The sequence below is a fragment of the Cottoperca gobio genome, chromosome 5, assembly GCF_900634415.1.
Source record: "Cottoperca gobio chromosome 5, fCotGob3.1, whole genome shotgun sequence".
NCBI lineage: Eukaryota > Metazoa > Chordata > Actinopteri > Perciformes > Bovichtidae > Cottoperca > Cottoperca gobio.
This window is the reverse complement of record NC_041359.1, coordinates 16072613-16177694: the sequence shown is the minus strand read 5'-3', so window position 1 is coordinate 16177694 and position 105082 is coordinate 16072613. Positions and strand designations below refer to the sequence as shown.

At 38.8% G+C, this 105082-nt stretch overlaps 5 protein-coding genes and 1 non-coding gene across 7 annotated transcripts in view; 2 read left to right on the top strand and 4 right to left on the bottom strand.

Annotated features, from left to right (window-relative positions):
• The first annotated feature begins 563 nt into the window (after positions 1 to 563).
• Positions 564 to 40468, top strand: LOC115008089 (voltage-dependent calcium channel subunit alpha-2/delta-2-like). The gene is made up of 38 exons (XM_029431376.1): positions 564 to 953; positions 10874 to 10955; positions 15500 to 15616; positions 15760 to 15819; positions 18657 to 18701; positions 18829 to 18964; positions 19442 to 19573; positions 19694 to 19751; positions 19840 to 19890; positions 23800 to 23899; positions 24004 to 24165; positions 24270 to 24380; positions 24504 to 24582; positions 26482 to 26531; positions 26689 to 26778; positions 26909 to 26974; positions 27393 to 27467; positions 27580 to 27654; positions 27820 to 27891; positions 28105 to 28176; positions 29483 to 29544; positions 29691 to 29767; positions 29925 to 29985; positions 30081 to 30178; positions 30271 to 30361; positions 30522 to 30584; positions 30708 to 30811; positions 31975 to 32073; positions 32260 to 32351; positions 32448 to 32495; positions 32863 to 32934; positions 33352 to 33504; positions 33601 to 33653; positions 33834 to 33889; positions 34293 to 34416; positions 34518 to 34627; positions 34746 to 34828; positions 35150 to 40468. The coding sequence occupies exons 1-38, from the start codon at positions 838 to 840 to the stop codon at positions 35243 to 35245; spliced, it is 3291 nt and encodes a 1096-aa protein (XP_029287236.1). The 5' UTR covers positions 564 to 837; the 3' UTR covers positions 35246 to 40468.
• A 6512-nt stretch (positions 40469 to 46980) lies between these two features.
• Positions 46981 to 57535, bottom strand: LOC115007825 (myosin heavy chain, fast skeletal muscle-like). Of its 2 annotated transcripts, XM_029430825.1 has the most exons (39): positions 57335 to 57535; positions 56551 to 56694; positions 56306 to 56462; positions 56176 to 56203; positions 55975 to 56086; positions 55783 to 55875; positions 55639 to 55702; positions 55463 to 55561; positions 55275 to 55378; positions 55040 to 55178; positions 54837 to 54955; positions 54573 to 54722; positions 54312 to 54482; positions 53918 to 54224; positions 53662 to 53732; positions 53491 to 53578; positions 53233 to 53350; positions 53021 to 53144; positions 52793 to 52929; positions 52433 to 52688; positions 52097 to 52339; positions 51837 to 52013; positions 51542 to 51687; positions 51366 to 51456; positions 50894 to 51283; positions 50686 to 50812; positions 50273 to 50391; positions 49982 to 50178; positions 49711 to 49894; positions 49457 to 49622; positions 49191 to 49315; positions 48740 to 49048; positions 48442 to 48645; positions 48235 to 48360; positions 47976 to 48146; positions 47788 to 47892; positions 47603 to 47698; positions 47327 to 47458; positions 46981 to 47107 (listed from the first exon to the last, which is right to left on the bottom strand). In XM_029430825.1, exons 1-39 carry the CDS (start codon positions 57533 to 57535, stop codon positions 47087 to 47089), a joined length of 5811 nt encoding a protein of 1936 aa, XP_029286685.1. In that variant the 3' UTR covers positions 46981 to 47086. The 2 variants fall into 2 exon arrangements, with proteins under 2 accessions (XP_029286685.1, XP_029286684.1); XM_029430824.1 differs by lacking the exon at positions 46981 to 47107 and having other exon boundaries at positions 47312 to 47458; positions 53879 to 54224.
• Positions 57536 to 65959: 8424 nt separating this feature from the next.
• LOC115007827 (myosin heavy chain, fast skeletal muscle-like) lies at positions 65960 to 79768 on the bottom strand. Its single transcript, XM_029430827.1, has 41 exons — positions 79634 to 79768; positions 79458 to 79493; positions 79106 to 79316; positions 78848 to 78991; positions 78603 to 78759; positions 78473 to 78500; positions 78272 to 78383; positions 78080 to 78172; positions 77936 to 77999; positions 77760 to 77858; positions 77572 to 77675; positions 77324 to 77462; positions 76844 to 76962; positions 76580 to 76729; positions 76322 to 76492; positions 75928 to 76234; positions 75607 to 75680; positions 75054 to 75141; positions 74744 to 74861; positions 74537 to 74660; positions 74310 to 74446; positions 73208 to 73463; positions 72868 to 73110; positions 72599 to 72775; positions 72361 to 72506; positions 72179 to 72269; positions 71278 to 71667; positions 70954 to 71080; positions 70752 to 70870; positions 70450 to 70646; positions 70179 to 70362; positions 69925 to 70090; positions 69647 to 69771; positions 69233 to 69541; positions 68936 to 69139; positions 68717 to 68842; positions 67929 to 68099; positions 67602 to 67706; positions 66490 to 66585; positions 66189 to 66320; positions 65960 to 66059 (listed from the first exon to the last, which is right to left on the bottom strand). The coding sequence occupies exons 3-41, from the start codon at positions 79307 to 79309 to the stop codon at positions 66039 to 66041; spliced, it is 5817 nt and encodes a 1938-aa protein (XP_029286687.1). The 5' UTR covers positions 79310 to 79316; positions 79458 to 79493; positions 79634 to 79768; the 3' UTR covers positions 65960 to 66038.
• Positions 79769 to 89740: 9972 nt separating this feature from the next.
• Positions 89741 to 100472, top strand: LOC115007804 (myosin heavy chain, fast skeletal muscle-like). Its single transcript, XM_029430778.1, has 39 exons — positions 89741 to 89941; positions 90216 to 90359; positions 90448 to 90604; positions 90707 to 90734; positions 90824 to 90935; positions 91035 to 91127; positions 91235 to 91298; positions 91414 to 91512; positions 91597 to 91700; positions 91810 to 91948; positions 92312 to 92430; positions 92545 to 92694; positions 92785 to 92955; positions 93043 to 93349; positions 93522 to 93586; positions 93722 to 93809; positions 93894 to 94011; positions 94089 to 94212; positions 94313 to 94449; positions 94616 to 94871; positions 94964 to 95206; positions 95299 to 95475; positions 95561 to 95706; positions 96033 to 96123; positions 96264 to 96653; positions 96777 to 96903; positions 97007 to 97125; positions 97222 to 97418; positions 97506 to 97689; positions 97780 to 97945; positions 98318 to 98442; positions 98530 to 98838; positions 98933 to 99136; positions 99226 to 99351; positions 99476 to 99646; positions 99739 to 99843; positions 99960 to 100055; positions 100143 to 100274; positions 100361 to 100472. The coding sequence occupies exons 1-39, from the start codon at positions 89741 to 89743 to the stop codon at positions 100376 to 100378; spliced, it is 5802 nt and encodes a 1933-aa protein (XP_029286638.1). The 3' UTR covers positions 100379 to 100472.
• Positions 100473 to 102839: 2367 nt separating this feature from the next.
• LOC115007684 (general transcription factor II-I repeat domain-containing protein 2-like) overlaps positions 102840 to 105082 on the bottom strand; it is a gene marked incomplete at its 5' end in the record, with an annotated part of 13416 nt that continues 11173 nt past the window's right edge. Inside the window, one exon of the mRNA XM_029430622.1 lies at positions 102840 to 103087. Coding sequence (XP_029286482.1) covers positions 102840 to 103087 — 248 coding nt within the window. The remainder of the gene's footprint in view (positions 103088 to 105082) is intronic.
• Positions 103746 to 103830, bottom strand: trnap-ugg (transfer RNA proline (anticodon UGG)). The gene has a single exon. It is a non-coding gene; the product is annotated as a tRNA-Pro (tRNA).

Sequence of the window (105082 nt, the reverse complement as noted above, 5' to 3'; positions counted from 1 at the left end):
GGTAAGCTTTTACTACATTTTGTCAGTTTTGGGGCTCCATAGTGGCTTTTGGGGCCTCAGGTCAACTGCTCTCTTTGTATGTTTGTTAATCCAGCCTCATGAGTATTTAACAGTTTTCTCATTTTGTTGCAATCAATAACACACTTCAGTTACATCCAAGGACGTCCGTCATTCTGCAGGACTTTAAAGTGCTGCTGTTGGTTCAATTTAACCTGTACGTATTTCTAGCCTACTTTTTTACTATTATTATCAAGTGCGTATTTTTTTTTCTTACACGCCGCTGTCTTATTTCAAATTAATTTGGCATTCTAACCCTGTTTCTGTGTCAATTCAAACAGAAGAACAGCGGCCAGAATTGTATAAAAACTAAATGTATGCCGATGACAAATCCCACGTGGCCCTGCAGAGATAAATAAAGCCAACTAGATTCATCTTCTGCTCCACTGTTGCCTGGTGAGCGTGAACGCGCCTGGCTCCATGCGCTGCTGATGAGAGAGAGAGAGAGAGAGAGAGAGAGAGAGAGAGAGCGCTGTCGTGCACGCGCCGGCCTGTGTGTTGCTGTTGGTGGTGTTGATGGTGGTGGTGTATATGTGGGAGCAGGAGGAGAGACTCTGCAGTGTCTTGGCAGCTGCATTATTGCATCTCCCACCGTCCGCGATGCTTCCACGGCCAATGCCTGCCTCCTCCTCCGCGTCCACTTGACAACAGACACCGATATGAACTCGTCGGGAAACTGAGCCGGACGTTCACACTAGCCAGCTATCTATATGCCCCGGAGACGGTCCGGAGCGCTTCATTCACGCACAGAAACCCCGTGACGAGAATTGTTAATGGAAAATGGCGATAGGCAAAAGGTCTTGCAGCATCGTCTGCTTGGTATCTATCCAGATTATCTTGATTTTCAGCGCATCGTGGCCTGGAGCAGCGGGTCTCACATTCCCCCAGCAGTACACGTAAGTGACGGGTTTACCCTGATTGAGAACATACTGGGGCTTCTTGATGATGGAAGACAACTTTGGGCTTGTCCACTCAGCTCTGGTGTCAAGAGATACTTCAGTCATCCGGTTATATTTTCTGCTGTTATATAATTTGACAGGGTTGGCGATCACATCAATGTAAACGCTGGGGGTACAGGCTCAGTGCTGTGGAAGGTGTAGTCCACAGAATGACATGGGCATAGGAAAGCCATCCAGCTCATTTACGTGGATATATTTATATACAACACTCACATTTCAGTGTCTCAGTTAAACCACATTAATGTTTTTTTTCTTTTCTTATCAAGTTGGCCTTTATATCAGATACAATGTGTAGTATTTGAACTATAATTTAGCCTCTCTCTCTATGATATGTTATAGCCTTTATTTTTTTATGATCTGAACTCTGAAAGCTATAGATCTCCTGGCGTATTGCCTCCAAACAGATGTCTATGTTTATTTAATGCAACATTACTCCTGTACTCTCTTGTTGTTTTCTTTTTTAGCTGTTTTAAAAAAGAATGGCAAGGATGGAGAGATGTTTCCATTGTGACACTTTTACTTTAGAGTAATGCCAGTGAAGTTATAGGTGAGGCTGGTCATGCATGGGTGTTATTAATTAAAACAGTCAGGCTCATCGTATTTGACAGGCAGCATTAAGTCTGTGCAGTTGTTGGGAAACTAAAAAGGGTATCAGCGTCCCCCCTGCTGTTCTTGTGCGCCAGTACTAGATTTTTCCATGCAGGCTTTCAAGTTTCTTTATTTTGTGAAACACACTCTTCTCTAGCAAGCTCCTGAGAAAATGTGTAACTGTGCAGTAATATCTTACTGCATTTTCAGTAGTACTAGTAGTAGGCCTACCATGTTATAAAGAAGAAGAAAGGTGTGGTTTGAATGGGAATTCCTGCTGAAGGCGACTCAACAGTGAACATTTTCTCTCTTTTTTAATCAAGGCCGTGCTTAGTTCTTAATTATTAACCTTTAACCCGTTGGTGGTAAGTACAGCTGGCACTTAACTTGAGACTACAGTTATCTGGGCCCACCTCCAGGCTCTGCAATCAGGCTGCTCTGGAGGGAGGAACATGCCAGATGGTCCACTCATCTTCGGGGCACAGTGAGGGATTTCTGGCCAATCACAACTGGAGATTCGAGGAGTATTTACCAATAAGAAAAGGTGGTCTATCAATCTGGGAGGAGTGTGTGTGTTTATGCAAGTGTTTTATGATGAATTGGGTTATTTCAAGTAGGGTATAGTCGTTGCTTTCTCCACCTCCTCCTCCTTCTCCGTTCTGCTGATATTTTCTGCTGAGTGCTATGAAACAGCTACATAACCCTCTGCCCTGGGTCTCTTCATGTAAGCTAAATGAAGCAGAATCGCTACGCTGAAGAACAGCATCTCTTTCCAATTAAGAATTAATACTGCAGCAGTGAGGATTTATTCCCCTTCGCCCTCTCTTACTTCGCCCTTTTCCCTCCCGCCCCTTCTGTCTTGCTCTCTGTCTCTGCAGACACATAGATAGATAGATAGATAGATAGATAGATAGATAGATAGATAGATAGATAGATAGATAGATAGATAGATAGATAGATAGATAGATAGATAGATAGATAGATAGACAGACAGACAGACAGACAGACAGACAGACAGCAATCCTGTCTCCTTCAAAATAAATCCAAGTACGTTGTGGAGGGAATGTAATTGCTGCCTGATTTATATTCACTGGCAATGTTTTTCAATCCAGGAAGTTTGACATTCCTATACTTCAGAGAGCAGGACTTTGACACTGGGGATTGGTGTTCGCATCCTGCTTTTCGTATGTTTTTAGGTTTAGGATACAAAAAACACTTGGTTAAAGGGATCATTCGGATAGTTTGAAGTGGGCTTGTATGAGGTACTTATCCATCCTCAATGCATTGCCAGCAGTAGATGGTAGTCGGGATGCTCCCAATTTGGAAACTCAGACAGGTGTTACAGAAAGAAACCAAAGCAATGTACTGCTGAGGACGAGGACAGCTGCGAAACATATTTTAGCCACCTAAAAGAAAGGAATCATATAGAAATATCAATATCTGTTTAAGTGTATGCTAAATTTAGATATTTCCCTGCTTTACCTTGCCGTCAGACAGTCCTTCATGACCAGGAACTGAACCGTTATCAATGCTCTCTTCTAAGCCACAGGACTCCATTGACAAAAACATTCATTTAACCTCGCAGAACATGGGAGTTGCTGGTCTACCGCTTCCTCAACTCTTTCGTTTGTTTGTGTTATTCTGTGACTTTGGTGAATCCTAACTAACCAAAGTCACGCAATATCACAAACAAAGCAACTTCCTTGTTGCCCAAACTGGGATAAGTACCTCATACAACCAGGGCCCATATCCATAAGGGGAAAAATGTTGCAAGATTAATGTAAAGGGCACAGTGTGTAGACTTTTAACAGGGAAGGAAATAAAAAATGGCGGTGCTCATGCAGTATAATCGAGTCAAATGTGACAAAGCCTGTCACTGTCGGTGTGTCGGAGAGCCTTCTGTCTTTTTGTGTACTTGTGTTGTGTAAATATGAACTATTCTACATTTAAACTACAGTAACTTGTGAGAAACACACATGAAAAGAAACACTCTGGCCATGTTCTAGATAATATTATATCAAGATAATGTTAATTTAAATTAAATCTTGCTTGCTTCCAAATGGAGACGTGAAACCACTGGATTAATATTTATTTCTAATCACAAAGTACAGCTGAGGCTAATGGGAATGTCATTATACTTGCCTGTATTTGGTCATAAACCAAAGTATTGGTTTACAGTAGTGATCACAATTCGAGGGACACAAATGTCTGAATAAAATTCATTACGATTCATTCAACAGTTGTTGAGAACTTTACATTTGAATCCACGAATGTGAAGCTCATGGCAGCGCTAGAAGAAAAGTCAGAGGACCATTAAAGTCATTAGGATTCATCCTCAGAGGGACATGAGTGTCTGTGCAACATTAAATGAGAATCCAGCCAGCAGTTGTTGAGATATTTTAGCCTTGAACAAAGTGATGGACAGACAGACTTTGCTAGAACCAGGTCACTTGCATGGCTATAAATGAAATATGGACTGCATTATGTGTCCCACAAAATAAACGAGCAAATTAGTTGGTTATGTACGTAATTTATAAGAGACAATGTTTCTAGATGAATGAATGGGTATATACTTTACTAGGTAGGTCGAGCACATGTACAAAAAGATGTAAATGTCTCCCCTCTCTGCTTCTTATACTCCACCTCTTCGCTCTCTCTTCTGTAAGTGAATATGGGTCACATCACATAGTGCTCCTCTCTGCCTCATCCCAGGGGTGTGTGAGTATAGCAGGTAACAGAGTAGAGTCGAGGCACAAGTGCACCGCGCTGTTCAGCCGCTTCATCGCAGCACTGTGAATGCGATACAGAGTTTTCTGATGTCCCACAGGGCTCAAGAGGAGAGGAAATGGAGCACACAGTAAAAAAAAAAAACTTAGGAATGTGCTTCAGCTGTGCTGACTCACACGGTTAAAGCTGCTCTGCAGTTCTGTGGGCTACAGTCATGTAACAAACCTGATTTATTCACACAGTAGGATCTTTTACAACTCTTTGCAAGTGCATTTTAAATCATTTGTGATGCAACAAGCTTGTTGAATCTGGTCTTTTATATGTGTTTGATGCAAATGATAACAAAATGTTGATAATGTCATAACATTTAGGACCAAAATCTCACGATGTGACTGCTGCTATAGACCTCATTTACAAACCAACAAATCAAAATATGCCATAAAATGATGAAGAGTAGGCAGGCCTGTACAGTAACCACTATTTATAAGTAAAAGAACAGTCTGGTAAGTTCAGGAAATGACATCATTTTTATGTAATGTATCGTTTAAAACCAAGAAAGGACGCTTATGCGATATTAGGTTATCCAAAATCTACGATATCTAGTCTCATTTCACGATATTGATAATATTATCAATATATATATATATATATATATATATATATAATACCCAGCACTACCTGAGCAGTGCAGAATGCAGATGGATGACGTTAGTTGATTATGCGTCTTTGCTTGCATATGCTTTTAAACATTTTAAATCAGCGCTATGAGTCACCAGGCCTTCATTTGACATGTTTGGTGTCATACAGTCTGATACAGATTGTGATGCATTTTTTATGAGAACCATATCATACAGTGTGACATGCATTGAACCTGCAAAACTGCTGTTATTCTACAGTGTATAGGGACTTTAAGGAAGCAAGAGCCGCATGCATCCGTAAAGAATCACAAACGTTTGACTTACATTTTGGGTTTTTTGGGCCATTCAGTGAGCCTGCTTGTTGTTGCTCCTTTGTGAGAAGCACTAGTGGTCTCCCCAAAACAAAGTCTTAAGAATAATCTTAAAAGGGCATATGCATTTTTATCAGGGATGTTTTTATGTTAGATATTTTACAAGAATTGTGTGAGAATCAAAAGGTGCTGACCATCATTGTTCTGGGTAATGTTTTATATTTGGAAAATGTCTTTGTAGCAAGATTGAACTACTCAGTTTTCATTTTCATAAACTTTTTTCTTTGATCAACAGAAGTGGTCTTGGTGTAATAATCCCATTAACACATTAGTCTATGACATATTGGTAGAAAATGAAGCTTAATGACAACCACAATGCGTTTTTAAAAGGGTTTTATGAAAAAAATAAACCTTTGCAGTTGTCAATAGGGAGAGAGATTTTTTTTTTTAAAGTCCTGTCTGGCGCTGCAACTCTTTTTTTCAGACCACTCCTCACTTTTTTCTGTCGCTGCTTCAAGATGAAAATAATTTCACTTTTAAATAGTGCTGTGCTTTTCCAAGACACTTTGTCAGACATTCAATCATATCTTCAATGGGACTTTAAAGAGACAGTCTTGATGTTATTGGAGTAAAAAACTTACACCTAACTTTTCCACACCACTCCTTTGAACTTTTCTATCAGAAAGTCAAGCATGCGTTCTCAGGTCTGTCTATTCATCATCAGGTCTAAAAGTCTTTCACTCATGTTCAGCTCGTAATAAAATCAAAGAGCGGGGAAACTAATAATATTCAAATATAGGGTTCTCATTGTGTGTGAGTGTCTTTCTGTGGATCTGGACAGTTCCGTCGATATTTGTGTCTCGTCCAACACTAGAAACAAGCCCATTGACTTTAATCTGCAATGTTGTCTCGTAGCTCTGTCCCCTAGTTTATGTCCCCTGTGGCTGATAGCATACACATCAACATAGCATTGATGCACTGACTGAAAGACACTTGTTCTTCTAAAACTGAATGCTGCTTTTGTTCTTATAGGTAGTGTAGGATTGTGTGCATGCTGCTTTGAACTTGCAGTTTGGGATGAGATTATGCAGTTTGAGAGCACATTTAGGAAGAACACATACAAGACTGTAGGTGTTCAAAAGTGAATAGTCTTTTGTGTAAGATTTATACAGATTTGCAACAACTTATTTTCTAATTGGGTCGATGTCCTTTTTGGGCTTCCACATTCAACATCCACAAAAATTAAAACTAAATATTTGTTAGGACAATGAATGTAGCTGCTAGGAAAGCAATTACAAAGAAATGGCTTAAGCCAGACACCCCATCTATGAATCACTGGTATGATATTATTTATGAAATCTTTTTTTAATGGAAAGAATTAGCTTCTCCAAATGAATCGACACAATTTGATAGAACACCATTATTTTGTTCACATTTTATGTTTTTGTTACTTTTATTTTATTTATTTATTGATCTCAAATGGAAAACTCCCCATGTTCTATTTTTGTGTTTCATAATTACATTGTAGAAATCTTACATTGTACTGTTTAGCTAAAGATGACCGTGTGAGCTGCTGCCATAATGTGATCCCAGTAAATATGTTTACAAAGAATAATGACAAAAGGCAAATATTGAAACATGTCCGGCTTGATGTTGCTCCGGTCAGTCCCAGCTGAAGCCTCACTTTTTGTGATCGGTTGGCTATGTGGTAAACATTATACGGTCTCTAAAAGATTGATTGCCTCTTGCATTAGAGAGCGCTGCACTTTGCCTAAAGATGGCAGAAAACAGCTGCTATACTTCCACCTCACAGCCAAACCATTAATTTAAAATTGGCACAATTCATAAGCGGTACTACTAAGCCTGTGAAAACAGTTGTATAATGTCTTCTATGACTCTCGAGGGAGCTTTCTGAAGTCTGAGAAAATAACCCTGAAAAGGGTTGACGGGAAACATGAAACGACATTGAGATGTTCACTTTACTAGCCTATTTATATATATTTTTTTATCTGTAAATAATTCAGTGAAGAGAAACATTCAAAAAACACATTCATTTTAAACATATTTGTGTTGGACCATATTCTATGAGCCTCGATACAGGCGTCCGTTGTTTGTTTTGTCTCATTGCCATCCGACCTCAGTGTGCAGAAAGCACCCTCACCTCAGGCACTGGTCACTGGCAGAGTCCAGTAAATCCTGAAAGCTTGTTAATCAGTAGCAGCATAGCTCTCAACACTTTTCCAGAGATTAGACTTTTTCTTAGTAGAATCATATTTGCAGTCTCATCAAACCAAGAGAACAACTTCCTCTGCAAATGTGTGATTTCCTGACATTGCAAGGATGCATTCAGACCAAAGATGCTCCATAACAGGAGATGACGCATTACATATTTTATTTGACTAACATTAGATATTTACACATCTAACAGATATATTTAGTGTTACGAAAATTAGTAAGTTTGGACGTTCGCGCTTGTGACATTAGCTTAAAATGTTTATAGATTAGAATCAAAACAACTTTTAATCGTTACACATGTACAGAGCAGCGCACATGCAGTGAAATTTAGATTCTGCATTTAACCCATCCTAATATTAGCAGCAGTGGGCAGCTATGATATATACAGTGCCCAGGGAGCAGTGTGGGGGTCTGCTGATTTGCTCAAAGGCTCCGCTGCATTGCCAAAGTGGACTGGCAGCTCTAAAGGTACCAGTCCACACTCTGTACTTGGTCCGTTCGGGGACTTGAACCGGCAACCCTCTGGTTCCCAAGCCACGGATTGAAGACTGAAGACTCCTCTGGAGTTGGTTTTTCAGCACTTTTCCGCATGAAGTTTCTCTCTGTTACTTCATGCTCTAAAAATTATGAAATTGGTCATGGTGGAATAAGATTGTGTTTCTGAAGGAAATACTAAGTCCATACACTTTAAACAAGGCCAGTTTAGTTTTCTGGACATGTAAAAGCAAAGCACACATTTCATTCAAATGCTCAGTAAGCTTCTTCTTCCTCTTTTTATGTAATAGAAGTCCTGCAATGGTTTGTGTGGGCTGGGAGGAAATTAGCTGAGGGATCGACATGTGCTTACAGTGCTGGTTGTTCTGGTATTCCTGGTGTGCAGCGGATGGTGGGTGTGATTTCTGTGTTGGATTTGACATTTAATAGAGGTATTGGTAGGAGTGCTGAAACTACTGACAGATAAACAGGTTTCTTAACCTTTACAGCCAGGACAACTTTCTCTTTCTAACAGTAGTTTACTAAAAAATACTCTGTGTGTTGTTGCTGGCTTGTCGATATGTTTCTGTTTCTGCTGCTGACTTTGATGTATTTGCAACTCAGCTGCACAGCCCAGTGTGGAGACTTTCTCTAACAAATAAAGCTCATGTTCAGATTCATATGTGCTTTTTCTTTTTTTTTCTTTTTTTTAAAGCTGTTGCATAATATTGTTGAGACATTAACAAAATCAATAGGATGAAATGTGCGGACGGATGGGTAAAACGCACAGACGTCCATTAGTATAGGATCAGTCCACAGCTGGGGGAAGAATACTTTTGCTTTTTATTTTTTGTTCAAAAGAAAACTACAGAATATTACTCAAATATTTCAAACTAAATTTAGCACAACATCCATGCACACACCTTTTGTGTGATGTGTGTAGTTCTGGGTACTAAAAAGTAAAATGATATGTTCATTATATTTTTATGATAACAATGTATTAAATGAAAATGTAAAAGGGGTCGCTGGTAGTGATGAACCTACAGAGGATTATCTGAACCTCCAGAGCTTTATAGTGATTTGATTTGATTTTTACTATCTATTTAATAGCACAACAACTCAAAAGAGTGTCACGACACAAAAGTCCCAGAGGATAGAACTTAAAAGCATGACTGAAAACCCTTATTTCTGATGGGGGGAGGGGGGGAAACGGACACAATACATGGAAACAAATCAATGGAAACAAAAGAAATACAACATAGAGCCTCTAGTCCCCCTCGGAACTTCACACTTCTGGTTCAAACTCCCTCCCTTAAAAGTGAACCATCAACACACCACACAAAACCGTCTTACCTTTTGTTTTAAAAACGGCTTTTGTGTGACTTTGTTTAAGTAGATCCTAGAATAGAAAAATTAGCTTCTTGCTATTTTGCTTTTAACACACAGCACTGCATGACATAAAGCTTGCTGTTGGCTTCCACCCATGTCAGTTTGATACTACATATATTCCTGGGCCCTTTTGTGAATTATATCAAACATATAATTAAGTTTGAGTTGTTTGAATTAATCTTCAAGTGGTAATAATCCAATTTCCATTTCTACTTGTCCAACGTGTGTCCTGGGAGGATCATTGAGCATGTATCTGATAACATTATTCTGAGATTTTTGCTCATTGTATTCTTGCTCATGCTCAGCAGCAAACAGACACAGTCAGAGACTAACTGGTGAACATAGTGGAGCATTTAGCAGCTAAAGAATGTCCCTCAGGAGTTGGTGGAGAACAGAGCTGAAACAGAGTGACAGAAATTCACCATGTGGACAGAAGCAAGACTCTTATGTTGCTCTGCGTCTGCTGGATGTGTAAATACGCAACTGTTCGCTAACAAACCTGCCATAGCAACTTTTAAAATATATATTTATAGACAATATAGATTGTAAATACACTTTTGGAGTCCACTAATGTAACTAACCACAAGGCAGAATTGCTACAGATACGTCACTGCAAATATGCAGAGTGTTGGATAAGATGGACTCGAACACTCGCACAACTTACATTTGACTGCAGTTCATTGTCTAAAAGAGAAGCTTTACAACACAAGATCATCACAGCTCCAAGACATACAGTATTCCTCAGGTTTCTGACAATGAGCTGCTCTTCACGAATATCAATGTAACTGTCTTGATATTAAACATTTTCAACTGTCATCTGTCCTGGCTGTTAAATTACTCCGCTCTAGAGCCACACACAAACCTCTCCTTCAGTGAAGAGCCTGTTATTGTTACGCTCAACACTCACAACACAGTGGAGGTTTAGTTTATCCTGCCTCATTAGTTGCTCTATCTTTGAAGCTTTGCAAGAAATTCCAGTTGCATCAAGTGATCTTAGCTGTCACAGCAGGTTTTAAAAGCTGTTTACGTACTTATACAGTAACGATGTAGCAAATGGTATTTTTCTTTGCTGCGGAAATATCCTTTCAAAGAATTATGATGATGAGTCAACAAAGCTGATTTAGGTAGCGATATTAACATTTCAAGGCCTACTCTCAACCACAGCCGGTTGTCTAAGCTTTTTTTTACGATTCCTGTTGTTGTTCAATGAATTGGTGTCGTCAGTGTTTTTTTTCTTGAACAGATATTGTTGATAGTTTATCTGAGAGGTGCACAAATCTGAGCTGTCTCCTAAAGGTGTGACATTCTGACATTTCTCTTTTAAATGAAGCACATTTTCATAATTTGTGTTTTAATCCATGCACAGGTAACACCTATTTTTGTTGCAACACCACTGCTTACTTCTTTGATAGACACACACACTCGTGCACACACACACATATCTTTTCCATTTGTTGGTGTTGTGTGACAGTCAGCCTGTGATGTTTATCCGCAGGATAATGCACTGGGCCCGGCGTATCGAGCAGGAGATTGACAGAGTCTTTCAGCACATCACTGGAGCTCAGCAGTTGAAAGGGGTAAGTGTGTATCTCGCTTTTTATAGTACTCGGGTCTTACACTTCATAGTGCTGCATTAACTCAAAATGAAATGCTCCAAGCAGAGAGGTCAGTGTGCAAAAATACTGTAAATCCATTAAGTTTAAGAGCTATTGCTAAAAAGGTGCATAAAACAAGAAAACAATTAAAGCCTGCCTTTCAGAAATCCTTTTGTTTCTTTTATTCCATGATTTGCAGATATGAGCAGCCAACAACACAATGTTTTTGTTCAGAACAACAACTCTCTCTAATAGCTTTTATATTCATCAGTTTCCTGAATGTATGCTCTGTTTTTTTTAGATGTCGTAGCCAAATCTTGCTGGCACGCTGTGTATTGTTTGCAATAATTATCAATCTTGCACACATTGTACGATTCCTACCAAGCGAAAGAGAGGCCTGAACACACGCCTACAGTGTTGGATGTAGAATATCTAGTATTGAGTTTCATGAAGTCATGAGTTTAATGACACCTACATTCATGAATACTAATTCAAGTCTTTCATAAGCTGTTCATGTAATGTTATTTGCTTCTAGTGGAACAATTCACCCCTATGAACTGTTTCATTACTTTGTATTCATGTATCTTTCATGTTTTCATCAGGTAATCTGATTCATGACTTTCTGCAGTGATATGATTTCTAAACAGGCATACCGTGTAAATGAGAAACATGTTTTCCTTATAAAGGATAAATGGTTGAACAGTTTTCAAAGAGACATTTTTTTCTGTAAAATGTAGTGAAAGAAAAAATCTTTGCCAATGAGGTCTGCGGATTATCCAAAGTAACGAGGACTTTGTTATATAAATGATAAGGTTTGGGATGTTCTATATTCTTTTATTGTCAACAAACCTCAATACTTCCTGAGCTACACAGACAAAACTTGTTTCAAAAATCTATTCATTGTTTGTTTAGATCTTTTTAGGAGATTTATTGACAGTATGAAAAATGCAGAATATCACCAGACTTATCTTTTTAAATTAAATCTTTAAATGCTGTGAGCACTACAAGAAGTTCCATTCACCTCCATTGTACACATAGGCACATAAAAGGGATTTAAATTATTTGACATATCAAAAAATATATATAATACATCATGCAATGCAACAAATAGACATGGACAACATACACATATACAACATACATAGGATAACACAATACAATTAAAGTATAACTCATTTCCATTGAGGTCTTGCATATTAATTGATAATGAAACTAATCGTTAGTTGCAGCCCGAACATAATTTAATCCTCAATCTGAAACAGAACTAAACTGTATTTATCTTTGTGGAAGATTGTAGTACATGCATTGTAAACTGGGGTTAGCGATCTAATGCACTAACTATTGTAAATGATCAATACACAATTTCCACTTGATTTCTCAAAGTGATCTGGTTTCTTGTGTGCATGTAAACGTACTTATGTTGGGAATACATTGCATACTCAAATTCAATAAAAGACCACCATTTACCAGGATTACCCGTCCAATAAATTATTACCTTAATTTCACATCCTTGCTGTAACAGGTGGCTGGGAATAAGGGCTTTTCTTATGGCAAATGCAAAAAACGGGACCAAAGATCATCTGTAGAGGGCAAGAGAGCCCCGCTCTGTGAAGTTGTGTGGGGGCGTTCCCTCAGCAGAGAGCAGCGTCACGTGTCCTCTGTTTGTGTCACAGCAGAGCAGATGGTCAGCCTACAGTAATGCCTCGATTTGAGACTCACTTGTTCAGTCAGTCCTCATTAATCCCTCCATCTCCTGAAACACTCTGGATCTGTTAAAGAAATTGTTCCTCTCTGCCCGGAAAGCTCAGAGCAATCTTCTCTTGTCGAGGAATTTAAATGATCTGTCATTTTCAATCCTGCAACCAATACAAAGCCACAAATGTACATTCCATTTGAATGGCATCTGTCACACAGCCCTGCTCTACATCGGTTTTGTTTTGTTGCCACTTAAACTGTTTTTCGATGAAATAGCAAAGATCTCCAATTTTATATATAAAGATCTCCAATATTTATATAATACTAAAGAAAGCTAACATCTGTAAGTCTAGGGCTATAAAAAAAAAACTTCACGACACCCAACAACAAAGTCTTAAGGGTCTACAGCCATCGTAGTGGCTCTGTGAGGCTGCTCTTAGGCACAGCTTGAAGCTCAATGCTATCGACAGCTTGCAAACATGCTCACAATGACCAGCTTCATCAGTACTTCTTGATTCTTAATATATTCTACACAGGACCTAGTTATTCTGAGGAAGCACCCAGTTCATCGAAACACGTCGTTCATTATTGCATGTTTCCATCCGTGCGGCTCGGGCCAATAAAGCATCTGGTCCGTACACTACTAAGTTTATTTGGTGAAGTCTATTTATAGGGAGAGGTGGTTTGCCAAATATATTCCAGGTCACTCTCTGTCTTCATCTTCTCTCAGACATATTTCCTTGTGAGGTAGAGAGTCTGATGGCCTAAAACACACCAGACAGCAAGCTTACAGCAAAATACTGTAGTGTCTTCTTGTCCCTGCATATGTGATGATCATGAGCCTCTTTGATTCATGTTTAGTAATATACAGCTGAAGAACATGTTTGTGTGCAGCACCATAGAAAAGGGAAAGCCTCTGGGCTTATTTTAGATACGCTCACACGAGCCAAGGATGTAGTTATATAGTTTAGGGGGTATCAAAGTGAAAAGATATAAAAGGAGAACACCGACCGGTCTTCGACAGGGTCTATATAATTCCTTATATAGAGCTAAAGGAGGCTATATTACACCAGCGTATCACACAATAAATATACAGTTAGGTTGTGTGGAAAAGACGTCACAGCAATAATTAAAACCATAACAATAGAATAACGTCAACAATAGAGGGACTAATCCTGTTTACAAAAAAAAGTCTGAAATCAATTTCCTCAATCAATCAATTAAGACCTGGATACAATAAAGCATCACATTTAAATGTATTAAGGCAATCACCACCTCTGATAGACTGCTCCACAAACTCAATACCCTCCACTTTCTTCTTTCTTCTTTTCTGTGAGCGGTGTTTTGGTTACTTAGATATATCCGGGTAAACCAAGCATATAATTAAATGTGTTGTTCGTTTTTGGAGAGGTGCGAACTAAAGCTATGAAAGTCCCTCTTTGTGCTCCTGTTAGCTCCTGAACAGACTTGTTCTGCATGTGCAAACAGGAAGTATTTCATGCCAAGAGGTACCAAACTTTCTCTAAAAAGTCGAGTTTGAAACTAAATAGTTTCTCGAATATTTGCTCATGCATTTCATGCAGCTCAGTACTATTCCCAGTCGTCTCCTGATGACCCATAAAGTTCTCTGGTGGAAAAAATCATTAGGAATACGCGATGATGTTGAAAGGCCACATTTCAGAAGATAACTGTGATCCATGTGGTCTAATTTAACTTCAGGTCCCCTGGAGAAGAGCATTAAGAGTGAGTGAATCAGTAAACTCTAGACCCAAGTCAGAATGTCATGAAAAGGGCAAACAGTTATTTTACATTACATATATTAAAATAGATTTCTGTAGTCTTGCAGTTTAAATGGACTACAAGAATAAGCTTCCCAGGAAATATTTGTCATATTTGAGGTGACATAAGAACATAGGATAAAGCTCAATCTTTAACTTCACTGGAAAACATTATTGGCAGAGGTATAAAGCTGTATGTTTTTCCATAAACTGGCCGGCTCAGCAGGATTGTTCATATGTTTTAAACCTCATAACGTTTTCTGTAAATCTCCCGCAAACTGTATCGGACAAAGTCACAATTGGTCTTTGTGTTGTTATTTTGTTGTTATTTTGTTGTTACAAGCCACAATTTCACAGCTTTAAGTGAGCGTATGGTGTTCACGCAGGATGATATGTTGTTTTCAGGTTGATGTGTTATCTTTGATTTTACAAAATGCAATATACAAATATACAGAATACAAAATGTCATTAATTGTTCTTTGAAAAACCACCCTGTTCTTGCATGTACAAGATTATTATCAGATTATTTCCTGACTAAGAGAATGAATGCCATGGTGTTTGTGTCATTTTGGTATGAAATTCCAATAATGTGATTTTTCAGTGAAAACTTTGTTCAAAGACAACAAACCTTGTGTGCGACTATATTACATGAAAGGATCCATATTTAGATTTGGATTGAACAGACAAACACAACATGTGACTGTTCCCCTGCGTCCTCAGTGTTGGAATATAAAAAGGAGTTGCTTTTACAAATTCATGAGCTGTGAATTATTATTATTATTATTATTATTATTATTATTATTATTATTATTATTATTATTATTATTATTATTATTATCAGGATTGTTCTGAGAAGCTGAGCTTTAAACTTCTCATCCGTTTCCTTAATTGTTCAATTCTTTAGTTTCCTTTCAGAATCAACTGCACTAATGTTAACGCACGTGTGTTAAGTCAGACAATATGTCAAAGGTAATACATTGTCGATAGAAATGGACTTATTGTTCAGCTGTCATTGCTCTTAAGTTTTTAACTTTGTCCATAAACAATGTACAGATATACAATGAAGAAAGACGACGGTTTAGTCTGGTGAAGAATCAGCCTCGGAAGATTGTGGAGAAGGTGGCTTCAGATATCGAGAAACTCCTGGCTAAGAAGCGCAAAGCACTCGTTGTAAGTAAATGTTTTCTTCTCTGCAAGTGAAGTGATCTCCTTCAGAACGTCATTGTCGCTCTCTCCCTCTTTGATTGGAGGAATCAGTTATGTCGTCGTACTTGCTCCTCTAATGTGAGTTTTTCTCTGTTTTCAACATGTAGAGGTTAGCCAGTGAAGCAGAGCGGCTGCAGCGAGAGCATCTATGGCAGGATGGGATCAAGGTAACATCTTAAATAACATAATACTTGTGATAAAAATAATATGTTTGTAAATTTGGATCACATATTATATTAGATCTACTAATGTCAGCATTATTGAGAGCCTTCGATATTGCTTTTTCTCATGAATGCAAATCAAAAACTTTCATAAGTCTGTTATGTTTTGGGGATTTTTTTTACCCTCATTTCCTCAAATAGTGGCAACATTATGCAGTCAAATTTGACCACTGATGTAAATTCAAACCAGATGGGTCTTATGTCTTTGAGCGTTGTGACTCTAAATGGGATGACCTGAGAAAGGCTGAACATTTACACCAGTCAGCTGAGCAGATCCCTCGGCGCTCAGCTGGCTGAAACAGATGACCGAGTGCACTCAGCCGTGCCTTTCCGTTGAGTCCTACACACATTGGCATCCACTTTTCCGCTCGGTCTACTTCATTTGCTCAACAAAATGGGATGGGGTTAGCCTCATCCTCTCACATGGACCCTCACGTCCTTCTCTGAGGAGCTGAATCCTTCTGTCGTTTTAAAACACACTGGTGGTTTTGCAAGTTTTAGCCCATTCATTGAAAATGGTGAAAACCTTTCAACACTGTCAACCATTTTCCAAAGCATGTCATCAGCTTTTAGATTGATGTCCTACCTTCCAGTACCAGTACTTACTGGACATGATAAGTATCCAGTAGATACTTTACGATATTAAAATCAATTGTAAATGTGTTTCTGGCTGAACAAGAAGAAGAAGATCAATACTACTCTTATGCCTTACCGCAAAATATGAAGCTACCGCAGCCCATTAGCTTAGCTTAGCATAAAGCCAGGAAATAGGGTGAAACAGCTAGCCTGTATTTGTCCAAAGCTTACAAAATCTGCTACCCGCACCTCTGTTATGTCCTCAGAAAGTCACTGCAACCGGCCAATAAATAGTCCCGCACGTAACCCACCATACAACTATTGAGGTTTGTTACCTTTGTACAGACCTAGCTGTCTCCAGTCCTTATGCAGAGCTAAACTAAACATTTCATGGCTGTAGCTGTATAGATCTTATCAACTAGCTTTTAGCAAGAAAGTGAAAAAATGCATTCTTTCCAAAATATCAAACTATATCTTTAAAGTTTAATCATGAGTCGCTATACTGTTACATTTAACCAGAGATATTTTTCCAGAGAGGATCTGATACAAAATATTATGAAGTCAAAATTAAACATTTATTTGCAATTTCTTATCTCAGAACATAATAACGATTAGTTATTTTACAAAAAACATTTAACCAGTGATGTTAGTCACTAAATTACACTTTCATTCTGTTATTTTCGTACAGGAAGAATACTGTAAGATGTTTCCAAGTCAATGCAGATAAATTGAATAAATAACTTAAATTAGAAAAGATGCATACTCTCACACACCTTGTTACCTGTTACAATGAATTATGTCACTTCTCTTAATAAAGAACCCTGGCTGATTTGGTATTTAGAACAAGCCAAAAGTAAGAGCATATCAGCCTCTCGGTAGATGTCACGCTTGTTGTGAAGTATGTTAGGTCTCTTCAGAAACTAAGACTAACAGATGGCGATGCTCTATCCAAGCCTTCCACCCTGTCTGCTGATTCATAATGTGACAGCAGTGAGCAGAAAACAATAGCAAACATTTGGTGGTTACAGCTTCACAAATGCAAGGATTTGAGGCTTTTCTCCATTTTATATCATTGTAAGCTAAGCATTTTTAAATAAGCAACTTTGAGTTATAACTTTAGGGTATGGGCGTTTGTCGTTACTGTTGCCATTTTATTTTGTGACACTGTTGTAAGCCCATCCTCTCTGTCAGTCAAACTTACTGTTACTGATAAGTTCTGTAACTATTTTGTAATGTACAGAAGACTATTAGGGCCAGGCATAAGGGGGGGAAATCAGAGGAGGAGGTTTTCTTATTTATTTAGCATTTAGAGAATACAGTTGAGTTGAGAATGAAGTCAGTATATGCATTTATGCTAGTAGTGTCAATTCTTTCTCAAAAGTCCGACTTTATTATCAACATTTCGACTTTATTCTCGAAATGCAGCATAAATAGCAAATCTTCCTCATAACTTTTTCATCTTATGCCCTAATACTCTTCTCTCTATAGTAATGAGCTATCATGTTTGACAGCTTTTAGAACTATAATAAAATGCGTTTTGTAACTCAAGGCAAACCCTCAAAAAGTAATTCCTGTTGTGGAAGTTTTCCTGCTTTACTCTGGAGAGATGTATATAAAATCAAATACATGGTGATAGAGACAGAGTTGTCTTTGTGCATTTATTTGTGGCCACAAATGGCACCAGTTTCACAGAATACAGCGTAGTCTATGGAAGGGCACAGGTTGGAAGAAGACACATAGGCATTTTATACAATTTGGTTTGGAGACGAGGTGATGAAAAAACACAGGGGGGCCGAACCAAACTGCCCTTTGATGCTTGTAAGGTAATAGTTATGTAAACAGAATATTGGGTGATACACTCAATATTCTGTCTCAGTATGTTAAACAGTTTGATCAGGATTTGGGTGTGTCCTGTCTTTTGTTAGTTTAGTATCAGTCTAATCAGGATGCGTCTGTCTTGTATTAACATGACCGGCACTCCTATGTTAGCATCAAATGGCAGTTGGCTTGTTTAACATAGGAAACTTATATAATTAAAACAGTAGACATTTAAATTGCTATTACATTCCTTTAGTCAATCATAGATTTTGACTACAACTATGCACTGTTTGTACCTGTACTTACATACTGTATGACTGCTAGTCCTCATGTTGTTTCATGGTTGCCAACATTGCAGCCTCCTCATATCTGCATCTGTTTTCTCCTAGGAGCTGGACATGGCTTATTATGACTCCAAAGCAGAGGTGGATTATGTGAGTAAGAGACAAATGAACAGATTTGTCTGCTTTGTTTATACTTACTGAGGATTCAACAGATGGAAAATGATTTGATGTGTTGTAAAGGTAAAGGTGACATGTGTGCTCTCTCATGTTCTTATAGTTCTCCATGGATGGAGAAGGAGAGGTGGAAAATCCTTCGCACATCAAGCTGGAGTTTGTGTACGATCCAAACTTCAAAAACATTGTCAACTACTCCTACACAGCTGTTCAGATTCCCACTGATATTTATAAAGGAGGCAAGTGAAGTTGTGATTATATTACGTATTTCTCAGCTGCATGGAAAGATGCCAGATGCTTGTGTTTTGAGTTGTTTTATTTTACATATTTTAAGGAGCATATCTAAGAAGTTTAAGGCGAGACCCTATGAGCAAAAACATAATTCTTTCATGCACTGGTCGATTTTTTGATTTTGGGCTATTTTGCTTCCATATTTCCGATTTTCCTTCTTCTTTCAGACTAGTGAAAAGAAAACATCCAAAATACAAATTTAAGTGTATATTTGACTGATTTTGTCTGTTTGTGTTCATGGATTTCTTCCAAATTCACCAAAAGTTTGCATATTTAAACATAACATTTTTATAACACTTGTAATACAACAAATAATTGTCTTAGTGTAAGCAACCAACTGGGGAAGCTTCATGGTGGTAACTATTAGTTACCCTATTCACCTGTAGTGTCGTGTAACTCTAGTGTAACCTTTCTTTCCCCATCAGCTCCAGTCATCCTGAATGAGTTGAACTGGACGCAGGCGCTGGAGAAAGTGTTCATGGAGAACAGTCAGGAGGATCCCTCTCTGCTGTGGCAAGCGTTCGGGAGTGCGACCGGCGTCACTCGCTACTACCCAGGTAGCTTCTAACACCATTCTTATTTTTTAATTGATGTTGCATTTGTGAAGGGATGTTTTAAAAGGATTGAACTCAAATTTACATAAACAGTTTGAGGGAAACATCTTTTAATTTTTTCAGCCACACCTTGGAAAGCCCCCGTTAAAATCGACTTGTATGACGTCAGGAGGAGGCCCTGGTACAGTATGCTTAAAGCATATTATCATGTCGGCACACGCAGGTGCAATAGATTTACATTCTGCACCCTCTCTTTTCCTTTGTCACAGGTACATCCAGGGAGCCTCGTCCCCCAAAGATATGGTCATTCTTGTTGATGTGTAAGTAATTAATAATGTTTAAAAGCATGCATGTGTGTTGCTTCTGCTACTGCTTATCCTGTGAATTTAAAAAAACAAACATACAACACTGTCCCATTCTTTGGAGTTTTAAATAATAAATTGGTGTTGAAATCAATTTGTGAAGTTTTCCTCAGCCTTCCTTGCACTTTCTTTTGTCACTCACAAGTGAAGTGAAGAGACCATGTGTGGTGTTATTTCACATAAGTGAGCAGCTTCTTTGTGCTTCTGGTCCTAGAAAAACTAGAGAAAGTCATGTTGTAGTGTAAAAACAGTGCACCTGGCTCTGACCCTGCGCCAAAAACCAGCTGAGAGTGCAGCTCATATTGCTTATCATGTGTAACAAAGGAAAGGTCAAGTAAGAGATGATCCAGACACAAGAACAACATCTAAATTGTTTGTACATGATGTAGTTTTGTGGTTTATAACTGGAGAAACGGCAGAATTGTTTTTGATGAGACATGGACTTTACCATTTAAAGGAATAGTTCAACATTTTGGAAACACGCTCGGACAGGCAGATGAGGAGGTCGATACCACTCTTATGTGTCTCCAATAAATATGATGCTACAGCTAGCAGCCGGTAAGCTTAGCTTAGCACAAAGTCTAGGAACAGGGGGCAACCGCTAACCTGCTGAGTCTCTATGAAGTCTCTGCTTCCAGTACGGCTGCACAATATAAGGAAAATATGCGTTATTATTGTTGAATATCGCGATAACGATATTGCTTGCTATAAACAGATATTAAAGTGTACTCAGTTCTGCATTTCTCTGCTTTCCCCATACTGCTAAAGAGTGCTTGTTGAATGAAAAAATGTACTACAACTTTTTATTGATTTATTGAACTGACGTCAAGGGAACGGAAAATAAAGTTACATTTTGAAGTGCAGTTTTTACTGATGATACTCAAACTCAAAAGTTCCCTGGGTGCAATATAGCAGTGTTGTGATGTGTTGACATTGTGATGACAAATACCAATATATAAAAACAATAAATAGCTCCTCGGCTAAGAAATAGTCTGGTACACAACCCCCCGTAAAACAGCAAGTTGTCATTTACAGTTTAATTAACATTTTAATTAGTGAGCCTCAGAGGAGATGGTAGGTGGATTTTGTTACTGTTTGACAGAGCTAGGATAGCTGTTTCCAGTCTTTATGCTAAGCTAAGCTAACCAGCGGCTGGCTGTAGCTTCATAGTTAAGGTATGTAGGTGATATACAGGACTGTCTCAGAAAATTAGAATATTGTGATAAAGTTCTTTATTTTCTGTAATGCAATTAAAAAAACAAAAATGTCATACATTCTGGATTCATTACAAATCAACTGAAATATTGCAAGCCTTTTATTATTTTAATATTGCTGATTATGGCATACAGCTTAAGAAAACTCAAATATCCTATCTCTAAATATTAGAATATCATGAAAAAGTATACTAGTAGGGTGTTCAACGAATCACTTGAATCGTCTAATTAACTCGAAACACCTGCAAGGGTTTCCTGAGCCTTGAAAAACACTCAGCTTGGTTCAGTAAACTAAATCACAAGTATGGGGAAGACTGCTGATCTGACTGCTGTCCAGAGGACCATCATTGACACCCTCCATCAGGAGGGTAAGACACAAAAAGAAATGTCTCAAAGAGCAAGCTGTTCACAGAGTGCAGTTTCAAAGCACCTCCACAAAAAGTCTGTTGGAAGGGGGAAATGTGGCAGGAAACGCTGCACAACCAAGAGAGATGACCGCAGCCTTAACAGCATTGTGAAGAAGAGTCGCTTCCAGAATTTGGGGGAGCTTCAAAGACAGTGGACTGAAGCTGGAGTCCAGGTATCAAAAGCCACTGTTCACAGACGTGTCCGGGAAATGGGCTACAATAGCCGTATCCCATGGTCAAGCCACTTCTGAACTCAAGACAACGGAAGAAGCGTCTGACTTGGGCTATGGAAAAGAAGCACTGGACAGTTGCAGAGTGGTCCAAAGTCCTCTTTTCAGACGAAAGCAAGTTTTGTATTTCATTTGGAAGTCAAGGCGCCAGAGTCTGGAGAAAGGCTGGAGAGGAGCAAAATCCAAGTTGCTTGAAATCCAGTGTGAAGTTCCCACAGTCAGCGATGGTTTGGGGAGCCATGTCAGCTGCTGGTGTTGGTCCACTGTGTTTCATCAAGCCCAGAGTAAATGCAGCTGTGTACCAAGAGATTTTAGAGCACTACATGCTTTCGTCTGCTGAAAAGCTCTATGGAGATGAGGAATTCATTTTCCAGCATGATCTGGCACCTGCCCACAGTGCCAAAACCACCAGTAACTGGTGTACTGACCATGGCATTACTGTCCTCGATTGGCCTGCCAATTCCCCTGACCTGAACCCCATAGAGAATATGTGGGGTATTGTGAAGAAGAAGCTGAAAGACACCAGACCCAACAATGCTAATGAGCTAAAGGCCGCTATTGAAGCATCCTGGGCATCCATAACACCTCAGCAATGCCACAGGCTGATTGCCTCCATGCCACGCCGCATTGATGCAGTAATCCGTGCAAAAGGATTCCCAACCAAGTACTGAGTGCATTAATGGACATTTTCAAATGTTTGATTTTGTTTTGCTGTTATAAATCTTTTTTTTTTACTTGGTCTGAGGAACTATTCTAATTTTTTGAGATAGGATTTTTGAGTTTTCTTAAGCTGTAAGCCATAATCAGCAATATTAAAATAATAAAAGGCTTGCAATATTTCAGTTGATTTGTAATGAATCCAGAATGCATGACATTTTTGTTTTTTTAATTGCATTACAGAAAATAAAGAACTTTATCACAATATTCTAATTTTCTGAGACAGAAACATGACATATAATATCATATATAATAATAATATAATAAAATGAGACATGTGATGATCTTCTCATTTAACTCTGAATGTGTGTATTTACTGAAATGCCTATTTTAAACTATTGCTTAAAGCTTAAACACGATCAGACCAAGTTATTCTTCCTGTTTCTGTGCTAGATCATGTTTCTGAGTGTAGGCAAACGCAGGGTCGAGTACAGCAGCCTGTTGTCGCTGTCCCCGTGGTTGCTATTCATTGTGGTGGTAATGGCTCGTTCATCGAGTTTTGTGCAAGGTTAATCCTATTATTGAGTTGAATGACGGAAATAGGAGCGCAGCCCTCATGGATGACATAGTCACTCAGGCAGCCATGTATTCAGGTACAAATAATAAACAATGAGTAATGAACTGTGGACTGTGTTTTTTATTGTTATTTTATTGTATTATTTCTTCACCCATAGTGAAGAAATACTGCTGAATTAACTGTAGGCCAAAAACCTGAAAATCATATTCTCTATATGTAGTCATTCAGACAGTATTTAGGGACATCAGGGTATAGTTACTAAATATTGTTTGTCCATATGTTCACTAGGGTTGCATTAAGGTGTTTCGTGCTTGCAATTTTAGCAGCCCAGCTAAAGATAATGTCTGGGAAAAACAAACACTTCATTAGCAAACTGTACATTAGTGCGTTCCTCTGTGGACTGTAAAGCACGGGAGAAGCAAATACAAACAAATAGCCGCTGAAAGGAATTATCAATGCTGATTAATCACTGCGGCAGGGGAAATCATGTCTGTGATTGAACATCTGGAGGAATTATGTGTAAAGTTTTCAGCACAGCTTATTGTCCTCACACATCCTCCATTTTCGTGGGGCACGAATGCAGCTCCACAACTCATTTGCATAAAATGTGTCTTAGACGGCACAAGATTACGCAATAATTCTCTACACACTAAACTGAAACACGTGCTGCTGCATTATTTTTGCAGACCTTTATGTAAAATGATCTTGTTGCTAGTGTTTGCCTGCATCCCCATGTATGTAATCAAGCATTTGATTGGGATGATACTTATGTGTTTCCTCAGGAGCGGCAGTGTCAGTGGACTCACACTGAAACTCATCAAAGCGTCAGTGACGGAAATGCTGGACACTTTGTCTGATGATGACTATGTCAACGTGGCCAGGGTTAGACTCCATCATTTAATGTCTCTCTTTCTTGGCTTTGTTTTACTTGTTTCCCTAACATCAGCCGTCAGCATATTTAAGCCCAAACTCCTGCTGTGTTTCAGTTTAACGAGAAGGCCGAGGCTGTGGTTCCCTGCTTCAAACATCTCGTCCAGGCTAATGTGCGCAACAAAAAGATCTTCAAGGATGCAGTGAATCAGATGCAGGCTAAAGGCACCACTGACTACAAGTCTGGATTTCATTTTGCTTTCAACCAGCTGTTAAATGTAAGTCACATATGGATTGACATGGACTGGGGATTATGTCAATACCAACGTCTCTTACTGTATTGACCAACCGTACTCTATCCCTTTTTAAATGTATTTTTCAGAAGACAAATGTTCCTCGGGCCAACTGCAATAAAATCATCATGTTGTTTACTGATGGAGGAGAGGACAGAGCTCAGGATGTCTTCATGCAATACAACTGGCCCAACAAAACGGTTGGTTTGTTCTGACCATAACGGACACCTTTATGTTACATTCAGCATTGTTGCATTGCGGTGTCTTAATCTTAAACCCTCCAAAAACATATTTTTTAATTTTCTTCATTTGTTCCTCTGAAGGTTCGAGTTTTTACCTTTTCTGTGGGTCAACACAACTATGATGTCACACCTTTACAGTGGATCGCATGCACCAACAAAGGTGAGCTTTTGTGTGATTTATTATGAAATGTGTGGATATATTTTTTTGGTTATTAGTTGAGTTTTCCACATACCCCCTGGGGTACAAGGTTGGGACTTACTGCAGTAGAGTCATACAATTACACAATACAAATTGAATTTCCCCATGTTATAAAAAGTATATACAGTCGTATAGAAGGTTTTCAGAAGTTCAGACTACAGTCTGTCGCTCACTCTGTCCTTACTTTTCAAACAGAATCATTGTTATAAATTTAAATTTCAAACATTTGTTCATAATGGCTGTGCCGTCCCGCCATGTGCAAAGCATCAACAGTAAATTGAGCACAAGTATTTTTAGCTGAGCAGATAACCTTTTAAACTCATTGCCCCACTCAGTCCATACTTTATGAAGAGTCGTCTGCTGTATATTTATTAATCAATGCTGAGAGCACATAAATAAATCACTGAGCTTAATGTACAGTACAATGCGCTGACCTTACTACTAATGAGGCTGCCTCTCAGATCTGTGAGCAGACCAGCGTTGTTTCTCACAGGGCTCTGTTTGCTCATGCAGAGGTCACTTTTGCTCGTGTAGGTCAGATTTGCTCTCGGCTGAGAGCTGACACGGGATCTTCCCAGAAGAACTCAAGTTCCTGAGGATGCTTTTTGATCGTGCAGGGACCGTGACTTAATGACAGAATACTTGTGCACAAGAGTTTCCTTTTGTTCTCACAGAGCAGTTTTCTTTTAGTGCAGGTTTTGTTATTATTCTGATACGATAGATATTCAAACTGAAGGAGAACAAGTTGTATATGAGAGGGGAATTATGGGAATTATGAGTTGAAATAAAACTAAATGGTCATATTATATTGTTAAATATGTCAGATATTTTTACCTAAAGCAATATCAGGTTGTCTACCTCCAGTAGTGATGAACTTCATACCCGAAGATGACACATGCAATAAATGGATTATGAATCATTTGACTTTATAAAATGAATAAATTAAACATTCTGTTTTATTGAACCTTTAAAAAAATAAAAAGGTTATTTGAGCACTTTATAAGATCATTTCTGTAACATTCTGGTACACATAACAGTAGTCATTGGATTTCATTGTCGAGCTAAACATTTTAGTGAATAAGATAAGATTAGATAAAATAAGATAAGATGAGATAAACATTTATTGATCCACAGTGGGGCAATCCGGTTGTTGCAGCAGTAGAAAAGACAGAAATAAATAAATACAGTATAGAAAGATGTGTATAGAAGTATAGAAAGTAACAGAAATAAATGATAAAAAGGTACATGAACTGAAATAATAGAATAAGAATAGAAACTACTGTATATGTATATGATTAGTCAATCGACATAGAGTCTTCAACTATTTTGATAATTAAGAAATTGTTCAATTTCCATCTTATTAATTGTCGAGCAGCTTTTCTTTGTCTTATATGTTTATAAACTGAATATATTTGGGTTTTGCGCTGATGATTGGACTAAACCAGCCATTTAAAGACACTATTTTCTGACATTTCAAAGCACAATTTATATGAAAAGAATTAATAGACTAATTGAGAAAGAATTTGGCAGATAAATTGATAATGTGTATAGTCATTAGTTGCAGACTGCCTGCATTGAAACATGATGGGATACCAGATCTTATATTTTTTTTAAACTCTCATTCTGATCTGAGCTTTTAATTTGTCTTGATTTAACTGTACAGGTACAGATACATCAGTTTTAAAGCTCAGTAATATTCCTTTTCAAGCTTCCTATCTTTGGGAGTCAAGTGGCTGAGTCACTGGTCTAGTAACATCGAGTAAAATCTGGAATATTTATGAGCACCACTCTTTTTATTCTGATAGCATCGCTCACACATGCTCTCCTCTCTCTGTTTCTTTTTTCTCTGTCGCTTGCCAGGTTACTATTTTGAGATCCGTTCCATCTGTGCTATAAGGATTAACACCCAGGTGGGTTTGTCGAGTGCCTCTGATACAGCTGATCCCTGTTCACTGTCTCTATAGAAACATCCACTTCCAATTGTTTTGAGCACCAATTCTCCCTGTGGCCTGATGTTGTTGGTTGTTTTGAAGCTGCAGCCGTATTCGTATCTCTATGTTTTGTCAGGAGTACCTCGATGTGCTGGGGCGCCCCATGGTTCTGGCAGGCAGCTATGCCAAGCAGGTTCAGTGGACCAATGTGTATCAGGATACTTTGGTGAGCCTGCATGACCTTGTTGGCTGAGTGTGATCAAATATAATAAATGCACCAAACACATATTTTAGACATACTAAATAATTAAACTCATAAATTATGTAATTTGAGAATTTGTCTTTGGACTCTGTAGGGTCTTGGCATGGTAGTCACTGGGACTTTGCCTGTATTTAATCTCACCATGGATGGAAACTCACAGGTAGGAACAACTGATTATTATATATGTTGTATGTTGTATGTTGTATGTGTATTATGTTGCAGGTTATGGTCACCTATTTAAATTTTTTCAAAGGCAGAATTTAGCTCTGTTGTATAATATCCTAGAATACTAAATGAGCATCTTTCAAGGAGCAGTGTGTAGGATCTAGAGGGATTTATTGGCAGAAATGGAATATATGCTGCCTTGAAATGGCTTCATGTTTACTGTGTTCTCTAGAAGAGTACATATAAACGCCTCCCTAATTTGGTATTCACAACACTACTTGTGAAGGCTAACACTCTTAAGTGGAAATTTTCCATCTTTATACAGTCTATGCATCTAACTTTAAAGAGAATAAGCATATTTCCCGTAATGTCAAACTATTTCTTAATCAGTTGAATGTCTTTTGTCTGTACAGAATCAGCTGATATTAGGTGTCATGGGAGTCGACGTGCATCTTGACGAGATAAAGCGGCTAACGCCACGGTACAATGTATGTACATCACATTAGCACCTTATTTGTCACATTTTTCTTCATTTGTATTTGTGATGGAGAGAACAGACTTACACATCACTGCTATTCCTTTATTTTATTTTTTCAACAGCTTGGAGCCAATGGATACATATTTGCCATTGATCCGAATGGATATCTTCTCCTTCACCCTAATCTTCAGCCAAAGGTGGTGTATATGAAACGTTTCCAAAAAATAACTATTTAACTCCGGGTCGCAGGCATATGGAGAATACAGGTCGTGTTGGGTTTATTTAGTTTATTATTATGCTGGTGTACCTGTTCTACATTTGATGTTAATGTAAATAGATTTTTCTCACTCCACTACTCTCAGCTGGTAAACCTCCCTGAGCCTGTGACGCTGGACTTCCTGGATGCAGAGGTGGAGGACGGCAATAAAGAGGAGGTGAGCACTTAGTGGCAAGTCAAACTGAAACGTTTCTGGTTTCAGGCTTTTTCTGTTCCTTGTTGTTGTTGTTCAAAGTTCTTACCGGGCCAGTGAACAACTTATCTGCCTCAGGACAATCTGCCTACCAGGTAACTGAAGGCCCCACATAACATGTTTTAATTACACGTTTGTGACTGGAAAAAAACCGCTTTGTATTTTTTATTGTTTTAGATCCGCCGACAAATGATTGATGGAAGACCAGGTGAAATGCAGGTCAAAACTCTTGTCAAGTCGGTCGATGAGGCAAGTAAATGATCTTTTAAAAACAAATATATTTTGCCTCTTTAGTCCGACTGCAGCCGTCATGTACAGTGACCAAACACATTTTCTATGATAAGATCTAATCCAGCGTATGAGGAATATGATGATATGTTTAAAGAACATTATTTACTTACTTCTATTTTGTTGTTTCAATTAGTTACCTAAAATTTGACTCATCAGCTTCTTTGCACAGATTGAAGACAGACATACTCTTGACAACGTTGACTAGTAGGTCCATGAAACATGCTGCTCAGACAGTTAAAACAATCCTATTGAACTTTGTTATCTAAACTACATATTTGGAAGTTAGAAATAAACGTCATAGAAAAGTGGTACATTTTCTTTACTCACTGTAAACAACTTTCTAGGTCAACTTTGTTCTACTCTACTTACCACCGCACACAACTCTATGTTGAAAATCCAAATCCTAGTAAACTGTTTTGGCTTATTTATCAGACTGAAAGTAATGTACAGCTTACTGTATGTAAAGATGAGACACATAATCAGTATGATTATTCAGGCTTAAAGGTGGAGTCAGATATTTGAATTCAACACCCAAACAAATACTCATAACAGATTTACCGACCCTCTCGCTCCGTCTGCCTTTCTCTTTATACATCCATGACCTTTCCCCGGCCCTGCCTGGAATAGTGTTGTGTGGCTCAGTCCGATCCACTTTGTTTGTTTCCCACTTACGGAACAACAGGTTTTTTTCAGCACGCACACAGAACATATAGCTAGATGACTGCAAGGAGATATTTGCTGAATTTGACAAAACAATGGTATTTGATTAGAATCACAGACTCCACCAAGTACATCTGCAATGCTATGAATATTAAAGACATTTAAAGCAAGAATTATCAACTTTTATTATGTCTTCACTTTAAATAACTATGTTAAAGGCCCAATTCATATTTTGTCCCGTATAATTATTTTGACCATACATTAAATTTGGTTTAATGTGATATACTATTTGTAAAGTTAATCTGAAAACTCATCGGGCCTGTTTTCTTTCATGTTTACAAATAATACAACGTCAGAAAAAAGTTTATTAAATGAAGATGTTGATGTTAGCACCTGTTATAACAGAGTGATAACATGTTCCAATCCTGGGTTACATTTTATTTGTGATTATGGCCATAACATTTAACTCTTTGAGGAATGTGTTCTGTGAGCAAAGTTGTGCTGTTGCATCCTCATTTCTAACATACATAAAGTAAAAGCGGGTAGACTGCAGCCTGGTTACTTTGGCTGACTGAAGTGTCCTTAAATGTCTCCTCTACTGCAGCAATACATTGATGACGTGTACAGGAGTTACACCTGGACTCCTATCAACGGCACAGATTACAGGTGAGCAGTTACAATGTTATGAATTACAAATGATAACCAACCAGCTGCGGCCTGATGAGGATTGCACCCACAGATGGATTCACTCTCCCTTCCTTTCTCCGTCTCCTCATTCTCATGTCTCTCTGTTGGGATGCCACCACCTGCAGTCTTGGTCTGGTATTACCCCCCTACAATGAGTACTTCATCCAGGCAGACCTGAGTGATGTGATGCTGCAGCTCCAGTGTGAGTACAGGGAGGCACAGCTTTCAAGATATTGATCATGATTTATTGTTTGTGACGTCAATGTCATGTCATTGCTGTCATTATTTGTTGTTGTCTTCTTTTCTTTTCCAAAAAACAATAAACACATTTTTAAAAAGTAATACTGTCTCTCTTACAGATATGCAGTCACTGCTGCCCAGCTCCTTTGAATCTTCAGGACACGTGTTTCTGGCTCCAAGGTGATTACCGTCTCTCTTTCCTTTCTTGATTTCACTCTTTCTCAATGTGTTAGTGAAAGTAAAGTTCTTAGTAATTCTGTCCTCTCTTTCTCCAGGGAATACTGCAAACGTCTGCATCTTTCTGACAACAACACCCAGTTTTTGCAGAACTTCCTCTCGCTCATGCTGGACATTTCCCCTGAATCTGATGAGTGTGAGTGTGTTAACAGCATTCAGTACTTTACAATATCTTCCACTGCTGCATATCCACAGATGAGATAATGTACTTGTTGTTTTTTGTTTCAGGTGACCAAGGCCTCATCCACAACCTGATTTTGGATTCCAGGATTATCGGGCAGCTGGCCTCTCGGGTTTGGAAGAACAAGGACCTGAATTCGTGAGTCAACTTGTTGCTTTACACAAAATTCTCACACACCATCCACCATGATAAAAATAATAATGAATAAATAAACTTTGTGCAAATTATCAGCAATCTGCTTGGATGGTATCACAGTTCAAACAGACAGAGCTGACTAAGTAAACTGTAACTGTTACAGGTACGGCTTCTTGGCTGTATTTGCGTCCACTGATGGAGGAATAACGCGTGTTTTTCCCAACATGTGAGTAAGATTAATGCACTTACTAAAGCTGAGAAATACATATATAGTGATCTCACAGTTATTCTTTCTATAAATGTTATTGTTTTCAGAAAGCATTTAATGATCTGGGTTGTGTTTGTACAGAGCTGCTGAGTTATGGGACGAGGATCCTGAACCCTTCAATTCAAATTACTACAGACGTAGCCTCGACAACAAAGGCTACATGTTCAGAGCTCCATCGAGATCCTGTGAGTAACTGTGCAAATACATCTTTTAAAGTTGTCACTATATCCTGACAGTAGTGCATGAGACGTGTCCCTCTGCCTCCCCCAGTGCTCCTTATGGCATTAGCAAATATTTCAGCATGCCCAAAAGAAAACACCAATTTAGAGCCAAGGAGTTTGCTTGGTTTTGGCTAGACAGTTTTCAACATTTTACAGCTAAACAGTGCACTAAAATATGTTTTCAAAAACATTTTGGCAAGAAAAAGGCAATGCGGTAACAGAATCTTGATTCATATTTGATCAGCGCTGCCCAGTTTGACAGTTTGATCGGAGTTCACGAGCTGTGATTGCACGGTGGAGTCTTGCAAAAGTCATTAGGAGCACTGGGGGAAGAGAGAGGAACCTGATTTATTTAACTGATTATCTGTCTCATGCACTATTGTCACTATAGTGACGGTATAGAGAAAATATGATTAAAAAAAGTTATCAATTGCGTCTTTAAAGTGGCAACAATCAAGATGTTTATAAAAAACTATTGATCAAATGACCTTGTGTATGTGAAAGGGGTCACTCGTAATGATGAACCCACAGAGAATTAACACCCATCTCTGCAGTTTCCTTAAGCACTGCAAAGCTCTATATGATCTTTCAGTTCATTGTTTTGGTTTTACAGCCTGCAACTTTATTGTTTTGGTTCACTCTCACAGCATTGTTTTCTGCCACAGCATCTCTAACTGACAATGAACAAAGTCAGGGCCTACCTGGTGAACGTAGTGGAGCAATTAGTGGCTAAAGAGCCAGATATGTCTCTCTGGAGTTAGTGGAGACTAAAACAGACTCCAATGGACTCCAAATGAATGATAATGTTGCTCCATAACTGCTGAATGTGTAAATAAGCACCTGTTTGCTAACAAGTTCACTATATCAAGTGTAATGATAGATCAATGTTGTGTTCACAGCTTGTTTCTGTTGCCCCAAAGTGGCCAAAAAAACTAACAAAATCTCGAATGTAAGAGACTTCAGTTCATTTAATGAGACTTAACTGTAAATGTTTAGTGACATTTTAAACAAGCTTGACTCGGGTTGAGCAAACTAACTCGGGTCTCATCACAAGTGTGGGACTTCTTTGAACTGAGACAAGTTCACGGTTGTGAAATGACTACTAATCACATGTTGTTTGTGAACAGCGCTGGACGACCCTATAGGTGCAGAAAACGGCACTGTTGGAATTCTGGTTAGTTCTGCTGTGGAGGTTAATTTAGGAGGCAAACTACTCAAACCTTCAGGTAAGAAAAAATAACTTTTATTATGCAAACTTAATGTGGTATCCTGCATCATCTGGGATTCCCAGGAATGTTCTTTATCTAAAATATTTTTTCTGCTACCTCTGTTTTGTCGTCTTCCCACCAAAACACTGTTTCTTACCCTCTTCTTCCTCTCTTTGCTCTGATCCTGTGGATGTTTTCACTCAGTGGTCGGAGTGAAGCTGGACTTGGAGGCGTGGGTGGACAAGTTTAAGATCCTGGCCAGCAATGTGTCAGACAGTCGACAGGGCTCACACAAGGTACAGCACGGGGCCACTAATTACCAATACTATTCACTCAATCAGACGGTATTTACTGTAACAAAAGTGACATTAATGTAACGTTTGTTCAAACAGTGTGGACCATCCAGAAGCTGTGAGATGGATTGTGAAGTGAACACTGACGTAAGAATATTTTGTGTTGACATTAACACAACCGCTAGACTGTGGCAGAGCATCTACTACAGACGGATACTGTCTTCAGTTTGCATTATTTAGAGCAGGGCCAACTTATTGTTCAGGGGGCCACACATTTCAGAAAGCTTAAAGGGCCGGTGACGGGACATTTCCCCTCGACCTCTCTTTAGCTGTATGAACCAATTACTTTTTTCTTTTTGCTAATTTGTGTTTATGGTGTAACATTTTTTTAAATACACACATATTATCTTCAAAACATTGGATAAAAAAGATCTTTTAATTGAGCAGCATGCATGGGAATAAATGACAATATAATAGATTTCTGTAAATGTGTAAACTGCCGTGTTGTCTGTAGGACCTGCTCTGCTATCTCATCGATGATGGTGGATTCCTGGTTATGTCCAATCAGAGAGATCACTGGAAAAAGGTTGGTCTTTGTGTGGCAATATGCTTACTCTTATATAGTATATCATGTACTATCTACTTTTAGAAGAAAGTACGCAGTGTGTATTATTCACTGTATTTTAAACGGGATGCAAAACTAAAGGTAAAAGATAAAAAATGTAATCATGTTTTGTGAGCAGATGGGAATTTCTGAAGTTTTGATCAACCTATCTGTAGTTAATAGTGTTATTGTTATTGCATATTTTAGATCATATTCTGTATGTTTGCAGGTTTCAAATATATGTTTTTTGTTACAGGATAATTATTATTAAGTATTTAAATGAATTTAAAATAGTAAATGAGAAATAAGTTTATGTTTGGCCACTGCATGTCACTGTTTTTTTTAATGCATTTATATTTCCTCTCTGTAACAGTCTTTCTTTTCTTTCATCCCTCACAGATCGGTCTTTTCTTTGGTGATGTAGACCCTTACCTGATGCACGCACTCTACAACAACTCAATCTTCAATCGCCGTCAGTCTTTTCACTTCCAGTCTGCATGTGAAACAATCAGCAGCAGCCACACTGGTGCAGCAACAAGGAGCATCTTTGTGGTAAGAGACCACCTGCAGATTTGAGATTCTGGGACATTTCATAACATTTTGATATAGTGGAAAGCTTTCATGTGTAACTGCTCTGTGTTTCTGCAGCCGTCCATTGCTGACATCCTCAGCTTGGCCTGGTGGACATCCACAGTGGCATGGTGAAACTTTGTTTACTATTAAAAGATATGAGAGCATGCGAGGTGCCCTTTAAAACAATCTTAAATGTGTACAGACTTCTGCACATGAACCCGGGGCGGGGGTTATTATGACATATATTTATTTATGTTTACAGATTGTATTTCATTCTTTAATAAAGTGCAATGTGAACACTCTTTCAGGTCTGTGACTCAGCAGCTCCTGTATGGACTGGTCTACAACAGCTGGCTCTACCAAGGTGGATTTGTGCATCTTAACTCACTTTCTTGTTATATCTGCGTGTATTAATGGATTCCGGCATTTTTAAGGCTCCTTGCTTTCTGTTTTTATGTTAAAAATGATAAAAGTAGATGAAAAAAGTCACTTCTACAAACATCTAACAAGCAGCTCATTTGCATTTAGTCTCAAGCGTCTATTATCGTAAACATGATCTGAGCTGAACCCATTTAAAGGGTTTTGTTAACAATACAGTGCGCTCTTGCACCAGGGCACCCAGAAACAACTACATTTAGATGAATGTGTACATAAAGGTGAACATCTTATAATTGTTTTTAGAACATCAGTTAAAAAAAATAAAAAAAGCTTTAAGAATGTTATAAACATTATACAACCTTTTTATTTTGGGTGTGTTTGTTTTCTAGATGATCTCCTGGTTGAAGGTTTTGAGACAAGGGAAAGCAGCTGTGTGACCATCCAAAGCCAGTTCTACTTTACAAACACCACCAACTCCTACAACGTGCTGCAGGACTGTGGAAACTGCTCACGGTGTGTTTGTCTGGAGCGTCAGCAGAATGTGTTTGTGCTCTCATACCTGTACTGTACATACTGGGTGAAATTGGATAAAGATCCATCATTGTGTCCCACAGGCTGTTCCACGCCAAGCGGATAGAAAACACCAACCTCCTCTTTGTGGTCGCGGAGACGCTGCCCTGCAGCTCATGTGAGATAGAGAGATTGACACAGATCAGGACAGAGTGTATCCTTTTCATGCTCATACACTCTGCGCTGCTTTCATTTGTGCTGAAGGTGGAAATCTCATCAATCTTGTGCGGCAGGTAAGTTCAATGTTACCACCCTTAACAAAAAACAAACAGTTCAGGAGGAGAATCCATGCGAAGTACTGAGCAACGCGAGATATCGGAAAGGCCCAACATCCTGCTTTGACTACAGTGCCTTAGTAAGTAGATACACAATAAATATGGTATTATATTTGTGCCTCAACCCTGAACGTGCAATAGGACATTTTGAGACAATCATTAACGACATACTACAATTTTTATTTTAGCTGAAATGATGGCAAATTGCATTTTAATAATTTCTTTACCATCTATACTTTATATGCTTCCAAAATAAATCTCTATTCAAAATGTCCCATTGCACATTTGAGGCACAAATTCCATATATGAAGTGTAAAAACAACCACACAAATGTTCTTAATGTACAAGTGATGCATCATTTGCTTTGGAAAAAGAGGATTTATTGTTGACTCTCTTTGCAGGAGAACACGTCAGAGTGTGGACGGGGTCATGCACTGCAGTCCTCAATAGGAGTCCTTCTCTTTATCCAGCTTATTCTGCCTCTTTTTCATCTCTGACACAAGCAAACACTCTAACTGACATCTTTCATCTCTTTGGGTTTAGGCTCGGATCTACTGAAGGTCAGATCAAACGGCAACTGCAAAATTATTATTTTTTGATCTACAAACGGCACATAGTGCATTTCAGAAATAGGTGGGCCAGCTTTTAGTGTTTTTTGCCTTATTGCTTATGCGTTTGTTGGTGTTTCAGGGCTTGAGTGCAAATTATAGTAAGATAATGTCTTGAGTGCATGCTACTAAAACTAGGACAAGCATGTTTAACATTTTTGCACACGGTCTCAGCCATGTAAGCAACCACCAAAAGGTCAGGGCGGCAGCTTAAATGCACTTTTAACGGGCCAATAAATTATCACCCAACAGGAACAGATGTCAATCACAATTTTAGGTTGGATGTGGTGGTTAGATTATAAAAGATCTCAAAACTCAGTTGGATTTGTTTGCTTTGTGGTGAACACACAGCGGTGGAAAGAAGAATTCAGATATTTTACTTTAGTAAAGTTGCGCTAGAGAAAGTCATGCCATCAAGATTTCACTTAAGTAAAAGTATAGAAGTATTAGCAACAAACTTAACTTTTATTATAGAGTCAAAAATACTTTATAACTTGAGAGTAGAACGGGTATCATGCATTATATTATCAGATAATTATTACTGATATATTAAGCATGCATTTTAACGCTGTAGCCAAAATGGAGCTAATTTTCACTACTTTCTATACTGTTGGGAAAAAGGTTAACTACACTCATCAGATAAACATGGTGGAGTAACGGTATAGTGGAGTCGAAGCATTAAAGGTGCTCTGTGTTCTTGCAAACAAGGTTTCTGTTTACAAAGTGTGTATTCTTGACCAACAAAACACGTTGAATGCACTTCCTGCCTCCAAAACATTTTTGACTGACTTTTAGAACATTTTGAAACCACTTTGTTTACGTCCATGTTTACTTGCTGCAGCTTTCTTCTTCCCTGCATTTTCTGGCATATTGCAGCATTTCTGGCGCGTTACTGCCATCTGTAGATCAGTGGTGAAAAAGTGTGAAACCATTGGCAGGACTATGTATAACATTACTCCAAAACTGATCAAAAACTCCACAGGGTACCTTTTAGCAAAGTACAAGCAACACCAATACTGTACCGAAGTATAGTACTTGAGTACGTGCATTTAATTACTACTCCAAATACAGCGCTGCACACGCCACCACATGCCCTGGGTTTTATCCAGAGGAGCTTTGCGATTGGCCGAACACAGCTGTTGACGCAACAACTTTGTGGAGAGAGTAAATCTTTCATTGTCACAATCTGACGCTGTGTTGAACAGCTCTCAATATATTTATGACTTTTCAGCTATAGGTTTAACAGCATTTGTGTGTTTGGGATGGTTCATTAGACGAGGCCCACCTCAATAGTTTACTGTTTATATGGATTCATAATGTCCATACAACTGCTGGGTAAAGCCATCCAAGGCATTTACACAACTTTACATTGTGCACACCACACATAAAGCTAACTGCTACAGCATAAATGTAAATAGATAGACAGAATCTGCTGAGCACAGCTGCTGCTGCTGCTTCTAGCAACTTTTGCTTTTGTTGGCTTTGTGAAATTCAAAATGAATTATCTGCGGCAATTTTCATTTGCATGTCCGGTCCTAGTAAATGTCTTTATACATAAAGGAGCTCCCTGCACCTACAGCAGTTTTTTACATGATAGTAGATCCGGGCCTTAACCTCACATTCACTTCAGTGTCTTTCAATCCACCTCTGACCTTTGCCTAGACAGTTTCAGTATTATAAATTGTATCATACATGACATGACCCAGAATGATTTTCCTCTGCCGTCTCTTAAATTTTTAAATACAACCTACAATACTACAAAGTATTTTTTCCCCCCTAAAATATTTTCTCAGAGCACTTTGACAAATGAGAAAAGCCATTAGGATGACAAATATCAGTGTTAGACTCCCAGCAAGATTTTGTGGCTTTTCATAACACATATCAGTGATGGAACATCAAAGTAGTTAAATCGATACAAGGATTGTTAAAGGTTGTTCTGCTGAAATGCTTCCACCGATACTTTGTTTGATCTTGAAGTGCTTCCAGTTGATAAGAATAATTGAAGGATGTAAAATCGGACAAAAACAGAACAAAATTATGTTAACAGTGATTTTGTCACAAATATATAGTAGTGAACCACTGCATGGTTTAGTGCAATAATGCTGTGATAATCTGATACTTTATTTTAGCAGTAATTATCATGACCATCATTTTTCATCAAATTTAGATTTTAAGAATTTTACATGCAGTGTTATCTCTGTAGTCTTAGAGCACAAAACATGCGCAGACGTCAGTGTGTGGCCAACATGTTTTTAAACAGCAGTTGTTAGATTGAAGGGAAGCTCTCCGTCCCGTTTTTGTATCTTGTATCGCCACTATTTGTCAAACCTGAATTTATGCACTTATGTATGCTTCTGTATGGGGAATGTAGCTTCTGAACAGCTTTCAATGTTATCGATATGTTATCTGTATGTGATGCTTTCTGACCGTCTGTTGAGTTTTCCCTGATGTCTCGTTGAAAGTGATGGTTCGCTGTGGCAGAATATTTTAACTTTGTCATGCATACCTAGTCATGACGGTGATATGTGATTCAACTATAAAGCTGTAAGACTCAGTAATTTAGTCACTATGAAATGTCTGCCCAGTATTACTACTTGAGTTCTAAAAAAATGTTTCAGGTAGTACAATTTATTTTATTTATGTCAGGGTTAAAACTCTTTTTGTTCAGGTTTAATATTGAGCCTATGAAAGAAAAATAATACACACAAAATATATTAGGGCTGCATGTAACGATTCTTTTTATTAACTATTATTCTGCCCATTATTTTTTCAATTAATGTCAAAACAGCTCAATTTGACAAACAAGGCTACAACATATAATAAGTTAAAACACATTAAAAGTGTAAAGTATTATGTTATATTTAAAATCATGTTTTGAGACAAAAATATGATTTTTCGACAAAGAAATATAAATTGCCTTGTTAAAAAAATCTTAAAATTACTTCCCATAAAGGTTTCACTGCTGGACACAAGATATCTGCACATTGGAGCGCAATTAAGTCTATTTGTGAATTCTGAAATCCTTCTGGTACGTCCACGTGTAAACACTGAGATTTAAGGTTAGCACAGAGAAACTTTCCCCCTTTCAGCAGATGCATGTGAAAACTCAGCACATGCATCCCTCAGCAAAGTGTAGCTCAAACATCCAAGTGAAGCTACAATAAGCAAAACACATTTTCAAGGTCGAGGGGGACTTTAAATTATTGAAATGAATTCTAGTGAAGAAGACTGAACAGTGATGAGTCTTTTGTAACAGTGCATCACTGTCTTTTTCGTGAGTTCTGCATGATAAAATCCTGAAAACATTTTCCCACAGTGATCCATCGGCCCCTGATGTCTCTATGTGTTTTTGATCATTTGATCTGGTTAACGAGTTAATGGGGGATATTTTTAAAAAGCTTTTTTGACAAAATATTTGTAAAATGCTGTTTCTCTCCGTCTGCCTGGTGTTCCACCCTGCAGTGCCTTGTTGCACTCATTTTGGATGGCAGGAACATTTGGCTTTTAGATGTGTGGACGTTCATCCTGCAGGGCCATGCGTAAGACACACTTGAATTTCAAGGGTTGCTAATGGTTCAGCTCTAAATGGACTTCTCGGTCAGGGAACAAAAAGAGATGTTCTTCATGAACTTATGAAGCATTTTTAAGGAGCACAGTTGTGAGAGAGCACAACAGAAGTGTGTTGAGCAGCTGGCCTCCCCTCCTGCCTTCTCATGGACAGATGTTTGTCAAAGCGATGAGAACGAACTCTGCTGCCCTTCTGCTACGTGTTGTTTATCTCTACACTGTGGTTCAGCCTCGAATCAAAGCACATACACTGTCCATTTTCATAGATTTACTTCGTCCCATCTGCACACTGTATATTCTATATTTGAAGCCTGTCGGAAACATGTACTTTTCCATTAGGACTGACTGAAACGAGTGAATGTTTATGTACAGTAATACCTACTGTTGTGCATCTCTGCTGTACCCGAGCATGGTGGGACCCCGGAGAAGCAGATTAAAGCTCAACACTGTCTGGAGACCGCAGCAAAAACACTGCTTAAAAAAAAAAAACGAACAAAAAAAAAAGCTTTTCTCTGAAACCTGCAGTATTAACTTTAGGTCGTATTGCATTATTCAAACAACACTGTTGTACATTGAAGGAAAGACATTTTGTGGAACTCTTTATAGCCTACAATATAATACTACTGTTGAGGTCAGTGTTGTAGTTTCGTTTTGAATTACCAGTATTTATTTGCATGATATTTTGAACAATTTTCAGATTTGTGTGCATAGTCTGATGGATATTTTACATTCCTGTCCACATCTGGATCTCCAATACTGTGGGGAGAAGTGAGGACGCCCTCTGGATATTTGGGTTGCTGTGGAGGCCTCAGAGCTCTATGCTGTGTGTAACCGAATGAAGCTGAAAGTTTGACTTCAGTGAAGCCTACAATAACTGTCAGTGTTGAAATTTAGGTCATTCCCATAAAGTAAAAGCACAGAGAAGTTAAGAGTTATGAGTAACATACTGCCTGATTAAACTTTTGTCATTTATTTAGGAACAAAGTGACATAAAACCGCTGGAGATGATTTATGCATTTAAAGGCTGTATAACAAACAAATAAGGAAGTGGCATGTGTGGGGACACCCCTTTATTAATTAACTTTGTTTATGAAAAAGATTTAAGTGTTGCTTATTTCATTTCTATTTTTTTTGGGTATTGTGAATAATATTTGTATTGAACAGGAAGGAATTGAATGTGTTTAAAGCTTGCGTGGGCACACTAAGCAGTTTACAAGAAGATTGCAAACAGGACAAAAAAGAAAATATATATATATATATATACTGTATGTCCATGTCTTTTATTTACTGAGTGTCAAACCATAAGAATGTTAATGTTTTTTGCTGTAACTTTGCTTTCATTTTGCTGACGTTGTCGTTTACTTGGGACAGTTTCCTCTCTTTGTGCCAGTCTCAAATGCCACCTCATTTTTGTACAGACGATGTGAAGCAGTCAGCAGAAGATAAAGGCTAACTTTGTAAAGATTTTGTCAGTCACATTACAAAAATGGATATTTAAATGTTTATATCTTTGGTGATTAAATGCTGTTGATATTTTTCACTTCAGCTCTGATTCCTTCTTCACTGATCTATTATTTTCTAGACCATAGTTTCTCAAAGTGACCCCTGAATGTGACATGAAAAAAAAAGGTTGTGAATTAATTATTTAAAACAAAAAAACTCGGGTCAATAAAGAATATTTTGTTTACCTTAGCGAAGGATATCTGACGTGTGGTTGCCAAAGTTGCTAACAAGGCTTTTGAGCCAATAATATAACAATGTTGGTATCACGTGGTATCTCTGCGTCGTCAACGATCAAGAGTCTTGTCAGTTAGAGGCAAACAACAGAAATAGTTCACGTCCCAAATTCACTTCGGTACACAAAAGGAGGAGCAAGACCAGGGTGAACATTGGTTCTTCTTTTGCTCTTTGGAGTCAGCTGAAGGAGTTTAAAGGGCTAAAAAGCCACGCCGATGCGGCCACTTTTCTTTTTCACCGATAAATTAAAGCTAAGATTTGCTTGTTAGCTAACTGGGAACGTACACCGACATTGTCCACGAAATATGCAGGTTGTGATTCGGACTGGAAGGGGAGGGCGCCATCTAGTGACTGAATATAACTTATCAATTGCACCTTTTAATACATTACTTGCTACTGCGCAAAACTGCGCTGCCGCACTATCAAGTGTATTTCAACTTATAGAAAGCTACTGGTTGCATGGCAACTTGTGGCACCTGGCGAATTTCGCGAGAATCAATGTCATCGATGCTAGTGCTGCTAGCTTAAGTGCTGTTAGCTTAAGTTGGCGATTTCGGTTGATAACTGCAGTTTAATATGGAAAATATATTTTTTACGTGTGCACTTTTTCTGTACGGCCCTCAATCATTACATTACATGTAATTTAGCAGACGCTCTTATGCACTTACATTGAACTAAGTACAGGGACAGTGTCCCTGGAGCAACTCAGGGTTAAGTACCTTGCTCAGGGGTACAATGGTGACAGCCTGGTATTGAACTCCCGACCTTCTAGAGTTTTGTTTAGAAGGCGTACCACTAGACCACTAGGCATCAACCAATCATAACTAAACCTAACTAAATTGGCCAGTCATCACAACTTTGAGAAACCCGTGTTATAAAATGTCATGAAAAATATCATAATATAGTAGGCTATGTCGTAAAAATGAAATTAAAAGTTAGAGTTTATTAGTATTCATGTTCACAGATAAAAAACTGGATTGAAGCAGAATTTACATTAATAATAATAAAAATATACATGATTGTAAATCAGTAAAAATATAAAAACTATACTTTGATCTATACACACATGCACTCATACATATACATATACATTTACAAATACAACCATACACTTGCATACATTAATGCAAGATATGCCATAAAACAACACAATATAAAACAAACACTAAAAATAGAAGAAGAAAAAACAAACACTGCAGCATATATATATATATATATATATATATATATATTTATTTATATATATTTATATATATATTTATTTATATATATATTTATATATATATATTTATATATATATATATATATATATATATATATATAAATAAATATATATATATATATATATATATTTATTTATATTTAATTTATATTTATATATTTATATATTTATATATATATATATTTATATATATTTATATATATATATATATATATATATTTATATATATTTATATATATATATATATATATATATATATTTGAGGTGCTGATCCTCATCCCAACCGCTGCACACTCGGCTGCGAACCGATCCAGTGACTGTTGAAGGTCACAGACCGATGATGCCATAAGGACCACATAATCTGCAAAGAGCAGCGATGAGATCCTCAGGTCACCGAACTGCAACCCCTCTCCTCCACGACTACGCCTCGATATCCTATCCATGAAAATCATGAACAGGATTGGTGATAAAGTGCAGCCCTGGCGGAGGCCAACATTCACTGGAAACGAGTCCGACTTATTGCCGAGTATCCGGACACAACGCTCGCTTTGGGCGTACAGGGATTGGATGGCCCTCAAAAGTGACCCCCTCACCCCATACTCCCGCAGCACCTCCCACAGTATCACCCGGGGGACCCGGTCATACGCCTTCTCCAGATCCACAAAACACATGTAGACCGGATGGGCGTACTCCCAGGCTCCCTCCAGGATCCTTGCAAGAGTAAAGAGTTGGTCTGTTGTTCCACGACCAGGACGGAATCCGCATTGTTCCTCTTCAATCAGAGGTTCGACTACCGGCCGAACCCTCCTTTCCAGTACCTTGGAGTAGACTTTACCAGGGAGGCTGAGAAGTGTGATACCCCTGTAGTTGGCACACACTCTCTGGTCCCCCTTTTTAAATAGGGGAACCACCACCCCGGTCTGCCAACCCCTAGGCACTGTCCCAGACTTCCACGCAATGTTGACGAGGCGTGTCAACCAAGACAGCCCCTCAACACCCAAAGCCTTCAGCATTTCTGGACGGATCTCATCAATCCCCTGCGGCTTTGCCACTGTGGAGTTGTTTGACTACCTCAGTGACTTCCATCAGGGAAATTGACGATGATCCCCCATCAGCTTCCAGCTCTGCCTCTACCATAGAGGGCGTGTTAGTCGGATCAGGAGTTCCTCAAAGTGCTCCTTCCACCGGCCGATAACCTTCTCAGTTGAAGTCAGCAGGGTCTCACCCTTGCTGTACACAGCTTGGATGGTTCCTCGCTTCCCCCTCCTGAGGTGCCGGATGGTTTTCCAGAACCACCTTGGTGCCGACCGAAAGTCCTTCTCCATAGCTTCTCCGAACTTCTCCCACACCCGCTGCTTTGCCTCTGACACGGCAGAAGCTGCCACCCTTCTAGTCCTTCGATACCTTGCAACTGTTTCCGGAGTCCTCCCGGATAACATAACCCGGAAGGACTCCTTCTTCAGTCGGACGGCTTCCCTGACCACCGGGGTCCACCACGGTGGTCGAGGGTTACCGCCCCTTGAGGCACCTAAGACCTTGAGACCACAGCTCATCACCGCAGCTTCAGCAATAGAGGTTTTGAACATCTCCCACTCAGGTTCAATGCCCCCAACCTCCACAAGGATGGCTGAAAAGCTCCGCCGGAGGTGTGAGTTAAAGATCCCCAGGACAGGGGCTTCCTCCAGTCGTTCCCAGTTCACCCGCACTACCCGTTTGGGTTTACCAGGTCTGTCCAGAGTCTTCCCCCACCCCTTGATCCAACTCACCACCAGATGTGAGGCCAGATGATATATATATATATATATATTTATATATATATATATATATATATTTATATATATATATTTTTTTATATATATATATTTATTTATATATATATATATATATATATATATATATATATATATATATATTTATATTTATATATATATATATATATATATTTATATTATATTTATATTTATATTATATATGTTATATATATATATATTTAATTTATATATATATATATATATATATATATTTATATATATATATATATATATTTATATTTATATTTATATTTATATTTAATATATATTTATATATATATATATATATATATATATATATTTATATTTATATTTGTATATATATATATATATATTTATATTTATATATATATATATATTTATATATAAATATCCTGTCCTGACAGTCACTCCAGGATCTCCAGTGAGCTGCCTTTCCATTATCTAATGCAGAGAGACTGTGTTTTCAGCTGTCAGGGATTAAAACATTAGTTTTGGGTGGCTTGGAGAGGACCAGAAAAGAAATCCAAGAGTCAAGCAGCTTTTGTGCATTTGCTCATATTGTCTGTCAGTAAAGATATCAAACACTAAGCGGAGGTCTTTAGGGTGAAAGAAGATAGGTCGCTGAATACTTCCACAGACACAAACAGCTCTGGATGAGAGTTGAGGTATTTTTTGGCTCATCTGATTCAAAAAAGCAACATGCTAGCACGCCAGCTGCTGTCAATGTCCATGTTAGGAATAGTGGTACCTTCTATCCAGCAGGCATTGTGCCTCGATATGTGGCTTAAAGAGCAATACACTGATTTAGCTATGATATCAGACCATCAGTGTTTGGCAAAGCAGTAAGAATTCTATTGTCATTTTGATGCATCATATAACAAGCAGACCTCATAGGCTCCTCTCTTATAAACTGAACATCTGACACTGAAGAGATGAGGCTTTCAGGAGAGACGAGGTCTGCTGCAGAACATAACTTCTATTCGGGTAAAACTGTTTTTATTTGCAATTTATCAAATAGGATATTGTTTTAATTTGTCTTTTTCTACATTTTTGTGTATAGTCAAGCAGTTGAGCTTATAAATATGATAAAGTGTTTCTGCACTATGCTTGACAAAGCATATTTATTTTTAAAATTGTAAAACCATATTCAGAAGGTAATGAGTTTCAAAGTTATTAATAGTTCTTCACTTGTAATAACTGCTAAAATGCCTTTTTTTGGGTGAATTAATTCTGATAGAATACTTGAGATACAGTGCTGAAAAATGGGATAACAAGTTTAGCAGAAATAAAAGCAGGTTTCTTTTTTGTGAATTCGATACTTGTCAAACATGGATACAGTTATTTTGGCGGGGCTTTAAGCGGAATGTAACCGTTTTTCAAATAACGCTACTGTAATATACCATACTTAGCTGTGTGTGTATATTTATGCAAAGGAACAAAAAATACAGACATGTATCTATACAAATGTGTGTCCCCTGTGTGTGCAGTGAAGAAAGACCTCTGACAATAATATAAAGTTGTGTCTGGTGTCATAGGAGCCAACAGGTGCAGTAAGATTAGGAGAAAAGCAGCTGTCATTTCTCACAATGTTAATGAAATGGCTTTACTCCGAAATACTATGTGGAACTTATTTTCTTTTCTGCTGTCAGGATGAGCAGTGCAATGAGTAAAATAAACTAAATTTGTCTTGCACTTAATTCGGATATATGTTTGTCTTTTAAAAGTTGCATCTAATGACTCCTGTTGTTACAGTTGAGATATTCGTGCCATAATAATTCTAACTGTGTTGTTAAACTGTGTTTTCACTGCTTCACAGGTAGACCTGCCCAGTGGTCAAGGTGAGAGGCACCACGTACTCTACAGGAGCAGATACTGATAAAGATGTTCATTCATTACCATAAAAAAGCATTGTAATAAATATGAAAGCATGAATATTTGTCCTAACTTTAAGCGGTAGTTATCAAACAGTTTCAGTTGTGTAAGAGTACACTTTAAATGTATGCTCTTACAAAATGCCATTTTGGGAATGTTGGGAGTTATTTGCATTCTTGTTTAGAGTTTGTTTGCCTGGCAACTACATGACAATGATATAACTCCATGAAGTTATTGCGCCCAGCCAAGAAACACTGAGGCAGCCGCATGCATTTAACCCTGTGAAACCACAATGTGTTGTTTCTACACTTCAGTTTTTAAACCAGTTAAAACTAATGAGATATAACATGTTAATTAAAGTTAAAGCTTAAGAGGTGGTGGTTGGTGGATTTAGTTACCGTTTGGACAGAGCTGAGCAGGAGTGTATCTTTGTTCCCAGCTTAATATCCTCTTGATATGACTCATAAACGAGACGTGTGTGTTTTATGTTTTTAGCAACGTGTGTTACTCCAGGTCAAATGTTGAAGTCACCCACCTAAAGCTTATAGCCTACTGATGTTATAACCTTGAAAACTATGGCCTCATATTTGCGGGCAAGACATTTTAATTTTTATTCAGACATTTATATCTCCACGGTGGCTGAATTGATGTTTACCATTCAAACTGCATTTGAAACGTCCATCTCCCTTCATTTGTTTTCATTTTGAACTGCAAAGATAACCTTTACCAAATATCTAACAATGTTAATTTATATCAAGAACATAGAACCCAATGTAGCTGACTCCAGCTAGGCTAGCTGTGTCCTCCTGCCTCCAGTCTTTGTGCTAACTGGCTGCTGGCTTCGTGATCAATCTTCTCATCTAGCGCTAACTCTCAGCATGAGAGTTAATATACCTATTTTCATAAATGCAAAACTATTCCCTTAAGGTATCATTCACTGCAGATAAGATGAAATGTGGGTACAATCCATAATTAAGTGATATTACTTCTGTTTCTGCATTTTTGCTACACAGCAGGTTGGTAACTCGGATGCTTACCGAGGGCAACAGTGAAGTTAGCATCTCCCTGGTTCCCAAAAGGCCAGAGACAAAAAGCCAATGGGATTTTATCATTGGATTTTGGATAATTGCAGAAAATAAGCTCTAACAAATGAAAGTTTGTGTTCTTAGACATTTTGTTCAGCAAGATAATCTTCACAAATGAACGTTAGGCTATAAATGAACTACACCAGGGTCACATGACTTCACGTCACTACCACTAACTGTGTTTAAGTGAGCGAGTTTGATTTGTAGATTTAGATCCCAGGCTGAGCAACAAGACACCCAAGCTCAACACCATAATGACACAATATGCATATCTGATGTTTGTTTTTGTAGCTCTTCTACTACTAGTACTTATGTTTGTGTTTTGCAAAGAAAAGTGTAAAAACAGGAGACTGGCAACAACATTTATTTAATGTAGATCTACAATATTTGGTGAGAGCAATTCAATGAAAAAACATATTATATGATTCTCATTTGTGTCTCTCAAAGTTGCAGATTATTCTTCAGCCTCCTTTCCCTAGAATGGATAGAAAGAAGAAATAATGAATGACATTGGGCCTATGAGAGGAAGCATGTAGCTTAAACTTCCTCCATTTAAAATCCAAAGTCACAGGAGCATACTGATGCATGTGAAATGTCAAACAACATTAGCTCATGAAACAAATTATGTTGTTTTCCTGTAAGATTATCAATAACCAATTCAACTTTTTACCACAGCTTTTTATGTATCACTTACTTTTCCAATTTCCCGACTTTTTGCCCTCAGCTTGTTGACCTGAGACTCGGCGATGTCGGCGCGCTCCTGAGCTTCCTCCATCTCATGCTGCACCTTTCTATACCTGGACAGGTGAGTGTTGGCCTGCTCCTCCTGTGAGGAAATATAACATGAGTCAACATCCGTCATCATTACAGACATAAAAGAAGCGTGTGATGGTATCTTTTTGTTTCCAAGTCTGACTGTACTGCATTTAGCTTTATTTGAGACGATGCAGTGAAAATGTTTCTGACTCACAGCCTCCTCTGACTGCCTCTTGTAGGCCTTCACTTTCAGCTGCAGCTTGTCCACCAGGTCCTGAAGTCGGGAGACATTCTTCCTGTCCTCATCTGTCTGCAACATGAATTCACGATGGAAATTGATTAATTTGCACCTTTGACAGACGACTGTACCGATCAATAGGAAGAAAAAAACCTGCGTACCTGATAGGTGAGCTCCTTTACTCTTCTCTCATATTTACGAACACCTTTGATAGCCTCTGCTCCTCGTCTCTGCTCGCCTTCAACCTCAGACTCAAGCTCACGCACCTGAAATATGAACGATGTATGCTCTTATTTTGAAGTGCAAGATTAAAAACATGCAGTAGAAATCAGATCAAATTCATTTTTACCCGAGCCTCCAGTTTCTGGAGCTGCTTCTTGCCGCCCTTCATGGCCAGATTCTCAGCTTCATCAAGGCGGACCTGCAGGTCCTTCACTGTCACCTCCAGGTTCTTTTTCATCCTCTCCAAATGAGAGCTGGTGTCCTGCTCCTTCTTCAGCTCTTCTGCCATCATGGCGGCCTGAAATGTTGTTGAATTTGATATTATTTTAAATAAGCATATTGCAGTCTAATGTTTCAATTACTAAACATGTGTAAAGATGACTCACATCAGTGATGGCCTTCTTGGCCTTCTCTTCAGCATTTCTTGCTTCCTGGACAGAATCTTCCACTTCCCCTTGGATCTGGACAAGGTCAGACTCCAACTTCTTCTTGGTGTTGATGAGGCTGGTATTCTATTATTAAAAAAACGTTAAGTTAATTTTCATGTTTTGAACTATAGGAGACTAGTCTTGTTTGTCAACCTTTGGGCATACCTGAGAGTGCAGCAGTCCCACACGCTCGCTAGCATCAACCAGCTCCTGTTCAGCCACTTTGCGGCATCTCTCCGTCTGCTCCAGTGCAGCTCTCAGCTCCTCGATCTCAGCCAGCATCAGGTTGTTCCTGCGCTCCACCATGGCTACCTGCTCCTTCATGTCTTCCTGGCCTCTTATGGCTTCATCAAGATGAAGTTGGGCATCCTAAATTGTAAAACATTGATAGATATACATCATCAAACCCTTCAGCTTGTTTTTGAAGCAAGATGATATGCCGAAAATCCTTCAGTGAAAGTACCTTAAACTGTCCCTGCACGTTTCTCAGCTGTTTCTGGGCTTCAGCGGCCTGGCGGTTGGCGTGGCTCAACTGAATCTCCATCTCATTGAGGTCTCCCTCCATCTTCTTCTTGATTCTCAGGGCATCATTCCTGCTCCTGACCTCGGCATCCAAAGTGCTCTGCATGGTCTCAATCACTCTCTGGCTGTTCCTCTTGATCTGCTCAATCTCCTCGTCCTTCTCTGCAAGTTTTCTGTCAATTTCACCTTTGACTTGGGTGAGCTCGAGCTGAACACGCATAATCTTGGATTCCTCGTGCTCCAGGGTAGCCTGTTAAACAAGTTTGACCTTTATCAACTAGAGCACAGAACAGTTCCAGAAACCGAGGCTGAGTCACAGTGAAGAAGAATGGCACTGACACTTTTACAAGGTGAGTCTCACAGGTTTGCTCTAAAGCTCTGCATATATTTACCTCTGCTTCCTCCAGAGCAGTCTGGATCTCGGTCTTCTCAATTTCCACTGTCTTCTTTCCCTTCTCGAGCTCATGGATGGTCTTACCGGTGTCACCAAGTTGTTCACTCAAATCTGAGATCTCGTCTGTTAGAGCAGATTTATAAAGTATACATTTTAGAATATAAAGCAATATTTGCAAAAATAAAGTAATGGAGACACTTCAGATACATTGACTTGGGGTTTAGAGTGTATATCTGTTGGGGAAAACAGAATGAATTGTCTTACGTTGCAGGTTCTTGTTCTCTCTCTTCAGGGTCTCCAGGTGGTCCAGACATTCTTCATATGAATTTTTCAATTTGAACATCTCTGTGCTTAATGAGCGAGACTCCTTCTGAGCTCCCTCCAGCTCTGCCTGGCTCTCCTCATATTTCTGCTTCCACTCTGCAAGAACCTGAAAGTACGACAAACAATTGAATGTTTCTTTCTGTCACCTCACATTAACCAGTCAATAATCATATGTTTGTACAAAAATATCTAACCTTGTCAAAGTTCCTTTGCTTCTTGTCGAGGTTAGCAGCCAGAGCATTAGCTCTCTCCACATCAATCATCAGGTCCTCCACTTCACCCTGCAGTCTCTGCTTTGTCTTTTCCAGAGATGCACATTTTGCATTCACAGCCTCGATGGATTCCTCTGCATCCTGAAGACGCTGGGCAAGCTTTTTTCTGAAAAACCATACAGTAAACAGGTGTTATGCTGATTTACAGAATCAATGCATGTGGAAAAAGAGTGATTTCAGGACTGTTCATTACTTAGACTCCTCCAGCTCCTCAGTGCGCTGAATGGCATCCGTCTCATATTTGGATCTCCACTGAGCCACTTCGCTGTTGGCCTTGGACATTGCACGCTGCAGCTCAGATTTGGCCTCCTGCTCCTCCTCGTACTGCTCTCTGAGCAGGTCGCAGTCATGACGAGCCGACTGAACAGCATGAGCCAGAGCGTTCTTGGCCTGTGAAACAATTGAGCACCTGATTAATATTTGATACCAATCGTCTGTTGCACTTTTCTTCCGTAATTATTCTGCTAATTTCAGAGAATGTTACCTTAACTTCCTCCTCTATGTGCCTCTTCAGCTCCTCAATCTGCTGAGTGTAAGCCTGTTTGGCTCTTGTCAGCTGAGAAACAAGAGCTTCTTTCTCCTCCAGCTGACGCGTACATTCACCTAAAGAAAAATATTAGTTGATTTATTGCAGCAGCACCTAACATACTGATATATACACAGTTTTCACATTATTCTGCAAGAAAGGTTTTCTTCTTGGGTCATCATGTTGAATTGAGACACATTTTGTAAGTTTGCAGCTAGTGACATACAGTATGCTGATATGTGCATCAAAATCTTGTAGAATAAGGTTGTTGAAAATAGGAGAGAAACATTGGAAAGTAAAGTTTGATTTAGGGATCTTCGTGACAATGATTTAATATACAGAATGTATACAACAGGAGGCGATATTCATACCATTTTCAGTTTGAAGTCTTGCTTTCTGTGTACTCATGTCATTTAACTGCCGCACATTTTCATCATTCTTGGTTTTGAGCTCACTCAGTTGATCTTCTAATGTTCTGCACAACTTTTCAAGGTTTGTCTGGTAAAAGAAAACATGTATTAGTATAAAATTATTACCATTATGTTTTGCTCCCTGTAAGAAAATGTAGCTCTCTCTCACCTTCGATTTGGCGACAGACTCCATGTTGCTGCTGAGGTCATCGATCTCCATCTTGAATTCACTTTTCTCTTTCTCCAGCTTCTGTTTGACTCTCTGGAGGTTGTCAATCTGTTCTCCCAGCTCTGCCACACTGTCGGCCTGCTTCTTGCGGAGAGCTGCAGCTGTGGCCTCGTGCTGCAGGGTGGACTCTTCGAGGTCACGACGCAGCTTCTGAAACTCGGCCTCACGCTTCTTGTTCATCTCGATCTGAGTAGACGTTGCTCCGCCAGCTTCTTCCAGCCTCTCGCTGATCTCCTCAAGTTCCCTGGAGAGATCAGACCTCTGCTTCTCCACCTTGGCTCGAGCGGCCCGCTCAGCCTCGATCTCCTCCTCCAGCTCCTCAATACGAGCCTGAAACACACAAGGTTGAACTGAAAATCCTTCAAGATATTTGAATGTTCCTATTACGTTTGACAAATACTTCAAATTTTACCTGGAGTTCCTTTATCTTTTTCTGTAGCTGGATTCCAAGAGACTGCTCGTCCTCAATCTTACTCAGGAGCTGGCTTACCTCAAAGTCCTTCCTGCAGGGGACAGAATAAGATGCTGTGATTCTCAAAAAATAATTTATTGCAAGTCGGTAGACGGATGGCATTTGTTTATTCTTACTTCTTTATTTTCTCATCCGACTGCTGCTTGTCATTCTCCAGATCCATTAAGGATTCTTGGGTCAGTTTCAAATCTCCCTCAAGCTTTCTTTTTGCTCGCTCGAGATCCATACGGAGCTTTTTCTCTTGCTCCAGGGAACCTTCAAGCTGTCAACAAAATAGATGTTTTTTAAAATTAAAGTTTTATTCCATAATATCTTAAGTAAATCTAACTCCATTTTTGATGATAATTATGGTTGGGTTTTTTGTTCTGTTTAATAAACAAGTAAAACTTTTTAAATGTAGATGTTACTGACGTCGTCCACTTGTTGCTCCAGCTTGACTTTGGCCTTCGTCAGAGTGTTGACTTTGTCTTCCTCTGCCTGCAGATCATCAAGGGTCTGCTGATGGGCCTCTTGGAGGGCTTTCTTCTCTTTCGTCAACTTGGCAATGGTCTCATCTTGAGATGTCATTTCCTCTGTAAGGTTTTTGACCTATAAATGTGGACATGAAACTTTAATTAACAAAAAGTTTTGAATCTCCATGAAAATGTATGATAGAAAAGCCTTCTCGTAACCTTGTTCTCAGTGGCGTGTTTCTCCTTTTCCACTTTGGCCAGGGTCAGCTCCAAGTCATCAATGTCTTTCTTCAACTCAGAGCACTCGTCCTCCAGCTTCCTCTTCTTTGCAGTCAGCTCAGCATTCATTTCCTCCTCATCCTCCAGTCTTTCAGATGTCTCTTTAAGTTTGGCTTCAAACTGGATTTTTGATTTAATGAGCCCTTCGCACCTTTCCTCTGCATCACTGAGGCTTTCACCTTCCTAGATTTGCAATGATATCCAAATAAAATGATTAATTATTTGTAAAAACCGGGATCATTGAAGTAGCAAATGATCTTGTTATATTTAACGTACAGATTGAATTTGCAACTGCAAGTCATTCTTCTCCTGCAGCAGAGAAACCATCTTCTCCTCCAGTTCCTTCTTCTTAGACAGAGCCTTTGCTAGATCCTCTTTCATCTTTGCAAAGTCCTCTTTCATTTGCACCATCTCTTTTTCACTCTCTGCACTCTTCAGCAGAGGTTTGATCTTGAAGTACAGCTTCATCCATGGCCAGGTTTTGACATTCATGAATGAGCGGATGTTGTACTGGATGGAGTAAATGGCCTCCCTGACAACAAAGAAAACATTTAGTTAGAAAATGTTGAAAAGTGGCAAACTTGAAAAGACATGCTTTTAAATGTAGACAACATCAACAACAGACAGACACATTACCTTCGCTCCATCATCTTGACAAACTCTCTCCTCATGAGGTAACCTCTGCTGAGAGCCTGGGTCATTGTGACCAGCTCCGCCAGTTTCTCATCCCTCATCTCCTCCAGAGTTCCCAGCAGACCGGCTTTGAAAAACACCTGAGAATCAATAATTATAATTATTTTCAAATAATTCCTTATTTAAATCTTTTGTAAACAGGCTTGTCCAGGGAAGCATTTCTTACTCTACCTTGGTGTGACCAAACTTGTACTGAGTGTTGTCCACATCGATGGATCCCAGCAGTTTCTCTGAGGCCTTCTTGTTGTCAATGAATTGGCCCTCTGGGATGACACTAGCATTCAATACTTTGTATCTGAAAGTAAAGATGTCATTCAGTTAGACACTCTAGGTTGAAGATAATAAACACTTTTCATTCACTGTCACAGTGATATTTCTGCTACCTCTGCTTGAAGTCACTGTAGTTGATTCTGCTGGGGAAGCCCTTTCTGCAGATCCTGATACCTTCCAGCACACCGTTACACCTCAGCTGGTGGATGACCAGGAAGTTCTCCATGAGACCTATGATATATCATTAGGAATTTGTAATTAATTAGTAACTGTACAAGAAATGATCACATAATATTATACATCTTCTTTAACCTTCTTTATGTCTTTATAACTTTATTAAATGAACCAACATTGACACAAAGAGCACATACCTGGTGTTTTTGATTCATTGGGAATCAGGCAGCGCACAAAATGAGGATGTGTGCTCCTCAAATTTGTCATCAGCTTGCCCAAATTTTCCTGAAGAATTAGAAGGACATTATATTGGCAAAAGGCACTAAATTAGTGTAATGAAGAACATAAGTCCTTCTTTCATATCTTACCCTGAACATTGCAGATACAGTCTGGAAAGAACCACCCTTCTTCTTGGCACCTTTCTTTGCACCACCCTCAGCTGTCAGTGGCACAACAATTACATTAAGATGATTAAATTCAACACAAGTAATAAATGTGCAATTTCTGATATTTAATGAGAGACACGTAATAATAATAATTATTAGTAATAATAGTAATAATTCAGAACAATTCCTAACATCTTACATGTTGTGTAGAACCTTAAATATAAAATAAGATCCTTACCTTCTGCTGCGTTATGTGATGCATAGAGGAGAGCCAACAGTTTGACTGAAGACTTCTGGTAGAGCTGAACCACTGAGTCGTTCAGGGGGTCTTTGTTCTTATCCAGCCATCCAGTGACACTGTATTCAACAGTGCCGGCATAGTGCAACAGAGCAAAGTGAGCCTCAGCTTTGCCTTTGGCAGGTTTGGGCTTCTCGAAAGCCTTGGTTTTTCCAATATGCTGGTCATACAGCTTGTTCTTGAAGGTGACGTCTGATGCCTTGGGGAACATGCACTCCTCTTCAAGGATGGAGAAGATGCCCATTGGCTGTCAAGATGAAATGATTGTTTAAAACGGAAGCTTCAAGTCATAAGATAGTTTCCTGCGTTTGTGAATATACAGCATGTCACTCACCTTCTCAATCAGCTCAATGCAGGCAGCCAAGTCCATACCAAAATCAATGAACTCCCATTCAATTCCCTCTTTCTTGTACTCTTCTTGCTCCAGGACAAACATGTGGTGGTTGAAAAACTGTTGCAGCTTTTCATTGGTGAAGTTGATGCACAGCTGCTCCAAGCTGTTATACTTGAGATGGGAAAGAAGATAAAGTGTCAGACTCTCATTGTGCTGGTTCACTCTGTGAAACTTAACAAGTACAATGTGTTGTTTACTTACATCAAAGATTTCAAACCCGGCAATATCCAGCACACCAATGAAGTACTGTCTGGGCTGCTTTGTATCCAGCATCTCATTAATTCTGACGACCATCCACAAGAACATTTTCTCATAGACAGACTTGCAGAGAGCACTGACCGAATTGTTGACCTGATTTTACAGATACAACAGAAATAAAACATTAATATCATTAATCATTATCCTTTTCAGGGGTTAAACAGGTGATAGTGTTAAGATTCACAGGACTGTAGGTGAACATTTTACCTGAGGCACAGTCTGGCCTTTAGTCACATATTCATTTCCGACTTTCACCCTGGGGTAACACAGAGCCTTCAGGACGTCAGCTGAGTTCAGGCCCATGAGGTAGGAGATTTTGTCGGCGACTGAAAAGAAAAGAAAATTGAGAGTGAGATTTAATTTTATAGAGAAAACAAAAGATTCCAATTAACATCCAACAACCAACATACCCTCGGTGCCATCGGGCTCAGCCTGCTCTTCACGCTGCTTCTGCTTGAACTTCAATGCTCCGTGATGCATCACAGCTCCAGTCAGCTTGTAAATGCCGATCTTCTCATCAGCAGTGAAGCCCAGGATGTCGATGGCAGTCTGTGAGTATTCAAAGAAAAGTCACAAGTTCTGCTCTCAGGAAACAAATTTAAAAAATGAATACAGTTGAGGGTGTGGATTTGATCGTTTCCTTACATCAGTGGCGACGAACTCCTCAATGTCATCGATACTCTTGACAGTGATTTCACCCTGACTGATCATGGGATAGTCATATGGATTGGTGGTGATGAGGAGAGCCTCTGAAGAAACAAAGCTTGTTGTTAATTCTTGGTCAGCAAATATGATACAGCAGGTAGTGAATGAATGTCTCAATAATGTCTCACCTATCAGCTCAGGTTTGTGGCCCGTCATGAGCTGATAGAAGATGTGGTAGCTCCTCTCAGCACTCAGCTGGAACGTCACTCGAGACTTCTCCAGCAGATCTGTTGATCACACAGTGACACACCAGTCAGCTCTGTTGAATAAGCTGAACAAAAACAAACTAAGGTATCTTCCTTACATGTCTCAATGTCTGCTGAGGCCAACTTCCCCGATGTTGCAAAATGGATTCTGATGAATTTACCCTAAAGGAGGACTAAAGATTAGAATTTCAACTTATTACATTCCTATATTGTTTAAAAGACTTACGTTAACAAACACTTACAAAGCGGGATGAGTTGTCATTCCTCACAGTTTTGGCATTACCATACGCCTCCAGCAGTGGGTTTGCTGCAATGATTTGATCCTCCAGTGACCCCTAGAAATAACATTAATTTAGTCAATGTAATAGTATTAATAATAAATAAATATTAAGAAATAAATACATTTTATATTAATATTGTTCGACTTCTCTTGCCTTCATCTTGCTAGCCTGCTCCTCTGCTTTCTTTCCTCCAGCTACTGCGATTGTCGCAAAGTACTGGATGACACGTTTGGTGTTGACAGTCTTTCCTGCACCGGATTCTCCGCTGGGTTGAGGGATGTGTTCATAAGTATTATTTGAAATGACTCATGTTGCCAATACTCATACTGTAGATAATATAAAGTTCTCACTTACGTAATCAGGATGGACTGGTTTTCTCTATCTGCAAGACATCAAAATGGTGTACAACAGTTAGGAGTTGACTTTTCTAAAAGTACAGCTGCTATATATCTGGACACACAGTAGCTTACAAACTGACTGATACCTTGGAGCATGAACTGATAGGCGTTATCAGAGATGGAGAAGATGTGGGGTGGAGCCTCAATCCTCTTTTTGCCTCTGTATCCTGCGACAACCGTTGAGTCGTACACTGGGAGCCACTTGTAGGGGTTGACAGTGACGCAGAACAGCCCTGAGTAGGTCTGTAGAGACAGAGAGGATTTTTACTGACGGACATCTTTCTTTAGTCATTGTTTGGTCTACTGACATGATGATCAGGTCAGAACTCACGTAGATCATCCATGCTGCATAGCGCTCTTTGAGGTTATACAGCACAGAAGGCTCACTGAGGTGGGTCATCATGGCCATGTCTTCAATCTTATCGTACTTTGGAGGATTCATGGGGAAGATTTCTGTGTCTTTCACAGTGAGAGTCTGTTACAAGGACAGAAACAACACAGGACTTCAGTTTTGACAGTGGAGCTGGTCAGTATTCATTATTATTTGTATTACAGCAAGAGGTTATGATTTAGAGAGGTAAAAGTACTAATACCACAGTGTAGAAATACTCTGTTACAATTAAACGCCCTGCATTCAAAATGTTACTTAAGTAATAATACAAAATATCAAAAGCATCACAATATACTTAAAGTAACAAAAAGTAAAAGTACTCATTCTGCACAATAGCCCATTTCAGAATACATTTTATATTATTGAATTATAATTATTGTTTATCACTTTAATGTTGTTGCTGGGAGCTATACTATATAAAACTATCTAAAATGATCATATAAATGTAGTGCGGTAGAAGTATAAAGTACCATGAAGTAAATTACAAGTGCTTCAAAATTGTAATTAAGTACAGTATCTGAGTAAATCTACTTAGATAGTGTCCATCACTGACAATTTATAAAACCACAAAAAATGAATCTTCCCGGATTATTAAAGAGAAATAATAGTGCTGAACACATCTATTCTTTTGTCTTCCATCACAAGACAGGCACTTTATGCACTCGTATGTCAACAAATTGACACATTACATTTTATTTGTTTATTCTACTGCCATCAAGTTTACCTTTCCAGTGATGGTATCCACGGTGGCTTTGCCGCCCTCTTTCTTAGTAAGTTTCCCCTTGAGGTACATCTCTGCCGGCTCGCTCACGAAGAAGGCTGTTTTAGCATCAAAGGGAGTCGTTTGAGCCTCGACTCTCTCTTTTGCTGACTTCCGGAGGTAAAGGGCCGCCGGGCCAAAACACTCCATTTCCCCGTCCCCCATGTTGAGTCTTTACTGCAAGTGAGTAAAAACACAGGAGTCATTATTTCTGGTGATGGTACTTCACTGATTAACAAAGCTTTTAACATTGTGATAAATGTTGCAACAGAAAAAGACAATGGTTTAATTTTTACTTATTTATGTTTTAGGAAAAATGAAAAAGTTAAAAACAAAAGCTAAACTCATAGTTTTCAACAACATAGTGACATCATTCTGAGTCAGATACACAATATGAGCTATGTTAATTAACTTGTTACCAAACAAGATTAAACATATGGAACAGGTTTGAATCATCACATGTATATTCTGTACTCGGCTTTTGATTAAAACTGTCTTGACAGAAGGTAAGGTAAAATAAATGAATTACCTTCTTCCCTCCCCTCAGATAAACAGAAATGGATGGCTTAATGAGTGTTCTGAAGAAAGACACAAATACTTTCAATTAATAACAGCAATTAAAACATTTCACATTAAAAGTGAACTTACTATACACTGAAGTCCTGGCACAAACACGACAGTTCTCTATTCATTTTGTGGTGTCTGGCAGCGAGTGGTCATGCCCTGCATTGTTTAATAAGCTGCTGCTCCTAATAAAAGACTGTAACACACTCACCTTGACTGGTCGTCTGTCAGTCCTTGGGGGCGTCCAGCCTCCTTCTTATATAGAGAGATCAGTGTTCACTCAGCAGAAATTGCTTGCTTTATTTGGTCATGTACTTTTACTCTCATGCTTGAGTTCTTTGGCCTCTAATTTGATCTCTGGCATCTTTTGTCACCGAACAACACCTGACACTTTGACAGGAGTTTAAAGAGGCAAAGATTTAAATGAAATAATATATACAAATACTGTTCTTTGAAATGATTGTGGTTTATTACTGTGTACAGCAAACTGTGATCATGTGATCAAAATCCTTAGTTTTTTCTTAAATACATACCATAATATCCTTTGGGGCTGCAGAATGTGACGAGAGAGAGCACACAAAACATTTGTCTCACATTAAACTATTTTACAGGAAGAGTCGTGGTGCCACACAATAGACGTAGTTAAACTATAGACTGAAATTAAAATTCTATAAATAGATCTAGACACTTATAATGCAGCATTTTTTAACCTTGCGTAAATGTTGTTCTGGCAGGTGTATTCGGTTACTGAAGTTCAGACATTGTTTTGGTCTTTGCGATAATCTCCTTAATGCACCTTGGCACTGCAGAGGATCCGACTTTAGCCGTGGAGAAGCTCTCATATGTCACTGGTATTCTGTTGCAGAAGCCTTGCAAGTCTTTCCTGTGACAAAGGAGCAGAATTGGTCCTAACAGTTGCTAATCTAAGAACCTGTGAAAATGATGATACCTCATGATAACAGAAACACTCGCTGACGTCTGCATTTTGTGAAATCTCAAACCTAATTAGATTTGTTCAATATGAAGGACAATAGGAAGAAGAACAATACTCATATTTATAGCGCTTGTCAAGGAGATATTTATGTATCTGGTAAAACATGCGATATGCAGCCTGTGAAAGATAATTTTTCAAACAAATGGTGATGGCATTTGCATTTTTAACATTCTCTTGAGTCCATTACAAAACACTTTAGGTACAGTAATGTCCGTGTCACATCTTAGCAAAAAAGATTGAACACAAAAACTGCCGTGTGAAATTCTGCCAGCACAGTGTCAAGACAAGAAAACCTCCTGAAAAGAGATGACTGCAACACTTGAACGATAGTAAAGCTGCCGAAGTGTCTAATTATCTCGTTATAACAACCAAAGGTGGAAATCTTTTGGAGCAGGGCCAATGTTTGAGTTAATGTGACAAGATTACAAACGCCACAACATCACTGCAACACACTCATGTACGACATGGGGTCACACTTTAGTAGGCCTCAGATCATTACAAATGCCGGAAACACTTAACTTCGTTTAGCATTCATGAGCAGAATATAAACATTAAATAAATGGTTTATGAAACACTACTGTATAATATAGTTGTACTCAGAAGTGTTTAGTTAATTAAATATGAATGTATTTGTCAACAACTACAGTACATAAGTGGAGGCTGCTGTATAAACACATAATGACAATATAGTAAAAACAATGTGTTTTGAGGAAATGTAAATGTCCATCATTCAGTTCATCATCAAAAAGTTGTGTCCTTTGTTATGACCTCTAAATATAATAAATACGTTTTACAACGTCTTGTTTGTCGTGTGTTTTTCTTGCCTTCTTTTTCTCGCTTCACTTAAAGCAGCCAATGACTAATAACCAGCTTGCGAGGTATTATATCTGCCTATACCTCGGGGATGTCATCATTTCACTTAAAGCAGCGAATGTCCACTTAGAGTAACTTATGATCACATTATAATGCATTATAACAGTGATTACACAAACAATAATGTTGGTGAGTGGCCAGCAATTATGATACATGATCTCATAAGTAATGTGTTGTTATAAAGCATTATAAATATTTACGAGTGCTTATAATTAAACAGTGCTATAAGAAGATTTTAACACATTATAAGTATGTTTATAATGCATTATAGACCTGTGTGTCATATAAAGTGTTACCAAAATGTCTTCATAGAAGAAGTACATTAATAAACACTTGAGACACATCTGCTTATAACTACATTATAGTGTATTACAGGGGTCGGGAACCTTTTTGGCTGTTAAACCTGCAGCTTCAGGGCCGTGTGATCACAGACATGTATGATGCAGTGAGAGCGTTCCAAGCCGAGCTGCCTGTGAGAGACTCTGATGCAGCAGGAAACTTTGGTCACTACGTGTTTCCAAACACTGACAAACATCTCCACCGCTGTGTTCCCGACAGCATTCTGCTGATCAACTGAGAGCATTTGCCGACTTTGCAGCTCAGATATTAAAATTTAACTGCTCAGCAATCCGTTTGCAGTTGACTTAAATATGTTCCATATCTTTTTGCACTTTATCCAATATGTGTATCCTGTTCAATAAATGTGGACCGTGTTTGGCCCTCGACGTAGTCCCAGTTTTTAATGTTGGCCCTCTGTGATTGAGTTTGACCCCCCCGGTCTACTGCTTGCTTTGTGCAGTTTCTCCTCTGCTCGGTTTCGCGACTGGCGGGGCTCCGCCCCCTACGCACACACGTGTGAACACACCTTCACCTACAGTCAGAGACAGAGCGGAGGAAAGGAGAGGGGAGAACTAAAAACAAATCCGCCGCTAAATGTTTTACTTTAAAATGACACAATATAATTATTTATTACCTGTTAATCATGTTAAATGTCAGCTCAAAATTGTCTGCGAGCCATATTGCGTTATCGAAAGAGCCATATATGGCTCGCGAGCCATAGGTTCCCGACCCCTGGTGTATTATAAAGCATTTATTAGATGTTTCTATACGGCTCAGGAATTCTACATGTCTGCAGTTATTCCAATGTTCATCATATTCTGTTATTGCCACACAGTTGAACTGCATAACGCATTACATATCACACTTGTGCAGTAGAGCGCGGTGTTAAAAGCATGACTTTCTTTCTCTTCTCTGCCACATTTCTTCTTTGGGAACTAATTTTACCAGATATTATTTAAATTGGTCTAAGTAAAGCAGCCCTGTTTTTAGACTAATCACATTTTATCCCAAAGAATCTTTTGAATTACTGAAGCCGTACATTGTCCTGATATAGTGCATAAAGGAGCAGACGGGCAATGATTGAATTGGTCCTCTTTCTATTTTTGCACTTATTACTTTCCAGCCTTTACAGTCTGAGTCATTGCAATTTGTAAGAAATTGAGCCACACAAATACACTTGAACTTGAACTACACACTGTCTGGAAAGTGAAGTGAGCTTATGTGGAGCCTGAGCTATTTGAGTTAACACAGTCATTTTAAATAAATCTTAACAAACCTTCTTTTTATGGCGGCTCCAGAGAAAAAAATGTGTAAGTGTAGAATTTAACAAGGTAGTAACAGATATGTCAAAAATGATTGCAAAATGATACTATACTAGAGTGAGAAGTGAAACCTGTTGTTGCCATGTTTACACTCTCTGACCGCTGGTATTAGTTTACATGACTTCTAGGGAGCTGTCTGGAGAGGAAACGGTGTCGGGTTTCTCCCCTACGACGCTGCTCCAACACAGTCTGAGGCTTCAATCTTCACTTTTTTTTTAAATCCCCAATTAGCCCCTAAAATCTCACACTTCTCTTATGAACCAACAGAATGTCAAATATTTAGCGATCTACTGGCTGAGATGTCTGATTTTGGTGGTGGGTTATGAGGGTGTGATGATCCTCAATTTCAGACGGATGACAGGGTCAAAGGGCTTCAGCTTTCTAGGGACTATCTCTGAAATCTAATATCATGAACATTATCACACTCACTGTCGGCGCCACATCAAACAGAGCGGTATGAGAATGTTGTTACATGCTCATTTGTTTTTGACCAAATGTATTGATTTTCAAATACACACTTAAGTTTGAGTAACAGTAATGTGCAGGATGTTTGTCGACTGATTATGATTAAAAATACAGCACCAGTGTAAACAAACAGTAGAGATGTATGGGAATTAAACGTTTCATTTATTTTGACAAGGAGTCATTAATACTTATGTATTTCAACTCTTTCTAACAATGTTGTTTAGTATCGTGAAAATTAATTGTTTGTTCACCTGCCTCAAATTGCCACTTAAGAGACAAACTAAATATTTCTTAACTAAACAGAATTGGCATTAAGTTGAAACCCGAATCATTGATTATGGCAGTGTTTACCAAACCTTTTCTGCAGGGACCCCCTTTAGTAGATACAAATGTTTTCAGACTTTTTCAATAATCACCTCTGCACAGAAATGACAAGTTCAGCAACTCCCTGGAGATAAACACTTCACACGTCAGAGGTATGTTTTTTACTTGTTAAAAACGTATTGTTTAATACAACAACATTGTGTGCCTTACATTTGTTTTATCACTTAGCAGGATTGAATCTTACTGAGTCACTTCAGTTTTTCACTCTTTCACATTTTAATCATAATGTTTCCAGTTTGACACTCCCAAGCTTTACAGTTAGCTCACATAAACAACAACACATTTGTTCTAATTATAACAAATCACTTTTTCCCTTACTTCAATATCCTAAAAATGTTAACAAATGTAAACGTTTGTATCCGATTTCCTTTTGTTGCTTTCACCCTTCACATTCTCCAGCATATCAGATTACAGCTCTGCATTTCTGACAGTATAACATGCTCAGGTGTTGACTATCTCGTCTGCCCTCTGTGCTGCTGAAAGTCAAAGGTTTAAAGGTTTGCTGTTGACAACTCAACTGTCAGTATGAGCCATGAGAAAGGGTTTTGACCCCACTATATCACCTAGTCAAAGGGCTTTTGTGTGTCGGCTTGTGGCTTCAGAAGTCTGACATGTCGCGCTCCATAAAGTTTCCCACTTTGTTTAAGTGTAAACTCTTTGAATGTCGATTGCAGCTCTATTGACCAGCGTGGAATCTTCCGTGAACAGGTGTTTAGATTTGTGTTTCCGGGGTTTTCGAGACAGGCACTTGTGTTGTCTCAAGGGCGTGGATGTATTTATAAACCCTTTCTTTAAATGGACTTGTACTGTTTGTCTTTGACAGATGAACTGAAGACAAGGCAAGGCTAGTAGCCTGACCTTCCCTTAAGGCAAGTGTTTGTTCCCCATACGCAGCAAGAAGGGGATCGAGTTATACGATGTGTAGTAGTTTGCATTCTTTCCTTGTTGAAAGATGACACTGAACTGGCAAAGATGGAAAGGGTATTAAGAGCTAAATACTGAGGACTTCACACCCTACAAAAGAGGCCTATATATTCAATAAAAATGTGAAACTTGATCTCTTATGATCCCGGGTGAGCTTATTTGGAAGAAATACAAATATAGCTGTCTCCTCCACAATGCTCTCAGAGCTCAGCCATTTGTCACTGCCTCAAGTCTTATTGTGGAACAACCTTTGATATAAAACATTCACTTCCTTAGTGGTCTTAGTCTCAAATGTAACAAACTACTGATGTTTCCTAAATATATCATAGTCTTAAGAATTAAAATCCTGTTGTGTTTATTCACAGTGTGTCAAATCTTAATGTGTACACTTTCTGCAGCAGAAACTGCACTGATACCACATAAATAAAAATAATTTGAAAGGATTACTATTTAAATTAAAACCTTTTTGTCCAGTTTCTGTTATTGTCCAACCATAACAATAATATAATGAGGAATGAAAACACGATATGGGAGTAATGGTAAACAGTATAGAGTATATAAAACCGTAAAAAGTAATTAACTGGGGATAAACTCTTCTTCATGGCAGATTTTGTTTCATACCGCAATATCGGTAGAAACCTTTTCGAGTTAACTTTTCTGATTGTTTTGTAGCTAAATAACCAGTTTTAAATGTCTGTTTTTGGCTATTTGATAGATTTTAATACCTGACAAATGAAGGTACTTCATCACATCGATGCAAAACCCGATAAATGCATTATTACTATTGCAGGTTGCAGATTTGCCCACAATGCAACACTATAACCAGAATCTTAAAGAGGTAGTTACTTTTGTATAAATATCTGATATTAGACAAACATATATGTTCTCATTGTCTACATTATCATGTTCCCTTTCTGAAAGCATTTGTATTTCTTCCTCCAGGTACTAATACAAATGTTCACCTCTGTATTTTTGCTGCAGTCCACTCTTCATACAACTATTTCTAAACAATAGGATTTGAGAAGTGAAATATATGTGACTAAGATACATTTGAACAAAACCTTTGAAAAAACAACAGTGTGTCAACAACATTCCTTCTGTTGATTATTATTATTTATCGTCTTTAAAATGACTAGTACTACAGTAGAATACAACTTCATCCTGCACACAGTCAGAATACTGATCAAGTGTGACCACGCTATGTCTATAGTGCATTATAAAAACACTTATAATGCATTATAATCTGTTTATAGCACAGTATAATTACAGTTGTAAATATTCATAACACTTAAAAAACTAATTTTTTATAATGAAGACACTGACACTGAATTTGTTTCAGGCGTTATCTGTATTTTGAGTCAATTGAGTCTTAAAAGTGATTTTTGGGGAAACGTTACATTAGTGAGAAGTAAATGTCAATCATTCAGTTGTTCATCTGAAAGTTGAGTTCTCTGTTGTGACCCTTTAAACAAATACATTTGCTTTGCAAAGTTTTGTGTTCTTGCATAGATTTAATGATATTTTCTTTCACTTTACTTAAAGCAAACACTGGCCTACTTCTAATCACAATATAATGCATTATAACAGCGATTATAACACATTACAAAAATATTAAAAAGTATTACAGTTGTGGGAAGTATAATACACTATGACAATGTCCATGAGTGGCAAGCAAATATGAAGTAAAATTATACTTGATCTTATAATCACATAATTATATAGTGCTATAAGCACATTCCGACGCATTATAAGTATGTTCATAATGCATTATAGAAGTGGACGCACGTGTCTGTAATGCATTATGAACAGAGAAAGTGTTACCTTACTTTCCATATCTGCTATTCAGTGAAAAGCAAAATGCTTTTATAATATAATATAATACTTACTTTCATCTGTATTATTTAAAGATGAATCACTAATACATTGGTTTATAATGAAAGTCTCTCCAGTGTAGCAGAGACATCACGACACACACACACACACGCACGCACGCACACACACACACACACACACACACACACACACACACACACACACCGAGGCATCTGTGTTGTGGTTCACTAATCGGTCTATTTTCATCACAACTTGAGATGGTCCAACACATGTTTTGAAGCACGTAAAAAAACTCTAAGGTCACTGGGCTGTCAGTAACATTATCACCACAAGGCAAAGATTTACAGTTATTGTAACCTGGAGGACTTTCACGTGATAACAGGCGACAGTTAACAACCCGGTTATTTTAAATGAAGAAGCTACATACGCTGCTGCTCTAATGTAGACGCATCACACGCCACTCAAAATCAGTTTATTTCCAGCGTTACTTTTAGATTCATGTTCTCCTGAGAAAAGTTTGATGATTTCTTACACTTGACGTGATTTTCAATTACTTTATTTAAATGTGTAATGAAAGTCAATAATTTCTTCAGCTGTAGCTCGTGCCATCTATTTGCTTTGATTAATTTCTGCGTGGAGTGGCTTAATAAAAGGAGCAAAAAAATGTTTTGTGTGACTACACTATTTTATATTTTATAAGTTTTATAAGACACGAGACATTTAGATTTGTTTAAATAATATTGTAATAAAGTGTATGACCTAACATTTGTACATTTCTGCTCATATGTTTGTGTATAATTGATTCCATGCATGCTTTAAATTAAGAGTGAAGTGAATTTAATTAATGGCACAAACAAGGTATTCAATTGCTTTCAGATTTATTTATTTTTACACACATACACACTCAACACATCAGACAAAAAGATCATATTTTATGATTTCTTGTGCCGTGTTTCGTCTCGACTGATGCTCATTCTTCGGCCTCCTTTCCCTTTACAGTAATACAAAAGAGACAAAGTTAGCATTTAAACACTTTTTCAAGATGTAAAGAAACAGAAAATCTTTGTATAAATACCATGAGAATGTACTTCTGAAAGAAAATAAATTAAAAGGAACATACCCTGACGATCTCACGACTTTTGACTCTCAGCTTGTTGACCTGAGACTCGGCGATGTCGGCGCGCTCCTCAGCTTCCTCCATCTCATGCTGCACCTTCCTGTACCTGGACAGGTGACTGTTGGCCTGCTCCTCCTGGAGACCACAAAGTTAAAGAAGTGACGCCTCGAACAATCTTGCAGTTGTACGAGATGAAAATCTCACACTAAATCACGGGTCATGCATCATGCTGTCAGTCCACTGGTGTTGGTGTTACTGGTGTGACGCCTATTTGCGTTGGATGCGTTGAATATTTCACACTCACAGCCTCCTCAGACTGCCTCTTGTAGGATTTCACTTTCAGCTGCAGCTTGTCCACCAGGTCCTGAAGTCGGGCGATATTCTTCTTGTCCTCCTCAGTCTACAGGCATTATACAGTACAGTCTGTGTGAGACCAACACTAATACCTTCATCCCGACGCGTTTTAGAAATATCTTTACAAACACCTGAGAGCACATTCCTACATACACCTTCCACAGTGAAGACAAGAGCAACCAAACAGGCAACAAACACTGAAGCTATTATCATTCAACCACTTGTGCAACGTCTTGAGGGGATCCTTCAGTGCTGTAAATCAAGCTGCCTGTGAGAACTGACAAATTCACAAAGAATGGACTGCAGTAGCTGAAAGAAGAATTAAGCATCATCTGTACTCGCTGTCGGCGCCGTCTCAAGGTTTGATTGACAACAGATATTGTGCTCATGATATTACAGCACAAACACAGAAATAAAGTTTTGCAACTTGTGCAATTTGCACTTTGTTCGAATAAATAATTTGTTTATTAGTTTTATAATAAATTCATTTTTCATTAATATTCATTTATTTTTCATGTCACTGCATCACAAAATTAATGAGTCTGAGCAGTCAGCCCTTATAAATAAGATAAGATAAGAACTTTGTTTAACTCGAGGGAAATTGTTGAGCAACAGTTGCAATACACAGTAGGAACAGTATAAGATTTACAAAACAAAAATGTACCCAAATTTACAAATAGTGCAAAATGCGCTTAAGTCTGAAGACGCTAATATTTTGGCTATTGGTGCCAATTGTATATTGGGCTGTTGGCCAAGCACCAAGACGCTGTTAGTGGTGCATTTCAGCCTTTGTTAAACAGATCTATAAATATCACATATGGTCAACACATATACAAGCACATAACTGCTTGTATTTATAGCTGCATTGGTAAGGGGTTTATTTTCGGCCTTGGTCCCCTCACTTCAGTTTGTCTGTAGCTTCACACATATGATGGGAATTCACGCCCTCTAGGGGTTTGAAAAATATTCTACATCCAGTTTTTCTTCAACAGCACAAATTGTAGAACTGCTTCAGAAAATATCGTATGATAATAAACACTATTTAAATAAGGTTTTCTGTACCTGGTAAGTCAGTTCCTTCACTCTGCGTTCATATTTACGGACGCCTTTCACAGCTTCAGCTCCTCGCCTCTGCTCGGCCTCGACTTCAGATTCAAGTTCTCGGACCTGAACGATAAGAAGAGCAGATTTTAAGGTGACAAGACTGAACATGTTTGAACAGATAACAAATCCTTTATGAACATGTTGGTAAACATGTTTGCTGGAGGATTTAAATACCTTCAAAATAAAGCTGAAAGTCATCAATTTGACATCAATGATGGTTTCGTTTTAAAACCAAATTGCAAGAGACAAAACGAAACAAAGATAATTCCTGTATCGTGAACTTACCCGGGCCTCCAGTTTCTGGAGCTGCTTCTTGCCGCCCTTCATGGCCAGATTCTCAGCTTCATCAAGGCGGACCTGCAGGTCCTTCACTGTCAGCTCCAGGTTCTTCTTCATCCTCTCCAAATGAGAGCTGGTGTCCTGCTCCTTCTTCAGCTCTTCTGCCATCATGGCGGCCTAAACATGTAAGCGATTGTAAGAAGGCTAATGAGCCGAATGATCAAGTGAAATAAATCCAAACGTAACACAAAAGTGTAGATTACTACAGGATAGTGTTCAGATGTAAACATAAAGCAATATAAATGTGCTTTAAGTTATAATGGAATTACAATGTCTATAAAAGTAATGTCATATTTATTTGTCCCACACTGTTTTGGGTAATGTTTTCTTTTACGTCAGTCATTCCCTGGGCTCACTTTTTTTGTTAACTGATGATTCCAGTTCAGTTTAACGAGGAGCAGTTTAACGAGGAGCAACAACTCTAAAAGTAATAATGTTATACTGTATAACCAAGATGCATTGACCCTTGCTAGAATATTTGATTAGATAAAGTTTCCAACATTTTTTAAACATAAAATTGTATTGTTGATGACTGTCTGTTACACAGGTTGTATATTCTACTTTATTCATAATCAGTCTGTAATTAGCCATCAATTTCATTTAGCTGTCCTTTATTTAAAACCATGCTACTCCTGGTAACCGCTGCAAAGTCACAACTTTGAGCTCCAATCTTGGACCTTCTGTAAAAGCAGCTTGGTATTGAATGAAACAATAAAACAGCAAACAGGACTCACATCAGTGATGGCCTTCTTGGCCTTCTCTTCAGCATTTCTTGCTTCCTGGATAGAATCTTCCACTTCCCCTTGGATCTGGACAAAGTCAGCCTCCAACTTCCTCTTAGTGTTGATGAGATTTGTGTTCTAAAAGAAAAATAAATGGTGAGGTTTCCAATTTCCTGAGCATGTACTACAGTGTCTTGTATTTAACAGTACTGATAAAATATAGATATAAACCTGAGAGTGCAGCAGTCCCACACGCTCGCTGGCATCAACCAGCTCCTGTTCAGCCACTTTGCGGCTTCTGTCCGTCTGCTCCAGTGCAGCTCTCAGCTCCTCGATCTCAGCCAGCATCAGGTTGTTCCTGCGCTCCACCATGGCTACCTGCTCCTTCATGTCCGCCTCACCTCTCAGTGCTTCATCAAGGTGCAGTATCGCATCCTAAATGAGTATTTAAAAAAACAAAAAACATTTGCAATGCTTTCTGAATAAAGAAAACTTTACCTTCAATTTTCCTTTAATTAGCCACCATACCTTCAGCTGTCCCTGCACGTTTCTCAGCTGTTTCTGGGCTTCAGCGGCCTGGCGGTTGGCGTGGCTCAGCTGAATCTCCATCTCATTGAGGTCTCCCTCCATCTTCTTCTTGACTCTCAGGGCATCATTCCTGCTCCTGACCTCGGCATCCAAAGTGCTCTGCATGGTCTCAATCACTCTCTGGCTGTTCCTCTTGATCTGCTCAATCTCCTCGTCCTTCTCTGCAAGTTTTCTGTCAATTTCATTCTTCACCTGGGTGAGTTCGAGCTGAACACGCATAATCTTGGATTCTTCGTGCTCCAGTGTTGCCTACATAATGAAATGTAAGGTAGAAAACTTCAGAATTAAGAAGTATGAAGTATACAGAAGGTTGCAGCGATCGGATCAAGAAGCGCCTTAAGTCATTTTAAATACCTCAGCCTCCTCTAGCGCAGTCTGTACTTCTGCTTTCTCGCACTCTGCTGTCTTCTTCCCCTTTTCCAGTTCATGAATCGTCTTTCCTGATTCACCAATGTGTTCGGTCAAATCGGTGATTTCCTCTGTTGAGAAAACAAAACACAAAATTCACATAAAACATTAAAAAATATTTGTCAACAAAGTTTAGTGACATGGTGTAAGATTGCTTCGTTTTTTTATCAATCGTGAATGTTTCATATATTTAGTAAAGAATGTATTTATGTTTGTAGTCTTACGTTGCAGGTTCTTGTTCTCTCTCTTCAGGGTCTCCAGGTGGTCCAGACATTCTTCATATGAATTTTTCAATTTGAACATCTCTGTGCTTAATGAGCGAGACTCCTTCTGAGCTCCCTCCAGCTCTGCCTGGCTCTCCTCATATTTCTGCTTCCACTCTGCAAGAACCTGAAAGTACGACAAACAATTGAATGTTTCTTTCTGTCACCTCACATTAACCAGCCAATAATCATATGTTTGTACAAAATTATCTAACCTTGTCAAAGTTCCTTTGCTTCTTGTCGAGGTTAGCAGCCAGAGCATTAGCTCTCTCCACATCAATCATCAGGTCCTCCACTTCACCCTGCAGTCTCTGCTTTGTCTTTTCCAGAGAGCCACATTTTGCATTCACAGCCTCGATGGATTCCTCTGCATCCTGAAGACGCTGGGCAAGCTTTTTTCTGAAAAACCATACAGTAAACAGGTGTTATGCTGATTTACAGAATCAATGCATGTGGAAACAGAGTGATTTTAGGACTGTTCATTACTTGGCCTCTTCCAGCTCCTCAGTGCGCTGAATGGCATCCGTCTCATATTTGGCTCTCCACTGAGCCACTTCGCTGTTGGCCTTGGACATTGCACGCTGCAGCTCAGATTTGGCCTCCTGCTCCTCCTCGTACTGCTCTCTGAGCAGGTCGCAGTCATGACGAGCCGACTGAACAGCATGAGCCAGAGCGTTCTTCGCCTTATAATGACAAAATATATATAATGTGGCAAATTTAATTTATTCTTATTAAGAAATACATTAGGCTATTTGTGGCTACATTATAAAAAAGATATACTTCAGTACCTTAACTTCTTCCTCAAGGTGTCTTTTGAGCTCCTCAATTTGGTGAATATAAGCCTGTTTTCCTCTTGTGAGCTGTGAAACAAGAGACTCCCTTTCCTCCAACTGATGACCAAATTCCCCTGATTGGAAAAGTATTCTTTGTTTAGTGATTTGTGCTAACTTACAAGTGTTTTATTACTCTCATCCCAGATGTTGCACTCACCATTTTCAGTCATCAGTCTTGATCTTTGAACATTAATATCATTTAACTGACGCATATGTTCTTCATTCTTGGTCTTAAATTCACTCAGTTGATCCTCAAGAGAACGGCACATTTTCTCCAGGTTACCCTGCGGACACAAATCAACACGATGTTAAGTCCACTGAGGTCATAATGCTTCTGATGATGATAAAAGGAGAGGAGGCGGAACACAGTCATAGTAGATACATTTTTCTGAAAAACAACTGCATTTTGTTGAGCGACCCTGTGTTGCAGAATGACAACAAATGAATCTGAAATGAATTGTAGTAAATTTGTAAATGTTACTTTTGATTTTGCGACAGACTCCATGTTGCTGCTGAGATCATCGATCTCCATCTTGAATTCACTTTTCTCTTTCTCCAGCTTCTGTTTGACTCTCTGGAGGTTGTCAATCTGTTCTCCCAGCTCTGCCACACTGTCGGCCTGCTTCTTGCGGAGAGCTGCAGCTGTGGCCTCGTGCTGCAGGGTGGACTCTTCGAGGTCACGACGCAGCTTCTGAAACTCGGCCTCACGCTTCTTGTTCATCTCGATCTGAACAGACGTTGCTCCGCCAGATTCTTCCAGCCTCTCGCTGATCTCTTCAAGTTCCCTGGAGAGATCAGACCTCTGCTTCTCCACCTTGGCTCGAGCTGCCCGCTCAGCCTCGATCTCCTCCTCCAGCTCCTCAATACGAGCCTGTGATGCAAAAAAAGAAAAGAAAAGTACAGTCATGTTAAAGTCTTATTTCAAATGTATAATATTTGACATGGGTCTATGACAACATTTATTATCCAAAGCCAAGACAGTGTTATTCATAATAATACAGAAAACAACAACTTTTAATTTAGAATTAAATGAATCGTCAGAAAGGCCTATGAAATAGCAGTTAAACAACAGGACACTTAAAAAGTCTCAAGTGAAGCAATATGTTAGATTGTTATGACTTTTAAAATAATTGACTTTTCTTTTCCCAAATCCTAAATGTTTGTTATAGCTTTTCAAATGGCTTAGTTATGTACATGCAAGTGAAAAATACATAAAATGAATGAGTGTAAAATAACTGCGTTCCTGAATTTCATTCCATCCATCCATCACTCACTTCCATAAGAAAGATACATTTGTAGACATATATTTTTGACTGAGACACAATGACAAACATTTAACTAAATTTCATTCCACAAAGCCCAAACACATGTTTACACATTACCTGCAGTTCCTTTATTTTCTTATGAAGTTGAATACTGATTGACTGTTCATCTTCTATCTTGCCAAGAAGCTGACTCATCTCAAAGTCCCTCCTTTTGTTAGAAACAATAATACAAAATGTTAGATGTACACTGGTATTTGGGAATTGGGGAGGTAATACATTAAGTTCTCATTATCACTTACTTCTTTATTTTCTCATCAGACTGCTGCTTGTCATTCTCCAGATCCATGATGCATTCATGAGCCAGTTTCAAATCTCCCTCAAGCTTTCTTTTTGATCGCTCCAGATCCATACGGAGCTTCTTCTCTTGCTCCAGGGAACCTTCGACCTAGTGTATTCACATATAGTGTAATGAGTGCCAGTGGAAATATAGACATAACTTTGGTGCACTTGTTTCAAACTAATAAAACAGCCTCTTACGTCGTCCACTTGTTGCTCCAGCTTGACTTTGGCCTTCGTCAGAGTGTTGACTTTGTCTTCCTCTGCCTGCAGATCATCAAGGGTCTGCTGATGGGCCTCTTGGAGGGCTTTCTTCTCTTTGGTCAACTTGGCAATGGCTTCATCTTGAGATGTCATTTCCTCCACCAGGTTTTTAACCTTAACAGTTTATAAAAAATACAATTGTTAAATATGTAATCAGTGTTCTTCTAATGAGCACAGTTCAGTAAAGTGAAATCAGAGACATGAACCTTGTTCTCAGTGGCATGTTTCTCCTTTTCCACTTTGGCCAGGGTCAGCTCCAAGTCATCAATGTCTCTCTTCAACTCAGAGCACTCGTCCTCCAGCTTCCTCTTCTTTGCAGTCAGCTCAGCGTTCATTTCCTCCTCATCCTCCAGTCTTTCAGATGTCTCTTTAAGTTTGGCTTCAAACTGGATTTTTGATTTAATGAGCCCCTCACACCTTTCCTCTGCATCGCTGAGGTTTTCACCTTCCTAGATTTGATATGACATAAAAATTAAAATGATATTTATTGAACTTAAAAACCAGGATCTCTGACAAAGTAATTCCTTCTTTCTATTTTTAACGTACAGACTGAATTTGCAGCTGCAAGTCATTCTTCTCCTGCAGCAGAGAAACCATCTTTTCCTCCAGTTCCTTCTTCTTAGACAGAGCCTTTGCTAGATCCTCTTTCATCTTTGCAAAGTCCTCTTTCATTTGCGCCATCTCTTTTTCAGTCTCTGCACTCTTCAGCAGAGGCTTGATCTTGAAGTACAGCTTCATCCATGGCCAGGTTTTGACATTCATGAATGAGCGGATGTTGTACTGGATGGAGTAAATGGCCTCCCTGTTGACACAAGACACAGAAAAAAATCTGATTTTTTCTCCTCCTCCAGTTTTATAGAAACAGTAGGACAGTTTGCTGAAACTGTATTTCTGCAACCCTTAAATATCTTTTTTTGTGTAGAAACAATATAACATTGTGGAAACATGTTACTGTGTTATTGACAGTAAGCCACTACTGAATAAGAAATAAGAACAAAAATAAGACCGACATTTATATCATTCATTCATGTTGTCTGCAAAGATAGAGAAGAGCAGACTTCTATGTCTACCCGGACCCCATTAGGATGTCAGACATATACTGAAATTAATTAAATATGAATCACTTTAAAACAACCCAACATATCTGCATACTATAGCTCAGACTACAAAAACAAGTCCAGTAACTGCATTCACAATAATGGTTACAGGAAGTACGAAGAATATGCTGCTTAAACAGTTTTCTCGTCGTGTTTTACATCTGTTGCACTTTTCCTTAGCAGTGACTCAATGTCCAAGGTATGAGCAAGATAACAAACATCACTGTACTGCTATTACACTTAATGTTTGCACTTGAATTCAAAGAAATAAATCGGCCACTGTTGCTATACAAGTCACGTGAGAATCATAAACTTAAAGTAGGCCCCAGATTAATAAAAGACTCATTGAGATACATTGTAAAGAATCAGTGTGAGCTGTAACACTGATACATGCCGTTATTAAAATATGATCTAGATAAAACAGAAAGGACATACAACACTGTATCATCCACTAACTATAGCAAATATGTTCTACTCTAAAAATCTATTTCAATGTTTTTTTTCCTGTAAGTGCCACAGTATATTTGTAGTTTACAAAATACTAAGCCTACCTTCGCTGCATCATCTTGACAAACTCTCTCCTCATGAGGAAACCTCTGCAGAGAGCCTGAGTCATTCTGACCAGCTCAACCAGTTTCTCATCCCTCATCTCCTCCAGAGTACCCAGCAGTCCAGCCTTGAAGAATACCTGACAATAGATATAATAACATGGATTTAACCACAAATAAAATCAGTTTCAAGCAACAGTAATTCCATTATTTCATGATTGTTTATTTACCTTGGTGTGGCCAAATTTGTACTGTGATTTATCCACATCGATGGATTCCAGCAGTTTCTCTGAGGCCTTCTTGTTGTCGATGAACTGTCCATCGGGGATAACACTGGCATTCAATACTTTGTATCTGAAAGGATTTACTTAAATCAGATCATCACCAGAATAGAATCAACACATGTGGACTGAGAGGTACAGAAGAAGCTACAGTACCTCTGCTTGAAGTCACCATAGAGGACTCTGCTGGGGAAACCCTTTCTGCAGATCCTGATACCTTCCAGCACACCGTTACACCTCAGCTGGTGGATGACCAGGAAGTTCTCCATGAGACCTTAAACAGTAAAAAACACAATGTGATTGACATGAAGCCCTTGCACAGATCATTGTGTGTCATTTGCAGACAGGCTAACCATACAGTCGATGAACAAGAGTGAATTATGGGTTCATAAAGACCTCCATCATTTGAATTGTTGGGAGTATTAGACTTCTGTCAGTCATAGAAATTACTTTTTTTGTAACCTACCTGGTGTTTTGGATTCATTGGGAATCAAACAGCGCACAAAGTGTGGGTGAGTGCTCCTTAAGTTGGTCATCAGCTTGCCCAAGTTTTCCTGTTGATTGACAAAAAAAAATGTTATTTCCCCAAAAGTTTGACAACAGACATGACTTCACTGCCCTTCATGTTTCATGAATTTTAGACCATATAACGCCACTACACAAAAAAGAAATGGTGGCAAATAAAAGAGATTAACATTTAAGTTTCAGTCTCATGACTGGAGAAGGACATGTGTCAGTTTGCTTGCTTCTCCGACAGTTTGCTGTATCAGGAGATTGAACCCTGACCATCCATGTTGAACGTTTCCCTAAACAATATGTCACCTTGATCTGCAGCGATGTGCATTCAGGTAACAAATCTTGGCTGCTATGAAATCTATGGTATTAAAGAGTCGCTGGTAAACTACATGCATGCTTCTTGTGGTAAGCTTAGTTAGCCTCTCCTATTATGAACAGTGGACAGTCGTTCATATAAGTATTCAAAAAACAAAAAGTATTTGTGAAAATAATAGTAATAATACCCTGAAGAGAGCTGATACTGTCTGGAAGGAGCCACCTTTCTTCTTGCCACCACCCTTCTTTCCACTTTTACCATCTGTAAAAACAAACTGGAATTACTTCCAAGTATAATAGTATTGCTGTTGCATTAATATACTTTTTACATTTTTATCTTAAATTCTTTGAGTTTGTATAAACCCAATCAGCTTTCCTTATTCCTTCCCTGTATAAACATCTAACTATGAAATATATTGAGGATGTCTGGCTGAAATGACCATAATTCAGAACAATTCCTAACATCTTACATGTTGTGTAGAACCTTAAATATAAAATAAGATCCTTACCTTCTGCTGCGTTATGTGATGCATAGAGGAGAGCCAACAGTTTGACTGAAGACTTCTGGTAGAGCTGAACCACTGAGTCGTTCAGGGGGTCTTTGTTCTTGTCCAGCCATCCATTGACACTGTATTCAACAGTGCCGGCATAGTGCATCAGACCAAAGTGAGCCTCAGCTTTGCCTTTGCTAGGTTTGGGCTTCTGGAAGGGAGCGCTTTTACCAATATGCTGGTCATACAGCTTGTTCTTGAACGTGACGTCTGTTGCCTTGGGGAACATGCACTCCTCTTCAAGGATGGAGAAGATGCCCATTGGCTGTCAAGATGAAATGATTGTTTAAAACAGAAGCTTCAAGTCATAAGATAGTTTCCTGTGTTTGTGAATATACAGCATGTCGCTCACCTTCTCAATCAGCTCAATGCAGGCAGCCAAGTCCATACCAAAATCAATGAACTCCCATTCAATTCCCTCTTTCTTGTACTCTTCTTGCTCGAGGACAAACATGTGGTGGTTGAAAAACTGTTGCAGCTTTTCATTGGTGAAGTTGATGCACAGCTGCTCCAAGCTGTTATACTTGAGATGGGAAAGAAGATAAAGTGTCAGACTCTCATTGTGCTGGTTCACTCTGTGAAACTTAACAGTAATGTGTTGTTTACTTACATCAAAGATTTCAAACCCGGCAATATCCAGCACACCAATGAAGAACTGTCTGGGCTGCTTTGTATCCAGCATCTCATTAATTCTGACGACCATCCACAAGAACATTTTCTCATAGACAGACTTGCAGAGAGCATTGACCGAATTGTTGACCTGATTTTACAGATACAACAGAAATAAAACATTAATATCATTAATCATTATCCTTTTCAGGGGTTAAACAGGTGATAGTGTTAAGATTCACAGGACTGTAGGTGAACATTTTACCTGAGGCACAGTCTGGCCTTTAGTCACATATTCATTTCCGACTTTCACCCTGGGGTAGCACAGAGCCTTCAGGACGTCAGCTGAGTTCAGGCCCATGAGGTAGCCGATTTTGTCGGCGACTGAAAAGAAAAGAAAACTGAAGGATATTTTGGAGGTCATTTTATAGATGAATAGTGATGCACGATATTGGTTTATTATGCCTACTGTTATTGTGATGGTGCACTGGCAGATGCCGACATAAAATACGATGCTTTTAAAAATGTACACATTCACTGGGTAAAATAAGAAGGAACACTACTGCAACTTAGGTTACATGTAAAATATGCTATATTTATTATTATGTAACATATCACATACACAAATCTCTATATAAACTAATGAATTCGGTATTTATCGGCAATACCAAAGAAGTAATAACTATAGAGAATACAAAAGATTCCAATTAATAACTTTCTGCTTGTTTTCAAATGTGCAACATACCCTCGGTGCCATCGGGCTCAGCCTGCTCTTCACGCTGCTTCTGCTTGAACTTCATTCCTCCGTGATGCATCACAGCTCCAGTCAGCTTGTAAATGCCGATCTTCTCATCAGCAGTGAAGCCCAGGATGTCGATGGCAGTCTGTGAGTATTCAAAGAAAAGTCACAAGTTCTGCTCTCATTGCTCTTTAAAAAATAAACACAATTCTAAATGAATACAGTTGAGGGTGTGGATTTGATCGTTTCCTTACATCAGTGGCGACGAACTCCTCAATGTCATCAATACTCTTGACAGTGATTTCACCCTGACTGATCATGGGATAGTCGAAAGGATTGGTGGTGATGAGGAGAGCCTCTGAAGAAACAAAGCTTGTTGTTAATTCTTGGTCAGCAAATATGATTCAGCAGGTAGTGAATGAATGTTTTAATAATGTCTCACCTATCAGCTCAGGTTTGTGGCCCGTCATGAGCTGATAGAAGATGTGGTAGCTCCTCTCAGCACTCAGCTGGAACGTCACTCGAGACTTCTCCAGCAGATCTGTTGATCACACAGTGACACACCAGTCAGCTCTGTTGAATAAGCTGAACAAAAACAAACTAAGGTATCTTCCTTACATGTCTCAATGTCTGCTGAGGCCAACTTCCCCGATGTTGCAAAATGGATTCTGATGAATTTACCCTAAAGGAGGACTAAAGATTAGAATTTCAACTTATTACATTCCTATATTGTTTAAAAGACTTACGTTAACAAACACTTACAAAGCGGGATGAGTTGTCATTCCTCACAGTTTTGGCATTACCATACGCCTCCAGCAGTGGGTTTGCTGCAATGATTTGATCCTCCAGTGACCCCTAGAAATAACATTAATTTAGTCAATGTAATAGTATTAATAATAAATAAATATTAAGAAATAAATACATTTCATATTAATATTGTTCGACTTCTCTTGCCTTCATCTTGCTAGCCTGCTCCTCTGCTTTCTTTCCTCCAGCTACTGCGATTGTCGCAAAGTACTGGATGACACGTTTGGTGTTGACAGTCTTTCCTGCACCGGATTCTCCGCTGGGTTGAGGGATGTGTTCATAAGTATTATTTGAAATGACTCATGTTGCCAATACTCATACTGTAGATAATATAAAGTTCTCACTTACGTAATCAGGATGGACTGGTTTTCTCTATCTGCAAGACATCAAAATGGTGTACAACAGTTAGGAGTTGACTTTTCTAAAAGTACAGCTGCTATATATCTGGACACACAATAGCTTACAAACTGACTGATACCTTGGAGCATGAACTGATAGGCGTTATCAGAGATGCAAAAGATGTGGGGTGGAGCCTCAATCCTCTTTTTGCCTCTGTATCCTGCGACAACCTTTGAGTCGTACACTGGGAGCCACTTGTAGGGGTTGACAGTGACGCAGAACAGCCCTGAGTAGGTCTGTAGAGACAGAGAGGATTTTTACTGACGGACATCTTTCTGTAGTCATTGTTTGGTCTACTGACATGATGATCAGGTCAGAACTCACGTAGATCATCCATGCTGCATAGCGCTCTTTGAGGTTATACAGCACAGAAGGCTCACTGAGGTGGGTCATCATGGCCATGTCTTCAATCTTATCGTACTTTGGAGGATTCATGGGGAAGATTTCTGTGTCTTTCACAGTGAGAGTCTGCACCAAAGCAGTGAAGAGTTAGTTCTGAGAATGTGCAACACCATTAGGAATAAAGTGAGATGATATGCAGACATTATCTTTACTTGACTAGATGAATAGATGTCCACATACCTTTCCACCCTTAACTTCAACGGTAGCTTTGCTACCCTCGTTTTTCACTAGTTTCCCCTTCAAATACATCTGAGTGGGCTCCGTCACGTAATAAGCTGATTTGGCATCAAAGGGAGTATTTTGAGACTCTACTCTCTCCCTTTCAGATTTCCGGAGGTATATGGCCGCCGGGCCAAAACACTCCATTTCAGCGTCCGTACTCATGGCTCCTCTGTAAAAAATAATGAAAGTACAAATTAAATAATAAAATTTGGATTTTTAGATTGAATAAAATAAAGAAATGCATGGCTTATCAATACAATTACAATATTAATTTATTATCCTTTTTACAGTCAAGTCAAAAGTCATTTACCTTTTTGATGCCAAGTGATGGAGTTGTTATGTGGATCTTAAAAAAAGTCAAAATCAAATCAAATCAAATAATTACATGCAAGTCTCATTAAAGCTGAAATCGACAACTTTCTGCAATCTTGCAAAAGAACAACTGTTGAACAATTAATTAATGAAAAGCATCGCAAAAAGACTCACCCTTGATGGCAGCCCCGTTAGTCCCAAACTTCTGACCAGCCTGGGAGTGCGTCTTTTATACTGAAATCTCTGGACACCACGCAGAAGCAGACCTCCTGTTTAGGTCACTGAGCTGGTCCTCAGCAGGATACCAGAACTCCACCCCATCATCACAACTGGTGTCACCTTATCCTGTAAGAGACATAAACAACATTAACTTTAAATGAAGCCCTGGAACAAAACTGCAGATTCCTGTCCAAAGACCAACCAGCTGGTTATGACTGTACATCTCACATCTCAATATGTGGTTTAGTTATGACCAATACATGACGTAGACTTTCTGTATTTTTACTATAGGACTTTTTTGTATAAATGAAAATTAAGAATTAAGCTATTACAAAAAATCTTTATGCTTGTAGGCCAGAAAACCTTATTACAGGATTATTTTTCTTCATCTGCATGCACACAAGTTTGTTATACCATCAAACAAACCTTTGGCAGTGACATTGTTTCAACATCTCTGAAGCATAGGGCCAAGTGTTTGGCTAATTTAAGATCCCATTATGGTCCATTATACTGTTGTGATTTCTCTAAAGAAAGCTGACACCTGGGACGCTGTGAAAGTATTCTCTTGTGGTGGGATTAAGTTGCAATAAAAAGATGATATTCAATATGTCTGGCCTTTCTTTACAGACTTATTAGGACTTAAAGCAAATATAGCCTCCAGCTCACAAATTCCCATGCTCTTACTATTGCAATTGTTGACAAATGCATTGAACACTTCTGTTAATTACATGTCAGATGTTTTCAGCGTCCTGTTACTGAGCACTTCAGAAATAATCCAGGCTGTAAAGCTCCTTATTCTTGCTTCAGACTATCAGTATTGTGACTAGGCCATTAACTCATCAAGTTCAATTTAGTTAGGTTCTGTATCGTGGTAAGTACAGATCTGTAGAAGTGTGTTGTTGTTTCAGTTCCTCTGTAGTTTGAGGAGTTTGATGCGCGCAGCATGGTGCTAGCATTGCTTATTGTTTGGTTCCTGCAGGGGCCTCTGATGCTCGAAATGTTTGTGCTGTAAGTCTTTGGAAAAATGTGTACCTTTATTTATTTTGTGGCACGTCAATATAGTTTCGAAAAAGAAAAAGCAATTTATCTTTCTTAACTGTAGGCACCGAGTAAGTGCAAATGGTGACACATGATGTTTACAACAGTCATTTGAGCTAATATGCTATTAGAATTTTGTGGTTTCTCAACCGTTAATATTCATCATCATCTTGTGTTGAGTTTATAATGCTATATGGTTTATGTAAACATGCACCACATGATAATGATTCATTTGTAATACATTTTCCATCAATTACTTTATCATTTTAGTTGTATGGGATGGTTTTTATTGTGTCGTGTAAGCCAGTACTGTAAATGCCAGTGTGCTTGTTAAGGTCTATAATGCTACAAATAAGAGGAGCAGAACAGGTAGGGAATCTGGTAAACAGTAATAAACGCTGTGCTCTACACTAAGAAAGTAAGACATATTGTACTGTAAACATGGAAAGTTCTCTAAGATAAGGTAAATACAAAAAACTAATGAAAAGGCCCAGATGCATATATGAGATTGGAAGATATTTCTTACCAGTGCAGCTGCTCTTAGCCTATATAATTATCTATGAAAACTCAAGTGGTGTACTATACAGGATGCTCTATTTTCTGAATTGAATTGTTTAAAAGCCTGAGGTTACATCCACTGTATCAATTTGTAAAAAAAAAAAAAAATAGCTACTGCAAATATTTGCCTAAAAGAAAACACATTAACACGTTGTCCACATAATAGACCAGCTGTTGGTTTTGGGTAAACACTGTCTGGTCTTCAGGGTGGCCAAGACATTTTAAAATTCCAAAGCAGCTAATGTTCCCTTGTGTGTGACAAATAAGACATCTCTGTGCAGGTGTTAAGCAGCACACTGACAATTGTGTTTGTGTGTGTGCATGAGTTTATGTGTGTGTGTGTGTGTGTGTGTGTGTGTGTGTGTGTGTGTGTGTGTGTGTGTGTGTGTGTGTGTGTGTGTGTGTGTGTGTGTGTGTGTGTGTGTAACCATTTACTCTTTCGTGATAGAGAAATTCATATTACTAAGTGCAGAAAGGCAGTGAGCAAAAGAGAGATTGAGAGTGATGCTTTTCTTTGCCGTCTTCTTGAGTCGACACTGAAATGAAAACGTTCTGAATACTGAAAGCAGCACGTTAAAGTAAGTTAAATACTTTAATTTACCAGTGTACCTGTAAGGTTTAAAACTCTAATAACAGGCACAATTGCTTTTGTTGATTGATTCTGGTTGCAAAGATATTAGTGTTATCCTAATATCTAATTAATTTGAAACAGTTTAAAATGATGTAATGGGCTTTTGTTGATGTGATGCAGTGATGGTATGATGCTGAAACTCCCAGATCTGGCCTGAGAGTAAGATTCCTTTTGCATATGCATAGGGATATCACTTCCAGCTATGTGGAATTCCTCTTCAGATTGTTTGTATAATGTTCTAAATATTTGTCTTCATATGCTGAAAAAATACTCAAAACTCAATACTCGCATTACTGAATAAAACCTGCGTATTAATAAGGTCAGTGTTAATATCTTTTAACTCCTATAGTAATGATCCAACATCTTAAATTAGGTTGAGTGTGCGTGCATGTATTATTAATGCTTGTATTGAATTAAGAGTATTTAAGGTTTTGTTTTGTTAACTATCAAACTATCAAAGTGCAGTATTACTTTTATCAAATTAAGGCCTAAGTCATCTTTTGAAAATGTAAGCTTCAGAAAGCAATGAGTTGGTTGTAAGGTATGAAGGTAAAGTGTTGCTGCTCCCACAACACTTTACAAAACACATTTTATGGTGAGAAAATATTTTCTCACTTTCTGAATGGTTTGTGGATTTCATGAACTTTCAACAGATCAAATTTGAGAGAGATTATGTGAATGTACGCAGCCTGAAATCAGCATGTTCAAATGTAATTACATCGTCTGTGTTTGCATTTCAGCATTCATCCTTAAAGTGTGTTTGTTGATAGGAGAATCAGGAATACCAGGTAACCCGTGCACATCTCCAGCTTGTCCCAGATCTCAACGAACAGAGAAGTGAATGAGTCAGTGATTAAAGCTAGGGCAGGCAATTTATTTCAATATATATTTTTGTTATATTTATTGAAATTCTCTTTACATCCCGACAGCAATCAATAAATCAAATGCGCTGACTAAAGAAATAAATAATTTTTTCGGTATGATAGTGTTCGGTGTTTTCTTACATGTGAATGAGATACGAGTTAGTTGGATACGGTTAATGATGACAATTATTACAATGCAATACAATATTCAATTCAAAGCACTGTGTGAGGCTTGAATATTAAAACAAAGCAGTCAATAAAATATGTTTTCTCAAGGTTTTTCAAAAATTGTGAATCACTTCACAAGAGATCTTTGAGCTCAATCATAAATGTCCACAAGAAATATTAGGCTGATTGGTCAGTAGATCAGCTGCGGACAGATACACAAACAACCAAACTCATAAATATCGTCTGGCAGACAACAGTGAGGGCCAAACCCCCCCAATTGCACTTCTCAACATGGATGTATAAAAATAACTGGATACAGCGTTGACACAGAAGTTGTAATTCAACAGTTTGGCCACTAGGAAAATTGGCTTCAAAGCCCAGCGCTCTTCCTGTGGGATTGCTTCTCTGGTCATCTCGGGCCCCTGCTCCCCTATGCATGCCAGCTCTATTAATAACATTCAGACAAAGCACAAAGACAAAGTGCACAGACAGCCAACAAAAAATCCATTACATATTTGGTTTTCAGTAACAGGTTCATTAAGGCAAGGTAGAAAGGAGAGGAGTGCTGCAAGACAGTGACACGTCAGAAAATTAAAAAAAGAAAAAGAAAAGGCTGAGTAATTTCTGATTCTAAGCAATTTAACTATAAAGTCTTGATGAAAAAAACTTCAAAATTAAAATTTGAAAATATAAGACAGCGTTATGTGGTTCATTTGACTTTCAAGGACATTTTAAGCGGTTTAAGTGGTCCTTATGGCATCATCGGTCTGTGACCTTCAACAGTCATGGGATTGGTTTGCAGCCGAGTGTGAAGCGGTTGGGATGAGGATCAGCACCTCAAAGTCTGAGGCCATGGCTCTCAGCAGGAAACCGGTGGATTGCCTGGTCCGGGTAGGGAATGAGCCTTTACCCCAAGTGAAGGAGTTCAAGTACCTCGGGGTCTTGTTCGCGAGTGAGGGGACGATGGAGCGAGAGATTGGCTGGAGAATCGGAGCAGCGGGGGCGGTACTACAGTCACTTTACCGCACCGTTGTGACGAAAAGAGAGCTGAGCCAGAAGGAAAAGCTCTCAATCTACCGGTCGATCTTCGTTCCTACCCTCACCTATGGTCATGAAGGCTGGGTCATGACCGAAAGAACGAGATCGACTGGTACAAGAGGCCGAAATGTGTTTTCTCAGATGGGTGGCTGGCGTCTCCCTTAGAGATAGGGTGAGAAGCTCAGCCATTCGTGAGAGACTCGGAGTAGAGCCGCTGCTCCTTTACATTGAAAGGAGCCAGTTGAGGTGGTTCGGGCATCTAGTAAGGATGCCACCTGGGCGCCTCCCTAGGGAGGTGTTCCAGTCATGTTCAGCTGGGAGGAGATCCCGGTGAAGACCCAGGACTAGGTGGAGAGATTATATCTCCTCACTGGCCTGGGAACGCCTCAGGATCCCCCAGTCGGAGCTGCAGGATGTGGCCGTGAGAAGGGAACATTGGGCTTCCTTACTGGAGCTGCTGCCCCCGCGACCCGACCCCGGATAAGCGGTAGACGATGGATGGATGGATGGACATTTTAAGCATTTTGATAAAAAAAGGGACTATTTTCAAGGTATTCTGGTCATTTTTTTCCACTTAACTTTCTTTACTTTAAGCATCTTTTGCAAACCCTGTCCAGCAGAAGTGAGGCAGTGCTCAGGCACGCACGTGTGTTTTAGAGAGTGTCTTTAAAGGGAGGCCTGAAGGGAGGGGCTGGGATTTTTTACTCTTACTCTTGTTTGTTTCTCCAAAGTTGCCTACCCTATCTTTAATCTTGAAATAAATGTGGCTTTTTATCTCGCCCTTTGATGAAACAGCATTACATAATTCTTTATCGCAAATGTTAATTGAGTTAATTGAGTGACATGCCAATTTATAGTGTACTTCTGTTCTAAGACAATTCAGAATTTGAATGCTTTTTCTACATAAGAGATATGTGTTTCAACTAATCTTCTTGAATATGCCCTTTCCCTTTTGTGTCCTTCCATACGAGACGATCAGTTAGCAGATACCAGTTTAAGTATAAAGAATATTTTAATTAATTTTAATCAAATGACTAGAAATGTTCCATGTACCCATAATACATAATGGGGAAATCAAATCAATTTAGTTACTATAAAATATCATGTTCAAGTTTAATGCTTCTTCTTCATTTCTAATAATTACGTGTGTACAGCAGTTGTGGATTTCTCTGTATTTTGCACATTGCTTCATCCTGCATTTAGTTATAGATTCATTCATATTATGTAATTTCTACATTGGGATACAGATGAGTATCCAGTTCTTCTCTTCACTTTGCATGTTTGTTAATTTCTAAATGAGCCTTCCCATATTACTGTATTCCCAAGACTACATGTTTTCATCCAGGAATAGTTATAATTTCACAATTACTGCCAATTAATGCCTTTATTCTGTGAGTTATGAATACCAATGCAAATAAAGCTCATTTGGATGAATTATTGAGAGTTGTTAGTATTATTTCCCTTTATCATCCAGTATTTTCTACTTTGTCCTGGAACTATTGGTTTATGTTCTTTAAATCAATTATGGAAAAACAGTTTCAAGTAGTTAGTGTTATACCTTCAGCTATCTATCAAACTTGTCCTTGATGTTTCTGTCAGTTGGCATGGATCGATGTCACCCAGGTTTTCTTTTTCCACTTCCTGTGTAATGCACATGAAAAATAAAATAGCAACAGTTAGTTTTTTTTAGTTGGTTTTCCACATTAGGTCATTGGTTTATTTGATTGGAAAAGTGCAAATTCAGTGAAATATAATGCAATCCATTTGCATTATATTATATATTTAGCAAGGCAATGCTATAGAAACAAAAACACTTTACTGTGCATTTAAAGTATCTTCTACTTAAGTCATTATTAAATGGTTTGGAGGGAAACTCAACCTATTTTACAAACGACGTTTGTTTTTCATGGACTTAAACAAATGAAACTTAAAAGATTTAAAAGATAACTCAGATGATGTCATCAGGGTTAAATTGGCTGGAGCTGAGTCACAAACTGGGATATCTGTCCCATAGGATCATTGAAACAGTAAACACACAGAAGGAATTTTGTACTAAAGAGACTTTCATTTGGAAGATGGGCTACCTACAAAATTTGTCAAACTGACTCAACACCTCAATCCTTTAACAAAAACATAACTGCCATGCTCACTATTGCCCCCTCGGGACAGATAGGCTACTGATGCCTGAGTGAATTTATTAATGAACTTTAATTGTCTATCCTGGGTGCTTTACATCAGCTGCACACAGAAGATGACTCATAACAGTCTTGTAACTCTACGACTGGCTATATATATATATATATTTTAGTTGCACATAACAAATCATACTCTGCTTTTCTCTGTTTTATATCACATTAAACTGAATATTTTTGGGTTTTGGACTGACAAAACAAGACATTTAAAGACATAACCTTGGACTTGAAACTGTGAAAGACATTTTTCACTATTTTCTGACATTTTATAGATCAAGCGATTAATCGAGAAAATAATCAGCAGTTTAATCGATATTGAAAATAACCGTTAGTTGCAGCCCTACTACATTTGAAATGACATAATACAATAGTAAAGTTATTATTAAACAATTACAACCAGAGGTAGCTTATGCAGGGAAGCAATTCATTAAATATGATCTTGACTTCCATATTTCTAAGTAAATTAAATGAATGAACATAAAGTGTATACAAAGTACTTCAACACACCTGCAGTGAAAAGAACAGACAACTTCACAAACAGGGAAGTACTGACATGTATGTACTATAACCTCTAAGCATGAATCAACATGTTTTGATATCTAGCTCTGTAAAAGTGTCGTACCATATTTTAAAAGGGTTATGATGAACTGCCCGGGTGTTTCTCTGCTTTCTGTCCAAAGCCTGGTTTGAACATGAATGTGTGTCCCTGAATAGAAACAAAGATGAAACATAAGTGAAATCATATTTCTAAATCCATATTTACAATAGTTTATCAGTAACAAGCAATATGTAAGAATACTTAACTCACAGCACTCCTCATGAGTTGGTGACGTGGTGTAATGTCAACAGACCAGAGGTTTATGTTAGAAGCTGGTAACATGAGCAGCAAGTTTGCACCTTTGCAACTTGCTGCTCCCTCTGGTGTTTATAAGATGTCAGTGATCCCCAACACAAACATTTATACACACATCCTTAGTGTCAGCCATTTAACACCACCAAGGAACTGACTCAGCTACTTATTTTCATCATACAGTTGACACAGAAACGCCAATGAAAGTGTATCTTGAAGAAAAAAAAAAAAAAAAGATTTGCTCAGAGGCATGATGGTGTCAAATGTCATCATCTTACATGAAGACTGAAGCTTCAAATATCATGTGTGACTAATAGACTAATGGAGTCACCCCCTCACTTCTCACACCCTAATCTCAAGGGATCTACTGCAAGATGGACAAGTAACCAAACTAACAAACAAACAACAAACCCTAAACCTTACCACGCACAAAGTCTTTTTTGACATTCTTCAAAATGAGAGACACTGGTTCTTGGAACACTATTTGAGTACAGCTTAATGTAAACTTCATTGAAAGATTGCAAGACAATAATACACTGTGCGTGCTGAAGCATGAATGACAGCAAAGCAGTTTTAATACAGAAGTTCCTCAGAAGAAAAACACATCCTTGAGATGGCCGAGGACCTTGAGGCTACGACAGCACAGTTAGTGAGTTTGACAAAAGCATTGTGCCCAAACACATTGGCGCTGAAAGTTTGAAACGTTTTACTAAAACAATCATAAGTATGATTCCAAATTGTCTGAATGGCTGCCATACCACAACATACAGTCAAACTCAGCAATATAACAATACAGAATCATAACTACCTTTTAACTATAACTACTAATGTAAAAATGTTTGTACTTACATGGAGGCCACTGTTACTTTAAATGTGTGTCCATGCTTTTTGTCCCGGCTTGGAGACTGGAATGTTGCTCAACACTCACCTTGGTTTGTTATCCCGAGCCCAGTTGTTGCTGCTTGACAAAAGAAGAAAGTGACAGACGGAGATCAAAGCCTATAAAAACACAATAAGCCTCTTAACAATTTGGCTTGCGTATCAACACAAGCCTGGTGCTATATTTGAGTTTTGCCCTAATAAGACAGAAGATTTCAGAGCAGGTATCGTGTAACACATGTTCATTGAAGACAGAGGCTCATTTTATCTTCTGGGGTAACCACTTCACAATTTCTTCTACTTAATCTCTACCATAAATAGATACCCTTTTTCTAATGGAAACGGTACCTAATGGATGTCTACTCACACTTTTGTGTTCTTGGCAAAAACGTTTGGTGATGAGTGAACTTGTAATTGATGACAACATCTTCTATCTACATACTGCAGACTTTTAATAAACAAAACATCTTTAGAATTGATAGCCCCAAACATCATCAACTTTGATATATACAAAACCCTTCATGGTGAGGTGATTTATAAAACATAAAAAGGAGGTAGAGCTGGAATCCATCACTCAGCTGCTCTGCATTTAGGGAGCGTCACTGGCTCCTTTGTTTATCCCTTAAGAGCAAGAATGAGAACAGCTGTTGGCACTGTTGTGAAAAACAATCCCTTGGCAATCTTTTTCTTTTCTTTAAAGCTCATTGGCACTCACTTAATTTTTAAATAATTTCTGACTTGTAAGGACTCTGAAACAGTATATCAGTGACATTTTAAAGCTTCTCCAAAGCACAGCAAGGAGCTACTGTTGTGCCAGGGGGCATTTAAAAGATGCATTAGTCACACCTTTGGACTGTCTGTACTGATATAACCCTGTGCAAAAACTGAACCAACTTCACATCTGTACCTTGTTTCCATACACAGTAATCTGCATGTATCAAACTAATAATACAATAATAATAATAATAAAGTGTAGGTACATCTCAAAATATTGTTTCTATATTCCAAATTTATGTCAACATTTATGACTAAAAACAACTCAACAGCCTTATTGTTTGTCAATAATCACAGGAATATATATAATATTTCTGAAAACCTCAATTCACAACACTGAGGTCTTACAATGATCCAGCATGGAAGACTTCTCATAAACTGTGTAATGTGACAGCTAGAGGTAAGAACTACGTACTGCACAAGCTTCATGCCATGCGACATGACCAAATACAGCAAAACATATGTGATAGGCTCCCATCACACTGTATAAAAGGCACAGCAAACCACCAAGGACAGGCACCCAGCAAAGGTAAGTTTCTTAGTGGCTCAGACGTATATTAGAGATGTTAGAGATGTTATACTTATAATACTGCCACGCATCATTTAAGTAAATACTATGTTTAAACTATAGAAGATAAAAATCTATATGACTAAAAACTGTTTGTAAAGTATAAATCAATATATTTACATTTCATTTTCCTCAGCTAATTTTAAAATAAAGTATGATGAAGTAGCCTTTCTGAACCAACATTGTGTTCTGTTTTTTCAGAAGTCTGCATTGAAGTCTGCTCACCTGAGGTCATCCAAGGTAAATTAGGCTTCATATTTGTCCTGGAGAATAACTCAAGATGAGATATGGTTTAATAACTAGTGCATATGTACTAATTATGTAAAGGTTTACCCCTATGAACATCCCAACCTTGTCAGTACTTGTCAGGATTTAACCAATCCTAATGGCAGAGCATTCATTTGACTACAGTAATAATAAACATTGTAGACGTCACTCATCCATCTACTTTCCTAGCATTTTAAATTAAACCTATTGTCTTTCTCGTGCAGTAAAGGGTCAACATGGGGGATGCGGAAATGGAGTGTTTTGGCCCGGCGGCCGTTTACCTCCGGAAGCCAGCACGAGAGAGAGTTGAGGCTCAAACGACTCCCTTTGATGCTAAGACAGCCTACTTTGTGAGCGAGCCGGCAGAGATGTACCTCAAGGGGAAACTTACTAAGAAAGAAGGCGGCAAAGCCACCGTGGATACCATCACTGGAAAGGTAAGAACAAACGTACTAGAATAAAAAATGAAAAATTGCTGATATGTTTAAATTTTATTATTTAAAACATTTAAACGAAAAAGTTAAAATTGTATTAAATTAAATCTAAATAAAATATATATAAATTATACTGTCAAATAATTATTTTGTGGACAGACCGATGAATACTTTTGAGATTAGAAACTAAGATTTTAAAATCTGGCTATACATTAGGCCACACGGCTGCTGGAGAGTAACTAATCTTATTTTTGTTCCTCTTCTGTCCTTGTAACAGACTCTCACTGTGAAAGACACAGAAATCTTCCCCATGAATCCTCCAAAGTACGATAAGATTGAAGACATGGCCATGATGACCCACCTCAGTGAGCCTTCTGTGCTGTATAACCTCAAAGAGCGCTATGCAGCATGGATGATCTACGTGAGTTCTGACCTGATCATCATGTCAGTAGACCAAACAATGACTAAAGAAAGATGTCCGTCAGTAAAAATCCTCTCTGTCTCTACAGACCTACTCAGGGCTGTTCTGCGTCACTGTCAACCCCTACAAGTGGCTCCCAGTGTACGACTCAAAGGTTGTCGCAGGATACAGAGGCAAAAAGAGGATTGAGGCTCCCCCCCACATCTTCTCCATCTCTGATAACGCCTATCAGTTCATGCTCCAAGGTATCAGTCAGTTTGTAAGCTATTGTGTGTCCAGATATATAGCAGCTGTACTTTTAGAAAAGTCAACTCCTAACTGTTGTACACCATTTTGATGTCTTGCAGATAGAGAAAACCAGTCCATCCTGATTACGTAAGTGAGAACTTTATGTTATCTACAGTATGAGTATTGGCAACATGAGTCATTTCAAATAATACTTATGAACACATCCCTCAACCCAGCGGAGAATCCGGTGCAGGAAAGACTGTCAACACCAAACGTGTCATCCAGTACTTTGCGACAATCGCAGTAGCTGGAGGAAAGAAAGCAGAGGAGCAGGCTAGCAAGATGAAGGCAAGAGAAGTCGAACAATATTAATATGAAATGTATTTATTTCTTAATATTTATTTATTATTAATACTATTACATTGACTAAATTAATGTTATTTCTAGGGGTCACTGGAGGATCAAATCATTGCAGCAAACCCACTGCTGGAGGCGTATGGTAATGCCAAAACTGTGAGGAATGACAACTCATCCCGCTTTGTAAGTTATTTTTGGGATTTCTCTTTGACTTAAAATTGATGTTTATTTTGTTGACGACAATCATTCCCTGATTTATAATATATTATATATAATGTGTTTTTGTATAGGGAAAGTTTATCAGAATTCACTTTGGGACAACTGGAAAGCTGGCTTCAGCTGATATTGAAACATGTAAGATATCTTGTAGAACTCATTGAGCCTTTTCGGTTTTATTGCATGTCCAACTCCTTCAGCTGTGATTCATGTGAGATTTCACTTAATCTTTCCACAACTTAAATCCATACAGATCTGCTGGAGAAGTCTCGAGTGACGTTCCAGCTGAGTGCTGAGAGGAGCTACCACATCTTCTATCAGCTCATGACGGGCCACAAACCTGAGCTGATAGGTGAGACATTATTAAAACATTCATTCACTACCTGCTGAATCATATTTGCTGACCAAGAATTAACAACAAGCTTTGTTTCTTCAGAGGCTCTCCTCATCACCACCAATCCATATGACTATCCCATGATCAGTCAGGGTGAAATCACTGTCAAGAGTATTGATGACATTGAGGAGTTCGTCGCCACTGATGTAAGGAAACGATCAAATCCACACCCTCAACTGTATTCATTTAGAATTGTGTTTATTTTTTAAAGAGCAATGAGAGCAGAACTTGTGACTTTTCTTTGAATACTCACAGACTGCCATCGACATCCTGGGCTTCACTGCTGATGAGAAGATCGGCATTTACAAGCTGACTGGAGCTGTGATGCATCACGGAGGAATGAAGTTCAAGCAGAAGCAGCGAGAAGAGCAGGCTGAGCCCGATGGCACCGAGGGTATGTTGCACATTTGAAAACAAGCAGAAAGTTATTAATTAGAATCTTTTGTATTCTCTATTAGTTATTACTTCTTTGGTATCGGCAGATAAAGACAGAATTCATTAGTTCATATAGAGATTTGTGTATGTGATATGTTACATAATAATAAATATAGCATATTTTACATGTAACCTAAGTTGCAGTAGTGTTGCTTCTTATTTTACCCAGTGAATGTGTACATTTTTAAAAGCATCGTATTTTATGTCGGCATCTACCAGTGCACCATCACAATAACAGTAGGCATAATAAACCAATATCGTGCATCACTATTCATCTATAAAATGACCTCCAAAATATCCTTCAGTTTTCTTTTCTTTTCAGTCGCCGACAAAATCGGCTACCTCATGGGCCTGAACTCAGCTGACGTCCTGAAGGCTCTGTGCTACCCCAGGGTGAAAGTCGGAAATGAATATGTGACTAAAGGCCAGACTGTGCCTCAGGTAAAATGTTCACCTACAGTCCTGTGAATCTTAACACTATCACCTGTTTAACCCCTGAAAAGGATAATGATTAATGATATTAATGTTTTATTTCTGTTGTATCTGTAAAATCAGGTCAACAATTCGGTCAATGCTCTCTGCAAGTCTGTCTATGAGAAAATGTTCTTGTGGATGGTCGTCAGAATTAATGAGATGCTGGATACAAAGCAGCCCAGACAGTTCTTCATTGGTGTGCTGGATATTGCCGGGTTTGAAATCTTTGATGTAAGTAAACAACACATTGTACTTGTTAAGTTTCACAGAGTGAACCAGCACAATGAGAGTCTGACACTTTATCTTCTTTCCCATCTCAAGTATAACAGCTTGGAGCAGCTGTGCATCAACTTCACCAATGAAAAGCTGCAACAGTTTTTCAACCACCACATGTTTGTCCTGGAGCAAGAAGAGTACAAGAAAGAGGGAATTGAATGGGAGTTCATTGATTTTGGTATGGACTTGGCTGCCTGCATTGAGCTGATTGAGAAGGTGAGCGACATGCTGTATATTCACAAACGCAGGAAACTATCTTATGACTTGAAGCTTCTGTTTTAAACAATCATTTCATCTTGACAGCCAATGGGCATCTTCTCCATCCTTGAAGAGGAGTGCATGTTCCCCAAGGCATCAGACGTCACCTTCAAGAACAAGCTGTATGACCAGCATATTGGTAAAAGCGCTCCCTTCCAGAAGCCCAAACCTACCAAAGGCAAAGCTGAGGCTCACTTTGGTCTGATGCACTATGCCGGCACTGTTGAATACAGTGTCAATGGATGGCTGGACAAGAACAAAGACCCCCTGAACGACTCAGTGGTTCAGCTCTACCAGAAGTCTTCAGTCAAACTGTTGGTTCTCCTCTATGCATCACATAACGCAGCAGAAGGTAAGGATCTTATTTTAAAGAACATAAATTGGAGATGTTTTCCGGTGTTTTCATTACATCTTAAATTACACTGGTCGATTTGTCGTTTAAGTACCGTATACGAATGCAGTTTCAATAAAAATGTATTACATGTGTTCAAATGAATAATTAAAATGTAATCTTTATGGTGCAGCTGAGGGGAAAAAGGCCGTCAAGAAAAAGGGCGGGTCTTTCCAGACTGTATCTGCTCTGTTCAGGGTAAGTATCACAAATGATTGCCACTACAATACAATATGTACACTACTAAATTCCGAAATGCTGATAAAAGTTAACAACTAGGGAAAATGGCCTTGTTATTTCTAATTATGTAACAATTAACATTTTTCCATTCAGGAGAATTTAGGCAAGTTGATGACCAATTTAAGGAGCACTCATCCTCATTTTGTACGTTGTTTGATTCCAAATGAATCGAAGACTCCTGGTAAGTCTAATATCAGTATTAATTTATTAATTTAAACACTACTGTTATTATGTAACACAAGACTGAACTTCGCATGTCTTTAAGGTCTCATGGAGAACTTCCTGGTCATCCACCAACTGAGGTGTAACGGTGTCCTGGAAGGTATCAGGATCTGCAGAAAGGGCTTCCCCAGCAGAGTACTCTATGGTGACTTCAAGCAGAGGTAATTACTGAGATAAACCATATTTTTGATAATATTATGATCAATTATTCATTGTCGATTCATTTCCCTCTAATCAGATACAAAGTGTTGAATGCCAGTGTCATCCCTGAGGGACAATTCATGGACAACAAAAAGGCCTCAGAGAAACTCCTTGGCTCTATTGATGTTGACTCAAGTCAATACAAATTTGGACACACAAAGGTAATTTGTTTGTCTTTAATGGATGTGGGTTTTTATATTTCAGCTAACCTTGATTGTGCAGATATGCGTAACCATCATGTCAACTAACACTTTGTTTTAGGTGTTTTTCAAAGCTGGTCTGCTGGGAACTCTGGAAGAGATGAGAGATGTGAAACTGGCTAAACTGGTCACAATGACTCAGGCTCTCAGCAGAGGTTTCCTCTCAAGGAGAGAGTTTACTAAGATGATGGAGCGCAGGTAATGTAGACAGTTAGCCTCCTACCATACATATTAAAAGGAAAGCTGAACATTTGTAAATGCAAGCAAAATATTAACTTCGAAAGCCCTCTCGTTACTTCTTATCAATACAGCTTTAAGAATCTAAATTAATCTGTTTATCTACTTCAATACCTGTTTTCCACAGAGAGGCAATTTATGCTGTCCAGTACAACATCCGCTCATTCATGAATGTCAAAACCTGGCCATGGATGAAGCTGTACTTCAAGATCAAACCTCTGCTGAAGAGTGCAGAGACTGAAAAAGAGATGGTGCAAATGAAAGAGGACTTTGCAAAGATGAAAGAGGATCTAGCAAAGGCTCTGTCTAAGAAGAAGGAACTGGAGGAGAAGATGGTTTCTCTGCTGCAGGAGAAGAATGACTTGCAGTTGCAAATTCAATCTGTACGTTAAATATAACAAGATCATTTGCTACTTCAATGATCCCGGTTTTACAAATAACTAATCATTTTATTTGGATATCATTGCAAATCTAGGAAGGTGAAAACCTCAGCGATGCAGAGGAAAGGTGTGAGGGGCTCATTAAATCAAAAATCCAGTTTGAAGCCAAACTTAAAGAGACATCTGAAAGACTGGAGGATGAGGAGGAAATGAACGCTGAGCTGACTGCAAAGAAGAGGAAGCTGGAGGACGAGTGCTCTGAGTTGAAGAAAGACATTGATGACTTGGAGCTGACCCTGGCCAAAGTGGAAAAGGAGAAACATGCCACTGAGAACAAGGTTCATGTCTCTGATTTCACTTTACTGAACTGTGCTCATTAGAAGAACACTGATTACATATTTAACAATTGTATTTTTTATAAACTGTTAAGGTTAAAAACCTGGTGGAGGAAATGACATCTCAAGATGAGACCATTGCCAAGTTGACCAAAGAGAAGAAAGCCCTCCAAGAGGCCCATCAGCAGACCCTTGATGATCTGCAGGCAGAGGAAGACAAAGTCAACACTCTGACGAAGGCCAAAGTCAAGCTGGAGCAACAAGTGGACGATGTATGTATATAATAATGACAAACAGTGATTTCAGTCCCCTTGAAAATGAAGAACAAAAAATAATATCTCGTCTCGGTTAAAACAGCTTGAAGGTTCCCTGGAACAAGAAAAGAAGCTTCGTATGGACCTTGAGCGAGCTAAAAGAAAGCTTGAAGGGGATCTTAAACTGGCCCATGAAACCATCATGGATCTGGAGAATGACAAGCAGCAGTCTGATGAGAAAATAAAGAAGTAAGTGTAATTTTACTCATCAATTTAGAGAACGTATTGATGTCTCACCCTATTGTACTTATCTAGCATACAGTTGACTGAATAAAATCCTCCTGTAGGCAAAGAGCGTACTAAAGTTGCAGTGAAAACAGCTACTCCGGTTTAAATGCTGCTCAGAAAAGTCATAGTTACTACATCTAATTAAAATCAATAAAAATCAAATTCTTTATGTTCGAAATGACGTTAGAATATAATGTGATTGTCATTTTATGATTTTGCTTACCTCAAGAAATATAAAATAATTCACGATGTATGTCATTTTTATGATTTGTTTTGTCCCCGCACAGGAAGGACTTTGAAACAAGTCAGTTTCTTAGCAGGATTGAGGATGAGCAAACACTTAGTGCTCAGCTTCAGAAAAAGATCAAAGAACTTCAGGTTGGTACATTATCCTAATAGTATCAAAGAGTGAATTCACTTCACTGACTTTGGATGACCCAGATGTGCTTGACATGTAGACATAAATATATTGAGATTGTTGCTATGTTTATGGGCTTTTTTCAACTTGTAAATATTAGGCTCGTATTGAGGAGCTGGAGGAGGAGATCGAGGCCGAGAGGGCTGCTCGAGCCAAGGTGGAGAAGCAGAGGTCTGATCTCTCCAGGGAACTTGAAGAGATCAGCGAGAGGCTGGAAGAAGCTGGCGGAGCAACGTCTGTTCAGATTGAGATGAGCAAGAAGCGCGAGGCCGAGTTTCTGAAGCTGCGTCGTGACCTCGAAGAGTCCACCCTGCAGCACGAGGCCACAGCTGCAGCTCTCCGCAAGAAGCAGGCCGACAGTGTGGCAGAGCTGGGAGAACAGATTGACAACCTCCAGAGAGTCAAACAGAAGCTTGAGAAAGAGAAAAGTGAATACAAGATGGAGATCGATGACCTCAGCAGCAACATGGAGTCTGTCGCAAAATCAAAGGTAAAGTTAAATAAATTCCCTTGCAACTGAGTCAATTTACTCTACTACATCGCTGCCTTTATTTGGCTCTCACTGAATTAGATTACATTTGCATTAGATCAACACAACCTTTGTTAATTTCAGGGCAATCTGGAGAAAATGTGTCGTACTCTTGAAGATCAACTAAGCGAGATGAAGACCAAAAATGAAGAACATTTGCGGCAGCTGAATGACATTGGGGTACAAAGGGCAAGACTGCTAACTGAGAATGGTGAGATTTTATTTTTATTTTTTACTTATCATGATCTATTATTTCCAATTCAATGCCCATATTTGCATTTAGATTAGTTCTAAATCTCTCTCTCTCTCCATAGGTGAATTCAGTCGCCAGACGGAGGAGAAAGATGCCCTGATCTCTCAGCTGACAAGGAGCAAGCAAGCTTATACCCAGCAGATTGAGGAGCTCAAGAGGCACGTTGAAGAGGAAGTTAAAGTATGTGCCCATTAAAAACACTAACACCATCCCAGAACTGCAGTGTTACATGATTAATTTTAGTTAATAAGAAATGTCAATGTATTTCTTTGTAAGGCCAAGAACGCCCTGGCTCATGCTGTTCAGTCGGCTCGTCATGACTGCGACCTGCTCAGAGAGCAGTACGAGGAGGAGCAGGAGGCCAAATCTGAGCTGCAGCGTGCAATGTCCAAGGCCAACAGCGAAGTGGCTCATTGGAGAGCCAAATATGAGACGGATGCCATTCAGCGCACTGAGGAGCTGGAGGAGTCTAAGTAATTAACGGTCCTGAAATCACTCTTTTTCCACATGCATTGATTCTGTAAATCAGCATAAAACCTGTTTACTGTACGTTTTTTCAGAAAAAAGCTTGCCCAGCGTCTTCAGGATGCAGAGGAATCCATCGAGGCTGTGAATGCAAAATGTGCATCTCTGGAAAAGACAAAACAGAGACTGCAGGCTGAAGTGGAGGACCTGATGATTGATGTGGAGAGAGCTAATGCTCTGGCTGCTAACCTCGACAAGAAGCAAAGGACTTTTGACAAGGTTACATTTTTATTTGTGCCTTGTGGGTTAAATGAAGACTTTAGAATTTTGAATTACTGAAACACATGGGTCTTGTTTTTTTGTTTTCAGATTCTTGCAGAGTGGAAGCAGAAGTATGAGGAGAGCCAGGCAGAGCTGGAGGGAGCTCTAAAAGAAGCTCGCTCTCTCAGCACTGAGATGTTCAAGCTAAAGAATTCGTATGAAGAAGCTTTGGACCACCTGGAGACCTTGAAGAGAGAGAACAAAAATCTGCAACGTAAGCAACTTTAAAAAAAAGAAAAGAAAGAAAGAGCTGAATACTCAATTTGGCCACTAATAAAAAAAATATTTTTGATTGTTCAGACTTTTTCAGACTTTATAAAACTTTAATATTTATTATTAAATAAGCTGTGTCAAATACTTGGAATGAAAGGACAGCATTGGAAAAGTGCGCCCTCCAGTGGGCCAGCAGGTTTAATGTGCATGGTCTATGATTTCAAACTAAATCATACAAGGTCATACAATATTGCAGTTTTTTAATAGATGTACAAGTGTACAATTTATTGGATTAAAATGTCTACCAAAGAGACAAAACAAATATTTCAGCTCTCACAAACTGAAATAACCGCTTATACCTTGTTTCTTACAGAGGAGATCTCCGACCTAACCGAGCAAATCGGTGAGAATGGAAAAACCATTCATGAACTGGAGAAAGTGAAAAAGATTTTAGAGACAGAGAAGTCTGAACTCCAGACATCACTTGAAGAGGCAGAGGTACTGTCTGAAAAATAATCTCTCATTAAAACACAATTTTAAGCGATGCTGGGGTTTCACAATATATATATTTATTCTTTTGTCAAGGCTACCCTGGAGCATGAGGAATCCAAGATTATGCGTGTTCAGCTCGAGCTCACCCAAGTCAAAGGTGAAATTGACAGAAAACTTGCAGAGAAGGACGAGGAGATTGAGCAGATCAAGAGGAACAGCCAGAGAGTGATTGAGACCATGCAGAGCACTTTGGATGCCGAGGTCAGGAGCAGGAATGATGCCCTGAGAATCAAGAAGAAGATGGAGGGAGACCTCAATGAGATGGAGATTCAGCTGAGCCACGCCAACCGCCAGGCCGCTGAAGCCCAGAAACAGCTGAGAAACGTGCAGGGACAGCTGAAGGTATGGTGGCTAATTAAAGTAAAATTGAAGATAAAGTTTTCTTTATTCAGAAAGCATTGCAAATGTTTTTTTGTTTTTTTAAATATTCATTTAGGATGCGATACTGCACCTTGATGAAGCTCTCAGAGGTGAGGCGGACATGAAGGAGCAGGTAGCCATGGTGGAGCGCAGGAACAACCTGATGCTGGCTGAGATCGAGGAGCTGAGAGCTGCACTGGAGCAGACGGACAGAAGCCGCAAGGTGGCTGAACAGGAGCTGGTTGATGCCAGCGAGCGTGTGGGACTGCTGCACTCTCAGGTAAAAAAAAGATTCAAACAATGACATGTGAAACACCTGACAACTGAAACTGACCGTATGCAATGTAATTCAAACTATTATTTGTTTAGAATACCAGCCTCATCAACACCAAGAAGAAGTTGGAGTCTGACCTTATTCAAATCCAAGGGGAAGTGGAAGATGCTGTCCAGGAAGCAAGAAATGCCGAAGATAAGGCCAAGAAGGCCATCACTGATGTGAGTCCTGTTTTAGTATTTCTATGTAACTAAACACAAAGTGTGGCTCATAATATGTCAGTGCATAGTATTGTATGTTAGGCCATTTCTCCATTGTAATAATATACATACAATACATGTTTAGGCCGCCATGATGGCAGAAGAGCTGAAGAAGGAGCAGGACACCAGCTCTCATTTGGAGAGGATGAAGAAGAACCTGGAGCTGACAGTGAAGGACCTGCAGCTCCGCCTTGATGAAGCTGAGAATCTGGCCATGAAGGGCGGCAAGAAGCAGCTCCAGAAACTGGAGGCTCGGGTAAGTGCCATGAACACCAACCTTTTTATATTTACTGTAAGTAAAGGACAGCATGTTGCATCGAAAAATCACTGCATTCTCCTTCATTCTAGGTTCGAGAGTTGGAGTCTGAAGTTGATGCTGAGCAGAGGCGTGGTGCTGATGCTATTAAGGGAGTGCGAAAATATGAGAGAAAAGTAAAGGAGCTCACCTATCAGGTAAATTGCCATTTAAAATACCACTGCAAATACTAATGGTCATAATAATATATGGTAATGAAAACATTAAGCTTAGATTACTTCTTAATAGTTCTATCATTCCTGATTTACAACAGTTTGAGGAGGACAAGAAGAATATCGCCCGACTTCAGGACCTGGTGGACAAGCTGCAGCTGAAAGTGAAATCTTACAAGAGGCAGTCTGAGGATTCTGTGAGTATGCCTAATTATTAGTAACAACACATTCTGAAAATGTCACTAAGTCCACAGGTTTTGACTTCAATGTGGCTTATCATACAGGAGGAGCAGGCCAACACTCACCTGTCCAGGTACAGGAAGGTGCAGCATGAGATGGAGGAAGCTCAGGAGCGCGCCGACATCGCCGAGTCTCAGGTCAACAAGCTGAGGGCAAAAAGTCGGGAAATTGTCAAGGTAAAATATAACAATCTAAGATAAATCAAGTTTGCATTTTCTTTTAAATTTCTAATGCTTCACATGCTATTGTTCTGTCATTTCAGTCCAAGGATGAAGAGTGAGAAAGAAATCAAGGTTATACAGAAGCAAGAAGCCATACAATATGAATATCTTGTTACTTGTTCACTCTGGCATGTTAAGCATGCTGTGATAACCAAAAGTCAATAAAAAGTAGTTTGTTGCATCTTTTGAGTCTGTCCTTTTATTTTTTTAATTACACCTACACTATGAGTCAATATGTAACTTTAATCAGGTAGATAATAAAGTAAGTTATACAATGAAATGTATAGTCAAATATAATACATGGAACAATGTTACACATACATGACCAATTAGAGATTTTGATACAACTATATGTTTAGTTTCCCCAAACTGCTACACCATTTCTGTCTTTGTATACTGACACCAAGTAGACAAAATGAAGTAATCCATTACTTGTACAACATAGTTCAATCCGGAAGGCATCCGCTACCGGTATATATATTGTGTATATTTATTAATTCATATTCGGATATGTTTAAAAAAAGAAACATTTTGAAAGCTAGAAATATATACATGGGATGTCACTATGATAATGTGAAAGTTTGATTGAGGTAGCATGAACCTAAATACAAATTGTATGAACAAATAGCAGGTGTATCCAGAGGAGTTTTCCCTCATGCCCTCAAAGTTCTTTTGTTTTTGCTCCCATTTTTCATGAGCTGAAATCAAAGATCCAAGACTTTTTCTATATACACATAAGGCCTATTTCTCTCAAATATTGTTCACAAATGTGTTTAAATTTGTGTTAGTGAGCACTTCTCCTTTGTCCATCCACCTCACAGGTGTGGCACATCAAGATGCTGATTAGACTGCATGGTTATTGCATCATATTGGTCATTCCAGAATTGGAGGACAATTTAGACATCAATACTTTTGAAAAATGAACCTTTTATTTTATTATTTTTTGTTATGTATTTAGGATCTACCTACATATGTGAACAGACATTGTCAGTGATGAAGTTCAACAAATCCAGATACAAATGCTCTATCATTGATGATCACCTGTCAGTTGTCCATCTGCATATCCACCTCAGACATTCAACCAGATTTCAGTGCACTTGTTCAAGCCCAAGACAGACACTGAACAAGTGAAGTGAACTGAAAAACATCAAAAGCACTTATTGCTTTTTGTATAAAGTTGATTCATTTCTTATCTTTATTAACATACTGTAAAACACCTTTTCAGTATTGGTTTGTGAATATTAACATGTTAAAAATAAAATATAATTCTGATGTAATGATTGTTTTTACTGTTTATTACTTCTCTAGGAGTATTTTCCTATTTGACGCACTGCACAATTTCATGTATTTATTGGAAGAGAATATCCTTATTCTTTTGATGACCAGTAGCAGCGAATCAAAATATACAATGTACTGCTTTTTACAATGGGAGAAAATTAATAATGAACAGAATTAAGTTCAATTTATTGTTGATTCGGCCCTCCAGCTCGGGTTTCTCATGTGGTCCCGGGTTCAAATCCCGGACGAGCCCAAGAGTAGGACAGAGATGTTGGTTTCAGTTGAGTTTAATGTGTGAAAAGTAAAAAATAATTGTTCCTTCGAATTCGCCCTTTGCAGTGTCTTGCCAGTAACCTGTTGAGTTATGGCAAAAACTCAGCCTGCTTCACCATTTTTTCAGCATAAACCTGCATTTTTCTCGAGGCAAACCATGCTCAAGTAATACACAAGCCACATAATACAAATTTTAAAGCATCTGTATTAATGCCAGGTTTTGTCGGGCGTAAACAAATGTTTCATTGTTTATGTGGCTCGTTGGTCTAGGGCAGGGGTCGGCAACCTTTACCACTCAAAGAGCCATTTGGACCCGTTTCCCACAGTAAAGAAAACACTGGGAGCCACAAAACCCTTTTGACATTTAAAATGAAATAACACTGCATATAACGTTTTTTTTGCCTTTATGCTATGTATAAACAAACTATAATGTGTTGCATTTATGAAATTAATGAACGACTGCAGAGAAAACAAAATTACATTTCTGCATGCAACAAAACATTTTGAGCTCCGAAAAAAAGACGTTGACGTTGGGTTGAAGGTTACTTTCAAGTAAAATACTCAATGTCTATTTGAGTCCTTCTTGTATTTATGAAAAAAAAACGCTGAACTTAAATTATCCACCGTCAGCAAACCAAAAATGCCATCCTCTCTCTGTGTGCCGTCATCCTTTTACTGGCGCGTGCAGTCAGCTGTCAACCTGAAAAATAAAAGGACTATTTCACTGAACAATGAAAAAATATGAATATGTGCAAAATAATAGGCAATTAAAATATTTATCATACTTGGTTAATGTGATTTCTGCTCCTGAACCTCAGCGCACAGCGTCTGCACATCAGGGCTGTATGCCGTCACCTTCATCTTCACACAGGATCGTAAGCTGTCATCTGTGAGGCGTGCGCGATGTTTGCTTTTAATAAAGTTCATGTTGGAGAACACCTGCTCACATACATATGTGGATCCAAAGATCTACAGGACTCCAAGTGCATACTTTTTCATGTTCACATAAACGTCGGGGATAGCATTCCAAGTTTCGAACACAAGTTGGTCCGTTTTGGGGAGGTTTTCAATATCACGCCATTTGTGATTCTGAGCAAGAACGGCCTTCTGACGGGCAACATCTTCAAGGTCTGCTGTCAAGCGTTTAAACTTGGACACCCATATGTCTTTGTCGGCTATGTCGGCCAGTTCCATCTCAAGATCAGGTTGACTCACACCTGCCAATGCAGTCGTATTCAGCAGGGATGGATCGAGGCTTAGGGGAGTGATAGGGAAGGATAATGTGGTTTTTTCCTCTCTGAACTCACAGAATCGTTTCCCAAACGATGTTTGCATTGCGATGATTGCAGAATGTAAATACTCCGAATTTATCATGTGAGCTTCTTTGAACTTGCCTGAGACCAACAAGCCACATAAACAATGAATCATTTGTTTACGCCCGAAAAAATCTTCCTTTAATAAAACTGCCATACACTTTGTATTATTTGGCATGTGTATTACTTGAGTATCGTTTGCGATTATATTGGTAAAATGTCACGTTTGAAATTAATTTATTATAAATTCAAAGTGGTTCTCAAACTGTTTAAAAATGACTAGTATAGAGTGTAGCATAGATGTAGCCTAGTTACGCAGCTATGTGTAGATCTTAGCAGCTGCGTAGGTTCGTTCATACGTCATAAATGATCTTCGACAAGACAAGATGGATCGATGACTAAAGACAGGGTCAGTTAAAAGAATATTTAATCTGACACAACAGGTAAGGTGCATCGTCCTGATGCAGGTGCTTCAGCAGCTTCAACTATAGCAACAAGTCATTTTTTTTTTTACTTTTGACGCATCAAACTCAACTGAAACCAACATCTCTGTCCTACTCTTGGGCTCGTCCGGGATTTGAACCCGGGACCTGAACCCGGGACCTCTCGCACCCAAAGCGAGAATCATACCCCTAGACCAACGAGCCACATAAACAATAACTCATTTGTTTACGCCCGACGAAATCTTGCGTTTGCCTAAAGACCGACACTGACTGGCTTTGTGACTTTGCGTTTGCTGTGGACATATTGTCACACATGAATGAGCTGAACGTTAAGCTGCAGGGGAAAGATCAGTTTGTGCACGACATGTACACAAATGTGAGAGCCTTCAAATCCAAGCTGATTTTATTCTCCAGGCAAATGTCAAACAAATCTTTCGCTCATTTTCCCACACTGGCCATGTAGAAAGAGCCCATCCGAAACGTGAAGAAATACTGCAAATCACTGGACGACATGCACAGAGAATTCTGCCGTCGGTTCTCTGATTTTGAAAAAATTGACAAGTCACTTCAGCTGGTGTCCTGTCCCCTGTCACAAGACCCCGAAATAGCACTGCATGAACTGCAATTGGAGCTGATTGATCTTCAGTCTGACTCAGTCTCACAGGAGAAGTTCAAGTCTCTTGAACTGAATGACTTTTATGCTTCACTTAACGAAGCCACGTTTCCAAACCTCCGGAGGACGGCACAGAAGATGCTGGCATTGTTTGGCTCGACCTACGTGTGTGAGCAGACTTTCAGCGTCATGAACATCAACAAAGCCCGTCACAGATCCCGGTTAACTGACAAACACCTCAGATCTATCCTGAGAATTGCCACAACAAAACTAACTCCAGACTTTGATGCACTGGCAAAAAAGGGAGACCAACAACACTGTTCCCACTGAAATGTGAGTTTCTCTACTGTGTTATGAAAAAAATGCATATGGAAAGTTTGGAGGAGCGTCTTTTAATTAAGAGCAATGTGCGCATTTACGCACAGCAGCGGTACAGTAGCTTAATTAACACGCCGCACATCGCTCTCAATTTAAAGACCCCTTTCTAGTTTCTGCTGCAGGCAGGATATTTAATACAGTCTATCTCTCAGGACAATCCGTCCATTATTTTGCGGGGTTTAAAACAATTAGAAATTATTGAGCTTGAGTATTTCGTTGGGTAATAATATGTTTTGAATGTTGAAAGTGATTTTTTTCCATGATCTTTTTCCAGTAAATGTTGATTTCTTTAACTTTGCACTTTCAATTGAAATGTATAAAAAACAGACGCAATCTCCAGGTTTGATAAATTACATTGCGTGTCCAAATGCTCCTGGCCCGGCCCCTCTGTCAAATTTTAGAACCCATTGTGGCCCGCAAGTAAAAATGTTTGCCCACCCCTGCCCTAGACCAACGAGCCACGTA

Coding starts and splice junctions, on each gene's coding strand:
- LOC115007804 (XM_029430778.1), top strand. CDS start 89,741: ATGGGGGATGCGGAAATGGAGTGTTTTGGCCCGGCGGCCGTTTACCTC. Junction 91,513..91,596: donor CCACAAACCTGAGCTGATAG/GTGAGACATTAT, acceptor TTGTTTCTTCAG/AGGCTCTCCTCATCACCACC. Junction 93,810..93,893: donor AAATGAATCGAAGACTCCTG/GTAAGTCTAATA, acceptor CATGTCTTTAAG/GTCTCATGGAGAACTTCCTG.
- LOC115007827 (XM_029430827.1), bottom strand. CDS start 79,309: ATGAGTACGGACGCTGAAATGGAGTGTTTTGGCCCGGCGGCCATATAC. Junction 78,992..79,105: donor TTGAAGTTAAGGGTGGAAAG/GTATGTGGACAT, acceptor GCTTTGGTGCAG/ACTCTCACTGTGAAAGACAC. Junction 71,081..71,277: donor AGTCTGTCGCAAAATCAAAA/GTAACATTTACA, acceptor TTGTGTCCGCAG/GGTAACCTGGAGAAAATGTG.
- LOC115008089 (XM_029431376.1), top strand. CDS start 838: ATGGCGATAGGCAAAAGGTCTTGCAGCATCGTCTGCTTGGTATCTATC. Junction 954..10,873: donor ACATTCCCCCAGCAGTACAC/GTAAGTGACGGG, acceptor GTTTATCCGCAG/GATAATGCACTGGGCCCGGC. Junction 24,381..24,503: donor ACAACTGGCCCAACAAAACG/GTTGGTTTGTTC, acceptor GTTCCTCTGAAG/GTTCGAGTTTTTACCTTTTC.
- LOC115007825 (XM_029430824.1), bottom strand. CDS start 57,535: ATGGGGGACGGGGAAATGGAGTGTTTTGGCCCGGCGGCCCTTTACCTC. Junction 56,463..56,550: donor ATGCAGCATGGATGATCTAC/GTGAGTTCTGAC, acceptor CTGTCTCTACAG/ACCTACTCAGGGCTGTTCTG. Junction 50,813..50,893: donor AGTCTGTCGCCAAATCGAAG/GTGAGAGAGAGC, acceptor TTCTTTTACCAG/ACAAACCTTGAAAAGTTGTG.